At 45.3% G+C, this 112,383-nt stretch overlaps 4 protein-coding genes across 5 annotated transcripts; 3 read left to right on the top strand and 1 right to left on the bottom strand.

The window, feature by feature from the left end:
- Positions 1-972: 972 nt before the first annotated feature.
- Positions 973-21,425, top strand: CIDEC (cell death inducing DFFA like effector c). The gene is made up of 6 exons (XM_066594633.1): positions 973-1,046; positions 15,512-15,589; positions 17,012-17,153; positions 18,046-18,195; positions 19,280-19,467; positions 19,741-21,425. The coding sequence occupies exons 2-6, from the start codon at positions 15,537-15,539 to the stop codon at positions 19,937-19,939; spliced, it is 732 nt and encodes a 243-aa protein (XP_066450730.1). The 5' UTR covers positions 973-1,046; positions 15,512-15,536; the 3' UTR covers positions 19,940-21,425.
- Positions 21,426-26,435: 5,010 nt separating this feature from the next.
- RPUSD3 (RNA pseudouridine synthase D3) lies at positions 26,436-35,186 on the top strand. The gene is made up of 9 exons (XM_066596750.1): positions 26,436-26,596; positions 27,357-27,523; positions 28,577-28,621; positions 29,216-29,312; positions 30,722-30,829; positions 30,929-31,013; positions 32,298-32,424; positions 33,779-33,918; positions 34,671-35,186. The coding sequence occupies exons 1-9, from the start codon at positions 26,502-26,504 to the stop codon at positions 34,860-34,862; spliced, it is 1,056 nt and encodes a 351-aa protein (XP_066452847.1). The 5' UTR covers positions 26,436-26,501; the 3' UTR covers positions 34,863-35,186.
- A 468-nt stretch (positions 35,187-35,654) lies between these two features.
- On the bottom strand, positions 35,655-92,779 carry LOC136620225 (tubulin tyrosine ligase 3-like). The gene is made up of 20 exons (XM_066594931.1): positions 92,675-92,779; positions 86,417-86,535; positions 83,259-83,370; positions 82,343-82,438; positions 81,168-81,338; positions 64,556-64,774; positions 55,822-55,882; positions 55,573-55,653; positions 54,434-54,534; positions 52,440-52,617; positions 51,910-51,971; positions 51,076-51,204; positions 50,638-50,752; positions 48,792-48,893; positions 46,549-46,738; positions 43,971-44,119; positions 40,918-41,161; positions 37,863-38,298; positions 37,010-37,607; positions 35,655-36,020 (listed from the first exon to the last, which is right to left on the bottom strand). The coding sequence occupies exons 1-20, from the start codon at positions 92,675-92,677 to the stop codon at positions 35,803-35,805; spliced, it is 3,384 nt and encodes a 1,127-aa protein (XP_066451028.1). The 5' UTR covers positions 92,678-92,779; the 3' UTR covers positions 35,655-35,802.
- A 670-nt stretch (positions 92,780-93,449) lies between these two features.
- TADA3 (transcriptional adaptor 3) lies at positions 93,450-111,525 on the top strand. Of its 2 annotated transcripts, none has more exons than XM_066596749.1 (9): positions 93,450-93,617; positions 98,303-98,517; positions 99,997-100,244; positions 100,690-100,795; positions 102,669-102,810; positions 107,375-107,478; positions 107,620-107,729; positions 109,102-109,287; positions 111,077-111,525. In XM_066596749.1, exons 2-9 carry the CDS (start codon positions 98,311-98,313, stop codon positions 111,267-111,269), a joined length of 1,296 nt encoding a protein of 431 aa, XP_066452846.1. In that variant the 5' UTR covers positions 93,450-93,617; positions 98,303-98,310; the 3' UTR covers positions 111,270-111,525. The 2 variants fall into 2 exon arrangements, with proteins under 2 accessions (XP_066452846.1, XP_066452844.1); XM_066596747.1 differs by having other exon boundaries at positions 102,669-102,813.
- Positions 111,526-112,383: the final 858 nt, after the last annotated feature.

Genomic DNA, 112,383 nt, shown 5'->3' with positions numbered 1-112,383 from the left:
GTCTTGTTTCTATGGCTACACACTGCAGCAAAAATGACACAATGACTTCATTCTGTGGGTCGCTACAGTTTTGACGATACCAAGTTTATTTAGCTTTTTTCTGTACTACTTTTAAAATATAAAATATCTTTGGAAAAAAAATTAATGACTTTCCGCCGCCATCGTCTGCCAGCCAGAACTCTTTTATTTCTCCATTGACATAGTTGTGCGAGGGGTTATCTCTGCAGGATGTCCTCTAGTTTCTATTGACACCATTGTTTTTTATCCATTTTTATTAATTTTTTTCTTGGAGGCGGGGTGACCAAAAAAAGTGCACTGCTGGCATTTTTTTTTCAGACAATGTTCACCCTGCAGGGAAAATAATGCATTACTTTGATAGATCGGAGTTATATGGATGCAGCAATACCAAATATGTTTTTGGGAAAGGGGGGGGGGGGGGGGGGTTAAGATCTTTTTATTATTAATATGGGAAGACGGCCGGTTCGGATATCACTGTGAGAATTCTCGCAGCGGGATGCGAGCTGTGCCCCTGCAGTGACCGCCGCAGCTCACCTCCTGCGGTGTCTCTTTTGCTCTGCTATGTGCCGGCTGTCGCACATGCGCAGAGCCGAGCCGGCGCATCACCCGTGACATTTCTGTGCAGGCCTCTGCGAGGCTCGATTTGTTTATCGTGCGACTTCTCACAGGACCCTCTTGCTCCGGGCGGTATGTGTAGTCGTGAGTCACATGCTGCACCCTCTTCTTTGGTTTGTGGCACAGCGTCCACCCTTCACCTACATAGTGACCGTGATGATGGCATTACATGATCCTTCCATCTCTAATCACTCTGCTTGATATCGGGTGTATTGGGCCATCCGGCTGCAGACAGCGGGGCCATAAAACTGCCTGACCTGTGCTGCTACTTATTTCCACACTTATTTTGTGCTGCGATGACCCGAGGTCCCTCCTTACATTAGAGCAATCTGGGTAAAGGGGAGTGGGGCACATCATCCACGAGGATCAGTATGTGACAGCCTGCAGAGTGAGGAGCAGCGTCCACAGGAACCGTGAGTAGCGGCATGTGATGGGGGTCACAGTGCTATACCCTATGGGCTCAATGTGATCCATGGAAGCACCTGTCCTATAGCAGCGACAAATCCGGTGGGGGAATACATGTCAGCTATGGGTCTTTGTTCCCTATAGGGCTGCAGATCTGTAATGCAACGGTTAATTAACCATCCCAATTAATTAGCTATAAGGTCTGCTGCAGGAATGGTGGGCTGGATGTGAATCATGGCCTCAGTGTTTTGCTCCTTGTGTTGGGGAAGGTAAGGGACGTCCGCCTTGGGAACCACAAAAGCGTCTTTTTACTTGTTAGCACATACGACCCCGACTCCGCCAACCTGTAGACGCGACCTGTAATAATATTTTGGGCTGATGACCTCTCCCATCGGAGGAAACGAGGATTGAACAGGTTTGATCTGATCATATCATTTCCTCTAGAGATAAGCAGCACTTGCCGCTTATCTCAGTTTGTCGACTGAAAGGATACATGGCTGACTGAGTATACCTGTACAGGTGGGAGTCCGGACTGATAGACTTGTGATCCTTCAGCTTAGGACTACTGGGGCTCATTCACACAGGAGTATTGCAGCTGTGTAAATACACGTGTCCACGCTTGTGTGATGGGCCCTTCGGGCTTGTTCACACGGCCGTAAGTGAATTTTAGCCACATAAATACGCTACCCGTAGCTATAGATTTTGTGTGTATGTCGTGCGTGTTTACACAAGCCAACTGATTTGTAGTGCGCAAATGTACAGCCAGACAGGTCATGCAACGTATTTTTTTCACATTGCGTAAAGAAATACGCTCCTGAATGAATCCATCTAAATCAACGGGTTCTATTCACTGCGTATTACGCACGCAAATAAACTGGTGTTAATGAGCCCTTAAGCTGGGTTCACACAGGGCGGATTTGCCACGGAAATTTCGTCCGGAATTTCGCCGCGGCAAATCCGCCTGCGCTTGCTAATCCCGTTATTAGCCAGCCATGTGGACAAGATTTCTCAGAAATCTTGTCTACACGGGACGGCAAATCCGCCGCGGCAAAGCCGGCACTCTGGCGCGGATTCCCCGGGCGCAGCATGTTCATTTTTTTACTTCTTCAGCTGCATCCGTGCTCTCCTCCTATGGGAGCGCCGGCCGCAGTGGAAGAGCAAGCGGCCAGGCCGCTTCAAAACCCGCGGCTGGTTTTGAAGCAGCGCTTCTCCCGGCGGAAATCTCGCAGTTTTTCGCTGTGGCTGAACTGCAAGCTTTCCGCTGGGAATCCGCCCCATGTGAACCCAGCCTTAGGCTGGTTTCAGACAAGCCTAAAAAGGAATCTGTCATATGGATCCATATTTGTGTTTCAAAAGACCCTCCATCCGTTCGTCATCCATATTTGCCTCCGTATTTTTTTTATTGAGCAAATGTTGAACCATCTTTGGCGATAGAAAAAAATCCAAATATGCAAAAATATAGATCACGCTACGTTTTTGGAAAATGGCTGTGAAATATGTGACTAGCCCTATAGATTAACATGAGCTCTGTATTACAGTCACCTCTGCACAGACCTGATACGGAGCAAACATATGCTTGTCCAGAAGCGGCCCCAGCTAGCGTTACCCTTTTGTAGCATCCAATAATTGCGCAGCCCTGGGGCTCCGCCTCTCGCTTTGACATTACAGTTTGTTTACATGCAGGAGGTTATTACTGCGGTGACCTTTCCAGTCCCTGGAGGGGGGCGTTTACTTCTTGGCAACTTGCAAACTCCATCTATCATGTAAGCAACTATTACAGCCCCAAACCGCCTCCAGGAAGGCTGTGAGGGGACAATGGAGCAATGGCCCACAGTAACCAATCACATTGCAGCTTTCATCATACAAAGAGTCTGTGGAGAATAAGAGCTGGAAGCTGATTGGCTGCTCCATGTTGTGGGGCACACTCATAGCAACTGTCAACAATGTCTTCTGCTGGCTCCTCCCTCCACGTTATCAGATGGGAGATCTCTAAGTTATTGTGTCGTCCAGAAATGACAGAAAACTATAAAAAAAAAAACGAGGTCAAACGGCGACCAAAGCTCGCACCTTTTATGTTCTCTGACTAAGTAAACTCAATGGCTCAGTTCTGACATCCATCTAAATACAGTTTCTGGGAACTGCAACGCAACCCCAGCGCAGAAAGGCGGCGTGTAGACCAAAGCGTTGTCAGCGCAGCCTGAGGCGTACTCGCGCACGTATTTGCGCAGCGCAATATGCAGTGAGTAGATCCCATTGATTTGGTTCAATCACTGAAGCGTATTTTGGGCACTTACGCTCTATTTCATGCGCATATGAAAATAGTACATGTTGAACTAATTAAACTAATTGACCATTTAGGGGTTTTTTTGTACGCACAAAGCTACAGTGAAACACGCACGTGTGTGCGCAGATACACCACGCCCATCGTGCAGATACATGGCGTAAATGCTCTTATGCCCATGTGACAGCAGCCTTCTGTTCCTTTTGCGCTTTTGTACTCATCTTAGCGCAATGCATTTGCATCATGAACGAGGCGGTTTTGCATGCGTATCAACGCATTTTATTGTACGTTTTGCGCGCGCGGGGCATGTTCACACCCCCTCCGTAAGTTAAAAGGCTATTAAGCTTAATGAAGTCCAGATGTGTTCTTTTCCCTGCGGTTTTACGCTGTATTTTGCGCACCGCCTTACGTATTCTGTGCACATTTGAAATTAGTGGGTTCTATTCTCTGCGTTTTACATACCCAGTTTTTGCATGTGCGCAAGTACGCCGTATGAAGAAGCCTAAAGAGTGCATGCACACAGATTGACTACCATCTTTTATATCTTATCCTGTCCAATGCCGCTCTACAACCTTCCTGGCTAATGAATACAATGCCAGAGCTGCAGTGAAGACTGAAATGTAGTGGAGTATGACTAGCTGGAGTTCATACAGATCCAAGCTTAAAAGGTGACGACTCCATTGGCTGGTTGTGGGACATCGGTCATCCAGCACCACTGAGCGCTGCACCATCAGGGTACGTGCTGTGGACCCACGCTCGGATTTCGTACTGTCCAGCGCAGTAAGTGGGGAAACGCGGCCCGCTATTGTGAACGTATAATATACTCGCAGGTGTGAGGCGTTTTGGTATCAAAAACCTCTCCAATCACTTCAATACAGCTGCGCTTTTTCGGTGCAACTTCCAACCGCGTCAATGGGAAACCTTGCATCGCACAATGGGCGATGCGATCTGAGAAACGCGCAAATATAGAACATGCCGCAATTTTTTTTTCTATACCGCAATGTGGTCCAGGGAAAAATCGCGCATGTAGATGACTCCACTCAAAAGAATGGGGTTCATAGTCGTTCACCTCACAACGCACAGATCTCGTGCGATTTTTCTCGGCCGTGTTAAAGCGGCCTAATTGAGCCACATTGGGGGAATTCCACAGCGAAATTAGTAATAAAATTGACATGCTGCACAATTGAATTCCGCACCGCATGTCAATTCCCGCAGCGTGTGGATGAGGTTTATAAAATCTCATCCACTTTACTGCTACTGTAAAGTCTACATAATTCCCATGTGGAGGGAAATAATCGCATCGCACACGCATGTAAATACAAGTGTGATGCAAGTTTCTATTTTTCCTATTAGAACATGCATTATTCATGCGCCTGTAAACTGCAAGTGTTGCGATGTGTGTTTTTGGTTTTTTTTTTGGTTTTTTTCTTCACAAAACTCCTTGCACTCGCATAAAGAGGGCAGATTTGCAAGTGCAATATCACTCCACGTTTCACCCCTGTAAATGCACCCTCAGGATGGCACCTATAGCCCTGTTCATCTTGGTTTATAAATAGTCTGTCCAGCCTCTGTTTGAACACTTCCATTGAAGGAGAACTAACCACCTCCTGTGGTAACCTGTTCCACTCATTGATCACCCTCACTGTCAGAAAGTTTTTTTCTAATATCTAATCTGTGTCTCCTCCCTTTTAGTTTCATCCCATTGCTTCTAGTCTTTCCTTGTACAAATGAGAATAGGGCTGATTCCTCTGCACTGTGACAACCCTTCAGATATTTGTAGACAGCTATTAAGTCTCCTCTCAGCCTTCTCTTCTGCAAGCTAAACCTTCCCAGATCCTTTACCTGTTCCTCATAGTACATGATTTGCAGACCGCTCACCATCTTGGTAACTCTTCTCTGAACTTGTTCCAGTTTGTCTATGTCTTTTTAAAATTGGGGTGCCCAGAACAGGACACAGTATTCCAGATAAGGTCTGACTTATACCCATATACACTGACAGATGATCGCTCAAACGATAGTTTGAGTGACAGTTTTGAGCAATCATCTTTGCATACTTTATACCGTAGTAGCTAATCAGCTACTATATAGCTATGCAGGCACAGCGAGACACCGCCACTATCTCTCGCCAAACACTACAGCTGCTTTGCATGAGCAAACAGCTGTAGTGTTCTCTGCGTTTACAGCCCGTGCCCCGCTGTGAATTCACTGCAGGACACAGGGACAGAGAATCTTATCAGTGCAGCAGGCTGATAATAGCTGATCAATTCATGCACGAAAACTGCACAATGTCAGAGCATTTAGACAGAATGAGAATCGCTCAAAAGATTCTTTTGAGCGATTCTCGTGTCTAAATCAGCCTTAAGGAAGTGTAGAGGATAATTGTCTCATGTGATGTTGACTCTATGCTTCTTTTAATATATCCCAGAACTGTTTGCCTTTTTTTGCTACTGCATCACACTGTTGACTCCTGTTCAATATGTGTTCTATTAGTATACCCAAGTTTTTTTTTTTTTACATATAGGCCGCCTACAGAAGTAGCCCGCACAGAAATGAACATGCCGCGATTTGTTTTCTGCGTGTGTTTTCACGTGGATAAATCACGGCTGTGTGCATAGGATTGATAAATCACGGCTGTGTGCATAGGATTGCGTGCATGCTTGCAATCCTCTGGCAGCCGGCACGGGCGGAAATTCTGCATGAAATCCCACCGTTGAATTTACGCCTGTGTGCAGGGGGCCATATGCTGCTGCTTAGCTCAATTCCACCCGTTCTGTATGTGCTTTTTTTTTTTTTTTTTTTTTTTTTCATTTTTCTTGCCCAGATGTAGGACTTTGCATTTCTCACTGCAACTTTTCTAGATCTTTTTGAATACTCCCTCTCTTCCCTAGTGTTAGTCATTCCTCCTGGCTTCCTGTCATCTGTAGGGTTGATCAGTCTCCCATCAATTCTCCCTCCACATCGTTTATAAAAATGTTGAACAACACTGGGCCTAGGGCAGAGCCTTGTGGTACCCCACTTGATACATTCTTCCAATTGGATGTGCAGCCATTTATGACCACTCTTTGAGTACGATCACTGAGCCAATTGTGAATCCATCTAACATTTGCCTTGTCAATCGCATATTTGGTCATTTTTCAATAAGTATGGTATGAGATACTTTGTCAAATGCTTTACTAAAGTCAAGATATACTATATCCACCTCATTTCCCTGATCAACCCAGTTGGTGATTCTGTCATAGAAGGAAATTAGATTTGTCTGACATGACTTGTTTGTTACAAACCCATGCTGGTGTAGTGTCGCAGAGTAGGGGCCCTCCAGCACTTTAAGGCCTCATGTCCACGGGGAAAATCCATGCAGAATCCCGCAGCAGGTCCCTCCTTTCCCAGGGACATGAGGCTAAAAAGAAGATTAAACTCACCTGTCTGGACGCTGCGAATCTTCCCTCTGTCGCGGACGGATCTTCTTTCTTCGGCCTGGCGGATGTGCTCGGCACGCTGGCAGCATGCCGCGCCCATGCGCTGGGCACTCCATTTTTAAAAAAAAACTCCTGCTCTCCCGCGCTACCACGCCGGAGAGCAGGAATTCAGGTAGGGTGTTCTGCGGATCCGGACGACTTTCGCAGGAGCCGTCCCTGCGGGAGGCCCACACTAAAAATGGAGCGTGCTGCGAGTGTTTTCCCGCACACGCAATCCACGCCTCAGGGGAAAAAGACATCCACAGGTATTTAACTACCTGCGGGTGTCCAATGCATTCCTATGAGGCGCGGATCACGCTGTTGGAAAAACAGCTGCGGATTTTAAATCACATTTTCCCCGTGGACATGCGGCCTAATATCTGTCTTTTGTAGTGTCTATATGTCTGTACTGTTGAAGGTGTTATACTATGTGTTGTGTATTGGCTCTGTCTAGGTCAGTGGTAGGTCATTTGTCTGGTGTCTGTGTCACTCTAACCTTATGTGTCTTGTCAGTTACCCTAAGCAGACCTAGGATTGGCTAGGTAGCTCACCCATAGTTTAGGATTGGTTGTCAAATAGAGATGAGCGAGCACCAAAATGCTCGGGTGCTCGTTACTCGGGACGAAATTTTCGCGATACTCGAGGGTTCGTTTCGAGTAACGAACCCCATTGAAGTCAATGGGCGACCCGAGCATTTTTGTATATCGCCGATGCTCGCTAAGGTTTTCATTTGTGAAAGTCTGGGCAATTCAAGAAAGTGATGGGAACGACACAGCAACAGATAGGGCAGGCGAGGGGCTACATGTTGGGCTGCATCTCAATTTCCCAGGTCCCAGTATTAAGCCACAATAGCGGCAAAAGTGCCCCCCCCCCCCCCCCCTCCCAACAACTTTTACTTCTGAAAAGCCCTCATTAGCAATGCATACCTTAGCTAAGCACCACACTACCTCCAACAAAGCACAATCACTGCCTGCATGACAGTCCGCTGCCACTTCTCCTGGGTTACATGCTGCCCAACCCCCCCCCCCCCCCTGCACGACCCAGTGTCCACAGCGCACACCAAATTGTCCCTGCGCAGCCTTCAGCTGCCATCATGCCACGCCACACTCATGTCTATTTATAAATGCGTCTGCCATGAGGAGGAACCGCAGGCACACACTGCAGAGGGTTGGCACGGCTAGGCAGCGACCCTCTTTAAAAGGGGCGGGGCGATAGCCCACAATGCTGTACAGAAGCAATGAGAAATATAATCCTGTGCCACCGCCATCAGGAGCTGCACACGTGGGCATAGCAATGGGGAACCTATGTGCCACACACTATTCATTCTGTCAAGGTGTCTGCATCCCCCAGTCAGACCGCGGTTTTTTATAAATAGTCTCAGGCAGGTACAACTGGGAATCCCCAACTCCGCAATGGGAATTCCGTGTGCACCCACAGCATGGGTGGCTCCCTGGAACCCACCCGCTGTACATAAATGATCCCATTGCAGTGCCCTGGACAGCAGAGCGAACGTCAGATTAAATGCAGGTGGGCTTCGGCCCACACTGCATGCCCCAGTCAGACTGGGGTTCTTTAGAAGTGGACACATGTAGTTACAACTCCGTGTGGACCGACAGCATGGGTGGCTCCCAGGAAGCCACCGGCGGTACATAAATATATCCCATTGCAGTGCCCAGCACAGCTGATGTAACGTCAGCTGTAATGCAGGTGGGCAAAAAATTAATTGGATTACACTGTAGGCGAGGGCCCCAAAAAATTGGTGTACCAACAGTACTAATGTACGTCAGAAAAATTGCCCATGCCCAACCAAGAGGGCAGGTGAAACCCATTAATCACTTTGGTTAATGTGGCTTAATTTGTAACTAGGCCAGGAGGCAGCCCAGTTAAAATAAAAAAATTTTCAGGTGAAAGTTTCAACGCTTTAATGAGCATTGAAACGTATAAAAATTGTTTACAAAAATTATATGACTGAGCCTTGTGGGCCTAAGAAAAATTGCCTGTTCGGCGTGATTACGTCAGATTTCAGGAGGAGGAGCAGGAGGAGGAGGATGAATATTATACACAGATTGATGAAGCTAAAACGTCCACGTTTTTGATGGTGAGAGAGAACGATGCTTCCATCCGCGGGTGCAGCCTACGTATTGTTTAGGTATCGCTGCTGTCCGCTGGTGGAGAAGAAAAGTCTGGGGAAATCCAGGCTTTGTTCATCTTGATGAGTATTAGCCTGTCGGCACTGTCGGTTGACAGGCGGGTACGCTTATCTGTGATGATTCCCCCAGCCGCACTAAACACCCTCTCTGACAAGACGCTAGCCGCAGGACAAGCAAGCCCCTCCAGGGCACACAGCGCTAGTTCAGGCCACGTGTCCAGCTTCGACACCCAGTAGTTGTAGGGGGCAGAGGCGTCACAGAGGACGGTTGTGCGATCGGCTACGTACTCCCTCACCATCCTTTTACAGTGCTCCCGCCGACTCAGCCTTGACTGGGGAGCGGTGACAGTCTTGCTGGGGAGCCAGAAAGCTGTCAAAGGCCTTAGAGAGTGTTCCCCTGCCTGTGCTGTACATGCTGCCTGATCTCTGCGCCTCCCCTGCTACCTGGCCCTCGGAACTGCGCCTTCGGCCACTAGCGCTGTCGGATAGGAATCTTTACCGCCAATGTTGGAGTTGGTATTCCACTATAGCTCTACGCTGCTCATAGAGCCTGGCCAACATGTGGAGCGTAGAGTTCCACCGTGTGGGCACGTCGCACAGCAGTCGGTGCACTGGCAGCTTAAAGTGATGTTGCAGAGTGCGCAGGGTGGCGGCGTCCGTGTGGGACTTGCGGAAATGTGCGCAGAGCCGGCGCACCTTTCCGAGCAGGTCTGACAAGCGTGGGTAGCTTTTCAGAAAGCGCTGAACCACCAAATTAAAGACGTGGGCCAGGCATGGCACGTGCGTGAGGCTGCCGAGCCGCCACCAGGTAACGGCCGTTGTCACACACGACCATGCCCGGTTGGAGGCTCAGCGGCGCAAGCCAGCGGTCGGTCTGCTCTGTCAGACCCTGCAGCAGTTCGTGGGCCGTGTGCCTCTTCTCTCCTAAGCTGAGTAGTTTCAGCACGGCCTGCTGACGCTTGCCCACCGCTGTGCTGCCGTGCCCCGAGACACCGACTGCTGGCGACGTGCTGTTGCTGACACATCTTGATTGCGAGACAGAGGTTGCGTAGGAGGAGGAGGGTGGTTTAGTGGAGGAAGCATACACCGCCGCAGATACCACCACCGAGCTTTGGCCCGCAATTCTGGGGGTGGGTAGGACGTGAGCGGTCCCAGGTTCTGACTCTGTCCCAGCCTCCACTAAATTCACCCAATGTGCCGTCAGGGAGATATAGTGGCCCTGCCCGCCTGTGCTTGTCCACGTGTCCGTTGTTAAGTGGACCTTGGCAGTAACCGCGTTGGTGAGGGCGCGTACAATGTTGTGGGAGACGTGGTCGTGCAGGGCTGGGATGGCACATCGGGAAAAGTAGTGGCGACTGGGAACTGAGTAGCGCGGGGCCGCCGCCACCATCATACTTTTGAAAGCCTCCGTTTCCACAACCCTATACGGCAGCATCTCCAGGCTGATAAATTTGGCTATGTGCACGTTTAACGCTTGAGCGTGCGGGTGCGTGGTGGCGTGCTTGCGCTCCAACACTTGCGCTAGCGACGGCTGGACGGTGCTCTGACAGACATTGGTGGATGGGGCCGAGGACAGCGGAGGTGAGGGTGTGGGTGCAGGCCAGGAGACGGTAGTGCCTGTGCCCTGAGAGGGGGGTTGGATCTCAGTGGCAGGTTGGGGCACAGGGGGAGAGGCAGCGGTGCAAACCGGAGGCGGTGAACGGCCTTCGTCCCACCTTGTGGGGTGCTTGGCCATCATATGTCTGCGTGGTTGGAGGCTGACTTCGCTTATGGAACGCACAGCAGAGCCAGGAAATAATTTTGCGCAAGCCTGCTGTAACACTTAGCTGGCTGCGTATGAATTAGGAGGCCAACTACCCCCAGCACAGACCCACTACACTGAGGACAGTCACAGGCAGCCCAAATAGATTTTTTTTTTCCCAAATGTTTTTGGAAAGGCCCACTGCCTATATTCAATAAATATGTCTTCTGTCCCTGCCTCACCACCACTACTGGCCCTGGACTATGTATAATTACTGCAGGGCGCAATGCTCTGCGCGGCCGATATACAAAAAAAAAATAAAATGTGCAACACTATAAAAAGCAGCCTCCACACTACTGCACACGGTTAGATGTGGCCCTAAGAAGGACCGTTAGGAGTATTTTAGGCTTTAAGAACCCCAACGCTCTCCCTATAGCAGCTCCGGCACCAGCAGCACTGTCCCTGATCTCTGTCAGAACGCATCTGTGGCGAGCCGCGGGAGGGGCCGATTTTATATACTCGGGTGACACCTGATCTCGCCAGCCACTCACTGCAGGGGGGTGGTATAGGGCTTGAACGTCGCAGGGGGAAGTTGTAATGCCTTCCCTGTCTTTCTAATGGCCAGAAAAGCGCGCTAACGTCTCAGAGATGAAAGTGAAAGTAACTCGAACATCGCGTGGTACTCGTCACGAGTAACGAGCATCTCGAACACGCTAATACTCGAACGAGTATCAAGCTTGGACGAGTACGTTCGCTCATCTCTATTGTCAAAGCAACTATAAAAAGCCAGAGCATAGGGGAAGGTGAGGGGAGATAAGATAAGAGAATCAAAGCAAGGAGAGTTCAAGTGGAGTATAAGCAAAGCGGTATATGTCAGGCTCACAGGCCTCTAGTTTCCTGCGTTCACCTTTTTTTGAAGATTGGAAAAGGGCAAATGTTGTCCCTATCTTCTGGGACTTCTGCTGTCCATGAATTTTCAAAGATTACAGCAGGTGGTTCAGCAATGACCTCCGCTGCTTCCTTCGGTCTCCTAGGATGTGATTCATCTGGACCTAGAGACTTGAATTCATTTAAGTTAGCTAAGTGTTCCCTCACCATCTCTCTGCTTATATATAGCCTGCATTCTTTTATTCCCCCAATAGCACAGGGAACATCAGTTGATGTCACATCTACTTACTGAAAGAAAACCGATATAAAAATAGAAATTAAAAAGTTCTGCCTTCTCAACATCATTCTTAATCAATTCACCATTTTCATCGTGTAAACATTCTACCTAAAGCATACAATCCCCCAAAAAATGTGCATGAGGGTACCCATCTCCGTACCACAATGCCAGCATATCAGGGATGAGGAAGGGTAAATTTTGTGCAGTCTAGAGGGCACCATGTACCAACGTGAAAGGAGCTTGAAGCCCGCCTCCTGATATCTGCTTGAGATTGAGGATCTATGCGTGAACTTGAAGATCCTGTCCCCCTGGGCCGAGGAGAACGACACTCCAACCTCCTGCTCCTATCTGTTCAGATAAAGAGGTTTAAAGTCTCTTGGCTATAAGATCAAAAGGGAGTAGATTGCTGACAGAGAGTAGGGGATAGGGTTTGACCACAGGCAGCCTTCTCAAATGTCATGAGTGGTCTGCAGAAGTCTTTCGCCGGTGGAAGGGAACTCAAGAAGTGCGCCGGCTGTACAGCCTTCCAAAAGCCCTGGGGGACAGGACCCAGGACAGACTGTAGCTCCATTCTAGATATCCAGTCCAAGCCGGAAAGAGTGTGTAGCACAGTATTTACCAGCAAGATGCCAATTTTGGAATGGTCCCGTGGAGAGGCTTGCAGGGAAATGTCGGTTTCCCAAGATAGGATAGATTGGGGAGGGAGAGGGTGATATATCTCTGCCGGGGAACAGGCCTCTGCATATGGACAGTGTGGGCCCAATCGTGGGGTGCAACAGAAGAGTGGGTGGGGGATGATTAGATACCTAGGGGAGTGGGAGCAAAAGTGTGCTCCATGGAGACCCATTGTTTCGTGGAATCATGTTTACACCAATCCACAACTCATTGTAGCATTGAAGCCTGATAATAGCATTTTATTAGGCAGAGGGGAATATGTTTGGTTTTAGCGTAGTGTATTGCATTCAGGACTTTTGTGGTATTGTCACGGGCCTCTCTAGAGGAAATAAACCCCACCTCATCAGAGTGTATCAGATCTTGTAACAGTGGTGAGAGATGTAATGCCAATACTTTCGCAAACAATTTAAGGTCTATGTTGAATAGGGAAAATGGGCGATAATTTGAACATAGAGTGGAGTCTCTACCTTGTTTAGGTATAACTGTGATCTGGGCGTTGGTCATCTCAGAGGGAAGGGGAGAACCCTTACTATGGAGTTCAATGCAGACTTCAGTGGACCAATGAGCAGGTCCGGGTACTTCTTGTAATATGAGGATGGGAGACCATCTGGACCAGGTGCCTTACTAGAAGGCATTAATTTTAGGGCTTGGGAAATCTCCTCCGAAATGGGTCTGTCCAGAGCACTTGCTGATTCTAGTGATACTGTTGGCAGTCCTGATTTTTCTAAATATTGTTGTGGGGGCCTAGGGGATAACTAGCTCCCAGCTCTTGGGAGGGGGGGGGGGGGAGTTGTTGGGTTGTATAGGTCTCTGTAGAATTGAGCAAACTCTGTTGCAATCTTTTCAGGATCTCCTGTAAGAGTGCCTTCTGAGATAGGATTACTGGTACAAAGTTACGGGATCGTTGCTCTCTCAAAGATCTCGCCAGTTTCCAAATTCAAAGAAGTGGCGACGTCATCTAGCCAGGAGGGATTTAGTCTGAAAATCTAACTTTTTCCGGCGTTTGCGAGCGACAATGAGTGTAGAATTGATTGGAAGTTGCATGGGAACGATTGTGCCCTTTCTAGGGTTTCAATTTTGGTAACTAGGGCCGCTATCTCACGTGAGCTTTCCTTTTTGCATTCAGTCACATGCCTCACGAACAACCCGGGATGACACATTTATGATTCTCTTGGATTAGGTCTGCCCAGATTGCTCTTATAGCATCTTTGACTTTTCTTTTGCTTTTGACATACCCCCAAATCCTTTTTTATTGCTTTTGGCCTCTGTTGCCAGCCTCAATTCATTATTAGCTTTAGCTTTTCTGACACTTGCCCTACAGTTTCTGCAGACCACATTATATTCTTCCTTAGATATTCCCCCCCCCCCCCCCCTTTCCATTTGATAAACATATTTTTCTTCATTTTTAACATGTGTAAGTTCTGTGTTCATCCATCCTGGTCTCTTTAAATGCTTCCCATTCTTCCTTCTTTTAGGGATTGTTAATGATTGTGCTTTGAGAATATCATTTCGCAATATTTCACAACCTTCATGGACATTTCTGTCCTTAAAGGGGTTGTCCCGCGCCGAAAGGTTGTTTTTTTTTGCATAGGCCCCCCGTACAGCGCAGGACAAACCCAAGGGATGTGTTGAAATTTTAAAAAAAATTTTTACTTACCCGAATCCCCTCTCTGCAACTTCTTCCTTCTTTTCCTCCAAGATGGCCGCCGGGATCTTCACCCACGATGCACCGCGGGTCTTCTCCCATGGTGCACCGTGGGCTCTGTGCAGTCCATTGCCGATTCCAGCCTCCTGATTGGCTGGAATCGGCACACGTGACGGGGCGGAGCTACGCGATGACACGTAGAGGGGGCGGAGCCAGAACGCCGCTCGTGCCTGGACCGACCAGAAGGGAGAAGACCTTTCTGCGCAAGCGCGCCTAATCGGGCGATAAGACGCCAAAATTAGACGGAGCCATGGAGACGGGGACGCCAGCAACGGAGCAGGTAAGTGAATAACTTCTGTATGGCTCATATTTAATGCACGATGTATATTACAAAGTGCATTAATATGGCCAAACAGAAGTGTATAACCCCACTTGCTTTCGCGAGACAACCCCTTTAAGAACATCCAGCCATTGGATTCTTCCTACCCTCTTTGTGAGTCCATCAAAATCTGCCTTTCTGAAATCCAACCTTGAGGTCTCAGTTTTCTCACGTCTTCCTCCTCTTTGTATCGGGATCACTGTCTCCTAATGTCCCAGCCACCCTTACTTCCTCAACCATTCCCTCCCTGTTGGTAAGAATTAGGTCCAAGATAGCAGATCCCCTTGTTTTCTCTTCTGCCTTTTGGAAGATAAAGTTGTCAGCAAGAGCGGATAAGATAGGATAATTTAATTTTTTCATCTTTCTTCCCCTCCCAAAAAAAGAACAATAATAAAAGTATTACAACATATTATATGTACCCCAGAGTGTTGCCATTAAAAAATACAACTTGCCCCTGCAAAAAAACAATTCCTCATACAGGGAGTTATGGCTCTTGCAATGCGACAATGCGAATTGCTTGATCCTTTTAAGCATAAATTCAGCCACTAAGGGGTTAAGTTGTCCCCCATTACCCAGATATTGTGGTGACTAATGAACAGTAATAAAACGCACTTTGTCCTTCTGCCTGAAACTTTCCACCAGAGAGGACCTTGTACCCATGATCTATATGGTCACCCTGACTTTGGTGACCTCACTGATAATCTGATAGGACAAAGTACACAAAGCAGGATATAAATCAGCCCACACCCGCCACTTGTCACACTTTTTTCTTTTTTTTTTCTCTGGACGTTGCAGACTAAGACTTCTGATAATATGGCAAATCGGTGAGTATCTGCTGAGATCTTTTTTTTTTTTTCTTTTTTAGTAATTTTAAAAAATAATTAGATTTAGTTTTTTGTTTTTTTTTTATTGTTGTGCGACTACAACTCCCAGCATGTCATGACAGTGTAGGTAGCTTCATCATAGTGTTAAATCTCTTCTAGATCGGAAGAAATTATCCTGACAAAGATGGACTATGCCATGAAGTCGCTGAGTCTTCTGTCTCCCAAGTCTCTCTCCAAGTAAGAACAGTTCTCCCTTGTGTGTGTAAAATATTTATAATAGCGCATTGCATTCTATCTGAATCGTACTATTTCTTCAAGGTCCGCGGCAACACTACCTCGGGTCTATCGCACCGTAGGTGTCAGAGTACATCCTAAGCTTCAGAGCTCCGCCTCACTGCGGACCTGCGCACCATAAGTGCAAACAGACATCTCGCGTACATTTCCATCTCGCATCTCTCAATGGCTCATAGCACATCACATCACATCAACAAACCTCATAACTCTTATTGTGTGGACCTTGAGTAACTCCTCAGGACAGCACCAGCATAATTATAACCCCCAGTCCATAAGCGTCCATCATAGCATACTAACTATCATGTTAGACTGGTCTTAAGCTGTTTCCAGGACCCCAGCAGGAAGGGAGACTCCCACACCCTCCATGCAGTTTGTCTTGGCCCCCGGGTCATCAGGGCAGTTCCGGTCACCTTCAGCCCTTTTGTATGCCCTTTTTAGGGTGTCGTAATCTACGCTTAGCTCTGGGGAGTAGGTAGGGCTTTGAACCTGTGAGGGAATCTTCTTCCATGCCTTTCCATGGATGCCTTCTAAATGATTATATCTAGGACTGGAATGAAGATATCTAAATGTACGTTACAAATCTGAAAAGATTTTGGAATAACTATTATTTTAAAAAAAACTAAAGCAAACAAAAATGAAAAATAGTCGTTCGGTTTAAGCGCGAAACCAACAAGCGAATGAGAATGCTTCACTTTAAGTTGGTTTTTCAGTTTCAGCTGACATAAAAATCACTATTGGCTTGTTCACGAAACGTTGCGTTTAAACAATCACACGGGAACGTGAAACGCTGACCGAGAAGTGAACGATTCTCAACGATGATCTGCCTGTCTACGCAGGCTGCACAAGTGCGAACGAGAGTTAGTGATGACATCACTAGCTCGTTTAAACGAGATTTAGTTCATCTAAAAGGGCCATTAAGGACCTTTTTGAGTTTTCTTCTAGTAAATCTGTTGTGTAAATCATAGCTGATAGATATGAGTCAAATGACAAAATACTGTAGAGCCACAACAATGGGGATCGGTCTGTACGTAGAAAATGATTACATTTCTTTCCTTGTATGTCTTTTTAAGACGAGAACATTAATGCTGCGAAATATCAGAACTCCAGTTGGATCAGAGCAAAAGTCGTGTTTATGGCCACATGTTTGTCACCTTTAACCGCTTTATCAGGCAGTATTACATTTGGAAATCTTCTGTCCCGTCCAACAGTCCAGCCCTTTGTACATACCAGACAAAGGTCACAGGGAATTTTGAAATGCCCTGCGGGCCGATAATACGGTTTATGCAGCAGCCATTATTGGAGAACAGATCAAACATGAGACTTTTTGTATGTTACCATATGTTATAATTGTGCTGATTATTACAGGTGCGTCTCCGTCAGCGCTACAATGACTCAACAGTTCCTTTCCCGGCCCACATACAAACCACGACCCTTCAAAGTTTGCAACTGTGACCGAAGCATTCGAAAGGGCATTGTGGCTGACTGCCTTGAAGATCTGCTTAACAAGGTAAGGACCAAGACTGGAGGTCTGAGGTCACCCATGGTCATTCATGTGGTCATTGGCTGCCACAACTTGGTGATTGGGCTGAAGATTCTGAGTCGTATCCACAACATAGGAACTGGAGTTTGGGCGTTCTTTAAAGGGAACCCGTCATCACATTTCGGCCCCATAAACTGCATTATAGGGCTCAGAAGTGAGGAAACGGGTCCACCACTCCAGCGGGCTCAAATGTGATGACGGATTCCCTGTCAGCTACTTCAGTCTTCATACTCTTCCCAAGTCAACATTGCTGAAGCCAATCCTGGAGCTATTGATTGCTCTAGAGCCATTAACACATAGGCAAGTCTCTCCTAGTGCTGCACCACCCAACTATCCAACTGAGTAGTACAATAGATGGAGCTTGAAGCCTTTCCCAGCTAAATGAATCTTTGTAAAAAGGTGTTGCCACCACTTGAGCTATTCCATCATAGCTGATTGGCCCACAAAACTCTAAAGAGCTCCTCTGAAATACAGCCCAGGAGATCAAATGGTGTGCCAATGAGCCCATAGATTTGGCCTTGATAGAATATCCCATAGATGTCCTTTCAATGACAACCCTGTCCAATGTCAGAGGCCATAATGCCTCCAATCATTTCTGTAGCACAGGGTCCACTCTTTGGCTGGGAACTGGAAGTAGAAGTGGAGGTCCCGGAGATATGACCCTCACCTATCATACTTTTAATGACTTCTCTAGCTGACAAATCATAAAAATAAAGGGGCATCTTCATGCCTCTTTAAGTGAGGCATGAAGATGCCCTCATATAAAGTGCACCTCCCAGCACCAGTTTTTGCAGCTGGATGATTATGCTCAGAAGGATGGGTCATCATTCACCATACATGTCACTCTTCTTGTTCCTAGGCGCAGGATGCTCTGCTAACGGATGAAGCCATCATGCTGGTTCTGGATGAAGATGGCACCGGTGTGGACACTGAAGACTTTTTCCAGTCTTTGGACAGTGGGTCGGTGTTCATGGCTCTTGTGAAAGGACAGATGTGGAAGCCATCTCATGTGAGTTCTTTGGGTGCAAAACGATGGCGACACCAGCTCTGTATACAATGAGCATTTTGAAACCAATTTGTACGTCCTTCAATTCCAGCTACTCCTCAAAAGGAGACCCCCAATCACAACCCCGTTCTATGTGTAAATCTCCATTGTGCAGATTTCCAGTTTTGGGGGGGGGGGGGGGGGGGGGCGGCATAGCGGCCTTTAGCAATTATCTTCTTTGACGTTTGCAGATGGGTGGGCTTACAATTATACAGACCATCAGAGGAGGAGTGTAACTTGAAGCTCTTGGACAGCAATCCCATACTTGGTCTAGTCCCCCTTCCTCATTTGTCATAGTACAGTAGTCGTCCTATGCAGTAGTGGGGTTTGCGAGCTCTCGTGAACACCAAGCCTGGGTGCAATTGTAATCTGTGCACCCACTACAGCTATGTTACTGCTTGAGAACCTGTCCTCTCTACTTCTCCATGACTTTTACTATTGATGACTTATCCAAAGGATCAGTAGTTGATCAGTGGCGATCCCAAGCAGTGGACCCCCAACGATCAGCTGATCACTAGGTCACTGGAAGCAGATAGACCTATCAACATTGCAGTGGCCCAGTTGGGTACTACAAGCGCAGCTTCTATTAAATTCAGTGGAAGCTGTGCCTGTCAAACGAACCATGCCACTGCAATATGGACAGCGCTATCTGGTCAGTGAGATTCTCAAGCTATGGTCTCTGCTGATCAACTATTGATGACCTATGCATTTCAAGATTTCTGCTAGCTAAGGGTGTATTTACAGAGGTGACCTTCCCATGTGAGTTCTGTCCGATTGCGATATGGACGGACCTCGCACGGGAAAAGAACCCATTGATTTCAATGGGTTCATGTACACCTGTGATTTGAAGTATGCCAGAAGTGTACGCCATGTCAGACCTGTGTAGGCGCACGGAGGTGTTGAGATGTGCCTAATATATGAAGAGGCGTATTGGGTGTGTTTTTATTTTTTTTGCACCAAGGAAATGATATTAAGACTGGTGTGAGCAATTAAAGGCATCTAGGACAAATTGGCGGATTTCTTTAATAGTCATTTTCTTCGTCCACAGAAAGCTGGCTACCATATTTCCCTGTCCAACAAGCCTCAGCGGAAGATCGATGTGGCGCGTATCAGCTTTGACCTGTATAAGAATAATCCCCAGGATGTTATTGGGTGTCTGAACGTCAAGGCGACGCTGTACGGGAACTACACCGTGTCCTATGACCTGCAGTGCTACAGCGCCAAAAGGATGATGAAGTGAGTATTGGAGCATCCATGACTATCTATGGGAGGGAAGTGACTACTTGCATCACTTCCATAAGCTTTGTCACCCAGTTTTTCTGCACTGTTGAATGGCAAAGTATGAGTGGGCCATAACCGGGTGGGCAGGAGTTTAGAAAAGCTGAGTAACAACTACTATTGTTGCTGCAGTAATGGCCATATTGGTTGTCACCCAGCTTTCCCAATAGTAGATATATCTAAATTAGGACTCAAAATAATGTTTTTGCTTTTTTTTTTTCCCCATCACAGGGAGGTGTTGCGCTGGACGCTGTTCACTATGCAGGCCACTGGGCACGTTCTAGTGGGCACCTCATGTTATATGCAACAGTTCATAGAGCCCAACAATAAGACTGTAACAGAGGAAGAAAAGCCATCCGCTGCGCTCAGGAACTTCATCCCTTTCTACCCACGCAAGATGCTCTTGGCACCTACAAAGCAAGCGAATTGACCGACCAAGCCTGCGGGTGACCCGATGCCTCCTCTCTGTTCACTCCATGAAGATGCCTTGCTGCGGGCGACACCACAACACAGGGAATAGCTTATAGCAGGGTATCATAGACCGTGAATCAATACAGCGCTCACAAAAAGAAGTGGCGCAAAGTAGACTGCTAATACTATATAGGCCTGAAGCTGTCACCTAGCAGACCTAAACATCACAGCTGCAAGTAAAGAAAGGTCTCGCAAGTGCCGCACCAAAGGAAATTTACCCTGTAAAATAGTGGATACAACTGTAGGCCCTTTTACATGGGACGATATCGCTCAGATTCTTGCTGGATCACGGAAATCTGAACGATAATCATTCAGCGTAAATACGTCCAGTGACTGTACGACGAACAAGTCGTTCGCTTATTGTTCGTCATTAACATTGTGCAGCCCAAAAAAATCAAACGCCTATCGGTCTGTGTAAAGGCAGTCGTTCATCTATAAAGGACTGCCTGTTTACGGTGAGTGTAGGCGGGCGGCCAGCACCATCTCCGGCCCGCTCCGCCATCATTCATTGAACGATCATTGCTCCTGCATGAAAGCACAAGAGCAATTATCGCTGGGATGGCTATCGGGCGCTTTAGCATCGGACAATCATCCCATATAAAAGGGCCTTTGGAGTTCCGTGGCCTTATTGCTTCTCGAAATAACTTCTACATAGACTGAATGGACCAGTGATCGTGAAGAAGTAACCATTAGAACACTCATTCACTTGATCCTTGCCCTGATCAGTAGGCGAACAAGCACTTGCTCCATGGCTGGCTGATTGCATCTTTTGTGCAAACAGTAAAACCCATTCTTCTTAGCAGCACATCTTCCCGTGTGAATGGGAGTTGTGTTGCTGACATCAATGGTGAACGAACGATCCTCTCTCCACCAATAGTCTGATCAGCCTGTGTAAAAGGCCATGTAATCGAGCGCCGATTATGGTGATTGGCACTCGTCATACTCTGACATCTGCAGATGTAAAAGCACCCTTGGCAATTCATTCTGTAAAAAAAAATCTGATTAATAATGCGGATGGAATGGCGTGATATTGCCAAGCTGGTTGTCCCCTTTGGCAGCACTTTACCAATCCAGCCTTCCCTTTGTCTCCGACAGACTGGTTGCTATGGATATAGGGCCTATAACAACTATATAAGGTTTTACATTGGGTGGTCAAGCAGCACATCCTTAGCAATACAGACATTGGGGGCATTGGAAAAGCAAGTCAGCTCTCTATCCGTTATTGCCATATTAATCAGATTTTTGGTAATATCAGTGAACTTTTAATGGATTTTTCTTTATAGACTTGGGGGTCCGGTAACACAGTGGGGGTAGATGGGTAGTGAATACCATTTTAAGCTATGGTCCAGGCACTTTATATATACTGTAAGTAGAACCCATAATCACCCTAGTAATACTGACTGTTACCAGCTCCGGCTTTATATGATATTAATATTTAAACTTTGTAATGCTTATTTATACTCGTTTGGGTTATAAAAATCTGTGAATTTGCTCAATAAAACATGTTATCATTTTACTGTGTGGGGGGTTTGTTGTGCCTTCATTTATGTGGTGGCAGCAGAAGCTGCATCCTGTATCAGCAGGCTGACATGGACAACAGCACCTCGTGTACTTGGGGATGGAAGTGATCATGGAAACACAAGGTGCCATGTTTACCCTATATTATACCAGGACTCTGGTATATTACCATGGAAGCATTCCTAAAAGGGGAACATGTGTGGTTTTGCCTTCTTTGGACATTGTAAGGTCGAAAAAAGACAATGTTACTTACTCATGTCCATCCAGTTCAACCTATTACCCCGCAATGTTGATCCAGAGGAAGGCAAAAAAAACCCAATAAGGTAGAAGCCAAATTTCCTTCCAGACTTCAATCTGACAAGCAGAATAATCCCGGATCACCAATCCTTGAAGTTATAACATACAATATTGTATCGCACAGGAAAGACGTCCAGACTAGAGATGAGCAAGTATACTCGCTAAGGCACATTTACTCGAGCAAGTAGTGTCTTAGCCGAGTATGTCCCCGCTCGTCTTTACAGATTCGGGGGCCGGTGACAGGTGAGTTGCGGCGGTGAGCGCAGGGGAGAGAGAGATCTCCCCCACCGCCCCCCGCCGGCCCCCGAATCTTTACAGTCCAGCGGGAGGATACTCGGCTAAGGCACTACTCACTCGAGTAGTTAGCCTTAGCGAGTATACTCACACATCTCTAGTCCAGACCCCTCCTAACCTCTTATCGAATTTGCCATCACCACATCCTCGGGCAGAGAGTTCCATAGTCTCACTGCTCTCAGGCTGGGTTCACACAGGGCGGATTTGCCACGGAAATTTCGTCCAGAATTTCACTGTGGCAAATCTGCCTGCGCCTGCTAATCCCGGTATTAGCCAGCCATGTGGATGAGCTAAGTGCTGCGGGTTTTGAAGCAGCGCTTTCCCGTTGGAAATCTCATGTTTTTCCACAGCGGCCAAACCGCCAGATTTCCGATGGGAATATGCCCTTTGTGAACCCAGCCTTAAAGTAAAGAACCTCTGTTGTTGTCGGTGTCTGTTTCCTCTAGACATAGAGCGTGCCCCTTGTTACAGTCACAGTCCTGGGTATAAACAGATGATGGGAGAGATCTCTGTATTGTCCCCTGAAATATTTTTTCAAAGGTTATTAGGTCAGCCCTGATTTTATTTTAATTTTTTTTTTTTAAACTAAATAACCCCAATGTCGATAACCTCTCTGGGTATTGTAGTTCGCCCATTCCATTTATTACTTTAGCTGCTCACCTTTGTACCCGCTCAAGCTCTGATATGTCCTTCTTGAGTACTAGTGCCTAATACTATACACAATATTCCATGTGTGGTCTGACCAGTGACTTGTAAAGAGGAAGAACAATGTTTTCGCCATGCGCCCCTAGACCTCTTCTGATGCACCCCATGATCGTATTTGCCTTAACAGCAGCTGCCTGACACTGGTTGCTCCAGTTAAGCTTACAGTTAACTGAAATTCCCAAGTCCTTCTCCATGTCGGTGGTTTCCCATTTAGAGCTAATGCCCACGGCCGGATTTCCGCTGCGTTACACCGCAGTTATTAGGTTCTAGCTCAATGTTCACACTGCAGAATTCCACTGCATGAAATAACCCGCGGCATGTCCTATTTGCCGCGGGAATACGCGCGGCCGGCTTCCTTTGTAGTCAATGGAAGCCATCCGTCACGCTATACTTCCGCTGTAGCACTGTGTAACGCTAAGGGAGCGAGCTTTGCTGGGACGAGTGACGGGCATCGTTTGCCCAACAGTTTGTCCCGTGTAGATAGGTTTTAGAAAGCCTTCAAACTGTTACCTTTAAGAAGCTTATTATCATCTGCCGATTGTCTTGTGTAGCACATATCCGTATGTATACAGCCCTCCGTCTTCCCGGGGCTGGTAGTGGGGGTAATTCTCTTTTTGTTGAGTGTGCCACAAGTGTGCAGGGAGCCTTATGTAGGCCATGCAATGCTGCCTGAGCATCACTCATCTGCATGACTGTTTCCATAATCCTCCACAGCGCCACCTATTGGAAAGGTAGTTGCTCTACAAGTTATTTGTTTTTTTTACCAGGCCTTTACAACATGACTGGAGATCTAAGTCACACCAGAATTTGTATGTACATAGAGCTGTTTTAGAGTATAATGACATAGGGGGGAACGTACCGGAACAGTGGAAAATTCTGCAGCATTTCCACATCTGAAACATCTGGAGTCAAAATCCCCATTGTGGTTGTAGATTTTGACTTGATTTTTTTTTAAATTCCCCACCCTACATCGCAGTGCAGGGAAAAATCACGGCATGTCCTATCTTTTGGCGTTCCCTCACATCACCCATTGTTTCCAATGGGGCCAGCAAAGCATCACATGGCATGCAAGGGGCGCGGGAGGTTTCCCATTGAAAACGATAGGAAACCCTCTGTGATCCTCCACCGTGGCTTTGAAATGATGGGAGGCCTTTTTAACACAAAAACGCCTTGCACCTGCGGGGACATTGTACGTTGGCAAGCGCAATATCCGGCCGAGTTTCACGACCCGATATCACACTTGCCCATGTGAAATAAGCCATAATTAGTCATGCTTGCTTTGTGCATGTTCTCTACTGCCATCTAGTGGCCAAATATATGCAAACTGTAAGACCATCAATTAGTTTATATAATATATACCGGTATATCTATATAGACCTTTTTTTTTTTTTTTTATTTGTTAGTTTTGTATATCTTCCCCTAAACTGGGTCCCAACAGAGTTTCTACATGAAATAGACCGTGGCTTTGTCAGGAGCTGGTAATACAGGCCAGTTTGACACAAGTGTATTACTGCTGCATTTCTGCATCTGTATGATGGCCATGTGTACTGGCCCAAACCAAACCATCATATGGGCCGGGCCACATGTCTATATAATGGATGCCAAAGTCAGATATCTAACTCTTGTTGCCTTTAAAGGGGTTGTCTTATGTGCGCTCATCTGACAAGGAAAATGTAGCATTGGGATATGTTTACACGTGGCGGCGGATTTGCTGTGGATTTTCTCGGCCGTGTGCAAGTGGCCTAAAAGGAATTCTACTAGCCAGTCACAGACTGAATTCTGCACCACATGGTGGTGTCCGCAGCATGTGAATGAGAGTTTTGTTGCTTAGTCTCATGTTTAAAAATGCACGCGGAATTTCCGTGCAGACTTTACTTCGGCGGCAGTGCCCCCACATGTGAACCCAGCCTAAAGCTGCTAGGGATACTGCCTGGCCAGAGGCCAATAGCGGTGTTTGTGGGACCACTATAGGGGACACTGTTACTACTGGGACCACTATAGGGGGGTCACTATTAGGGCTCGTTCATACATGTGTAAGCGGATTTCAGTCGTGCAAATACGCTAATATTTGTGCGACCAAAAATGGTTCATGCCCGTGTTTTTCGGTTGCTCCTGTGGGTTTTAATGTGCCCAAATGCTTACACTGCGTATTTGGGCACACCTAAAATAATGCACACAAGCTCATTGAAATGGTGCACAAATACGCAGTGAATAAGCCTATTTGCCCCGCCCATTCGCTTCAGTGGCCTACTGCGGTGAGTAATATGCACCAAATACGCTTATGTGAGCGAACCCATTGAAAGAAATGGGTTCTATCTACTATGACGTACGCTGCCCAAGTCCACGTGTATGAACGAGCCCTTACTATACAATTACAGTCAGACCTTTGAAGGCAACCATAAGGGGGCCTTCACAGTGGTGAGAAAATCGTGTGATTTCTCGTGATGCGAGAGTTAGTGGAAACGCATGGTTATAAAACCAATGATTTTCAATGGCCATTCTTTTTGTGATCTCGCCCATTGTTTTGAATGGGGACAGCCCCAATAAAAATAATGGGAGAACAATCATGACCCCCTGCTGCGGCTGTGACAGCTGCGCCGGGGGATTCCTTCAGCCCCACAGGGATGTGAAGCTGTTTCCGTGTGAAAACGCCTCGCATCCAGGGGATTCCAGAAGGATTGTGAGGGCGATTTTCCGTACAAAATAGAACATGCGGCAATTCTCCCCTACGTGCGGACAATCGCAGTTGATTTCCACTCGTGGGCAGGGGAGAATCGTTTAACATTGCATGTCTATGGACGGACATTGCTGCGGAATTCGTGGCGGGTGTCTGACCACAAATTCCGCAGCCATAATCCGTCCGGGAGCGTTCACCCTCAGAGTGCGTTAACACGTTGCGGAAATGCTGTCGAATTTCTGCAGCGGATCCACAAGCAGACGGCAGGTTAGTTACAGGACGGTTACAGCGGGACGTCTGCAGCGGGTTTCTCCGCTACAAGTGAACAGGATGTGCTTTAGCCCCATTCACTCCTACAGTAAAAACCGCAGCGCTTACGCAACATGTGAACGCACCCGTAGGCCCTTCACACGGCGTATTTGCGCAGGGAATACGCAGAGAATAGAACCCATCGATTCCAATGGGTTTGTTCGCGTTTCCGGATTTTTCCTGCACATGTTGCACCATAAAACCGTAGCGTGTTTTATTTTTCTGTGCGCCAAAGGTCCCCATAGAAGTCATTGAGGGATGCGCAAATGTGCGCGGAGAGGCGTGAAACAGTACAATACGCCCATACGAATGCAAAAAAGGCTCGTTCAGTGTACAAAAAAGTAGACTGCGGCGCACGCATGCACGAGTGTGGGGCATGTTCACTACAGCCAGGACACTGGGCAGCAGAGGAGGACTCCAAGCATGAGGGAGGATAGCAGGAGTTGTAAGCCGTGGCCTCCAGCTGCTGAGGAACTACAAGTCACAGCAACCCGGCATGAGGGGCGTGGTAGCTCCTCACAAGCAGAAGATCTATGAAGGTTGGGAGAAGTCTGTTACCAATGTAATGCGGTTGCTCCTCCGCTATTACTGCGCCAAGAACTACACTTCCCGGCAGGCCTGGCGCCGCTGGGAGCTCCACGCATGCGCTGTGTGGAAAAAGATGTCAGCCGCCAGGAAAGTGGCGTGAGCGGGGAGGGTGACTGTTGTGTGGCCCGCGGGGATGGCGGCGGCGGCTTTGCACCGACTCACGGCGGTCAGGAGCGGCTGGAGGAGCATCTCACGGGGGTCTGTACGGAGGAGAAGCTCGGAGCCTTGGTGAGCGGGGTCACAGTGGAGGACATAGAGGTGGGCAGGAGAATCTCCAGTGGGGGGCGTCCTGCAGGGAGCGCTCAATATGAGAGTACCAACTGAAGGGACCCCCTATGATGCGAGCTTCTCCTGCGGAGAGCCCCATACGATGGGGGGTATGGGTACCTCCTGTTATGAGGTGGGGGATGGCTGTGGGGACCCCTCTGCATAAAGTGTGTAGGCGCCCCATGGTGACAGTGCCAGCTACTCCCTCTGGCACACCGGGCAGATGTGCTGCAGGTTCCCCGTGGACTCCTTACAGAGAACATCCACAGCACTTCCAGCCGCAGCAATGTGGAGAGATCCGCCAGATCCCATCGGGAAAATCCGCACTAAATCCGTGCAAAAGTGTAACTGCAGCGCGGAAGAGAAATCCACAGGGTGTCATTTTATAGCAGCGGATGCGAGGGGTTAAATCCACCCCAGATTCTACCATGGATTTTGCGCTGTGGATTTGCTGCAGAGGGTCCGTGTGAACTAACCGTTCTATGACCTCGGCGCTGGCCCCCCTGTGACAGCACCTGCCACAGTGACCCCCATCATGGTGCCAGATCTAAAGTCCTCCCACATAATGTGGGCTCCAGAGACCCTCAACCTGAAACAGTTCCCCCTGCTGTGCCCATAACTGTGCACAACCACAAGCAGTGCCCCACATAGAACATAACACCCTCTTCTGTGCACCTGGGGATGTACAAGCATTCCAGAACATCTGCTTTCCTCTCTGTAGGTATGAGGAACACTTGGAGAAGCCGGAGGAGAAGCGGCACAGATCGCCCAGCACAACCAAGCGTGACAGATGCAGCATCCTTAAGAACCCGGGGGTCACCGTTGTGGAGAAGATGAGCCAGAAGTCACTGTGTGCTCACCTGGCACAGAATGTGGTGTATATGGAAGGTCTGTAGTGCATCTGAGACCTGTCTTATAAGGCTCGTCCCCTCAGGCTGTGTGTGGCCATTACTTGAGCGTTCGCCCCCATTACTTTACACTGCAGTACTGATCACTCAGATTAACTGTTGTGTATAAACACAAGTTCACTAGGAATGCCGTGTAGGGAGAGCTGACCAGGAGAGGGTTGTTCTAAAACTGCCGGAAACTAACGGACAGTGTAAAATATGATCAGGTGACTAACGCACATGGACCGCACCTCAAGAAGGGAGGTAACGGACAGTGTAAAATATGATCAGGTGACTAATGCACGTGGACCGCACCTCAAGAAAGGGAGGTAACGGACAGTGTAAAATATGATCAGGTGACTAACGCACATGGACCGCACCTCAAGAAAGGGAGGTAACGGACAGTGTAAAATATGATCAGGTGACTAACGCACGTGGACCGCACCTCAAGAAGGGAGGTAACGGACAGTGTAAAATATGATCAGGTGACTAATGCACGTGGACCGCACCTCAAGAAAGGGAGGTAACGGACAGTGTAAAATATGATCAGGTGACTAACGCACATGGACCGCACCTCAAGAAAGGGAGGTAACGGACAGTGTAAAATATGATCAGGTGACTAACGCACGTGGACCGCACCTCAAGAAAGGGAGGTAACGGACAGTGTAAAATATGATCAGGTGACTAATGCACGTGGACCGCACCTCAAGAAAGGGAGGTAACGGACAGTGTAAAATATGATCAGGTGACTAACGCACATGGACCGCACCTCAAGAAGGGAGGTAACGGACAGTGTAAAATATGATCAGGTGACTAACGCACATGGACCGCACCTCAAGAAGGGAGGTAACGGACAGTGTAAAATATGATCAGGTGACTAACGCACATGGACCGCACCTCAAGAAGGGAGGTAACGGACAGTGTAAAATATGATCAGGTGACTAACGCATGTGGACCGCACCTCAAGAAGGGGAGGGGCCTGGGGATTGTCTATAAAAGTTCTCCTCAGTGTGATTCTAACATTCCTTTTTCATGTTCCTTTTTTTTTTTTTAGGTCCACTTGTGGCCATCAACAAACCCCCGGGACTATCCATTACAGGTAATGCACCGCCTGCAGACGGCCGGGTCGGATCCAGCTGCGAGAATTCTCCTGCAGGGACCAGCACGGCACTCGCCTCTCCGGCTCTTTGATGAGCGGAGCCGTCGGCCGGGGAGTGACATTTCTGTGCGGGGCTCTGCGAGACCCGCATAGAAATAAAGCATTCCGCGATGTTTTCCGCGCGTGATTCTACGCGGACAAATCGCGGCCGTCTGCCTAGGATTGCATTTTCTAATGCAATTCTATGGCAGCGGCCACGGGCCAAAATTCTGCGGGAAATCACACCACGGAATTTCCACCCGTGTGAAGGGGGCTGTAATCTATGGGAGAACACTGTAGCAAGTGTTTAATTTCCCTGCAGCGCCTCCGCAGGGAAAGTAAAGCATTACAATGTTGGTGTAGCCAAACTGTTAACATAATGTTAGTTTGGTTATCAGCTCTTATGAATGAGGGGATCCCACAGTTAGCATGCAATTGTCTGCTGGGCGCTTGAATAACCTTTTTTGTATCCAGACACCTCAGCTTCTGTATTAGAAAGGGCGGTAATATAGGTGTCACAAACGGTAGTATTTATAGTGTCTTTTTTGCCATCAGGAAGTCCAGAGGGACTTTCACTGGTATCCATACTCCCAGAGTTGCAGCAGAAATTACAGATGAAGCCAGATCTTCATGTGGTGAAAGCTGCACCAAAGTATGTATGACGCGTCCGCTGTGACGTTCAGTATTTTGCAGCTGTGATACTTATATCTGTTGTAGTAGTAATAATAATATAAATGTGTTTCATATATCAGCCTAGGCAAGTATATATTCACCTTCATAGGAAATAGCTAGCAGTTAAATGGTTAACAAGCCCAATATTGGTATGTACAAGTACAATGGTGAAGCTGAACCTCCCACGTATGGTTCCCATGCTAGCTATCAAGGGGAGGAACTTCTTACCTATGAAAAGTTCCTGTGGTGCAGATTGGAATATTAATAAAGTCTATGCTACTTGGGTATATAGGAATTACGTGTTCACATAGCGACATAGACCTGGGGCGTAAACATATGTTAATCATCAGCGTCATTATATACCAGGCCAATCATGAGTTGTTATGATGTTGGGAGGGGTATGCATGTAATTGGTGCGTCATATTCAGTATATCTGTATTATACTTCCTTTGAATAAATCAGAAGAGTATTGGGGACTGACGGATAACATCCGTGAGTTCAAATACATATATTCATGCATGAAGCTTCTCATTATAACCAATCTGGAGCAGGTCAGTGAAATCTTCTGGAATATGATTTATTCCCATGACATACCTATAGTAAAAATTGCAAAAAATTTTCTTAAAGATCAAATAATGGTACAATTAAATGGGTTTTTGTCAAAAAACAAAACTTGGCTATTCTTCCCCAGTCAGTCTCCTTACTGCATCTTCTCCTCCCCGATCTTCTCCTGGCTCCTCCGGTCACCTCACCACAAGCCCGCTGTATCCTCTTCTTCCTGTTAGTGAGCGTCCTTTTTTAGCATTCGTCTTCCTGCAGGGCAGTTTATGTTACATCACTAGTGACATAATGTTTACTGCCTAGCAAGAAATGCCGAGCTATTGCCAAGATGGCGCATGCGCGCCGTCTCGCCGCGAGTGTTCATGTACTATTGTCACGAGATATCCGCAGTTGCTCAACATAGGGTTCAGACTTCTCTGCTAGGCAGTGAACATTATGTCACTAGTGACGGGCACACTGACCTGCAGGAAATAGAATGCCGCAAATCGACGCTACATCACAGGAAGAAGAGGATACAGCCGGCTTGTGGTGAGGTGACCGGAGGAGCCAGAAGAAGATCGGAGAGAAGATGTGGTAAGGAGACTGACTGGGAAAGAATAGGTAAGTATTGATTTTTTTTTTTTTTTTGTAATGACAGAACCCTTTTAACTGATAATAAAGGTTTTATAAATTACTGCAATGGAAAATGGCTATAATACTGCCCCCTTATGGACAAGAATGGCACTGCGATCATACTGCCCCCTATGCACACAAACAAATGGGGTTGAAGGTTTCTGCCTACTGGAGTGGCTGCGTCATCTTGTATAACCCCTGGTTTCTCGCCTGCAGGGAGAGCTCCGGGCTGGTTCTGCTCTCTACTTGCCATACCACCACAAAGAAATTTGAAGACTTCTACTCTAAGTGCCGTAAATCAGAACGACCAATTACAACATTCTGGTGAGCGCTCTCCATCGTATTCCTAGTCATTTTGCCTTTACCCCTCTAAGCCCTTGATTGAAGCTGTAACTTGGATATTAACAGAGTCCTTATTTTCAGTGCTGTAACTCTTGGTGACCCCAGTCCAGCCGAAGGGGAGGTCAAAGTGGCTCTGAAAGTGGAGAATATCAAAGACCTCGATCTGGTGAGAAAAAAAATTCTTTGTCCTGTAGCAGTCGTCATTGTTCTCAGCTCTGATGACGCTTGGAAGGCTTTCTGCCCTTTCACTAAGCAGACCTAATCAAGATCTGATAAAGGGAACCGCTCATCAACTATAGACTAAGTTCTGATACTTATGCTTTAGGTGTCGTGGAGTCTGCGGTCCATGTCTCATAGTCACCCAGTCCCTTGTTCCTATAGCGTCCCCAGAAAAGTCAGCGCGAGCAGAGCAGCTCGACCCCTTTCAGTAGGCCGTGCGTGTGTACCCCCATAGAGATGGAAAAAAACAAGCTGCTGTGCGTGTACTGACTACACCAGGGAATACCACAGGAACGGGTGAGCAGGTAGGTATCAGACACAGCTCACATCCTCTAAACTAGAATCACCGTAACTTAGTTCCCTTTCAGGTCAAAACAATGTTTGGAGGCCACTTGTTATCTACATTCAGTGCCCAAAAAATGCTGCCACCCAGCACTAAAAGCATACCTGAGTTTTCAACAAGTTTTCTAATATACCCCAGACTCTCCTTACCCCTCTCATCTACTTCTCTTTGCACCCTCTTTCATGTCTGTAAGTTCTGATTTTCATGAGGTCTTAATTTTTCTATTCTGCTGTTTGCAATCCACTTTCATGCAGAGGCATGTAGCAAGCCTAGCATTTTGCCAGTAGTTCACTGTACTGCACTTCCTTGCCCTGACTTCTCATGCTGCATTGCACATTGTCTCTGCTTCAATCAGCATGGAGGCGGTATGTGAATGCCCACCCCTCTGCGTTCTCAGAGACATTCCGGCCAAATAGTTAATAAATCCCATATGGTTAGTATGTGTAATGTGTGCACATACTGTAACAGCAGGAGAGGTAGAGAATGTGGAGATTATCACCTTGTCTGCAAATCTGTCAGCCTGCAGCCTTTGAGTTCATGGGAGCCGCCTGTGAAGATAGCCCCTCCCCCCGTTAAAAGGAAATGTCTGTGTTACTAAAGAAGCTCGTACCCAACAACAGAGAAGCTGGAAGGGAGACCCCTAGTGGCAGCCACTTCGAGCGTGATTTACAGTGGGAAAGCAACAATATTTTGTAATGCAAGTATATTACAGAAATGATGAGACTTCACAAGCTGGTAGATGAACAGAAGTTGTCTGAAAAGGTTGTGCCTCCTTAATTAATCCTTGCCTCATAGTGACTCAATAATTCCTTGTTACGAATGCGCATGCTCGGTGACTGTTGTGTGGTGGAGGTATCTGTTATATTTTCATGCATATCGCATTCTTAGGTGGTCCCTGTGATGCACCCCTCCAAAGGAAGCCTGGAGAGAAGAGAAGTGAAGAGAACAGAAACTATGTACAAGGTTCTCCACTCTGCAGAGGGTTGTTCTCTCCTACAGCTGCAGCCCATGAGCGGTACGGACCCCTTAGTACGTGTACATAGAAGGGGCTTGTGAGATTAGAATATAAGGGTCATAGTCTGCTCTGAAAGCTTTGCTGAGCTCCTTCCAGTAAGATAAGGAGGCCATTAGCTTTTACTAACTGTGAAAAGGGACTCTTTCCAGATTGTAAACTACCAGAGCAAACTATGTACAGTAAATCAGCAGAGCATTCTTGGAGATTTTAGCTCTGAAGCCTGCAGAACAGTGAGTGCAGCTCTGGGGTGTAATACTGGATGGAACTCCGGGTCAGTACAGGATAAGTAATGTATGTACACAGTGACTCCACCAGCAGAATAGTGAGTGCAGCTCTGGAGTATAATGCAGGATGGAACTCCGGATCAGTACAGGATAAGTGATGTATGTACACAGTGACTCCACCAGCAGAATAGTGAGTGCAGCTCTGGAGTATAATGCAGGATGGAACTCAGGATCAGTACAGGATAAGTAATGTATGTACACAGTGACTCCACCAGCAGAATAGTGAGTGCAGCTCTGGAGTATAATGCAGGATGGAACTCCGGGTCAGTACAGGATAAGTAATGTATGTACACAGTGACTCCACCAGCAGAATAGTGAGTGCAGCTCTGGAGTATAATGCAGGATGGAACTCAGGATCAGTACAGGATAAGTAATGTATGTACACAGTGACTCCACCAGCAGAATAGTGAGTGCAGCTCTGGAGTATAATGCAGGATGGAACTCAGGATCAGTACAGGATAAGTAATGTATGTACACAGTGACTCCACCAGCAGAATAGTGAGTGCAGCTCTGGAGTATAATACAGGATGTAACTCAGGATCAGTACAGGATAAGTAATGTATGCATACAGTGACTCCACCAGCAGAATAGTGAGTGCAGCTCTGGAGTATAATGCATGGATGTAACTAAGGATCAGTAATGTATGTACACAGTGACTGCACCAGCAGAATAGTGAGTGTAGCTCTGGAGTATAATACAGGATGTAACTCCGGATCAGTGCAGTATAAGTAATGTATGCATACAGTGACTCCACCAGCAGAATAGTGAGTGCATCTCTGGAGTATAATACAGGATGTAACTCAGGATTAGTACAGGATAAGTAATGTATGTATACAGTGACTCCACCATCAGAATAGTGAGTGCATCTCTGGAGTATAATACAGGATGTAACTCAGGATTAGTACAGGATAAGTAACATTTTATTAACGGATTAACTATGTATAGAAACTGTAAAGTTCTGCCCAGAGGTGGAGAAGAATGTCCTATAAATGTTTGCAGTTTTCTTCTGTGACAACAGGTTGCTGTCCTCTGCACGCTCTAATATTGTCCTGCTTTATTTCCCCCTCTAGTTTACAGGGAGCAGCTTCTAGTCCACTGCACGCTAAAATTCTGCCCGATACTAGGCGACCACACATATAGTGCTCGGGTGGCAACCATTTTAGGGCAGAACATCTACGTTCCTGTGGACATTGCAACACCAAGACCTCAGGTAAAGCAGGAAATCTGCGTTTCAGCTTATTGCTAAAGGGCCACTCTGGAGATTTTATTTTTCATTCATTATGCAGCTATCCCCCAGTATATATAAGTGGGCTAGTGTTACCTTGGTTAGTTATTTCTCTCTATCTGAAAGTCCAAGCCTCTTTTTCCTCAGATGGTCATGTGATCTCAGTTCTGACCCGCTCACATCTACTTGGGGTTATGTATTCTAAAACTAGTCAATTTCCCAGTCAGTATAACTCTTGTGTGATGGACCCTACCACACATGCTCTTCAGGGGACACACAGGCACTCCTGTCACAGCTACTGATGATGATCACACAGTTATAATAGAGGGAGTCACAACTCTTCCTCCTTACTGTATACTTATGGTCTGTAGCTAATTTAGGTAAATACAGAATGTAATGGCAGTTCTACCTGCAGCAGAGATTGTACCGTCTCTAGCTGCACATGTAATGCTTTGTTGAAGCATCATGGGATTGATAGCAGAAATCTCAGCATCAAGATGGTGCCTGATAAGTATCAGACTGGAAGCTGCTTTGCATGCAAGTGACTGCAATATACATAGCAGACATCCGTAATGCGAAAGGCAATCGGGTGAGGGGGGCAGGGATGGGAAAAATGTGTTTTCACCAGAGTGGCCCTTTAAAGGCAAATAATGGTAATGAATACTAGTTGTAGTTGACTTTTTTCTCTTTGTTGACTTTTTTCTCTTTGTTGACTTTTTTCTCTTTGTTGATATCAGCGGATCGGAGAGAAGATTCTCCATAAGATGTATTTAACAGAGCAGCAGGTGCACAAAATACCGCTCCACCTTCACCTGCAACAACTGCTGATGCCCGACAACCCTGGCACAACCTACCCAACGCATCTCACCGCTCCGCCGCCTCCTTTCTTCCAGCGGACAATGCAGCTGTTGAATCTTAAAATGAAGTAGTCCGTCTTCGTTGAACATTAAAGGAGCAGAAGTGACCGCTTGACCCTGAAATAGTCTTATCCCAGTTTTGCTGGAGATCAATTTCGTCTTTTCATTTTTGTATAGCCGACAGCTGAAGGGTGGCGGTTCTGTATTGCTGTCCAGTGGGGGAGGACTCCTGCCGCAGCCAGTTGCCTTACAGTCAGGGACGAGCTTGTATATAAATATGCATATTTTATTTCCTCCATTGCTTTGATGTATAATAGGTTATAGGGAGGGACTACTTTCTCACAAATGTAAATAATCAAGTTGCAGAGTTGTTTTCTAATTAAAATATTCTTGTAACTGCTGTATTTATTATACTTTAAGAATGTGGAGCAGCCATCCATCCATCCTTCACACCTGGGAATATACAGTCTACTCAAATTATATTGTGGGACGATTATCACTCAAAATTTGTTAAACAAGCAAATTTGAGTAATAATCGTGCAGTGTAAATGCACAAAAATCGCTCCCTCTTCATTCACAGGTTTTTAAAGCTGACTTTTTTCTTTCGGCTTAAAAACCATCGCTGGTTTATTGCTCAGTGTAAGCGCTCCCCGCGTCACATAGAAGGTGAGCGAGGAGCCCGCGATCCAACGCTGAAGTCTGTCAGTGTAAACGCTCTGCACGAGCGCTAAGGACCTTCGTGGTGACATCGGCGCTCGTGCAGTCGTTTACCCGACTGGCGTCCCATGGTACATGCCCCTCTATTAAATAGGTTTCCTCTCTTGGGACACTAATGTACAATTAAAGACATCTTAACACAAAATGTTTGTCTTACAAGGAATTTATTGACCTTTAGGAGGGCAAGGAGTAGAGAGGATTTACTGAGTATTCATAGCAAATGAGGCACCAATCCAGTAGAAGACGTTGCCATTGTTCTTGTGAGCACCATTGTGTTTATGGATGTCCGTAAGGATCACAGCAGCAGCGGTGTGAGGATGGCCGTACCCCGGGCTGTGAGGGGCTCAGCTGATTCATGAAACTTGCTGAGGTTAGTTCCCTTGGTGAGCTGGAAGCGGATGGTCTTTACTGGAAGTTTAGCGCCCCTTGTACAGTTGCACACTATTGTTAAACTGTTGCTGAGTGAAGAAGGTCCGTTGCAGAACAAACATGGCAGCCGCTGGGGGTGCAGCCCTGAATATGGAAGAAAAAAAAAATGTTATATATATGTGTGTGTCGCAGCCCATTTTTTTTGTCTAACATAACCTTTTACTAGCTGTGGTTCTTGTCAACAGGACAATATACACTTTCCTACCAAACGTAATTGGACACCTGAGTAAGAATGTATTTATTTCCATATGTTAATACTTAGTGTGGCTCCTTTGGCCCTTATGCCTGATACACTTCAGCTGGTATTTCCCTCTACTCATCCACCAAACGTCTGGCAAGTTCTCTCAAAGAAGATAAATGCCGTTCATGTATCCTGACCAGACGTTGCTGTTTATCCCATAGATGTTTAAGTGGGGACTCTGTACAGACCAGTCCAGTTGTGGAACATCCGTCTCCTCCAAACCAACGTACAACAGTGTTGGATGTGTCACAAGGCGCGTTGTCTTCTTGGCAGTATGGCTGAGCATTCCCAGAGTATTGCCACGTAGTCGGCAGCACATGTCAGGGTTCACCTCCGTGCTCATGGTTCTTGTCACTACAACCAACGGAGCAAGACCATTCCACGTAAAACATCCCAGACCATACTTAAGTGTTTGCACAACACACTCAGACAGAAGATGGTCCCAGCATCCTCCACACCCAGATACCTCCATCTGATCTGAAGATGTAACAGCAGGATTTCTCCCTCCATAGAACGTTCTTCCATTGCTCCGCTGTCCAATGATGACGCTTCTTGCACCATTGTCGACGGACTGACGCATCTCCTTAGAACTCACCAGATGTTTGTGGGATGAATGGTGAGAAATACCAGCTAAAGTGTATCAGATGGTATTAGAAAGTATAGCATAGAGAGTATCTGATGTCATTAGGGCTGAAGGAGCTCCACTAAGTATTAATATATAGAAATAAATGCTACTTTTGAGTCTTGCTTAAGTGTCCAATTACTTTTGGTAGGCTAGTGTATAGCACATACGTTATAAGGTTTTCCCTACATTGTGTCCAGTTTTCCTTACCTGTCCTTGGAAAATTTTTAAAGAGTTGAATTTCTCCCAAGTCAAGACTGGAGAACTTTACGTCATGGTGTATCCCATCTCTTTGGCCAACTGTGCGTGTTACAAAAAGTGGCTTCTCAGAGAAAGACAGTTTGGGAGCAGCAAGTGGGCGTTGATGGAGTTGGGTTGTTGCTCTTCTTGATGCACTTTTCCCACGCACTGGTGATTTGGTTACATCTTTATAGTCCGACCTCACCTTGCTGGCCAGCCCCACAGGCTCCACATTCTCAGCTCCACATTTTACTTCTGCTATTGTGATGTTTTCTTTACCAGTGACTGTGGTCTTTGCCCTTTTTAAGGTGTGAGGGGTGTGTATGGTCCGGGAAGACTTGGGCATTGAATAAGGGATTGTTGTCCGTTTTCTTGAAGGATCTTGGTTCCCAATCGTTGAAGTTGCGTTAGATGTCTTGCTTTGCACCATGGAGAGGGATCTTTGGTTGGTCGGATGGATGAAGCTAAAGTTCATGAGTGGTTTTGCCACAGGAGGACGTGGCCTTTTCACTGTTGAGCCTTCCACTAATAAATGGATTCCGACATATTGAGGAATGTCCACAGGAGGCTAAAATAAAAATGAATGTTTTGTAATATTTTACTATCTGTCTCTGGGAAAGCTTTGTAACGACCAATATGGCTACCATTAAAGCCTACGTTGCAAATATAGCTATATGGATCCCCCTAATTTGTTGACCCACCCAATCTACTAGCGCTTAGCATACAAGAGGTGAACCATTTAATCTATCATTCGTTCGATATTTGGCAAAACTCATACTCATACCCGCACTCTTCATTGGCTGATGTATACCAATAGATGTACCTGTTTGTAGAGAAGTTCAAAGCCACCAATGTCACAGTTGCGATCATACTTCCGATCAATGACTACTCGTAGCGTGTCCTCCTGAACCATAGGGCAGAGCCTAGTGGTCACAACTGTGGATGGTGCCATCGTTGGGCTGGCATTGATTTCGATCAACCAGGGCTGATAGTTCTCGCCAATCATGAAATCAGCCCCGTACAACTCGAAACTGCTTTTTCGGAACTCTATCACATCCTGGGCACTTTGCATGGCATGTATGATGGTGGCCTTCATCCCTGGCACAATTATCTCATTCCAGGCTCTCTTCTCTCCCAACCTCTGGAGATGCATTTGGAATTGATCGCTGGACCACATGTTATCGGCAGGAACCTGAGGATGACGACTGCGGGAGTTCTCAAAATGCTTTTGTATGGAGTTGTTACATAAGTGGATGGAACTGTAGAAGAGATAGAGGACCGGGTTACACGGAATTATCGTAAAAAAAATTGTAGGATCCATTCACTTATCGTTCGTCATCCGTTTTATACAGGCATAAAATTCATCATTCAGTTGTTTGCAAGTCGTTCCCTGCAAGAAGTGATCGTTCAGTCATTCCAGTTCCCTTGTAGAGTCCCCTGTAAGACCAACAATAGAGTTAAGGAGTGAATGACGAAAACGTTAAAATTATCTGCGTGTGTAAACGGCGGCATCTTAAAGCAAACGACTGTTCTCATTCGCTCCTTACAGAGATTTCTCATTCTGTGTAAAAGTACCCTTAGAATAATGTGTCTTACAAGACGTCTGCGCAATGATAACATCGAAGTAAGGGCTCCTTCACACTGGCGATTTCACCGCCAAAAAAAAAAAATTTGCACTTTTGGTCAGGCACTTTTTAATAATGTTAAAGACGTAGCGCACAAAAATTGCAAATTCGTGCGTTGCGATAAAATGAAGTCTCAATAGGAAAACATGGGCGATAAAAAGAAGCAAAACGTAGAATGATAGGACATGCTTCAATTTTCAAGTAATTGCAACATCGTATGAGTGTAAACATCGCGAATAGGAAGCAAAACATTAAAAAGCATGGTTTTATACATCTGCGTTCTCACTCGCATCGCTTTTATCGCCAGTGTGCAGGCACCCTAAGGGCAGATTTTATGTGTCGCGACATGGACAAAACTCACACGGAAATGCAACCCGTTATTTGCAATGGATATTTACGTGTGCGATGCTATGAGATACAAAAATCGCAGCATGTCCTATTTTCATGCAAGTCTCGCACAAGAGACAGGACTCTGTGTGCGGTCTCCCACATGTCCATGGGCTGCAGGTTGCGTCTGATAATCTGGAGCACAACTCGCTCTCAGCCATGTAACTATGGCCGTAAGGCTCCTTGACACTGGTGAGTACAATATCGCCGCAAGAACATCGCGGCAATATCGCATATGTTCTCATGCGATGTCTGAGTGTCAACACTGCTTTTTCTTGAAAATCACCGCGCATTGCTGCTGCTCGCAACTTGAGTTTCTAATGTTAAAAGCGCATTGTGTCGGACGAACATTGCAAGTTTGTGTGTTGTGATGCAATCAATCGGAGGCTCCATAGGGAAACATGGGTGAGAAAAAAAAAACCGCAAAACACAGAAAATTAGGGCAGGCTGTGATTTCTAAATCTCGCAAAATTTTTCTCTCGTAGTGCTGCAAGAGAAACAGCGCAGAAGATAAATTGTAGCATGACCTACTTGTCAACAGAATCACCTTTTTGCTCCCGTATGGAATAATGGGCAGTTTTCACATGTCTGGAAATTGCGTGTTCGGCTAGGCTATACAATTTTCTCACAAAACGCGTGACAAAATAATGGTGGTTTGCAAGTGGGATATCAGACCGCGTTTCTCAACAGATATTGCACTCACTCGTGTAAATGCAACCTTAGAGTTACATGTGTACAACTCTTTTTTGGAACAGGTCCAGGCCATATCTTCAACAGATGAGTGAAGGTATATAGCCCTGAAGGTCCTCCTACAATGTGCAAGAAATTGCTGACACGGGCGTATGAAGGCTGCGTATTACGCCTGCAGTTAAATATGGCTCTAACATGCGTATTTTAAATTCTATAGCCTATGATGGGCGCATTATGCACCAAAATAGGACATGCTGCGTTTTTATTGACGCGCATGGATAAAAAGGCATGTCTAAATGGCCCAATGTATATCAAGGGGCGTTTAGGACTACGTATTACACAACCCCCATATGCCCATGTGAGTGAGCCCTTACAAGTGAAGGATGACTGTCTTTTCCTTTAAAGTGCCGTCAGTTTACACGTGCAGATAATCATTTTTCGGCATTTGCTCGTTAATGCGATTGTTGGTTTTTCAGAGGACTTTGCCGGGGAATGGGAAGGACACAACGATCGCTTTTTACACGTAACGACTTGTAAATATAGAATGATGATTTCTTTGCCTGCATAAAATAAATGACGAGGTGTAAATCCACGAACTATCATTCTATCGATGATCGTATTTACACCAACAATATCTTCTGTTTCACATGATCCAATGATTTGTTGACCGTCCACAACTCGGTGTCTACCAGAAGAGCAACAAGATGGGTCATTACAATCACAGACCTCATTAAGGTGACACTGAGAAGTATGGAGACTCAAGCAGAAGTTGGGACACCTTCAGGCTTGCACTGGCCCACAAGGGAACAGGCGAATCCCCCCGGTGGGCCCTGGGCCAGTTTGGGACCCCCTGACCCAACGCACAAGCTATGCCACTGGATTTGCAGATATTGGATAAATGGGATAAATGTTATTTTCTGTATACTTCAGTAAAAACGAGGATGCAAGCAAACACAGCCCCCCTCCTATTGAAGTATATGGAGAACGCAGTAACAAAGAATTTGTGTATGGGAATGAAGTAATATTTACATGTAGACCCTGGGCACCCAAGTTCAACACTGGGTCTAATCCAACTTGACGGTACATAGTACAAGTGGTGGGCCATCTAAATGCTGATGAGAACCCATAACCAACCATCGTCAAAATGAAGAACTAGTATGTGCAGCAAACACCTACACATCTAGATTCTCTAAGGAGAAGGGTTGTGTCGAAAATCGCACATAACAGTCTTGATAGAACCAGATAGTAAGAGGGTTCCAGTCCGTCACCAGGAACCACTGACGCACATCAAACTTGGTGCCGAAGATGAGTAGCGGCCTCTCGATGTATTTCTGGACCACATACTTTCCATCCTTGACAATCGTAGGATCGCAGTCCACCAACTTTAGGATCTCTACCAAGCGATCCATGCAGATAATACCTGCCAAGAAAACACCATCTTCAGGAGCTGCGGTGACATCAAGAGAGGTCTTGGCTTCTTAAAATGTTTGCATTGAGTAGAACCAATTTAACCCCTTAAGGACCAGGGTGTTTCAATCCTAAAGGGCCAGACACTTTTTAGGGATTTCATCCATGTGATGGTTTTACAGCTATATATTTTTTTTTTCTTCAGCTACGAAAATTATTTTCCCTGCTTTTTGCCCCTTGTGACATATAGGACTGTATTTTATAGCTTTTTTTCACCGAATTTTTTTCTGTTTCTTAGTTTTATTGGGGGTAAAAAGCTAAAAAAAGTTTTTAAAATTTACATTTTTTTCATTTTTTAAATTAGTATGCTTATGCTAAACTAAAGTATGGGAATGAGTTTTTCATTTTGTTTTGTACATTTTGATCTATAATTTGTATAGTCTCGGATTACAGGGCACATATGGCGACTGTTTTGGTTGGCGGCGGTGGGTCATTTTTCTTTATATATTTTTATTTTATAATGTAAATTTTTTTTAAATTATTTTTATAATATTTTTTTTACCTCTGTTCTCCATGATGCCATATAAGACTGCTGAGGGTCATTCATATTATCTTTTTTTTTTTACACTTTTCAACTGTAACTGGAGCATCCTTAGGAGTCCGAGTTAAAGAGGAAAAGATTCCTTTGTTGGCAGAGCTGATCAGGGTCTGCTAAGACCCTGCGGCTCTGCTGTGGCAGTGAGCAAACAGCGATCATGTGATCGCCGAGTCAAATAACTGAATTGAAACTTTTGGTTTCTTTCTTTATTACATAACACTTATTGAGCGCTATGTAGCAGTTAAAAAACACTTCTCCTTTCTCCTCCACGTCCTCTGCTCTGACTAACAGCTGAGTACCCAACATGCTCCTGCTACATTGCAAGAGCACGAGCTTTAATCCAGTGCCTTATTTTTACTATTGGGTGGGATTAAAGCCCAGGACCAAGCGCTGGTCCTTATCAGGTCATCTGATCAGCTTCTACGATTAAGTAATTTCCAGGCTGGACCTGGGAGAGTCTCTTGATCTCGTATATCTGGAATTCTCCAAAGCATTTCACACTGTGCCACATAATAGGTTGATATATAAAATGAGACAGCTCGGATTGGGTGAAAACGTGTGTATCTGGGTAAAGAACTGGCTCAGAGATAGAAATCAGAGGGTGGTAATAAATGGTTTGTACTCTGATTGGGCCACCGTCGCTAGTGGGGTGCCACAGGGTTCAGTACTAGGCCCCACTCTGTTCAATATATTTATCAACGGTCTGATAGAGGGACTGCACAGTAAAATATCAATATTTGTAGATGATACAAAATTATACAAGATAATTAATACAGCGGAGGACAATGTACGGCTACAAATGGACCTAGATAAGCTGGGGGCTTGGGCAGAGAAATGGCAAATTAAGTTCAATATTGATAAATGTAAAGTTATGCACATGGGCAGGAGAAACGGATGTCACCAATATACACTAAATGGGGTACTGCTAGGGAAAAGCGATATGGAAAAAGGCCTGGGGGTACTAGTGAACTGTAGACTTAACTGGAGCAATCAATGCCAGTCAGCTGCTGTAAAAGCTAAGAAGAAGGGCAACTAAACTAATACACGGAATGAAGGGACTAGAATACCCAGAGAGGCTATCAAACTTGGGATTATTTACCTTGGAAAAGAGACGGCTAAGGGGTGACCAAATAACTATGTGTAAATACATGAGGGGACAATACAGGGATCTCTCCTATGATCTGTTTATACCCAGGACTGCGACGGTAACAAGAGGGCATCCGCTACGTCTAGAAGAAAGCAGGTTTCATCGCCAACACAGATAAGGCTTCTTTACTGTAAGAGCAGTGAAACTGTGGAACTCTCTGCCTGAGGGTACATTCCCATGAGCGTATATCGGCTCGGTTTTCACGCCGAGCCGATATACGTTGTCCTCGTGTGCAGGGAGGCGGAGAGGATGGAAGAGCCAGGAGCAGGAACTGAGCTCCCGCCCACTCTCTGCCTCCTCTCCGCCCCTGTGCACTATTTGCAATGGGGAGAGGCGGGCCGAGATGGGGCTAATTATCGCAACTTAGCCCCGCCCCCGCCCCACCTCTCCCCATTGCAAATAGTGCAGAGGGGCGGAGAGGGGGCGGGAGCTCAGTTCCTGCTCCTGGCTCTTCCATCCTCCCCCCCTCCCCCTGCACACAAGGACAATGTATATCGGCTCAGCGTGAAAACTGAGCCGATATACATTCGTCTGAATTCAGCCTCAGGATGTGGTGATGGCAAAATCTATAGTGGAGTTTAAAAGGGGACTTGATGTTTTTCTGGAGCGGAAGGATATTACAGGATATAAATCTTAGGTTAATTGTTAATCCGGGTATACAGGCAGGTAGGAACTATTAGGGGTTCATCCAGGGATTAGTCTGATTGCCATTAGGGAGTCGGGAAGGAATTTTCCCCCAATTGGCTAATTGGCTCCTTCCTCTTGGGGTTTTTTGCCTTCCTCTGGATCAACAACATAGGAGGATAAACAGGCTGAACTAGATGGACATTGTCTTCTTTCAGCCTTACATACTATGTTAGGTTGAGAAATATACATGATAAAACAGCTGAGTGACATGCAATATGGTCTCCAATACAGTTCACACTTTCCCAGAAGTCTGCCTTATTGAGCAAAGATTTATTCTTAACTCAGTTTTTCAGCAAAGCTGGGTGACAATTTTTTTGGAAGCTGTAAATGAAAGCCCCATTAGTGGTTACTCAGCTTACAAATGCAAGTATTATAACAATTTCCTCTCACCTCTTCCACAGGATTTGGCACCTGGTTTAACAATCCAGATATTCCTGTCACCTTCAATATCTAACTGCGGATTCACTAAAGCTAATTGCTGCAACAAGTTACTACACTGATCGATATAGGAGAATGACTGTTCAATGGACGCTCCATCACTACAAGATGAAAAGGGAGTATATTAATTGTACATCATACTAAACACATGTATGCTTGTACATAAGGGGCAGTATTATAGTACTTATATTCTTGTACATAGGGGGCAGTATTATAGTAGTTATATTCTTGTACATAGGGGACAGTATTATAGTAGTTCTATTCTTATACATAGGACGCAGTATTATAGTAGTTATATTCTTGTACATAGAGGGCAGTATTATAGTAGTTATATTCTTGTACATAGGGGGCAGTATTATAGTAGTTATATTCTTGTACATAGGGGGCAGTATTATAGTAGTTATATTCTTGTACATAGTGGGCAGTATTATAGTAGTTATATTCTTGTACATAGAAGGCAGTATTATAGTAGTTATATTCTTGTACATAGGGGGCAGTATTATAGTAGTTATATTCTTGTACATAGGGGACAGTATTATAGTAGTTATATTCTTGTACATAGGAGGCAGTATTATAGTAGTTATATTCTTGTACATAGAGGGCAGTATTATAGTAGTTATATTCTTGTACATAGGGAGCAGTATTATAGTAGTTATATGCTTGTACATAAGGGGGAGTATTATAGTAGTTATATTCTTGTACATAGAGGGCAGTATTATAGTAGTTATATTCTTGTACATAGGGAGCAGTATTATAGTAGTTATATTCTTGTACATATGAGGCAGTATTGCAGTAGTTAAATTCTTGTACATAAGGGGGAGTATTATAGTAGTTAGATTCTTGTACAGAGAGGAGCAGTATTATAGCAGTTATATTCTTGTACATAGCAGGCAGTATTATAGTATTTATATTCTTGTACATAGGGGGCAGTATTATAGTAGTTATATTCTTGTACATAAGGGGCAGTATTATAGTAGTTATATTCTTGTACATAGCAGGCAGTATTATAGTAGTTATATTCTTGTACATAGGAGGCAGTATTATAGTAGTTATATTCTTGTACATAGGGTGCAGTATTATAGTAGTTATATTCTTGTACATAGGGGGCAGTATTATAGTTATATTTGTGTACATAGGGGGCAGTATTATTGTAGTTATATTCTTGTACATAGGAGGCAGTATTATAGTAGTTAGATTCTTGTACATAGGGAGCAGTATTATAGTAGTTAGATTCTTGTACACAAAGGAGCAGTATTATAGCAGTTATTTTCTTGTACATAGGGGCAGTATTATAGTAGTTATATTCTTGTACATAGGGGAGAAATATTATAGTAGTTATATTCTGGTACATAGGGGGGCAGTATTACAGTAGTTATATTCTTGTACATAGGGGACAGTATTATAGTAGTTATATTCTTGTACATAGGGGGCAGTATTATAGTAGTTATATTCTCGTACATAGGGGGCAGTATTATAGTAGTTCTATTCTCGTACATAGGGGGCAGTATTATAGTAGTTCTATTCTTGTACATAGGGGACAGTATTATAGTAGTTATATTCTTGTACATAGGAGGCAGTATTATAGTAGTTATATTCTTGTACATAGGGAGCAGTATTATAGTAGTTATATTCTTGTACATAGGGGGCAGTATTATAGTAGTTATATTCTTGTACATAGAGGGCAGTATTATAGTAGTTATATTCTTGTACATAGAGGGCAGTATTATAGTAGTTATATTCTTGTACATAGGGTGCAGTATTATAGTAGTTATATTCTTGTACATAGGGGGCAGTATTATAGTAGTTCTATTCTCATACATAGGGGGCAGTATTATAGTAGTTCTATTCTTGTACATAGGGGACAGTATTATAGTAGTTATATTCTTGTACATAGGAGGCAGTATTATAGTAGTTATATTCTTGTACATAGGGAGCAGTATTATAGTAGTTATATTCTTGTACATAGGAGGCAGTATTATAGTAGTTATATTCTTGTACATAGAGGGTAGTATTATAGTAGTTATAATCTTGTACATAGGAGGGCAGTATTATAGTAGTTCTATTCTTGTACATAGGGGGCAGTATTATAGTAGTTCTATTCTTGTACATAGGGGACAGTATTATAGTAGTTATATTCTTGTACATAGGAGGCAGTATTATAGTAGTTATATTCTTGTACATAGGGAGCAGTATTATAGTAGTTATATTCTTGTACATAGGGGGCAGTATTATAGTAGTTATATTCTTGTACATAGAGGGCAGTATTATAGTAGTTATATTCTTGTACATAGAGGGCAGTATTATAGTAGTTATATTCTTGTACATAGAGGGCAGTATTATAGTAGTTATATTCTTGTACATAGAGGCAGTATTATAGTAGTTATATTCTTGTACATAGGGGGCAGTATTACAGTAATTATATTCTTGTACATAGGTGGTAGTATTACAGTAGTTATATTCTTGTACATAGGGGGCAGTATTCTAGTTGTAAGAATATGCCTAATCACATTATTCTTTTAGATTTACTTACTGAATGACCTGATAGTAGCAACGTAGGAATTCCTCCCATGATGCGTCTGTCCTGATAGAAGTGGAAGCCATTTCTATGTCAATATCGTTGTGTTCCAGGCTGTTCAGATAGGACTCACAGGCTTTGATGGCTGTTGTGATGACGTTAGAGGGAACACAACCTCCTAGCTTCTTGCTTCCTCTTTTGTAATCTAAAGAAAATTAGTAGGTAGATTCCGCTGGCAATAAGTGCACTGATGATGCATTTTAGCAAATGAACATTAAAGTCATGTCAGTGGAGGGTGTTAGCTATGCGGCTGGCTGACAAGTCAGGCAGTGCTAAGTCCATGGGCAAAAGAAGGCATAAAATCCTTCTATGGTTCCTGACTGAGAATTAAAGAGGTTTTCTAGTTGTATATAAATAACAGTCAATCTCTGCATAATGAGATGTACTGCAAATTTCTTATATACTATGTGTTTACATTTCTCTCCATTTTCAAGATCTCTGCTTGCTGGCAGTGAGTGGAAACATATTTGTTTATGCCTGAAGGCTGAAAACTCACTCTGAACTAATTATTTTTACAGCTGAGAGTTTGTTATAATTGTATCTCATCTAGACAATCCACCTGATATTTTATAACAAATGATCAGGACAGGAGAGAGATATGTTCCGCTGATGCTCAGATCATTAAATGAACTGCATACAATTGTAGTAAGCCCTCAGATGTGAGGAGTATTGGGTCTGCATAGATTTGACATCAGACAGAGAAGTGAAAATAATAGGGAGGTGACACTCAAAGTAAAGAAAGTGGCTGAAACTTTCCTTATGGACATACAATCAGTAAACCCCTTTAAATGTGTCTGGAGGTGCCTATGGATATTACAGCGGACCAGATGCTAGGAAAACCTACACTGACATGCCAGAAATCACGAGACTGGAAGTAATCACATGCAGGTCCCCTGCTAGCCTGACGAAGTCCAGCAACTTGGTGTGGCATCTATTCCACAAGTGAATGGAAGAGGTCTGGAGGGCTGTTGAGTTGTTTGGATAGCGCCGATGGCTCTGTGGTATTTGTAGGTGCAGGAACTTGGGTGCAAATAGACCTCTCCACCACATCCCATAAATGCTCCATTGGGCTCATGTCGGGTGAACGCGCTGGCCACACCATTCATAGGAACTCTCCAGAATGCCCCTCCAACTAATTCTGGACAACTTGGGCCTGATGGCACGGTGCATTATCCTGCTGGAATATCCCATCATTGTGGGGGACATGAAGTCCATGTAGGGCTGCAGATGGTTACCAAGCAGTGAAACGCAGTAGGCACCAACAATGATGTGTTTACGTGGCCCAGTGGACCCAACCCATGCCATGAGAACAACCCATACCAGTATGGAGCCACCACCAGCCTGAACTGCGTTGCTGACAACTGGGGTCTATGACTTCATGGGGTCTGCGCCACACATGAGCCCTACCAGTAGCCCGACCAATTGGTACCGTGACTCACTGGACCACAATACATGTTGCCAGTCATCTAGGGTCTAGATAGGAACCTCACAAGCCCAGGTGAGGCTTTGTGTCCGGTGTTGTAGTGATAACAGAGGCGCTCTTGGTGGGTTTTCTGCTCCCATGTCCCAAGGAAGTTAAAGAACACTGCACTGACATGCGGGATATACGTGTGGGACCTCCTACACTGAATGTAATTTTTGTCAGAGTCGCTTGTTTTTTCTTACAGACAATTCTAGCCAGACACCACTTGTCATGATCATTAAGCACCTGTGGGTGACCCCTGCGCAGAGATGCCTTGTATGATGTATTCCTGGTACACGTGACACTTTGGAATGAGGAATCTTAAATGCCCGCACAACTTTGGAAATGAAATGTCCCATCCGCCTGAGACCCTCTATCACTTCTCGTTCCAACTCTGATAATTCATGACGTCTTCCCATGAGCCCGGTTGCCAATGTTCAACCTCACTCACAAGATAACACTTCACAACTTATACAGGTGAGGGCGCTCCTGAGCACCACCTGAGGTAACACTACTTTATCATCAACTTACATACCGCTATCTCAGGACTTCTGGCACATGAGTGTATGACATACAGGAATCGCAGGTATAGAGCATGAAGTTTTATGGACAATCATGTGACAAGTAGAACGTTACATATATCATTTAGAACATGGTTTCTTAGATCCTAATTTAGATAAGTACAAACTTTACTCTTCCACCCCCAAGCCATACACCTTATATGCCCACCATTCACCATTCACATTAGTTGTATTCTCTTTGATATCTGAAGTTCTGTTCCATTGTCCACCTGCCACTCTTTTAAGAATACTCCGAGCAGCCGTGAGCCAGAAATCCTCTAAAACAAACAACAAAGAAGACAATAAGTTATAATAGGACACTCCATATATTCATATGGCTTTAGTTACATGCATATCCTACAATGGTTAAGAACAATGGTTGTCATATATGTTTAAGAATTATATTAAATTTACAGTTACAGATTGGCCAGGACATGATAAATCCATAGAGTCCTACTGTCCCGCCCACGAGGAGCAGACTGGGGAAAATAATGTTTATGTGTAACAAATACTCAGGGTCCTGTAGAGAAAGGTACCCTCTACCATGTAAAGATTCATTCCCAGCCTGGGAAATGAACCACAGTTGGCCATTTGATGACATTGCATCCATATTAACATCACATGCCCATGTCAGCAAATGGCAACTCTGGGTCATTATTCCGCTAAGGACTATAGCATAATTCTCACAACAGAAAAGAGAGGATTAGTGGTGGAGGATGGAAAAGAATGATGTTTGATGATTAGTATATCACTTGTCCTGGAAAACCCCTACAAGGGCTCATGTCCACAGGCATATGCATAAAACATATTACAGCCCATACGCTCTGCCGGCAGAGACTGTGTATGGCATTGCGCATGCCAGCGAATGACGCAGTGTGATTTTTTTTTTTTTAATATATTCCCCACTATGTTCAGAGCTGGGATACGTATCAAAACGCTGCCCATCCGCAATGTATTGTGTATGGACAGTGTATTATACGCAGCTCATACAAGGGCTGCATATGATATGTAGAGAAATAGAGCATGCTGCGATTTATTTCTCTTGCGTATTGATACGTAGTGCACACATGCAGGTGTGAATGGATCAATGAAAGTCCAAAGACTGTCATTGACTCCATTTACCATGTAATACGCGGTGAAAACACAGTTGTGTGCATGAGCTGTAAAAGGGAAACGTTTCCACTGCACATTTTCTGCAGCATTTCTGTAATGCGTGAAAGTACCCTAAGGCTGCCTTCACACTGGCGAGAAAATCATACACGATTTGTGCGTTGCGAGACGCACAAATAGGAAACCCATTTTTTTAATGGGTTCATTCACACTTGCAATATTGTCTTGCATGGCACCACAATGCGATGCTATGCGGGAAACACATTGCAGCATGTCCTATCTTTCTGTGAGATCGCCGATTGTTTTCAATGGGGCTGGCACTGCATTGAAAGCAATGGGAGAACTCCGTGATCCTCTGCTGCGGCTCTGACAACAGTGGTGGGGATTCCCTTCATCCTCATAGTCATGCGAGGCTGTTTTCACATTAAAACGCCTCCCATCCACGGACTGTCACATGGATGGCAAGGTGATATGGGGGCTAGATTCACGGTCCAATAACGCCCTTGCCAGTGTGAAGGAGCCCCTAGGGTGGATTCGCATGGCATAATTTTATGCCACAGACAAATTTGTAGCAAAATCCATGTCTTGGGCTCAGATTTCCACCAGCTTGTTCCATCCAGGGGTTCCATCAAAAATCCTGGAAAGAACAGGGCAGCATGGCAGTATTCTTTGATGTGAATCCTCCTTAAGGCCAGCTTCACTCCGACGCATTTGCACACATAATACACAGAGAATAAAACCCATTGATCTCAACGGGTTCAAGCACATTTCCCCATTTTGTGCGCGCATTTACTTAGTGCAAACACAGTGGATTTCTCATGTGCCACGCTGCAGCAGAACTTCCATAGAATTTACACCCTGCAACAAAGAGAGTTTTAAATAATGAGGTCCAATTGTACCCAGTAATCATACCGATGAATGCCCTCTTCTCATCTTCTGCTCCCAGTCTGTAGCAACGAGGGAAGAAAGAATCCGGGTCAGCATCATCAAACCAGTGGAGGTTCCTTAAATTGGTACAGAGGCCCACCTAGAGGAAAAACACCAGACCCGCCTCATGAAAGAGTCTCTTCAAAGTCAGTTCCATAAACTGCTCCTTTCCGGAAGCTTTTTAGGAGCCTCATCTGTACAGTTACATGATGTATGAAAAACTAAGTGCCCACCTCCCCCAGCTTAATAGCTCCACGAAGCTGTAAGGGGTGTGTCTGACAACAAGCTTGTTGACAGTTTTCAATGGCAACCAGAAGATAATTTTTATGTAGATTATATAGAATCTGTGACATGGTGTTCAAAGAGGATCTTCTCCTTTTGATGCTTGTGCCCCTATCCTGTAAACCCACCCTGAGGACCCACCTTGGTGGTGAAGGAGCCGGCTCTGGCGTAGTGGTTCATCATCTGATCCTTCTTGAGGAACCTGCAATCCACGGCATCTCGTCTGGTTGTCCAGATAAAATATGGTATTTCATTACGGACGAGTCTTGACTGAAGCGACAGAACATATAGAGAATGCACATAGTTATAGGATGCCATCACTGATGTCCATGCTTCCTGTCTCCTGCATCTGTCATCCTATTGACGACAGGACAAGGGATTAATTCTGACAACTATTCCTAGACGATCTTAGAATAGTCTCCAACTATATCATATGTTTCTGCAATACTGCCCTGTTTCTTCTATAGGAAGCACCATTGAGCTGGAATCACTTGTCCAAGTGGTGCCTTCAAAGTATAATAGCCACTTATCTAAGGGCCCATTTACATGGAGCAATGATCGCTCAAAATTCACTCAAATGACAGTTTGAATGACAGTTTTGAGAGATCATCTTTGCATAACTTTAAGTAGCTAATTAGCTACTTAAGAGTTATGCAGGTGGATCAGGACAATGCAAACAGCTGCTTTGTTCTCGTGGTGTCCCGTTGAGCTGCTAGCTCCGAGAAACAGCAGGAGTGCTGACAGCTCCTTTGTTCTCGGAGCTTTCAGCTGGTATCCCTCCTGTGCTTGTAAAACTGCACCTCCTATCATGCATTGACTGCCTGCGGGAAACAGGGCATTCTGCGGATTTGTGGCGGAATTTCTACAGTGGGAATTGTAGTTTTGCAACAGCTAAACAGTTGCAGGTTTAACCAAAACTAGTCACACTGAAGTATCTGTATTCTACAGTCACTCATCATTAGTATTGGCAATTACCATTAGATCATAGGTGCCATCAGGATCCACGTCTTTCTCCTCCTCTTCCTCAGCGTCATCATCTGGGGGATGTATATACACAACAGTTTGTTTGTTAGTTCCTTCTGTAAATACCGTACATTACTGAATTCCTAAATTCTGGGGCTTTGCACTGTGGAGAAGTTTTAGTACCATCCAGTATCTGCTGAACACTACATCTCTCACAATGCACCACAGCTGAGCAACTAATCCAGCAGGACATGTACAGTATGTGCAAACAGCCTGAGAGCTAACAGGAATTCATCAATACTAAGAATGCCATGAGCCATACTTATTGGTTGTGTGTGGATTAGTGATATCAAGAAAAAAGTGTTCTCAACTTTTTGAGGTTATTAAAGAGTGATCTATAGGATGACGCTCCAATGCTTTGCCAATATAACAGAGCTGCGAGGGATGTCTGATAAGTGCTGATACCTTTCTTATACCTTCCTCTGAATCTATGTGTTTTGAGTTCCTTTAAGAATCGCCCCTCGTTTTCCCATTTCATGTACCGTCATCATCATTTCCACTTCCATCCCCATCATCTTCTTCATTTTCTTCATCTGCCGTTTTATCCTTTTTTCGGGAAGCCTTTGTGACTTTGGGCAGCTTCTTCTCCACCCATCCTCGGCTGCGCAGGCAATGACGTATCACAGGGTACGGGCCATGAATACTAAATATCTTTTTTTGCTAATTTTGGTAAATAGAAGAAAATGACAAGGATTAAAAAAAATATAGAAAAACTGAGATTTACACTATCCTACCAAAAGTAATTGGACACCTGAGCAAAAATCTAATGTAGTATTTATTTATTTCCATATCTTAATACTTAGCGGGGCTCCTTTGGCCCTAATGACATCAGATACTCTCCGTGGCATACTTTCTACTAACATAGAAACACTTCAGCTGGTATTTCCCTCCATTCATCCTGCAAATGTCTGGCGAGTTCTATCAAAAAAGATGGATACTGTTCACATTTCCTGATCTAACATTCCAGTTCGTCCCATAGATGTTCAGTAGGGTTCAGGTTGGAACTCCATGCAGCCAGTCCAATCGTGCAACATCCATATCCTCAAAGGAACGTAAAACAGTGTTGGATTTGTGACAAGATGCGTTATCTTGTTGGAAGTATGGCTGACCATTCCCAGAGTATTACCACATTGTCAGCAGTTCATTATCTAGAATATCAAGGTACACCTCCATGGTCAGGGTTCTTGTCACTACAACCAACGGACCGAGACCACGCTCAAACAGAAGGTGTTTGCCAGCATCCTCCACACCCAGGTAACTCCATTTGATGTGAAAATGGAGTAACGTGATTCATCACTCCATAGAACATTCTTCCATTGCTCAACTGTCCAACCATGATGCTTCTTGCGCCATTGTAGACAGGTGGATGCATTGCGCTTCTTGATGGACAGCTTGTGTGCAGCGACATAACCCGTATATCCAATAGCGCGCAGTTCCCATTACAAACTATAGCTGACACCTCGAAGAGTCTGCATCTTATGTAGCATGTATCATAGCATGGCAATGTGGACTGAGAATGGTCTGAGCAATGGTGCGCATGCGCAACCTCTAATCGATTCATGTGGGGACCTTTCAGCTCCCCATTCTTTCAACTGGTGGGACATTCAGCAGTTGAACCGTTACCTATCATAAAGTTGCCCCTATCCAGTAGATAGGGGATAACCTATATCTTGGCACAAACCATTTAACTAGCAAAAAGCAGACCACTAGGGGGCACTATACTATGTCAGTACAATACTTACTGGGTAGCAGGCTGTTGGATTCTGCTGCAGAATTTTCATTGCGGATTCTGCTGGAAAGCTGCATCAAAAATCCATGTTTTTTGCTGCAGATCCACACACAGATTCAGCCCTGTCAATGCGCAAAATTAGCATGCAGAATTCCGATACAGAAACAAGCATTTCCGTGTCAAGAATTGACATGTCACTTCTTCATGCAGAACTGTTAGTTTCCATGTTGAAATTCGGCAAGCAGAATTTTCCCGTTGACAGTGCAAAATCCGTGTGCAGTTCTGCTACAAAAATGTGCCAGAAACCTGCAGATTTTGACACCGTTTTTAGAGGCAGAATCCACCATGTGAACATACCCTCAGAATTCCATACACAGATTTTTCCCATTGACAGGGCTAAATCCACATGAGGATCCATGGCAAAAACCACAACAGTAATGTGCAGCATAGCCATGGATTTCTGCCACAGTCTAACACCCTGAGCCCTCAGACAGAAATCAAATGCCCAAGTGGTCAATTTGCCCCTGGCCTTGTTGTCAGGAATTGAGGATTAGAATCAGGGGTCTGTGTGTGGTATTGCAGCATTCAAGTAAATGGGGCTGAGCTGCAATACCAGACTCAGCCTATAGACTAGAGTGGCGCTGTTTCTGGAAAAAAACTATTTTAATTTTAGACATCTCAAGCACAATGGAATAAATTACTAATGTGGTTTTCACTCTCTACTGATGCTAAATACGTTTCACTGACCTTAATTGCTTTTTCTACCAGTAGCTTGGCAAGTTTCAGGCGATCTGGATTAATTATTGTGCAATTAATTATCTTGCGCACTCGCCCTTCAGTAGCCGCGACTGTGTGCACAGAAGAGATGTATCAATGTTAGCACCTATCAGGAATGAAGATGGCCACAGACAATGGGGGAGGACAATCAGATTGTCCAAGCAAGGACGTTTCATCTATGGGAGTGAAGAGCACAGTAATAAAAAATATCCATATCAGAAAATCACCCATCTAATGAGTATGACTCCGTTTTAGATAACTAGAAGGGTTTCCCCACTGATTAACTGATCACTGAATGTCCTGCTGCTGGGACCCCCAGCCATCAAACTGTGGAGGACTCCAGCAACATGTGTTCATTTTCCCTGCAGCGCCATCACAGGTGAAATTAAAGGGGTATGAAGGAGCGTGAGGTTCTTTGGCAGGCGTGTATTTGAAATTTTGACCCCTCTCCAAAGCACGCTCATTGGTTGCCAAGTCCACTGAATGCAAGTGGTCTTTAAATGAACACTCGCATGTATTTATGTGTTTTCAGGGGCCAATGAGTGTTAAGTGGGAGGGGAAAAAGTTAAAAAAGAAAGATGGGAGCCAATCAGTGGGAGGTGCACAGCGTACAAGCACACACCTCCCTGCAAAATTGTTAAAGCCACCTTAAAGGCCCTTTTTTAAGGGCCAATAATCATTCAGATTCTCGCTGGATCGCAGGATGAAAGATTATTATCATTCTGTGTAAATGCATGCAGTGACTCAACGGTGAATGATAATTCGTTTGCTTATCGTTTGTCGTTCAGTTCCAGCACACATGAACACTGAATGATGATCGTCCCCTGTAAACAGGCAGTCATTCATCTATGAACAACTGCCTGTTTACTGTGAATGGAGGTGGTGGGCTGGAATGACCCCCGCGCTCCGCCTCCAATCACTGATCGATGATCGTTCATGTGTAAAAGCATAGGAATGATTATCAGTGGGACGACTAGCAGGCATCTGCACCCAACAATCGTCCTGTGTAGAAGAATCCAAAGCCTCGTAGAGCGATACCAGAATAGGCAATGGATAGAACATTGGCTGAGAATGGACACTGAGGAGCTGTTTATTTAGAGGTCATTTACCGTCTTGTTTGTGCTTCTCAGTCGCCGAGTGAGGTTTCCCTCTGAGGTTTCCATTAGACGTCTGAGGTCTCCCAGATGTTCCTAATAAATAGGTACAGGCAAAGAAAACGAAACATTTGGGGGCTCCGATGGATAGAGCGCATTTGCTATTGATGAGTATTTACTCTTATACCCAGTAGGTGGTTTATTTAATGGGTGTTAAAATTGGGAAAAGGTCCCAATTTCAGAATGTTAATGCAGGTGACTTACCTGTTCCTTCCATAGTTTTGGTTTTGTTGCAGTTTCCTCCTTCCGGCTCTTGTGTTGAGCGCTGGGGCAAAAAATAGCAGGAGTAAGAAGTGGAATTAAAGACAGTTATTATATTAATGGGGTATTAATTTAAAGTGGGTCTAGGAGCTGAACCCACTCCATACCTGCCGAGTGCTGGCTACCTTTGGCAGTTGACCTGCTTGCAACAGCTATAGTCCGGGATACACTAACTCCAGTTACAGTTGTTAACCAATTAGATGCTGCTGTCGAACAGACATCAGCATCTAAATTGTCCAAAAGTGGGAGTGAGCTCCCTCTGTCTCACAAACAGCTGCCCGCAATGAGATCGCAGGGTGCCGTCCAGGTGCTATGGCAGCTGGGGGTGGCAACCCATGGCTGCCATTTACTTCTATTAAGATGTGCCTTTGCAACGCAGAAATATAATATACTGAAGTATTGCAGTATATTGTATAAGTGATCGAATGATTGCCAGTTCAGGTTTCCTGTGGAGTCTAAAAATAAGTAAAAATAAATTTAATAAAAGTTTTTTTTAATTATTACAAAAAAAACATTAAAAGTGAAGAAAAACTTTACTTATGTGGTATTGATGCATCCATAAAAGTGTGATCTATTAAAATAATGTAGAATTTATCCCACATAGTAAACATCGTCAGAAAAAAAACATGCAACGCCACGATTGTGCTTTTTTTGGTCATCCTGTTAGAAAAAAGAATCACCGCTGCAGAGGACCAGTATATGCTTTAACTATTATCACAGACTGTAATCCCAGTTTTATTCATTTTTTTATAAAATTTAACTTTTAATTAACTATTATAGTCTAAAATCCTAAATGGAAGGGAAGGCTTTCATAAAAGAACTTTTTATTGCGTATGCAGATGATGCATCTCATTAGTCTCTATATATCTCATAAGGCACCTTAAAGATAATCTGCTCTGAAGTGTTTGCAGACTCTTTATTGGGTCTCTGGATAATTTCACACCAGCTTTTGTAGCAAAGGCGCACTAGATGATGTTTATGCGTCTTTTATTATGCTGGTTTGTGGATATACAGGGATATGATATATTACTCTCTGTATATCTCATGAGGCACCTTGCGGACCCTCTGCTATGAGGTATTTGCAGATTTTTTATTAGATCTCTGGGTAATTTCACACCAGCTTTTATAAAAAAAAAGGCGCACTAAGTGATGTTTATTCGTCTCTTTCGCGCTGGTTTGTGAATATGCAGAGATGTAATCTCAATACCTATGGTCCTTTGAGAAAATATTAAATTTTTTAAAAGAAAAATCTCCTTTTTTGGTTCTGTTCAGGTGTTAACACCTATTAACACCTGGCTGACTGCACATCAGATGCCTCCAGCCTACCACTAAGGCTGGAGTTGCTGCCAGATTCTCCTTGTTTGTTATTTTGTGTGTTGCTGACCTCTCTGAAAAGCGGGGATACTGGTTATTAGCACTAGTGCCTGAGCTTAGGAAGGAACTCTAGGTTACATGCCGGTACCCTGATAAATAGGGGGGTTTTTTGCAACTTTGAAATCTAGGGGCAGTAGTGAGTGAGCCGGGTTGAAAACTATCTGGCATCACGACAGATTGGTGTCAGAATTCTGAAAAAAGCCCTAGATTTGGTCTCTGGCAGCACACGTGTTTGTTTAAAAACAGACACAAGTGTTTGTGCAGCACAGTTGTAACCAAGTAATATGATATTTACAGAAGGTCATTTGGTTACATAGCGTTACGAACTCATAATTCATTTTTGAGTATGCAGACGCTAGCCATTATTTTGATCTGATGCACTCTGTACAATCAATCCCACTAGTCGTCAAAGACCCTAGGGGATTAAAGTACTTATAAATAGAGAGTTGCGGATCTTGGTTGTATCATCTGGTTCTATGCGTCTGGTAACATTGCTCCTGATGAATCGCGTGAGCGAGGAAACGCGTTGAGAATGGTATATAGAGAGAACAGAACCAAAAAAGGAGATTACACGTTTTTCTTTTAAAAAATTTAATATTTTCTCAAAGGACCATAGGTATTGAGATTACATCTCTGCATATTCACAAACCAGCGCGAAAGAGACACATAAACATCATATGTAATATATCATATCCCTGTATATCCACAAACCAGCATAATAAAAGACGCATAAACATCATCTAGTGCGCCTTTGCTACAAAAGCTGGTGTGAAATTATCCAGAGACCCAATAAAGAGTCTGCAAACACTTCAGAGCAGATTATCTTTAAGGTGCCTTATGAGATATATAGAGACTAATGAGATGCATCATCTGCATACGCAATAAAAAGTTCTTTTATGAAAGCCTTTCCTTCCATTTAGGATTTTAGACTATAATGGTTAATTAAAAGTTAAATTTTATAAAAAAAATAAAACTGGGATTACAGCCTGTTAGAAAAAAGCGATCAAAAAGTCTTATAAACCTTAGGGTGCATTCAGACAACCGTATATCGGCCTCGTATTCACCCGGCGTCTCTCTCTGCAGGGGGAGGAGGCTGGAAGAGTCGGGAGCAGTGCACTGAGCTCCCGCACCCTCTTTGCCTCCTCTCCACCCCCTCTCCGCCCCTCTGCACTATTTGCAATGAGAGGAGGCGGGGCATGGGTGGGGCTAAATTCCAGGAATTAGCTCCACTCCTGCCCTGCCTCTCCTGCTCCCGGAGCTTCCAGCCTCCTCCCCCTGCAGAGAGAGACTCCGTATATCGGTCGGCGTGAATACTCGGCCAATATACAGTCTGAATGTGCCCTAAAAGAGTGGCAATAGAAACTCCAGGTTGTCTAGCCAAAAAAATAAGCCCTCACTCAACCCCTTCAATAGAAAAATAAAAGATGTTATAGTGGTCAGATTAATCTGATATCTCTGCAATTGTACTGACCCACGGAATATAATTAACATGTCATTTCTGCCACATGGTGTACATTGTAAAAATAAAGACCCCCCAAAAATGTTGTAATTGAGGGGTTTTTTTCATTTCATCCCATTCATATTTTTTAAAGTTTTTCAGTACAGTATATGGTACATTGTCCTCAGGATAGGGCACCAATAGTTGATCAGCTGGGATCCACAACTCGGGACCCCGACTAATCAGCTGCTAGGGTGCATGCTGTCATTGCTAGTACACACTAGGGTATGGAGCTGAAGCTGTAGCTCTGACCCCTGTGTAGTGGATGACGCCTGTAACTGCAGGTGCAGCTCCCATTGATGAGTCTCCAGCCTGCAATTACAAGCTCCACCACTACAAAGGGATCGGAGCAGCAACTTTCACTCCATACTCCTGTGTGTAGCGGCAATAACAGCGGGTGCCCAATCAGTGAAGCCCAGCTAATCAACTATGGATGACCTATCCTGATCCTATAGGTCCTCAATAGTATTTCCCTGCAAAACCCTTTAAATGGTTGCATTGAAAAATGCAACTTGTCCCACAAAAAAAAAGTCCTCAGATGTCAACAGAAAAACAAAGAAGTTACATTTTTTTTTAAAAGTGGAGAGCAGACAGCGCTGTACATTGTGCAGTGGCCCAGGATGGTACTGCAGACCAAGACACATTCACTTCAATAGGACTCAGTTTGCAGTACCAATCTGGGTCACTGCATAATGTATGGTGCTATCTGCTTCCTGTAGCAAAAGTGGGGCAACTCCTTTAAGGACATGGCAAAGGATCTTTTCATGTAAAAGGGCCTTTAAACATGTAGGATGGAGTTGAACAACTAACAATTAATTCCCTACAGCAGGGATACAAAAGATGAGCAGAACTGCTGGGGTGGAGGGTTACTGGCATCATGTTTGGAGACTGCTATCTAGGCGCTTTCTTGAGATACTCTTGTTCTGTACAAGGACATCTGTGGCGCAGCTATAGGACGTCCGAGGCTGCGGTCATACCTGCCACATAGGTTGCACTATAGATGCTAATTGACGGTTGGGGTCCTGTACGGATTTTGCATTGTGGTCTTGTCGCCCGGAGGTAGACTTTAAGTCGATCAATCACATAGCAACAATAGCCTCCACTTATTTACAAACATAAAAGAACATTCACCTGGGTAACCATGGCGACAGCGGCGTTGGCGGCAACGATTGTTCTTGATGTAAAGATTTCAAAGCAACGGATCTGTCATTCAGGTCCATGCAGGGAGGACTTAGTGTCTGTATACGGCAATGACATATAGTTACTCCATGGGCCACAGGCAGAAGAAAGGGCAATTCTAAGGGCAATTCACCTAAATATCCGCCTCCTTCTTTTCTCTTATTTGTTACGAATTCCATGCAGCTGTATCTTTATTTATATCTGTTTCAGGAAAAGCTGGGTAGCAACCAATATGGTGGCCATTATAGGTTTTGAAAGGTTTGCTATTCAGCTTTCCCTGAATGCCAGTTCTGCCTAGTTATCTAGTGATAAAACCTCTAACCTGTCCTTCAGCATACAGGAGTCGGGGAAAGCTGGGTGGAAGCTGTAATGGTGTCCATAATGATTTATAATCAATGGCACACCGACTATAGAAACAGAATACATGACTGCTAGGCGGTCAGTGGTAGGAGGGGGGCCTAGAGTTCACGTGCTTTCATTGCTTGACCTGACACTGCTGCTTGCTGCTACCACTAGGGGGAGCTTACTGCATACAAGAGTGAACTGCTGTGTAACATAATGTGCAGTGAGCTCCCCATAGTGGTGGCTACAGGTAACAGGGATTAAATAATTTTGCAAGTCAGAAAAAAAGAACTCCCTTTCCTATAGTGCCGCCCTTAGGTTAGATGGCACCCTGTGTGGATTTTTTCTTCCCCCCTTCCTCTCGTCATAAGAAAAAAATTGACACAGTATGCCTTCATTTTGTTTGTGCAGAAAGTGACAAGATATCTGTGTACTCACACTAAAAAAGCTGAATGACAAAATACAGTACCAGAAGCAAACTCATAACAAGAATACAGCACCAGAACCAAGCTTATGACATAAATACAGCACCAAAACCAAGCTCAGTACACAGATACAATACTAGAACCAAGCTTATAACATAAATACAACCCAAAAACCAAGCAGCAGAACCAAGCAAATCTAATATAACAAAGCCTATAGGCTTTTTCTTGCACCGCACTTTGACCCCTTTGCGTGACCTTTGGTGGATGATTTTGGTGTCATTAGAATTGTGACATCCTCACCACCACCATAAAATCATACAATTTGAGGGTGCATTCACACGAACGTATATCGGCGCGGTTTTCACGCCGAGCCGATATACATCGTCCTCATCTGCAGGGGGAAGAGGTAGAAGGAGCCAGGAGCAGGAACTGAGCTCCCGCCCCCTCTCTGCCTCCTCTCCGCCCCTCTGCACTATTTGCAATGAGGAGAGGTGGGACGGGGGCGGGGCTAATTCTCGGAATTTAGCCCAGTCCCGCCTCCTTTCATTGCAAATAGTGCAGAGGGGTGGAGAGGAGGCAGAGAGGGGGCGGGAGCTCAGTTCCTGCTCCTGGCTCTTCCATCCTGCCCCCACCCTGCAGATGAGGACGACGTATATCGGCTCGGTGTGAATACCAAGCCGATATACGTTCGTGTGAATGCACCCTGAGTTTGATACATTAAGTGACTGTCAGGCCAGGTCTAAATTCCTATGTCAAGTCTAGCGGCGCTGTTGTGCTTCAGCCAACAGCACCACTAGGGAGAGTCAGGGCTCCTTCACACTGGCGAGGGCGATATCACGGCCCGATATCACTCTCGCAATCCATGTGTAAACCCATGTATGCGAGGAGTTTTCACATGGAAACAGCCTTGCATCCCTGCGGGGCTGAAGGAATCCCCTGGCACGGCTGTCACAGCTGCGGCAGGGGATCGCGATATTCTCCCATTGTTTTCAGTGGGGCTGGAGCTGCTTTAATTACAATGCTGAAGAGATTGCTGAAACATTTCCAGTGCTATCAATGAAATGACTAGAGCCACGACGCGCCTGCATGATTTCACTTGGGGACTGAACGGACCCCTGTTCTCAGGATTGGTGGGGGTCTCTTAAGCTTTCTACATACTGTGTGTATCAACTTCCCAACCCCTTTGACAACATCCGCAATACATGTACAGAACAGGCTCTTTGACAGCTGACCTCTAGCTACAACAGCCAGGACTGGAATTTAGTTGATTGCATCTGTTAACCATTTAAACGCTGCTGTAAATGATGGCAGCAGCATTTATATGGTGCAATTGGCATCCCGAAGTCCTGTGCAGACCCCCTCTTCCTGATCCTGATGGGATCACAGGGTGCTGTTAGGGTCTCTTAACAGCTTGAGGCCCCCAGGGCTACCATGCATATCTGCCTATTAAAGAGACTTTGTCACTTACCTTTAACTCTTTAGGCTAAGCTAATGGGCTAAAGTAGGTGACCCGCTGAGTGCAGGAATATTTTATACTAGCCCCCGTCATTCCCTCCGTGTCAGCACTGGAAGCAGCATCTCAGTGGATTGATCGGTGCTGCTAAGTAGTCCATCCATTATAAAATTAGCAGCACCGTTCAGTGCATTGAGCAGATGTTTCCAGTGCTGACAATGGGGGAACAACAGGGAAGGTAAGTATGACACGTGCACCCTTGGACTCAGAGGGTCACCTGCTTTTAGCCCATGAGCTTAACTTATAGAGCTAAAAATAGGTGAAAGTACCCTTTAACCCCTTGAGTGGCACGCCCGGAAAAGTTCCGTGACGAGCTCCACTGCCCATAGTGATATACCCCGGAAGATTTCCGGGCTGTGTATCACTATGGGAGCTGCAGAGCACAATGCCACAAGCTGTGACAGTGTGCTCTGCCTGCACAGACCCACAGAGAACAAAGCAAGGGCTTTGAAAAACCAGCAGAAGATATTGCCGACATGTCGGCAATGTCCTGCTTTGTTTACAGGTTGCCATAGAGACCATCGGCTTGTCAGAAGCAAGCCGACGGTCTCTGTGACAGGGAGAGCTTAATGCTTGGCTATCAGAGGACAGCTAGGTATCAGCTCTTACAGCAGAGATCAGAGAAAACCTCCGATCTCTGCTGTGTTAACCCTTTACATGCTGCAGTCTATGTGACTGCAGCATGTAAAGGGCTGTCACTGCAGCATGTAAAGGGCTGTCACCATCGGACCCCTGGAATGTGATCAGGGGTCCTGATGGGTCCCTGTGGAAGTCCCCTAAAGGGACAAAAAAAAAAATAAATTTAAAAAAAATTAAAAAAAAAAAAGTAAAAAAATTATTAAAAAAATAAAAAAAACACTTGTCTCCCTTTACTTTGTAAAAAAATCAAAAATACAATCACACATGTATTATCCGTGCGTCATAATGACACAGAGAAGGAAGTTAATACATTATTTAACCCCTTAATGACATGGCCCCTTTTTTTCTTTTTTCCCCATTTCTTTTTTTCCTCCCCCCTGTTTAAAAAATCACAACTTGCCCCGCAAAAAACAAGCCCTTATATGGCCATGTCAATGGAAAAATGAAAAAGTTATGGCTCTTGAGACGCAACTGCAAAACTAGTTGAAATTCAATGATTAGACCATTTTAAAAAACCTGCCCTGGTGGGCACGACAGGGTGGTAGGAAACCTGCCACTCAAGGGGTTAAGACGTGCCTATGGCATATCTTAATAGGACGCCTGTAGAAAGTGGCATCGCCTCATCCATAAAAGTCTGATGTATTAAAATACCGTAGCTCATTATTTACCGTATGTTGTCCTAAAAAAATTATATATTGCCAGAATTGCGCTTTTTTGGCTGCCGTGACTCCAAGAGAAAACAATCAAAAAGCAATCAAAAAGGCATGTGTACCTCAAATGGTACTAGAAGAAACCACAGGTCTCCCTGCAAGCAAATGAGCCCCACACAGCTGCATTGACAGAAAAATAAAAGAGTTATGGTGGCCAGAAACCAATTTTTTTTAACCATTTTATTTTTTAAAAGTACACAAAGAATTATATCGATTTGGCATTGCTGTAATTTGTACTGACCCGCTGAATAAAGGTAACCTGTCATTTTTGCCACACTGTGTGCACCGGAAAAACGCCTCAAAAAAGTGATGCAGTTATGATTTTTCCATCTGTATTTAAAAAATTTTTAACATTTTTCAGTACATTATTTGGTTCATTACATAGTACCACTGAAAAATACAACTTGTCGCACAAAAAACAAGCCCTCATACAGCTACATTGACAAAGAAAAAGTTTTGTTCTTTTGAAAGTTGAGAAATCAAAAATTAAAAAAGCGCAAAAAATATTTGCCTCCTCAGCATAGAAGGAGCTTCCAAGGTCACTTTTTTGCAAACTTCCTTGATATTAAATCATCATCATCATAATAAGTGTTGTACAAACTGCCCTTAAATGTCATATCGGATAATCACACAAATAATTCCACGGTATAACGTGTTTATGGGAATTGCCCGCTCTCACTCTAGGAGCCACCCCATGAAAACATGGAAGGCTGGAGGGAATTTGTGATCAGTGGATTATCAGTGGGCTGCTATATAACTTTGGGCTTGCACATAACTTTGCATATTACAGAATTGTCACCCATGCCATTTCCCACAATGGCTCCAAGCAGATCCCTTTAATAACTCCCTGTAATGAAGTGCCAGCACATGTATCACATATGGGCGTGCGGTACAGCTAGAAGATCTGGACAGTCCACTATAACATACTACAGCTCTTTCTCTCTGTATCCCCAGCAGGGCATGGCACAGTGTATCAGAGGTACCTATGGTATCTTACCGGGCATGTTAGCAGTTGGCAGGGCTGCCCCTCTGTTTGCAGAGCTCTGATGCCAGCTGAGGATCTGTAGTGTGCTGCTGCAGCGCCCGCTTCCTTGTCATCCTGCCCATGACATGCAGACAGGATCGCGGGATAATCCGTCCCCTTCTGTTTGCTGTTACCTGGGTGAACTTCTCCTAGGCAACTGGGAAACACAATCCTACCCCTCCTGCGGGAATGGCGGCCGCCCAGTCAGCTCTGTAATCCAGCGGACAGCTTGTCACAATGTGTGAACTTGGGATAACCTCAAGGTGCTTCAACACAGAATGATTCAAATAGTCCTTCAAATGAGCGAAAACGAACGAGAAACGCGCAGTATAAAAACAATCAGCGCCGAATAATAAATTGTTCGTTTTTCGCTCGTCATTCATTTTATCCAGGCATAAAAATCATCGTTTGGTTTAAACAGCGCTCGTTTGGTCGATCTCATTTACATGGGCGTAAGCGCAATTGCATACGCCTTAGTGCAACTTTTTTGCGCTATGAACAAGGCTTGTTTGCGCACGTATCGGCATACTTTACTTTCTTTGTGCATGCAAAATATGCGCAAGTGAACGAAGCCATTGAAATCAACAGGTTCTATTCACTGCATAGTGTGTGCGCATATACGTCCGTGTAAAGGAGCCCTTATACAGCCAATGGAAAAGACTGAATGATTGTGAATGATTTCTCGTTTGAACTAACGATGTATCTGCCTGTATAAACAGGCTGCACAGTGACCCCGGACTGCGGCATAACATCAGGTGACACGTTTCAGTGGATCAGTTTCAGTGTGAATCCACATTAGAAGGGAAAACCCAGCGATCTGAGAGACTTCTATCGAGGCCTGGTCATCAGTGCCGGGCTGGGATGTCACTGACAACCGTGTGGGGTTTTCTCGTGTAACAGTGTGGAGAGAATACAAAGAATGGTATGATTGAGAAAAAACATCCAGCAAAAGGGGATCCTGTGGAAGGAAAGAACTTGAAAGGGATCAGAGGAGGATGTCAAGAACACAGTTACATACTGGAGCTTCAACTAACATGTTGGAAAATAGAACTCGTTCTTAGTATAGATGAGCTATAACAGCAGATAACCAGTTCCAAAGCCATTAAGGCCGGCATTACACAGGCGTATTTGCGTGCACAAAATTTACGCTCACAATACGGAAATATGAATGAACCCATTGTAATCATTTCAGTAATGCAACCCCCCCCCCCCAAAAAAAAAAAACGCAGCATGCTCTACTTTTCTGCACATTCGCACGCCAAGGGTCCCCATAGAAATCAATGAAGAGTGCGCAAATGTGCGCGCAATATGAAAGAAGATGTGTGATACACTGCATAATTCTACTGGAAAAAGAACACATCTGGAACTCATTTCAATCAGTGTGTGTTTGTTTGCTGCATGCAAATGAACATGCTTTGTGGGCACCAAAAGTACAGTAAAATATGCAAAAAAGCATTGCTCACTCTCCGTGCAAATACGCATACGCCATTGTGACGCCAGTATAAGAGGGACATAAAGATGAGACTCCAGTGGGCAAAAGAGCACAAGAATTGTATCCCTGAGCAGTGGAAGAACATCTCCTGGTCAGATGGATCCAGATTTCTGTTGCACCTTTAGAGGTCAGAATTTGGCGTAAGCATCATTCGAAGACCCCTTCCTGTCAGCTGGTCAGAACATGTCAGCACCTCCATCTAATCTGTAGCGACTACAAGAAGCTTCCCGTCCGCAGGGGCCGATATTCCTGCAGAATGATTTTATCATCCAGTGGAGTCTACAACGCGACAAATTACTGCAGTTCTGAAGGCCAAAGGAGTCCAACGTGCCACTAGATGGGGGTCTCGTAAAGTGGCTGTTCAGTATATGACAACAGTCTCTAATCTTCCAAAGCTGTCTGAAAACAATGCACATAACACCCTGTGACCTCTGTGGGTCATTACAGCAGCTTGTGGTGAGACCGGTCTCTCGCAGCTATAGTGGAAGAACTGCAAAGGGGTCAGAGGATACAATACCGATGCAGCCCCAACATGGTCCACCCTGCCAAATCACCTGACTTACAATTCTTCTTCCCTGATGGCCCAGGGGTACACAACCCATACTATGTAGCCAGACTGTGTGATCACAGCAGCACAGTGTATTTCAGGAAAGACATGAGCTGATCTTGAACAGGCCTTGGAGAAATCCAAGTGCTTGCTGCCAAAATAACTGCATTCAAATGTATAAAGGGATTTTTGTTTGCAGAAGTTTCAGCACCAAATCTGCCTTGTGTGAATAAACACTAAGATATACCGACCCTTATAAACTGTTTGACGATTCAGTTTCTCTCAGTGCAATGCTGCCACCTACTGGCTACACTAGGTAATACTAGTAAAAGGGTCATTCCTAAATAGCCCATGACACCAAGACTTGGCACAGAAGTGTGAGCAGTAGGTGTCTGGCCCATGAGCCCTTGCTGATCCCAACAATGAGTATTACGCTATGTCCCCACCACCAATTGTTTTCAGTTTTTAGCGGATCCGTAAAAATTTTAGAGAACGGATGGTAAAAACAGAAAACAATAATAACATTTTTATCCCTGATTATTTGAATGCCTCCATCAAAACTGGATGCTTTTCTTTCCGTTTTAACCCTTTCCAATCCACTGACGTCTGAAGACATTCTGATTGAAGGCTGTACAGCTTCCGATGTCGGAAGACGTCCGGCAGGGTATTCTTACTGTATATTACTGGCCGCTCTGTTGTCAGGGGCCTCTCCAGCATGTCCAATACTGCAGTACTGGCTGTAGCCAGCAGATGGCACCATTGTATAATGGCAGAAAGAGAAAGCCCCCTAGGAAACCCTGAATCCAAAATTGGATTGCAAAGGGTTAATCTCCGTTAGTGTCCGTTTTTAACGGATCCATTTTAAAATGTCCATATTTCTTTTTTCCCACCTTTCCTCCTGGGTCATCTCTCTCATGTTCTGCGTGAACATCGCCGTAGTGGGAAGTAGGATGTTGTTCTCCATAGGAATGACTAGGAATATTAGGAGGGGGATCACTTTTCATTTCACGGCTCCTTTCGATAAATCAGCGCCGGCGTGGTTTGAGGATCGGCCGATGAGATTCCATTGACCCCACAGTTCAGACGTTTTTGGAGAATCTCTTTAAAATGTACATGGCTAATATAGGCAAGCGTAACACTCTCACGAAGATGACCCCCATCTGACTATTCGTCTGCCTTCTCACGGGCGATAAAATTGCGCGACTTTAGCGTGATGCGAGAGTGAGTATAAAAGCAGAGTTATGAAACCAGTGATTTTCAGTGGTTTCCTTCACATTAGCGCTGTTTTCACTCATGCGATGTTGAGAGAAACAAAAATCGCAGCATGTCCTAGCTCTCTGCGATATGCATTTTTTTACCTCCCACGTTTCCCTCTGGAGCCTCCTTTTAATAGCATCGCGACGCTCAAACTGGCGATTTTTGTGCAACGCGCTTTTAACATTAGAAAGTCCTATTGACTTTTGTGCTAAAAAAAAAAATTAGCGAGATTTCATCACGGGCGGCAGCGATGCGATATTACTCCCAGGGAAAGCATCGCCGACGCTTCAAAATCGAGGGAACAAAGACACGATTTTGCCACAATCGCCCGTGTGAAACTAGCCTGCAGGACCCTTGTATCCGTGACAACGCCGAGCCGGTGCGGCAGCCTTCAGCTGTCCACATATTACATGGACGGCCCTTTATCCACAGGAGGCTGTTCCCGGGTGGGGGCTACGCTGCAGCCTTCTGAGGGAAGAGAAGCTGTACCGCAGGTCCAATACTGGAGCATTCTGGGACATGTTTAACCCCTTCAGGACCAAGCCCGTTTGGGCCTTAATGACCTGGAAATTTTGGTAAATCTGACATTTCGCTTGCAGAGAATAATTCTGTAAGGGGCCCATCATACAGGACAGAATTAACCGCAGGACGCGGCGCAGATGCGGATCTCATCAATCAGGGCGGAGTTTGTTGCGCTTTTTACTCCAGAATGCCTTCTGCGGAACATCTTGTGGAATTTATTGCGTTTGCGCAGACTGTTAATCGTGGAATTATATCTTCTGTATGTTAGAAATCTGCAATTATTCCGCAAGACGTCCGTAATTCTGTAAGAGAAAGCTTTTCCACAGCCGAATTTAATCGTTTTCCTTTTAAGTGAAAACTAAACCGGGTGCGTGCGTTCACACGGGGCACGTTCTATATATTTGCGCACCAAAGCTCTCCATAGAAGTCAATGGAGATGCGCAAATGTGCTCGCGATATGCAAGGACATGCGTGAAACACTGTCATTGCGCAGGTAAAAGAACACATTCGGAACGCGTTAAGACTAATTAGCCATTTCATCTGTGTGCCTTGCAGGCGCAAAATATGCTGCCGCGTGCGCTTAAATACTATGCTCATGCAAATACACTTGTGTGAAGCCGGCGGAGCGGTATCCACATGTTGCAGTACTTTACCAAAAGCACAACAAAAACTGCATCACGTAAATTAACCCTGTTTTTTTCGGCGCTCCGCCATCAGCTGCGGTGTGGAGAGGAGGACATTGTGAAATGATTGTACATTGCGCCACTTTCTTTGCTAACCACTCCGCCCCTCCCCCACACAGCGAGGCAGTTATTTGGTATCAGGACATTTCCTGTGTCTGGAGTCAGGCTCTCCTCTGTAGTTAGCAAAGTACTCGTGAAGGCAGTTTTGACCCTAGAGCAGAGTACAGTAATCACACACACACACAGGCCATGTGGCCCACAGCAACCAATCAGAGCGCAGCTTTCCTTTCTGGTAAAGTGAAAGCAGCATGCTGATTGGTTGCTATGAGTAATGAGAGCAGGCAGCAGGGCTGAGGCCGGGCCTAGCCCACGGCGGGCCGTATTCACACCTGTGTATGTGAGCCGCGCCTGAGAATCATGGCCGCCAGCCGACTACACGGCGGGTGCGTTCTCAACATTAGAAAGTCCCATTGACTTTTGCACTAAAAGGTTTTATTATGCGAGAAAATTGCAACGATGCGATATTCTCAGGAAAAAGCAGCGCTGACGCTCAAGAATCACAGGAACAAAGAGGCCATTTTCTCACTGCAAAATCGCGATCGCCAGTATGGAGGAGCCCCCGGGCCTCTCGCACAGGAGTTTGTGTAAAAGTGGCGGCGCTGCTTTGTACAGCGTTCAGTCTGCGCATTTGTCTGTGTTGTTACTGCGCTTTTAGCAGAGTAACACCGCAGGCGGCGCAGGCCGGTGACGTCATCACTTTCATTTTCAATCCCGATGAACACGAAGTTCTACCGCGTTTTTGAAAACGCTCCCCATTGATTTTTAATAGGTGACGCATTGCATTTAAAACCGCTTAAACGCCCGTAAACAGAACAGGTAGAAGCCGCCACGTCCAAATGCTAATATGAGAAGCCCCAGTGACAATCAGTAAACACTGTAATAAGGGGCTATGTGAGCGGTATTCATGCTCCATGCCACGCGCGTATGTTTACGCTTGTCATACGCAGGAGGATCTTACTTGATTTCCATTGGAGTATGTACATGGGGGAAAAAGAATCGCAGTATTACAGCCCAAAAGTGGCCCATAAAGTCAATGGCGCCACGTAAACACAGAGAATATGCGTGAAAGCAACAGGGCCTTCTTGCTCGCATGAAAACTGCAATACGCACAGCTTTGGTCTGTGAAAACTGCATACGCCCGTGTGAATGACCCTTAAGGTGGATTCAGACGACCGTATATTGGCTGGGTTTTCACGCTGAGCCGATATACGTCTTCCTCATCTGCAGGGGGAGGAGGCTGGAAGAGCCAAGAGCAGGAACTAAGCTCCCGCCCCCTCTCTGCCCCTCTGCACTATTTGCAATGAGGAGAGGCAGGACAGGGGCAGGGCTATTTCTTGTCACTTAGCCCGCCCCCCCCCCCCATCCCGCCTCCTTTCATTGCAAATGGTGCAGAGGGGGCGGGAGCTCAGTTCCTGCTCCCGACTCTTCCAGCTTCCTCCCCCTGCAGATGAGGACACCGTATATCGGCTCGGTGTAAAAACCGGTCTTCTGAATCCACCCTTAAGAGTATATTCATACAGGCGATGTGTTTTCTGTGTTCTCTCGTGTTCTCTCTCGTTCTCTCGTTCCCTCTCCCTCTCTTTTTTTTTTTAAAGGGGCTCATACACATGAGCGATCTTTTCACGTGTCGTGAGAAACAAATCACGGCATGTCCTATCTTTGTGCGTGCTCTCGCATCACAGCGCCCATTGTTTTCAACGGGGCTGACAGTAGCATCGCACCACATCCTAAGCGCGCAAGATGCGAGGTCTTTCATTGAAGACAATGGGGGGAAACTCCGTGATCTTGACAGCCACAGCAGAGGATTGCTTCTTTCCCAGTGAAATGCGTGGCAGTTTTGCTATTAATCAGAAAGGTGGAAAAAAAATACTTCTACAGCGCCATCTATTGGATGGCAGCATTCCTTCAATACAAAGTGACCTGATAACAAGTTCTCAATTATTGGGAATATTAAACCAAGCCAGAAACCAGGCATAGACTGACTGTTTGGGGGTGTTTGCCCCTCATCAGTATGCAGTAGGTTTCTGGCTTAGTATGTAAGGGGCCTATAACAGGGGGTCAGAAGCGGCGTCGTGTCTCCTTAAGGAGAGCACCCAAAAAGTGTGTGGGGACACCTAGGGGGTGAGTGGATAGGGGGATGGTATAGCCTCTCCTCAAGAAAAGCACCCACTTTTACTATAAAAACGCCTGCTATAAAAGGTGAGTATAATGTATTTTCTGGCCTCATGTCTGCGGGGCGGGTGGAATCCGCTGCGGGATTCTGCACAGGGAAACAGTGCGTGCCCGCGGACAGGAGGCCTTAGGGTACCGTGTTTCCCTGAAAAATAAGAAACTGTCTTCTATTAATTCCCCCCCCCAAAGGGCACGGTGTCTTATTTTCGTGGAGGGGACAGACGGACTATATTCACGTGGTCTGCGGCATCCCGATGCTTCCAGATGGTGTCCGCGGCAGCGCTGCATTCTCGTCTCACGGCTGATCTTCTGCTGATGACGGGGCTTTGAATACCCCGCCTCCAGCAAAGCGAGCGCCGTAATTGGCTAATCGAGCGCCAGCCAATCACAGCCAGCGCTCGATTAGCCAATCACAGCGCTCGCTTTGCTGGAGGCGTGGTATTCAAAGCCCCGTCATTAGCAGAAGATCAGCTGTAAGACTAGGAGGACGCAGCGCCGCTGGATACCATCGGGACGCCGCGGACCAGGTGAGTATTGATTTTTTTTTTTTTTTAACTAGGCACTTTAGCTAGGTCCCATTTTTGGGGAGGCCTCATATTTCAAGCCTCTCTCAAAAACCCAATTAGGTCCTACCCTGATAGTGAGACCTTTTTCGGGAAAACACGGTATTAGACACAGCGGAAAATCTGCATGAAAACAATGACAAACGCTGCACCTTTTTTGCAGATCTGCAGCAGATTTCATCCTTTCAATTGAAGGGGTGAAATCTGCTGCGGATCAGTGTAAAAAGATGCAACAATGGCGCAGATTTTATCACGATTTTTGAATGTGAGATATTGGAGGTCACATATCCAATTAAAGAGAGTCGTTAAGGGAAAGAGGTTAGGGGTGGTAGGGGTTTCTATTTTCCTAAAACTATTCAAGTCACCTTGGCGCAACTCCAAAGCCAGGCCCGCAAAAAAAAAAAACATGCACGGTCTCCACAAATTTGGCTTTAGGCTTGACTTCTGTATTTTTTAATGTAAATACATAAATTGGTTTGAATACACTTAAAACCTTTACCCCATTGAATCCCCCCCAAATATAATTATATAATATCACTCCCCCAAATAAGGCGTCTGCTGTCAGCAGCTTAAAATAAAATCGTAACCCGACCGCAGATTTCAGAGTTTCTGGTTGCTCTAGAAAAGGAAATTCCATGCAGCCAAATCACAGAAAATAGTAAAACTATTCAAAACCACTTCCTCATGTAAATGCTGATGATCGCCCAAAATCAATGTCCCTTCTGTGCAGCAAACCAAAGACCAGACCGAGCAGAACAGGAACTGCGGTTAGTCATAGACTGGCATCCAGCGCAGCTCTACAGCGAGGGGGGAGAACAGGACAATAGGTAATAGGGTTGTGGAAAAGGATTTACCAGGAGATGGAATCATGTCCTGGCCAACAGTCAGTGAGTCCTCATATAATGACCGTTCTATTATTGTACATAGGGGGCAGTATTATAGTAGTTGTATTCTTGTACATAGGAGGCAGTATTATAGTAGTTATGTTCTTGTACATAGGGGGCAGTATTATAGTAGTTATATTCTTGTACACAGGAAGCAGTATTATAGTAGTTATATTCTTGTACCTAGGGGGCAGTATTATAGTAGTTATATTCTTGTACCTAGGGGGCAGTATTATAGTAGTTATATTCTTGTACATAGGGGGCAGTATTATAGTAGTTATATTCTTGTACATAGGGGCAGTATTATAGTAGTTATATTCTTGTACATAGGGGCAGTATTATAGTAGTTATATTCTTGTATATAGGGAGCAGTATTATAGTAGTTCTATTCTTGTACACAGAGGGCAGTATTATAGTAGTTCTATTCTTGTACATAGGGGGCAGTATTATAGTAGTTCTATTCTTGTACATAGGGGGCAGTATTATAGTAGTTCTATTCTTGTACATAGGGAGCAGTATTATAGTAGTTCTATTCTTGTACATAGGGGGCAGTATTATAGTAGTTCTATTCTTGTACATAGGGGGCAGTATTATAGTAGTTCTATTCTTGTACATAGGAGCAGTATTATAGCAGTTATATTCTTGCACATAGCGGGCGGTATTATAGTAGTTATATTCTTGTACATAGGGGGCAGTATTATAGTAGTTCTATTCTTGTACATAGGGGGCAGTATTATAGTAGTTCTATTCTTGTACATAGGGGGCAGTATTATAGTAGTTCTATTCTTGTACATAGGGGGCAGTATTATAGTAGTTCTATTCTTGTACATAGGGGGCAGTATTATAGTAGTTCTATTCTTGTACATAGGGGGCAGTATTATAGTAGTTCTATTCTTGTACATAGGGGGCAGTATTATAGTAGTTCTATTCTTGTACATAGGGGGCAGTATTATAGTAGTTATATTCTTGTATATAGGGAGCAGTATTATAGTAGTTCTATTCTTGTACACAGAGGGCAGTATTATAGTAGTTCTATTCTTGTACATAGGGGGCAGTATTATAGTAGTTCTATTCTTGTACATAGGGGGCAGTATTATAGTAATTCTATTCTTGTACATAGGGGGCAGTATTATAGTAGTTCTATTCTTGTACATAGGAGCAGTATTATAGCAGTTATATTCTTGCACATAGGGGGCGGTATTATAGTAGTTCTATTCTTGTACATAGGGGGCAGTATTATAGTAGTTCTATTCTTGTACATAGGAGGCAGTATTATAGTAGTTCTATTCTTGTACATAGGGAGCAGTATTATAGTAGTTCTATTCTTGTACATAGGGAGCAGTATTATAGTAGTTCTATTCTTGTACATAGGATGCAGTATTATAGTAGTACTAATCTTATACATAGGGGGCAATATTATAGTAGGTATATTCTTGTACATAGCGGGCAGTATTATAGTAGTTCTATTCTTGTACACAGGGGGCAGTATTATAGTAGTACTAATCTTATACATAGGGGGCAGTATTATAGTAGGTATATTCTTGTACATGGGGGGCAGCATTATAGTAGGTATATTCTTGTACATAGGAGGCAGTATTATAGTAGGTATATTCTTGTACAAAGGGTAGTATTATAGTAGTTCTATTCTTGTACATAGGAGGCAGTATTATAGTAGTTCTATTCTTGTACATAGGGAGCAGTATTATAGTAGTTCTATTCTTGTACATAGGGAGCAGTATTATAGTAGTTCTATTCTTGTACATAGGGAGCAGTATTATAGTAGTTCTATTCTTGTACATAGGGAGCAGTATTATAGTAGTTCTATTCTTGTACATAGGGAGCAGTATTATAGTAGTTCTATTCTTGTACATAGGGAGCAGTATTATAGTAGTTCTATTCTTGTACATAGGGAGCAGTATTATAGTAGTTCTATTCTTGTACATAGGGAGCAGTATTATAGTAGTTCTATTCTTGTACATAGGATGCAGTATTATAGTAGTACTAATCTTATACATAGGGGGCAGTATTATAGTAGGTATATTCTTGTACATAGCGGGCAGTATTATAGTAGTTCTATTCTTGTACACAGGGGGCAGTATTATAGTAGTACTAATCTTATACATAGGGGGCAGTATTATAGTAGGTATATTCTTGTACATAGGAGGCAGTATTATAGTAGGTATATTCTTGTACAAAGGGTAGTATTATAGTAGTTCTATTCTTGTACATAGGGGGCAGTATTATAGTAGTTATATTCTTGTATACAGGAGCAGTATTAGATTAGTTACAGTCTTGTATATAGAGGGCAGAATTATAGTATATTCTTATACAGAGGAGGAAGCATTACAGTAGCTATTGTCTTTTAAAGCAGGTTGTCACTTCTTCAATTCCTCTAGGCAGATGAAGATACATTACCTAGCATTTGGTGGCATTGACCACAGACCGTGACGAGACACTCAGAATAAAGCCACTTTGGGGCAGCAGTATTTTGCATCAGCATTTGTAAGCTGAAACTACGGAAGTAGAGGTACAAATCTTACAATTGTAGTCTCTCTTTGCAAGTTCCACTTCTGGTTTCGGCTTACAAATAAGACTGAGTGAAAGTAGCCTAAAAACAAGACTATTGCTGCGTGAGTATCGCCAACAGAGTTCTTCTGCAATTTGTTAAAGTGACCCTCCGTGCCTGGGTAATCAAAGATGGCAGCACCCGAGTCTCTTACTACCTCATGCACTGTACATTAGCATGCATCGTTAGTCTAAGACACTACATGTTACTCTGACTGGCAGCTCCAGTTAATTCAAAGCAGGTGGAGTGTCTGAAACCAACGATTTATACTAATGCACAGTGTACATCAGGTAGTCAGAGAAGCTTGTGCGGCCATCTTTGTTTCTCCAGGCCCGGAGGGTCAATTTAATTTTGATGGATATAGCATATAGCACCTTAGTTTTAACCAACTTAACTCTTTAGTGGTGTTCTGCATATTTCTTTTTTTTATGGAGGGGGAAGGGATGTAATAACAGAAGACATTTTCCTACAAGCAAACCATAAAGAGGGAAGTAAAACTTGTAGAGACAGGACAAAAAGGCTTTATTTTTGAATAAGAAAAATCTACATTAAGTGCAAAAAAAGCAGAATATACAGAATATGATTTTTTTTGTATTCTTTTTGAAGGTTGCCAATTGCAGGTGGGGGAGGGGGAACCAGTGCTCTTACTATTCAGTTACACCGTCATAAGACAAACCCTGTGATTTGGCAAAAAGTCCATATGGAGTGCAAATATAGACGAGAGGCTTCCTGACGTGTGAAAGCTGCGGGTTCATAATCTCCCTTTTTAACAACTGCGAGTGAGGCCGGGCAGTACGGTAAGCCTTAAAGTACCTCTGGAAAAGATGGCTGCCGTATATAGGTGTTGTCCGTAACAACCATGAACTGTCCCGCTGACGGGCTTGTGGAAGGGCAGCTTACAATACATGCACCAGGCTGTGTATTGTGCACTCAATCCTTGGTCGACTTTGCTTTCCCCCAAAAAACAAAATCATTTAGGGGGGGAAAAAAGGGAATGGAAAGAGATAAAGACAGAAAGAGAGGCGATAATGCACTCGAGTAACCTCTTCAGTGCCACTGAAGGTTCCAGTTTTGGGCACTTATTGAAAATCACTTTAAAAAGGACCTTCTTTGTAGAAACTGCAGAACGAAAAGGAAATCTAAAGCAATAATAAAAATGGAAGAGGAAAAAAAAAAACGGAAGAAGATTACAGGTTCAGACAAGCACATAAATTTTCTCTCAAAATAACAATAAAAATATTCTGTCCCATCCTGTGGGGGAATTTGGAATGAAGGTAAATGCCATGTACATTTCCCCCTGAGGTCTACCTGACAGACATTCACCGTTTCCTTAATTCTGCACCTAAATGCAAGCCCCCTCCCTCCGCCCTTTTATATTCCCCGCCACAATGGGCAGTGATGCAGAGATCCAGGAGTAAAACGAGGGAGTCACATCCGCTGTCCGCAACCGTTCTTTAAAACTGCAAGACAGATGGAGAAAGGACAATTGTTAGAGCAGTACATGAAATAATAGTTACAGGGGTTGTACTAAAAGCAACTTATTACCTATCCGAAGGATTGCTGATAAATCTGATTGCTGGGATCTCACTGCTGAGCCCCCCCACCTATCCTGAGAACGGGGGTCCCATGTGCCCCCTCTCCTCCTCACTCTGGGCTCACTACACACCCTGCATCTGCAGTATGGAGGACTGAATGCAGTGATGGTTGCGCATCAATGGTGTTACTCCATTATTTTCCAATAGAACTGCTGGAGACGGACAAGCGCTTGTATTCTATTTGCATGAGCCGCAATAAAAAGTCAAGGCGCCACTTCCTTCAATCTGACATCACTGCAGGTGAGCACAGCGACCGCAGAGTGATGAAAAAAGGGGGAAAAAAATGGGACCCCCTTTCTCAAAATCAGTGGATGTTTCAGTGATGAGACCCCACCGATCAGATTATCACTAGAGATGAGCGAACGCGTTCGTCCGAGCTTGATATTCGTGCGAATATTAGGGTGTTCGGGATGTTCGTTATTCGTAACGAACACCATGCGGTGTTCTGGTTAATTTAACTTTCTTCCCTGAGACGTTAGCGCTTTTTTTTGGCCAATATAAAGACAGGGAAGGCATTACAACTTCCCCCTGCAACGTTTAAGCCCTATACCACCCCCCTGCTGTGAGTGGCTGGGGAGATAAGGTGTCACCCGAGTATTGAAATCTGCCCCTCCCGCGGCTCGCTATGGATGCATTCTGACATGAGTTTAGGGAAAGCGCTATCGTGTTGGAGCTGCTATAGGGAGAGTGTTAGGAGTATTTTAGATGTCAAGAACCCCAACGGTCCTTCTTAGGGCCATAAATCTTCTCTATATGCGCTCAATGGGGCCGGCGGCAGCAGCGCTGACCCCATTGAGAACATATAGAAGAGAAATCCTTCTTCTCTGGCACAGCTGTAACAGCTGTAGCAGAGAAGAACGATGTTTGCCCATTGAATTCAATGGAGCCAGCAATACAGCATGTTCCACTGAATGCAATGGGCTGCCGGCGATCGCAGGATGAATGGTCGGAAAGGGGTTAAATATATAACCCCTTTCCTGCAATTCATCCAGAAATGTGTTACACTAAAAATATATACCGGCGTATAAGGCGACCGGGCGTATAAGACGACCCCCCAACTGTCACCTTATACGCCGGTAATACAGTGGAGCAAAGAATAAAAATCATTACTCACTTTTTCAGATGATCTGCGGCGCTCCTGCAGGCTGTCGCTCCTTCCTGGTTCCCGGCAGACTATTCCTTTCTCCACGAAAGGCTTTAAATCCACGCCTCCAGAAACACATGTGCCTTCAGCCAATCACAGCCAATGACAATGATGTCATTGAATGGCTGTGATTGGCTGTGTTTCTGGAGGCGGGGATTTCAAGCCAATCACAGCCATTCAATGACATCATTGTCATTGGCTGTGATTGGCTGTGTTTCTGGAGGCGGGGATTTCAAGCCTTTCGTGCAGAAAGGAATACTCTGCCGTGGATTAGGAGGGAGCGACAGCCTGCAGGAGCGCCGCAGATCATCTGAAAAAGTGAGTAATGCTTTTTATTCTTTGCTCCACTGTATTCCCGGCGTATAAGGTAACAGTTGGGGGGTCGTCTTATACGCCCCGTCGCCTTATACGCCGGTATATATTTTTAGTGTAACACATTTCTGGATGAATTGCAGGAAAGGGGTTATATATTTAACCCCTTTCCGACCATTCATCCTGCGATCGCGGGCAGCCCATTGCATTCAGTGGAACCTGTTGTTTTTCTGGCTCCATTGAATTCAATGGGCAAACATCGTTCTTCTCTGCTACAGCTGTTACAGCTGTGGCAGAGGAGAACGATCTTTATGCTGACAGTGGGGGGGGGGGGGCACTCTTGCCGCTATTGTGGCTTAATAGTGGGACCTGTGAACTTGAGATGCAGCCCACCATGTAGCCCCTCGCCTGCCCTATCCGTCACTGTGTCGTTCCCATCACTTTCCTGAATTGCCCAGATTTTCACACATGAAAACCTTAGCGAGCATCGGCGAAATACAAAAATGTTCTGGTCGCCCATTGACTTCAATGGGGTTCGTTGTTCGAAACAAACCCTCGAGCATCAGGGGAAGTTCGTTCCGAATAACGAACACCCGAACATTTTGGTGTTCGCTCATCTCTAATTATCACCTATCCTGTGGTCATTTTGGTGCAACCCCTGTAAATTACTCTTTATTCAAAGGATTGGGGATAACCACCTAATCCGTGGTAGTCTGACCACTGGGAACCCCATTGATAATGCTGTCACTCCATTTATTTTAATGGGCCTGCTGAGCATGCTTTCTCCCACACTAGCGATTTTCACGTGCGATAGCTGACTAACTGCAATGTGGTCAGATACACGCATGAAAAGAACTTCATTTAAATCTGTTTACTCGCATAAGCGATTTTACTCTCAGACCGATGGTTTAAGAATTGCCCATTATTCCCTATGGGGGCAAATGGGGAAAAAAAAACAAAAAAAAAACAAAACATCGTACTTGCATGTATATTCATGTTTCACGTGATTGCAATGCAATATTTTTTTTTACTATTGGAACATGCGATTTTCAAGTGCATGAAAAAACGCACATGTAACGTTAAAGGGGTTGTCCCGTGAAAGCAAGTGGGGTAAGCACTTCTGTATGGCCATATTAATGCACTTTGTAATATACATCGTGCATTAAATATGAGCCATACAGAAGTTATTCACTTACCCCCTCCGGTGCTGGCGTCCTCGTCTCCATGGCGCCGACTAACACTGCCTTCTCCTTCCATTAGAAGCGCTTGCGCTGTCCGGTCTTCTGCTCTGTTGAATGGGGCCGCTCCGGCGTGCTCGCGCCGCACGTCTTCTGCGCATGCGCAGACCAGCTCTCCGGCGCGAGCACGCCAGAGAAGCCCCATTCAACAGAGCAGAAGACCGGACAGCGCAAGCGCGACTAATGGAAGGAGAAGGCAGCGTTAGTCGCCGCCATGGAGACAGGGACACCAGCACCGGAGGAGGTAAGTGTATAACTTCTGTATGGCTCATATTTAATGCACGATGTACGTTACAAAGTGCATTAATATGGCCATACAGAAGTGTATCACCCCACTTGCTTTCACGGGACAACCCCTTTAGGTTTTTCTTGCAAAATGCATTGCGCTTGCAGTAAAAATCCCAGCTTTGCAAGTGTGATATGGTCTGAGTATCTCACACCAAGATCACACTCCCTTGTGTGAAAGCTCCCTAAAGACAGCGGAGTACGAGCACTCAGTTATTTCCAACAGTCCCACTGAAATAAATAGAGCGGTGGTGCACATGTGCAACCACAGCTCCATCCATTCAGGGATCTTTGGGACCCCTACGCTTGGTGGGGCTGCCAGTGGTTAGAGCACCACTGATCAGATAGTTATCCCCTAACCTGTGAATAAGGGATAACTAAGTCTTTGTGGTTAGTGACCATTCTAGGTGGTCACTACCAATAAATCAATAGGCAAAGACAGCATTTACCCAACCCCAATTAGATGGATTATAATGGACCAATACACTGATGATGTATCCTTAGTAGAGATGAGCGAACGTACTCGGTAAGGCCGATTTCGCAATCGAGAACCGCGATTTTCGAGTACTTCACTACTCGGGTGAAAAGTACTGGAGCGGGGGGTAGCAGCGCGGAACAGGTGGGAGCTCTCTCCCCCCCCCCCCCACTCCCCTCTGCAACGCCCCCGAGTACTTTTCACCCGAGTAGTGAAGTACTCGAAAATCGCGGTGCTCGATTGCGAAATCGCCCTTACCGAGTACGTTCCCTCATCTCTAATCCTTAGGAGAGATGATTAGCATCAGTTAGGTGGGGAGGTCAACTGACGGTAGCCCCAATCAGCTGATGGTGTGGCCACGGTGCTTGGACAAGCGCTGCAGCCTCTTTGGCTTGCTAGGTCACATTTATCAGTCACATGACTTTTCTGCAGCTTATTACGACTGAAAAGAATGGAATTGATCTGCAATACCAGAAGCGGTCGCTCTCAGTCTGCTCCCCACTGATCAATTACTAATGACCTATTCTGAGGAGGTCATCAATATTCCAAGTCCTGGATACCCCATTCAAATTCAATGAAAAATAACGGCATGTGAGGCCCCCTCCCAACGAAAACCAGAGCCCCCTTAATCTCAGGATCAATAGGGGGTCCGGGCAGCCAACATGGACCAGGTCATATCTCCATAGTTGCAGCCATAAGAGAGGGAGGTGGTAGCGCCAAGGGGTATGCACCGGATACAATCCCTTCCCGGGGTATTGCTCCCCTCAGCAGGGATAACGCTTGCTCTTACGTTCTTAAGGAATTCCTCGGCTACAATACGGGCTCTAGCGTTGACTGACAGCTTCATTTCACTGATCTCCTTGTCTATCTCCTCCATAAAATGAATCACGAAGTCGACCAGCTTGTGTTTGTACATTTGCTCCGTGTGGAAGTTTGTGATCAGGAAGCTGATGTCGTATCCCTGGCAACGAGATAAAACCGTCACTTTAAACACAGTTCCAAATCAGATTGGCGCAGCTAATTACGCCTACACATCAGGCAGCTCCTAAGAAGAATGGTTCCCGGCAGGAAAGCTATACAGCCTGGATTTACATTGTGAGGAGTGTGGAACGCCAACAGCGTCCATACAGAGTATGCAGGAATGCGGCAGGATTTGTCAGAAATACAGAAAAATCCCCCAGTTCAGCACCAACTATAAAAGGGGTCCATCAGGTTTCCTTCATGCTGCCGGCAAACTATCAGACAAAAATAGCACTGCATGCTGTGCCTTTTATTTCTGGTACACTTAAAGAGAACCTGCCATGTTGAAGTCTCTTAAAATATGTTATAGTCACACTAAAGGGTTAAAGGGGTTGCCTGTTACTTCACTATTGAGGACTCAGGTTAGGACATAAATAGTTGATCAGCAGGGGTCCACTGTTGGGGATCCCTGCTGATCAGCTGATATCAGACTGTCATTATCGACACAGAGCCAGAAGACAGCTCCGTCCGTAGTGCAGTGGTCTGGTTGGGTAATGCAGGCACAGCTCCCATTGCGTTCATGTCTGCTCCTGGCTCTGTCTGCATTGCCAATGGGCATGGCAATCAGCAGATATCCAGAGTGGCAGACCCCAACCAATCAATTCTGATGACCAAGCCTGAAAATACGGCATCAATAGTAAAGACCCAAACAACCCCTTTAATACACTGTTGAAGAGTAACCCAAACTAGAGCAAAGGAAAAATGGAGACGTTTGCTTATAGTATTAAACATGGAACTGGTGGCAGGGTCCCTTTAAACATTTCTTCCACAGTTTCTCCATGTTTTATGCTTTGCAGATACAAAAAAAATGAATTATATAGACAGGGGCCTGGTGACCTCCTTTAATCACTAACAACCAGTGATTTTTTTTAATATCCATTTTTTGAATGTTGAGTGTAAACGGTCATGAGATTCTGCGACATACAGGCCATTTATTACTCTTACCTCTACAGGCTTTCTGCGCAGGATAAAGAAATTTTCCGCTCTCATCATCATGAAGCGCATGAACTTGTGACATAAAATCTTTTCAATTTCATCAGCCTAAAAAAGGGGAAAAAAAAGCATTAATAGGAGCTTCCTGCCTAAGCTTATGGCCAGGCTCACATTGCCACAAGTAGCGGGGCGCCGTGCGCGTGGATAAGACACACAGGCAAGTATGCAATGAGATATGTACTTGCTGCATGCCGCCAATCCCCATGCAGTACATTTGTGTGTATGTACGCATAATACAAGCAAAGATACTATGTAGCAATTTTTTTCATGCAAGTAACAGATATCTATGGCCATCTTAAAGGGGTATTCCAAGATTGTAACCATTGATGACCAATCCTCAGACCTACAACACAGTCAAATGTAGTCATCGGTATTCAAGGGAAGATGCGCAATAGCGAGCTTTATTCCCATTGAAATCAAGGGGAGCTCTGCTTCCTATAACACTTCTGGCTCTGACCGCAACGAGGAGCCGGAAGTGTAATAGGAGGCAGTGCCCCCATTGATTTAAATAGGAGTGAAGTGGATATTACACTTCTGACGCTGACCAGCGACAACATCCAGCTCCCTGTAGCGACAACAGGCCAGTAAGTGAGATCTAGAGGAGAAGTCTTCAATAGTTAATGTCCTGGTATACTCTTTTAATGGTGTCCTAGTGCGATCCTATTTCCACCCCGTTCAGTCATGTCTATTGGAGTACTATTGGATATTTGTCTCAGTAGACACCTAGTGGTAAACATCTATATGACAAGTGACTTGGCGTTTGGTACTATCTCAACACACCAGTCATCTCCAACCATGCTGGGAGTTGTAGTTTTGCAATAGCTGAAGAGCCATAGGTTGCAGATCACATCATCATCCGGCAACACACCTGTTTGACTGCGATGCTGACACGCACGGAGTTAATGGATCCCTCAATCAACACTTTCTCCTTCTCGTTCCTGCTGATGACCACCGGCTGTAAAAGCAGTTCTTTACTACTCCTGAAAAAGAACACAGAGATTGTAAGAAACAGCTTGTCCCGTCTCCGTTCAGTCATGGGAGGAGACTGGCTGTTAGGGACGGAAAAAGCATTTTCTGCAGAATTCCCCAATAGGCTTCTCTATAAACATACCAGGAAAACAATAGGGGGGTAAAGGAGCCACAAAGGTGGATTATCACCCCAGCAGAGAAGGGGAAAGGTAATACACCATATTATTTAAAGCCCCTCTCCTGAATATCTATACTTTAGTAAATACTTTGGTGATCCATAAAATACCAAATCTTTTCTTACAGCTCTATGTTGTGTCGCTCCTTTGTTATACGCCCTAGAATTATATAAAACTGCCAACTGGGTGCTACTGTTCCCCATAACAAAAGGGGCATGTCCCTGCACTGACTGGCCAATGTCAGAGAGGGTATAGACACACCTCCAACTGGTAAAGCCTGATTGTCAATTCATTTATAAGTTTTCCAGGAGGAATAACTGAGGGACGACAACCGAGTTCAACAAAGAGATGCATTAGGATTGTTATTTCACGGATAATACAGTTAGAGATTGGCCAGTTGAATCGTCCAATAATAGCAGATCGGAAGGGCACTGTTGTCCAGGATCCCCTCTGATCAGCTGTTTGCCAGGCCAGTGTGGCATGCACTGAGCTGATTACTACAGGAAACAGATAGCTCTGTTCCAACTGAAGTGGCCAGACATGGTATCACAGGCAAGGTTCTCATTCACTTCAGTGGTAACACTGCCTGCAATACCAATCCTGGCCACTGCAGTAGGAACAGAGCTACCTGCTTCGTGTAGTAATCAGCTCAGTGCATAATCAAAGGGTGTCCCAGACAGCAGATCCTCACAGATCTACTATTAATGGGCTATCCTAAGGATAGTTCATCAATCGTTTTCAACTGGACAACCCCTTTAATTACTAAAAGACATTTCGGGACAGCAAACAGGTCCTCTTTATAGGGCTTTCCCATTAATGACATTTAGCCCCCCATCTTAAGTATAGCGGATAAACCCCTGATCACTGGGGCCCCAGTGATTCCAACATCTGTGCACCCCGAGTTCCTCATGTGAATGGAGCAACAATGCACAAGAGTGATCACCAATCTATTAACTTCTATGGGATGAAGGGAGATCAATACTCTTGGAAATCTTCCTCCGCCCCGTAGAAGTGAATGATGCGGTGGTCATGCATGTTCACTGCTGTTTAATTCGCATGGAGAATTCAGGGTGTGGAGAGGTCAGGATCAGTGGGACACTCAGCAGCCGTTCCCCCAACGATCAGACATTGGATAGATATCATTAGTGGAGAACCCCAGACTCGGTACCTGAATGGCTGCCACATGTAGCTGCACTGTGAAGGACTCCTTCACTATCCAGGACAGTCAGCCAACCTTCCTACCTGCAGTCCAGCAGTAATTCTGCTCTAAGACTCTTCTCCTTTAATAACCTAATTGGTTCCTTATTACTAAAAGGAAGCGTTGAGTTGCCACGTCAGTTTCCACGGTAACAAGCTGTCATTATTCACGAACATTTTGGTTCCTTCTTTTTCAGAAACAAGTCTGGGGGCGGAACGAGCCGTAATTCCTCTACTCCATGTACGGCGATTACAGCCATCACTAGACGTGTCCCCACCAGGTAACATAGTATGGACAGGTGACTTCTCACAGGACCACCCAGACTCTGCAGACCCCGTCCTGCGGAGGGTCTGACTACGTGCGTATGTGGGGGCGCACAATGAAATCAATGAGCTTTGCTGGTAATGTACCAATGAGTCTCCAAGAGTGAGTCACTCTCACAAAGGCTCTGAGCTGGAGGGGGCAGAGGGGGTCCTGGACTCACTAGCCCCCTTTACTGATTCATAATGGCCCTTCAGAGGAGGGAATCACCGCAAAGTCCACTATTCACGGTAAAACAGCAGCAATATCAAGGCTTTCCTGAGGGCAGTAAGTCACTGCTAAACACCACTGGCTGCCAGTTTGATCCCTCAGCACAAAAAGATCGGCCATGTTGAAAGCTAACTGCCATCCGTCAGGACACGGAGTGCCCACGGAAGCATAGATGATCAGCTGGTATGGCAGACATCAGCGGGTTCGGCCAACTTCGTTCTTATGTTTTTGGGCACCTTAAAAAGGCATTTCATGGCCGAGATGGGAAACAGTGAGAGTTTCCCGACCACTTTGCTTGGTGTTACGGAAACAGCAGCCTTACACTGCGTCCGTAACTCCCACAGAAGTGAATGAGAGTTGTGGAAACATCATAGTGCGTTGTGCTACGCCATTTCAGTTATTCTCATTTACTTCAATGGGAGTTACATAAACAGTGCAAGGCTGCCGCCTCGGCTGTTTCCATAGTACCAGCAATGTGGTCGGGAAACACCCAGTTTCCCATGTCAGCTATGAAATGCTAAGATGTAAATACTACTTTAAGGGACGTCAAGGAATTAAAAAAAAATAAAAATAATAATATTTAGCTGGGGAAAATGGCATAAAATAAAGAGATCTCATATACTCACCCCCTTAAGTGGCCCCTTGTCCAGTGCAGTAGCATCAGGACCCCCGAAAGAAGCTGCGGCGAGCATGTGCAATTCATTATGCATGTGACTGCTCAGCCAATCACAAACTCGGGAGACTTTGCTACAAACAGCATGTGACCGCTGAAGTTTGTGATTGGCTGAGCAGTGGTGTGCATAATGAATGGCATGTGACCACTACAGCAGGGACATGGGCTCTTGCGCAGATTGGGGGCCACTTAAGAGTCAAATATGACTTGTGTCTTTATATTACACCAATCCCTGCCCATACAATTTTCATTCCTGAAAACCCCTTTAAAGAGAACTGATCTGTCAGTGGTCGTGGACCAACTTGTTGATGGTTTTCAGGCAGAAACCAGGCTTATCCATACTGACGAATAAAAAACAAACATACAAAAAGAAAAAAAAAAACACAGGGGGAGTATTTTACTACAGGCAGCGCCAATGTTCATTCGCTATAGCAGCACTCATATCGCACATGATAAGACTACAAGTCATTCAGGTTTACCTGACTTCCACTTCGGGTTTGTTATGTCTCTCCACCACTTGCGATGAGAAGTTCTCCAGACACATCGCCGCCTGTAAGGTGGCGCGGACTGTGTTGAGGTACGGGCGAAGTGTGGCAGACTGAAAAGAAGAAGCAATACGGACTGTAAGAAATGTGGAAATGACATGGAGATACAACATCTATCGAGGTCATCAGGCAAGGAGTACAAGGATGCTGCAGACAACCAAGTCTATGGGCCAAGTACACCCGGCTTCTTCATAATCACTCCCACGCTAAGTGTAAATATGATCCCTCAGCACAAGTAAATGAGCACTCCTGTGTTATAAAGTGATGGCCGATCGCTAGGATGATCCGCGGGGTCCAACTTCCGACTACCAACCAACCCAGAGAATAAGGGGTTGTGGCAAGGATTAAGTCCTGCGTCCCCCTCCAAGTTGTCTATGTATAGCAGAACAGCCCCATTCACACGTCGCCCCCAGCACAGTGGGTGGCCAGGGTGCCGCGAAAAACAATAAAGATAGCATAGCGCCAAAATCTACAATGCAACATACATACGGACGAGAGGAAAACAATGGAGTGTTATGGGCTGGGACGATGGGAGTATTATGTTAACAGACGTCTGGGCACACACCCTGCCGGGAACCTAGAAGGATAGGGAGGACAATGACACCTGGTTACTTATTAGCAGGGCACTGCCGTTCCACCTAATGCAGTGCTCACTAATGTATGCAAGGTCTAAATATGTAGCGCTACTCCATTATGATCGGTGGGGGTCCAATACCGTTCAGCAGAATGGAGGCGCTCCTTCACGGTTTATCCAGGAACAGCACCATACATGCGTTATGGCCGTACTCGGTACTGCAGACAAGCCCTGTTCACTGGATGGAGCTGCAGTACCAGTCACAGTCAGAATCGTATGAGTGGCGCTGTGCCTGCGACTCCCATGATCATACAACTGTTTGCCTATCCCCGTACACACTAATGTTCTGCTCAGCCATGTGTTTAAAGGAGGTAAGTCATAGCCAGGACAGCTATGGCGCCGACTTATCCATCAGGAAACAAAAGGATCAGACATTGAAATTCAATGACCCGATTATTCTTTCCCTGCAACATCAACTGGTGGGGAAGGCTGCGCCGCCCCCATACATGCTGGAAAGTTGTCCGGGCCACTGTTATTGGTGGGCTCATACAAATAAACTCTAAAGGGGTTCTCCGGTTACCGGACAACATCCCTTTAATAGGCAGACTACTTGGCACAGGCTGCTAAATGCTTTCAAGGGTGACTTTTGGGGCTGATATCAGAAGAACGGCAGGAAAGGTGGGTATAAAAGATGCTTTGAGTCTATAAGCTTAGCTGATCGGGCTGGCGGACAGATTCCCTTTAACCTCACTTGGTCGGTCAGTCAACTACAAAACACTGCAGTTGTGAAGCCTTCAGCCAACTGGTCTTGTGGGTCTCCGAAGCCTCCTCCATCTCCTTACTGCTCTTCTCTGTAAGCAGGCACAATTGCAGCACATGGAGGATGAACTCCTTATGTTTACTGTCCCCATAAAGGCCCATTTACACGGGACAAGTGTCGGGCTGACTTCTGCAGCTGAAGGCTGCAACGCCACCGCCTGTTTCCCTGGCATCAGTGCTCAAATCCTTGGTACCACGATGCCAAGAGTTTGGAACGGTAACACTGTAGCGGTCATAAGACTGCCAGTGACATCATCTGCCACAAACACCACTGGGATCACAGCGGGACTGCAGCGCTGGACCTCAGCAGAGGAGGGGCAAGCACACCTCCTTTTGTTATTTTAGCGCAGTGGCCCTATGGGGGAGTGCTGTCCGGTAGACATACAACCCCTTTAAACGAAGGTAAAGGTGATATAAACTGTGCAAAATCAACTTAAGGCCCCCGTATACATTAGACTTTAGTTATGTGAACCCACCAATAACGGCTGACGAGTCAGACGACTGATGTATCAGGGGCAAGAAGGATTGGAGATGTGGAATTTCAATGCCCGATCCTTTCACTGACGGAAGATAAGTTGATACTAGAGCTGTGGCTTACCTCCAGAGACACATAACTGAAAGTTGGTGTGCATGGGGGAGCCGTTGCAAGCGATCTTCACCCGAGGGTTGCTGAAGGTGTACGGGGTGCACTGTATAGGTCCCTCCAGACCTTATCTGCTTCATAAGCCAACCCCTGTGTACCGAGGATGAGAAACATCCCAGGTTTTGCTCCTGGGCATGTGACAAGTCTGGGCACAGCGAGAAATACCATCTCCAGCAAACCCAGGAACACCGCCCCAGCCGCTCACCCGAGCAGGGACAGATTCTCCAGATTACCTCTGAATGCACCAAGGCTGCAGGGATGAGCACTTACCAAGTAATTACAGCACCCCATAATAAACAGCAAAAGGGGTCCTACGTCCCCACATTTCATTTAAAGGGCGTGTGTCAACGGGTACAACTCCTCCCAGAATGTGGCCTCGCAGGTGAACAGTTGATGGTTGTACGTCCCGATCCTCGCACCTGAGCAATACATGCCCGCTGCAGTGGAAGCGTGGTATTACAGGACGGCAGAAGGTCCCTCAGAACGGGAGCCCCTCTTACTGACGGAGCGGCTCTGTATTCCGGGTCACAGAGGGGGTCTCCACTATGACGTACATGCCCTATTAGGCCCTTGGCACAGCTCCTTTAAAGGCCACTCCGGGGATTTTTTTTTTAAATTCCTGATGTAGCTATCCCCCAGTATATATGTCAGCTAGTGTCACCTGGGTTGGTCATTCCTTCCTGTCTGAAACCTTTGCCTCAGATGGTCATGTGATCTCAGTTCTGACCAACTCAGATCTACTTGGGGTTATGGATTCATTTTCCAGTCAGTGTCTCAGTGTGTATGATGCCGTTACATGACCCCTACCACCGAGGGGGACACAGAAACTGCTCTAACAGTTACGATGATGATCACACAGGTATAGTAGAGATCACAGCTCATACTCCTGATTGTATAGGATTTATAGCTTATTTAGGTGAATATAGAAGGTCACAAAACTTATGGGGGAATAGGAGGTTGGGGCCCTTTAGGAGCATCTGTGGCAGGCACTATGAGGGCATCGGTAGCACTCTACTGGAGCCACTGAAAGAGGGAGCCGTTACTATAGAGGCCACTGGAATAATGGAGGTAAATATACGTCACGATATGCTATGCACCCAGCCACGCCATCTGACCACACCCCGAGGTGTGCCATGTGTACAAACAAATTCCCCAGGGGTTCGCCAAGGCTGTAAAGGTTAGCCCTTAGAACCACTGTTCTAAGGGGCTACCCACACTACTTTATTTTGCATGCATTTTATGTACGGACTTCGGAAGTGTGTCCGGGCCTCACCGCGGGTCTCTGCACCAAAACTCCAAGCATCATACAAGTGTACGACTTCTGCAGTTCGAGTCCGGAGACCCGCGGTCAGACCAGGTGACACTTCTGAAGTCCGCACGTAAAACAGATACAAAATAAAGCAGTGTGGTTAGCCCTAAGTTATCTGTGTAGCGCCCCGAGTATGCATGAAACTGCAGCCAACGTCATTCACTCGCATGGAGATGTGCTGCAGTTCCTCGCACCGCCGGGTGATGGCAGTGCCAGTCTGCAGGGATCAACAGTGGAGAGGAAGCGGTAATAGACCAGGGCAGTGGATCAGGGGGGTCTCAGAAAGCAGCCTGGCGACATGCCCTCACTTTATAAGATTGGAATACCCCTTTAAATCAAACCGTTGCATATTAATGAGCTATTAAAGACTGCAACTGACCGCTCTAACTGACCGGAGATGGAAGGGAGAACGCTGCGGCATCAATAATAAATGTGCTCTCACTGTGCCGCAGCACAGAAACACTCGTTTATGGACGGGGCTCCACGGCTAAATCTGGGCACGCAGTAATGTTAAGAGTCACGCCGCCACAATGTGGATACCTTATAGGAGTGGCCAAATCTTTACCACCCCATATGTAACACACTACTAGGCAGTATGGGCATAAGGGATGCCTCCTGTGAGCAGCGCCTCACGCTGGTGTGTTCATAGATTACATGGACAGTCATTCATCTAAAGGGATATTCCCATTTATGGCACATCCACAGGAGTGGCTGATAAGAGTCGGGTCCCACCTACCTCCACAATGAGGGGGTCCGCTGACCTCTGGGCCGTCTAGCAAAGCAGATGCCAGCCAGCATCCAGGCAGAGAACGATAGGAGTAATGGCCGTACATGTTCTCTAGTCTCTCTATGCACAGAAGCAGTCAGGCACCTTGTGCAGCCACCTCTCCATTCATCCCAGCCACATCACAAGGTGGTTCAGTGACCACCGACTGGTGGGTGGAGCTACATGAGTTGTGGGCGGAGCTACAGCACTGACCAATAAACGAGCTCTACGCATGCTGGGAGTTGTAGTTAATAGTCTGTCCCTATATTCACTGCAGAAGTACGCAGAGCGGCAGAAGAGGAGACAAGGCTACAGATACAAGGCACAGGTTGCCGCTACTAGATTTCAGCATTTTCACAATTACCATTTTGTGCCCAGAAAACCCCTTAAAGGAGTCACCCAGGCCGCCAGGATTCACCAGGATCGGAGTGGAAACCGCTGCCCCCTCCACCCTGCAGTGGCTGACACAGCTCTCACCGACATCAATGGTGGCTGCGCTCGTACTTGCGGTTTCCCATTTCACGACACTGCAGACATTTTTAAGACTTTTCCAGTAAATCCAGGGGTGCATTCAATGGTACCCCCGGAAAATACAACTCATGCAAAAAAACAAGCCCTCCTGGAGTTATGTAAATAGGAAAAAAAATTTTTTTAAAAAGGTACAATTTTTTTCCCCCCACAAGCAGGGAGGAAAAACCCAAAATCAAAAAAAGGGGGGCATCCTTAAGGGGTTAAAGGAGTCTTCCAGTCAATAACACTTAAAAGCCCAAAATTGTAAGGTTATCCCCATAACTTGATGATCGGTGAGCGCTCAGACCCCCACTGATCACAAGAATGGGGGGCCCGGGTCTCCCATCTTCCTTCTCACAAACTTGATAAAGGGAGCGCAAGAGAGAAGCTGTCGATCTGTACAGATTACAGTGCAATACCGTAACTACTACATACATACACATATATATCACACATACATACATATATATCACACACACACACACACACACACACACACACACACACACACACACGGTTCCTGGTACAAACTTTGTGGCTACCGGGACAATAACTTTTTCGCCATTCACCAGAGTTGAGTGACCCCCTGACAGCCAGTAATCATGCAGATAGCAGCAGAATGACCCCGCCCCCGCAGTACTGCGGATCTCTGAGTGTCAAGGACTACGGAGCCAGACCCCTACAGAGCAAGAGCGCCTCTCCTGGCAGACGAGGGCCCCGCACGACACTCAATGACACTCCTCATCCCATTACTAAGGGCCTCATTCATACCAGCCGATTCTGAGTCCATACCTTGTAATGCCTGAATACGGAGCGCTCGCAGCCCGCTGAGTCACATCAGCGCATTCAGACAAGCCAATGGTTAGGAGTTTTCTTCTTACAGAAAGCGATGATGTGCTTTAAAAATAAACACGCCCCATTCTGGGCCACGCTCACGGGTGGGAAAACACATTACATATCATTTAAATCCCCCATTAGCATCTGTGGATGGGTTCAAACAAAACCCTGAAGCACGCATTCGCTTCCGTGCTCCCCACGTATTTTTGCGTACCGGTTTCTATCGGTTGTGACGAGACGGACGTCCGTCTATTGTTAATATCACCTGAAATCCCTTTTAATTTGCGCCGATATCACATCACGTGACTTTAGAGACGCCACAAAATCTCCATTGGTGCAAATAGTCCTAAATTGTACAGTTTTCCGGTCTGTCATGGAGGAGGGGGAGTTCAGGCTCTGCAGCATTCACGGACTTCCTGGCTCCTGTAATATTGTGCAATGCTGGGCAGCACCTGCAGAGGACGCTGCGCGGCGGCTCCCCACAATGCAGACCCCGCACCTATGGAGATGTGGCCCTCAGAGGAGGCCGGAGCCCCCGGGATCGGTCCCATGCACACTCCTAGGCGGCCTCCGCCCTCCACCGGTTGATTCACCCACCCAGGAGCCGCTCCCACTCCCTGACAGCGGCCTATCCATGGCCGCTCCCGCCCGCACCTCTCCCCGCTTCACGGTAAAACCACAACAGTCCCACACACCGCAGCCGGTACCGCCGGGATCCTCCCCTACTCACTCACCATCGCTCCGGTATCTCCCGATAGCGGAAGTGACAGCTCTGCACCTGCGCAGTGGATCGCTTCCCCCTCACAGAGAGACGGTCAGCTATCAGACTAAACCATTCTTAGACTAGGGGTGTGTGAAGCGCGAAATTAATTCAACTTCAAACTAGCGACTACCAAAATGTAACCTAAACTCATCACAATTTTTTCCCAATTAATCCTAAAATATTACTATCTAGTTTTCAACGAGTCCCTGTGAAATGTTGGCACGTAAGGTTACTATCAAACGTGACCCCCCTCTAAAGGTGAAATGGTTGCGCCTTTTAAGCTTCTCACCATATTAGGAAATGTGGAATGCATTAAGAGGAAAACATTATCACGAAATAGGGGTACTCCTATTACTAAGTGGGGGAATAAAATAACCTTGTTTATTGAATGGCAGATATATCCATGTACGTATTTTAATAATATTATTAAATACATATTACAGATATTATTGCACGTATTGTGTACTGTTTTCGTGCATATTACTTATCAATAAAGTCAAACTCCCCTCAGAAAACATGGAACCGTCCTACTCCAAACCGGCCCTCGCTGAGGTGTTGGTGGACCGTACCATTTTCCACAAAAAAGCGTGATGTGATACATTTACAATAATAGCTAATATGAGGCAGCGGTGCGGATATGCAGTGTGATATAATATGTGATAATGTACATTAGAACGTTGTGAAGGGGTGTCGCCTCCTTATAAATACGCATTTTGTTTCAAGAGCTCCCCTCCATAACGCCAATGAATGGTGTCTTCCACGGCCCCGGTTAGCGAGAGGACTGGCACACGGGCCTCGGGCGGCTCTGCTCTGCCACCTGCCGGCTCCGGGCGTTAAAAGGCGGAGAAACCGAGGAAACGGGGGCTGGACTTGGGTGCAGCTGTGATGCCGGCTGCTGGGTGTAGTGAATGAATGTGAGTATGCTGCGTGGTGCCGGCAGGGCTCGGGGCTCTCCTACGCACTGTGGCTCCTGCAATGAGGACAGTGGAGCAGTTGCCCGTAGCAACCAGTTAGATGGTTGCATCCATGTCTCTGTGCAGTGAGAGATGGGGTTTAATTGGTTGCTATGGGCAACTGCTTTTCTGACGAGGTTTTGCTAAATCTGCCCATAAACGGTGTCTTCTGCGGGATCTGCCATCGTTGCACACCGTATAATTAATGTTGAGGTTGTATCGCAGCTATTGCGCACGGTAGATAAATCCTGCAGCTGGTCTGGTCCTCATGCTGCAAAGGGGGGATGGGTGGCGTGCACCGTTCGCGCCAGCGCCATGGTTACCACTTATAATGGGTCTGATTTCGGACAGATTCCAGCCGTGCCCAATAGACCTACCCGATAATGGCGTCTGTCGGGATGTGTAATGGTAAGAATTACTCTGCAGGCGCCAATATCCTTTCTGTAAACCATCGCGGACCGTCGGACTGGTCGTTACAACTGCCGTCAGGGACCCCCCCATTGTACATTAGGTTTATTCTCAAAATGTGCACCTTTTCAGCCAATTGAAGAAAAAGAAAATAAAGAGAAAAATCCACGATTTTTAGGGTATGATGATTTTTAGGGTGCAGAAAATTGCGCCAAAATTCACGTCAATTCTACATCAAAAAAGGTTCTAGCGGTAGCTGAAAGACAGCAGGGGCGCGGAACCGCAGCTACAAATGGCCGCTCGCTGCCTGTACATAACGGCGCTCCTCCCACCGCTGAATACTGAGCACTCGCTGCCAGTACCGAGAACACGGCGCACACCGTCACCCAGTAACTGCTACTGAGCACCGCCATCTTTCCATCTATGACAGGCAGCGCACCTCTGCATCGCCTGACCAGTGGCGGCAGCGCTCACTAGCGGGTGACTGTCTGCGCTCCTGGCAGTGAGCGGCCATGTGTAGGTGTCACGCGGTTCTGTGGGCTGCCGATTCACAGCTGAATTGGGATCAAATCGGCACCAGCGGTACAAGTTATCCGCAGTGATTCCGCTACATCTGAGCACCCCTTTAAGGGAAGCGGTCCTGTGCCATCGCTGTTGGAGGAGCCCGATGAGGGGTTTTAGTTACACTCGCTCGCCCCCACAATACAGCGGTGCCCCCTCTGAAGATCGCACAGGCAGAAAATCTGACTCTGTTCCGTCTATGATAGAGCATGCGGACGGGGCCATGAAAAGAGTCAGATATTCGCGCTGCGCCCCAACATCAGAGGGGACACCGCTGGGTGAGTATAGAAGATCTATCCCCTGGCTACGTGTCTCCTCTATCCGCACCATGCCTTAGTTTACAGTGCTGTGGGGACGTGATGGGTTCCCTTTAAGGCTGGCTGTCCAGGGGCGAGGTGTCATTGCGAGATACGCGGTAATAAATCGCATGTGGAGCTCACATGACATGCCTTCCATAGCATAACTATGGGAAGCGGTGCCTACTGCACACGAGTGGAAAATCATAGCGCTTTTCCACTCGTGTGGTTAAAATCGCGGCATGCTTATCATTTATATAGGCTCATCGCGGAGACCTTTTAGTGCCCCCCCCCCCCCTCCTTCCCCGCGGCAGAATATCGCTAGCGATATTCCGTCACAGCCGTGGACAGGCAGACTAAAGGGTTTGTCCAGGAAGTCAGACATTTTTTTTTCTATTGCTGACCTGTTCATTAGATGTATGGTGGGTCTGCTGCTGTGATCCCTGCCAGTCAGCGGATTCCCAGGGATGGCGCTGGAAGCCGATCATGCCAACTGCTGGCGCAGCTCCTAGTAAATGTAATAGGAGGTACTCCTGCAGTTCCAAGCAGGAGTACTGCAGTAGGGGGGTGCGTTCCACTTCCTGTCCCTACCAACAGCAGCGCTGGGAATCAGCTGATCGTCGAGGATCCTCGTTGACGGACTCCCGCCAATCATCTATTGATGACCTAATCTGAGGATCGGTCGTCAATAGAATAAATGATCCTGGACAAACCCTTTAACTAATAGAACTGTTTCTCCAAATTCACCCCCAAATGCCACTTTTTATGATTACTGCAGAATTATTCCCCCTTCATGACAGAAGTTTGGGGATTCTGTTCTGTGGAGCGATGAAACAGAACAAACTTTTTCCGGCCTCTGGATCAGCTGTATCTCTGGAGGAGGAGAAATGAAGACCACACTGATGAGAACCCTCAGCCTACAGTGAAGCATGGCGGTGGCTCATTGGTGTTATGGGGCAGCTTGGCTTCCTCTGGCACAGGAAACCTACAGCGTGGGGAGGGCAAGATGGATTAAGTATCGGGAAATCCTAGTAGAAAATGTCAAGCCGTCTGTGAGGAAGCTGAAGCTTGGGTGTTGTTGGAGGCTCCAACAGGACAAAGATCCCAAACATACCTCAGAAGCCATCAAGGATCGGTGTCCGAAGTTGTGGAAGATTCTGGAGTCACATTCAGTCACCTGATTTGAAACCATAGAAAATCTTAGAAATGTGAAGGGGGCGGCTGCTGCACCCAGGAATATTAGTGACCTGGAGGCCATTGTCCATGAGGAACGGGTAAGAGTCCTCAGGCTGCCAGAAGCTGCCGTCTGGTGATGCATCACGTCTGCAGGAGGTCATAACCGCAAAAGGGGCTCCACTAAGTACTAAAGCCCCTTGTCATGAAGGGGGGGAATAACGAAGACCGCAGGGGGTTGGACCAGATGACCCTGAACGTCCCATCCAACTAAACCATTCTATGAGGCATTAGAAGTGGCATTTATTGGTGAATTTGGAGAAACCACATCTTGTATTAGTTGTTTGCAGCAATTTAAATTGTTCTTGTTTGATTGTTTTGTTTTTTTTAAACAGCCGAAAGTTTGTAAATTTGTCAAATTCAATATGTAATAGTTGGGATTCACTGACTGCAGCTGTATACAGGGGTGTCCGTGCTGCACTGGGAGAAAGCTGGACCCCTGCAACTAGGGAAGCTGCCAGCAGCCATATGACTGAGAACATCTAGAATAACATGACATCCACATGACAGCCAGAGCGGGGGCCACTCTTGGCAGCAGCTCGCCATTCGGGTTAATAAAGGGGAGGACCACAAAGTTGTCGTTGTATGGTGAAAGGTTGTATAACTTTCCAATATACTTTACATTTCAGTTCCTCCTCCTATTCCAGACCCTTGCTTTAAGGCTCCGTCACACTAGCGGATTTGGCTCTGTGTCCATGGTAATTCACGGACCGCACGCTCACCTATAGCAGCCTATGAAGCTGTGCGGCATCTCATGTCCTATTCTTGTCCGTCGTGGATGTGAGCTAGGACCTGCGATGTGTGTTCATGTGGTGTCTGAGCCCGTCGAGGACACAGCAAGTATGTCAGAAGCCTAAGGCCGGCTCCACATGAGCGGATGTACAAATGCGTGCGCTTCAGGGTAACTTATTTGCATACTGAACGAGGCTTTTTTGTGCACGTATCTGTGTATCTTACTGCACTTTTTCTGCCCGCAGGATGTGTTATTTGCACACCGGACACGAAAGCCTGGTTTAGACACAGCGATTATCACTCAAAATCTGTCTTTTGCGTGACTTTTGAGCAGTAATCCTTGTGTGCCTTTAAGTGGAAGGTGATCGCTCCGAGCAGGGCCGCTTGTCTTCTGCATCCAGCTGTTCTCTGCTCGGAGCGCCCGGCTGTTATACGGTTGAGTTCTCCAAGCAGGGTGTGGAGAACAGAGCTGGACCGCTGTGTTCTTCATACCTCGCCTGTGTTCAGGGACAGGATACAACTGAAACAATAGTATCAGCTGTATCCTGCTGTGGAATCTTGATGTGTTAAACGCTGTCAAACACAGTAACCTGCGTTCAAAAATGCAGCTAAAAATCAAAATTGCAGCGTTTTTTACCGACACCGTATAGGAGAGTGGTCTGAGACGCACCGCTTAAAATGTCGTCTTGTGAGTTCCAGATGTGTTCTTTTTCCAGCGGAATTACGCAGTCTTACACGCATCGCTTTGCGTATTGTGCGCACGTTTGTGCATCCCTCATTGACTTCTATGGGGACTTTTGGTGCACAAATACACAGAAATACTAATATATAGATTTATATTTATTTTGCACATCCCAAATGACATCACTGAATGGCTGTGATTGGCTCATCGAGCGCTGGCTGTGATTGGCTGCCGGCACTCAATTAGTCAATCACAGCGCTCGCTTTACTGAGGGCGGGGTATTTAAAGCCCCATCACCAGCAGAAGATCCTCTGTGAGACGTGGAGTACGCAGCTTACCGCAGCGCTGCTGAAGACCATCGGTACGCCGCGGAGCAGGTGAGTATTGTGTGGTTTTGTTTTTTTTTTTTTGTGGGGCACCTAAACAAGGTACTATTTTTGGGGAGGCCTTATATTGCAAGCCTCCCCCGAAACCTAATAGGTCTTACTATCTGGGTAGGACCTATTTTTTTGGGGAAAAACAGTAGTAGTAGTAAACAAGAATGGCTTCATTCACTGACAGCAAGCAGAGCTTTCTAAAGTACAAAGACTGTTAGGAAGTAGAAGCATCTTTCATTATGCAGCAGTGAATGAGGAGGAGAGCCTTGGTTGATTGTATATGTCAGTGGGCATTATGGGATGTGGGCAGTGCCAGTCACATGTAACCTCTTTACTCTGTTCTTCTTTGTTCTTTAGTTGCCAACATGAGCGAGTTAAAAGATTGCCCGCTGCAGTTCCATGAGTTTAAGTCGGTGGACCACGTGAAGCTGTGCCCCCGCTACACGGCCGTGCTCTCCCGCTCTGAAGATGATGGCATCGGCATTGAGGAGCTGGATACGCTGCAGCTGGAACTGGAAACGCTGTTGTCTTCAGCGAGTCGCCGACTTCGTGTTTTAGAAGCCGAGACGCAGGTGAGGAGACCGATGAGAACTCTGTTCTGGAAGATGAGTTATGGAGTCGTCTTTGCTGCCAGCTTGTGAAATATCCTACTTGCTAAGAAAGTGGATATATCCAATATGGCAGCTATCACAGATCTCGCAGACTCACACATGCTAAGACTGCCAGTTCTTCCATGGTACATCCACGGCTCTCGTATGGCTTCTAACGAGGGTAATGACCCTTGTGGAGCTGTAATTATTGCCCTGATGGACCCGGCACATTCATGCATTACACGGACAGCCAACTGATTTCAGTGTCACCTCTGTAATGCTACACCTCTCCTGTGGGGGTGCTGCAGGGAATTGAACATGCCAGATAATACTTGATTGCTGGCTGTCCCAGCAGCGGAATACTTTTTCGGACCCTTTTGATAAGAAAGGGGCAGTCCAAAACATACAGCCTTTTTGAAGACCTTTTTTACATGGAACATGCTTAAGCGCTCAACACTCGTCTCAGCGATTACACAGGAGCGATAATTGAATTAAGGCAGAGCAAGCCAAAGATTGCTTTTGGTAACCACCCACCTTCATTCGCTGAAAACAAGCAGTCATTCCTTGATGAATAATTGCCTGTTTGCACGGGCTGATCATCGTTTGATTTTTATGCCTGCCTAAGCTCAACGCTGAGTCAACAACTTATCTTTCACCACTGAGTTTTGCACGATCCAGCAATACAATGAAGAATTATCGTTAAGTTTAAAAGGGTCCTAACCCCTCAACACAAAATTTTATACATGTCATCAACCGGTATTAGTTCCCACAGGACCACGTACATGTATGTCATTGCTCATCGCATGGACTGAACAGCTCTAGCCATACATGGCAGCACTAATGGCTGGGATTAGAGAAAAATGGCTTGGTTCTTCAAGGGGTATTCCCAAGATTGACTTTGTTCACCGAGCCATAGGATTGCTGATAAAAGTGTGATTGGTGGGGATCTAGCTGCTGAGACCCCTGCCAATCCAGAGAATGAGGGTTCAGTGTTACCCCTCTCCACCTCAACTACAGGCTTACTGCACCTCTCACAGGTGGCAAGTGAATGGAATGGCAATGGCCAAGCACAATTGGCATTGCTTCTTTTATTTCAGTAGGGTTGACTAAAATGACCGAATATAAGCGCTTGGCTATCTTCAGCAGTCCCATTGAAGATGAATGGCGTAGCGCTGCACATGCTCGCCTGCCACTCCACTCAATCCCCACATCCTTGCAAGGGGTACAGGAAGGAGAAAAGGGGAACATAGGACCCCTGTTCTCTGGATCAGTGGGGGTCTCATGATTGACAGTAATGGATAGGTGATAAGTCTTGGGAATATCCGTTTAAGCAGTTAAGGACATAGATCAGCTTTACCGGCTATGCCAGATATTACTAGCTATGGTTGGGACACACAATCATGTTGACAACTAACATGCATAGTTGGTGTCTCACCGTTTCTTTCACGTTGTACTTTTTAGATCCTCACAGACTGGCAGGACAAGAAAGGAGACCGGAGATTTTTGAAGCTTGGAAAGGAGCATGAGCCTGGTACACCCGTGAAACATAAACCCAAAAAGCCAAAGCTGGAAGGTAAAGGCAGTCACGCATCTGGAACAGGCCCAGGAAGACCTAAGTCTAGGAACCTACAGCCAAAAATCCAAGAATACGAGTTCACAGATGATCCAGTTGATGTCCCCAGAATACCCAAAAATGACGCCCCAAACAGGTAGAGTCCCAGAAGAAAAATTGTACATTAAATCCTGACCGGGATGGCAATACCTCCCTTTATACAGTGGCTAGAAATGCAGAAAGAGCCAAGTTTTACACTGTTTCTATAACTTCCATTCACTTCTATTAAAGAAAGGGCATAAGACGGCCCACTTGGCTGTGTCCATAATACTAACTACCCCTGGCCCCTCGAATGCAACCAGGCTGAGAGCTTAGATCTGGAGGTGGTACTCACAACTATCAGACCTTTATGGCCTATCCTGTGGATATTGCATAAAAGTCTAATATGGGAATTCGCCCTTCAGAATCTTCTGCAGTTCCATCAACAGTACTATGTGCCTCAGCCGGTAACAAAAAGAATGACGAGCGGCCTCTTTAGATATCCTTGTTCTATACAGCATCAGCCTTGTAGTTTCGTGTAACAGTTGTCTCCTGTGTTTCAGATTTTGGGCTTCTGTTGAGCCTTATTGCGCAGACATAACGGCAGAGGAGATTAAGGTTCTGGAGGACCTTCTCAAGACCCCGGAGGATGAAGCCGACTACTACAAAGTATGATCAGAGCTGCAGGCCATGCCCACATTGTCTGTTGAATTACACAGTTTAACAAAGTGGCACATTTATGAAGATTTTTACGCAGGTTTCTGATTTACAAAGGTTGCAAATTTTAATGCAAGTGGATATTTGCGACAAAATGTGCACTCCCTTTTTTTTTTTTAAATTCTGTGTTGATCTAGCCACTTTTCTGAAAAGTAGGCAGGGCTTGCTGGGAGGGGGTGTTGCCTCCCAGGACCAATAGCGTTTTGTATAATTTACACCAGAAACTTGTTGGACCTGCTGTAAGTTTCTGAGAAGGTGAATTCATGAAGAGGCGCAGGCATCGCTCCATTCATTTTAGTGCGGTTGAGTAAAGTGCACAAATATAAGTGCTTTATCTTGAAGATGAATAGAGCAGCTCTGCACAGGCTCAGCTGCTGCTCCACTTCATGTGTTAAGCGCACTCACTGTATGCCGGGGAAAATCATACTAAGCCTGGTGTCGGACATGCCGGGCTTAATAGATTTTCCCCAGAGCATTCGGCATCTCCTGCCCTGCTAGTTATAGAATTGCCCCCCAACATCCTGTACTGGGAAAAGGTAATTGTAGGTGAGTTACTCTACTTGTGCTCAGTTACTCTTGGGCATATTTATTACTTTTTGTACACCAGTTTTCTGATGTACAAAAATTGTAATTTTGGCACATGCAAAATTGGAACTTTATGCCATGCCCCACCACTTTTACTTTACAGGGGTTGTACCAAGATTACAAGTTATCCTCAATCCACATGATGGGGGATAATTTGCTGATCGGTGAGGTCTGAGACCCCTGCCGATCTTGATAATGGGAGTCTCGTGTTCCCCCTGTGCCTGCCACTGCGGGGGTCGCAGTGACATCCCAATAAATGGAGTGCTGGCTGAGCATGCGTGGTCAGCACTCCATTAATTTAATTGGGGCTGAGGGAATTACCCTAGTGGCAAACATTTGGGCATCTTGGTAGTCCAATTGAAAGTGAATGGAGTGTTGCTGCACTTGCACGACCAGCGCTAATTCAGTCTCCTCTCTGAGGGGGTTGCAGTAGCCCTGCAGTAAGGAGGATGGGAGACACAGGACCCCCATTCTTGATTGATGGAGGTCTCAGAAGTGAGACTCCCACTGATTAGCAAGTTATCCTGTGGGTAGGGGATGACTTGTGACCATTGTACAACCCCTTTAATATACTGTATACCAGAAACTGCTGTACATTATTGCTGAAATCCACTCTTAATACATTTGTCACAGGAATGCTGGCACAAATTGTACTTGGACTTAAATGTGCCACATTGTTTTTTTTGTTTTTTTTTCCCTCTTTACATTCAGAGCTGCATTCAGAATTCTGCTGCTTTCCTGTTATCGTACAGCATTATGAGTCAGCAGACACATAAATCTAAACCATGCTTGCATCAATCTCTGTCCCACCAAACCATCCAGAAATGCCTATTAACTCCATTGTATTTGAACTCCAGTTTGCCAGGCAGTCCAATGAAAAGCTGGATTGTTAGTAAGCATGTTTGTCAGTAGGGGTGGAGCCCAATTTCTGACTGTTTCCAAATGCAACCAATTGCATTTTGGAAGCGGCTGTGGATAAAATTGGAGGCAATGACGCTAAGTGACTCAAAATCATTACATCTCAGCTTTTTATGTAGATGCCTAGGGTGAGGCTTCAGGATCTTCAATGGAGCTAGATGGCGATATGGATGCAACGTAGCTAAAAAACCATGGGGAACTAGTCCCCGTGCGAAGCCTCATTTCATTGCCTTTGCTATAGAATCCATTATGATGATGGTAGACCAGGTTTTGGGGGAAATGAAGGGTTAAACATTACATCTTGTGATGTTACTCATTTCAGATTCCACCTCTTGGGAAACATTACTCCCAGCGCTGGGCCCAGGAGGACTTGCAGGAGGAACAGAAAGATGGAGCCAGAGCCTCTATGACAGGAGACAAGAAGAAAGGACCTCTGGGACCACTAACTGAGCTGGACTCCAAAGGTAGTGGTACCCAGACCTGATGATGGAGCTTCCTCCTCCTAGTTAGGGCTTTGAGCATATTAGAAAATAAAGTTTGTCATTTAAAGCGACCCTCCAGTTACGGGACAAGATTCCAAGATCCAAAGGGGTGGAGTTATATCGCCCGCTGTTGGTTCTTTGTGCTGTTGTCCCGAGGATCCGCCAGTTCCAGTTTTTGCTCGTCTAAGGCTGCTGAGGTAGAACTTCAGACTACCTAATCCACACACTGCGTTGGTACTATAGTGTTAGATTACCTGTGCACTACACGTCTGATTGGTGAGCGCTGCTCATGTGATCAGCGCTGGCCGGGTTTGGAGAGCAGTACAATCTGCCTTGGACAACAGCTGCACAGTGCTCTTTAGGTAGTTAGAAGATTGCGGTGGCCATCTTGCACAAGTGAAAATTAGGCCTAGAACATCAGATCTGTGGGACAGCCGTGCAGGTAATGTTACGCCTCCTCTGGTCCCTGGACAGAATTTGGTCCTGGAACTGTAAGATTGCTTTAAGCTATCACAGTAGCGCTGGTTTCTTCCTTGGCCAGCCAGTTACACTTCTAACTTCATCTTTATTTATTCTGTTGCTCCTCCTGTTAGTTGTCTGGTCTCTGTTACGTTTTATAGCAGTAACTGGAGACATGCCTGTCACTGCTCATTAGCTGAATACTGGCCCATAGGCTTTCTAGTGAGTCCATCCTCAGCTAGCGAGCAGTGACTGTGTAACCAAGGTGCATGATCCATCATTAACCCTGAGGTGATCCCACTCCATACACTGCAGGTGTTAGCTGTCTTTGATCGTTGACAATCACCCAAAATAGTCTCTATTGGAGATCACAGCTCTTAACCATTTAACCCCTGAGTGGCGGGTTTCTTACCCCCCTGTCAGACCCACCAGGGCAGGTTTTTTAAATGGGACAATCATTTAATTTCAACTAATTTTGCAGTCGCGTTCCAAGAGCCATAACTTTTTCATTTTTCCATTGACACGGCCATATGAGGGCTTGTTTTTTGCGGGACAAGTTGTACTTTTTGATGGCATCATTCTTGGGTATATATAATGTATTGCATAACTTTTGTAAAAGAATTCTTAGGGAGATTGGGGGAAAAAAAGAAATTCCTCCATTTGTATTTTGGATCTCCTTTTTACGGCGTTCAGTGTGCAGAATAAATAGTGTGATAACATTATTCTCTGAGTCAGCACGATTACGGCGATACCAAGTATATACAGTTTTTTTTTGTTTTGTTTTTTAATGTTTTGCTATTTTTGTACATTTTTGTAAAACTTTTTTTCTTAAAGGTATGCTTTTGTGTCGCCACATTCCAAGAGCCGTATAATTTATTTTTTTTTTTCCCATTGCCAGAGCCCTAGAAGAGCTTGTTTTTTGCAGAATGAACTCTAGTCTTCATTAATCTAATTTTTAGGAACATGCAAAATTTTGATCGCTTTTTATTCCATTTTTTTCTAGGGGCAAGATTAATAAAATCTGTAATTCTGGCATGTTTTTTATTTTTATTTTTCACTGCATTCTCAGAGCAGTATAAATAATATATTAAAGTAATTCTACAGGCCAGTACGATTATGCCAATACCGAATTGTAATAATTTTTTTCCTGTTCGTGACTTTTTTACAGTTTAAAAAAAAAAGTTATAAAAGTTTAAATCATCCTCCTTTTGCCATATCTATAATAAAAAAAATCTAAATCATAAAAGAAAAATACATATTTGGTATCACCGCGTTCATAAAAGTCCGATCTATCAAAGTGGTGCATTATTTACCTCGCACAGTCAACATAGTCCGAAAAAAAAAAAAAAAGAAGAAGAAAGAATGCCAAATATGCACTATCCTCTGACAGCCAAGCACTAGCTCTCCCTGCTTGAAAGCCGATGGTCTCCGTGGCAACCTGTAAACAAAGCAGTGCAGGAGTTTAAAAACAGAAGCCGGAAGTTTCGGGCAGATCGGTAGTATCTGCCGGCTTCTTTGTTTAAAGTCCTGCACTGTTCTGTGTGGGACTGTACAGGCAGAGCACAATGCCACGGCTTATGGCATTGTGCTCTGCAAGTCCCATAGTGACTTGCCTTGATCTTGCCTGAGATATCCCAAACAACCCAGCAGAGATAATAATGTGGGGTTCTGTCAGGGTGTTATGGCAGCCTTGGGGCTTTTTGAAGGCTTCCAGGGCTGCCATGAATGACTGCTCATTATGATGTGGCATATGTTCAAAGAACGCTTGTCAGAAAACCGTATAATACAATACTATGGTATTACAATATACTGTATAAGTGATCAAACGATTGCAAGCTCAAGTTCCCTAAGAGAAGTAAAAATAAGGGAAATAGTTTTTTGTTTTTTGTTTTGTTTTTTTTCTTCAGTCATTACAAAAAAAAGTAGATCGCGGCAGGGAAAGAGTTCACAGAGGGACCGCACTCCCTCTGTGTCTCCGGCCGGAACTCGCGATGTCATCGCGAGAGCCCGGCCTGTCACCATGGCAACAGGACGCCAGACACTGGCGTCCTGTATTGCCTATGATCGCTGTATAAGCGATAAGGCATGGCAGAGCAGTAGCTCTGCCATGCCTTATGACAGCGATCATAGGCACAGTGCTGCAAGTCCCTCAGAGGGACACAAATTATGTGAACCCCCCCCCCCCTTTATGCTTTCTTTCAGATTAGCATAAAAAAAGGTTAAAAAAAAATTAAGCCCCACATATTTGGTATTGTCGCGTCCGTAACGACGCGTACAATAAGTTGCACATGCTTTTGACTGTGCACGCAAAAAAACGCTAAACTGAGGCAAAATGCTAATTTTTAGCATTTTGCCTCACTAAAAACGCAATAAAAGTGATCAAAAAAGCCGTATGTACCCCAAAATGGTATCAGTAAAAACTACAGCTCGTCTCGCAAAAAATAAGCCCTCATAGAGCTCCATACATCGAAAAATAAAAAAGTTACAGGACTTTGAATGCAGCGATTTAGAATAGAAAAAAGATTTCCAAAAAAAGGGTTTTTATTGCAGAAAAGTGGGAAAACCTAAAAAAAATGTAAGAATTTTGGTATCGCTGTAACCGTACCGGTCCGCAGAAAAAATTGAATGTCTCATTTATGCTGCATGATTAACGCTGTAAAAAAAAAAAAAAAAAAATCTATGGCAGAATTCATGCGTTTTCTCTCCCTGCTATCATAAAAAAAAAAAAAGTTTTACAATATAGTCTATGTACCCAAAAGTGGCACCAATAAAAACTACAGTTCTCCACGCAAAAAACAAGCCCTCACACGGCCGCGTCAACGAAAAAATAAAAAAGTTATGACTTTTGATAAATGGAGAAGAAAATCCGCCAAAAATTGTTGCGTCCTAAAGCCCAAAATAGGCCATGTCATGAAGGGGTTAAAATATCACATTATTAATACCGCACAATGAGCGCTGTCAGAAAAAAAAAATCAAAGCCGGAATTGTGTTGTGTGTTTTGTATAGTGTTTTTTATCGTATGTCCCTCAAAAGGGTCACCTCATAAGGAGGATCTCTTAAACAACCCCATCAAAAGAAAAATACAATAGTTATGGGTGCCAGAAGGTGGCGACAGAAAGCAATTTTCCTTTAAAGGGGTTGTCCCGCGCCGAAACGGGTTTTTTTTTTTTTTAACCCCCCCCCCCCCCCCCTTGTTCGGCGCGAGACAACCCCGATGCAGGGGTTAAAAAAACAAACCGCTCAGCGCTTACCTGAATCCCGGCGGTCCGGCGTCTTCATACTTACCTGCTGAAGATGGCCGCCGGGGTCTGCTCCCTCCGTGGACCGCAGCTCTTCTGTGCGGTCCATTGCCGATTCCAGCCTCCTGATTGGCTGGAATCGGCACGTGACGGGGCGGAGCTACACGGAGCCGGCATTCTGCATGAGCGGCTCCATTGAAGAGAGCAGAAGACCCGGACTGCGCAAGCGCGGCTAATTTGGCCATCGGAGGCCGAAAATTAGTCGGCTCCATGGGAACGAGGACGCTAGTAACGGAGCAGGTAAGTGAAAAACTTTTTATAACTTCTGTATGGCTCATAATTAATGCACAATGTACATTACAAAGTGCATTAATATGTCCATACAGAAGTGTATAGACCCACTTGCTGCCGTGGGACAACCCCTTTAAGGATATTTTATTTGCAGTACTGCATTAAAAAAATTAATTTGGTATTGTAATCTTATTGACACACAGAATAAAGATAATTTTGTCAATCTTACAGCATTTTGAATGCTGTAAAAAAATCACCCCTGCCAAAATTGGCGCAATTGCGTTTTTTTTCTTTTTCTTAAATCGCCCACTTAGAATTTTTTAAAGTTTTCATATAGTTTCCTAAATGGTACCATTGGCAAATCGAGTCCTATATCACCGGAAAAATGTAAAAAAAAAAAGTTATTCTTGAAAACTGGCATATGAAAATGAAGGGATAAAACAAAAAGAACTGCAGCGAGAAGGTGTTAAACTTAAAGAAAAAAATTCAAAACTTCTCAGCGTTACACCCATCTCCTTTTAGTGGTCATATAAGATGTGTGTCTTGGCTGCTTATAGATGTGGACTCCATGCTAAAGAAATCTGAATCCCAGCACGACCAGCCTGAGGACGGCTGCCCATTCGGTCATCTGACGCAGCGGCTACTGCAGGCTCTGGTGGAGGTAATTTGACCTTTGTGCTTGGAATTCATACCTAGGACAGTAGGGAGCACTGATCACTTCTTATACTGAAGGTGCTGCTGCTCTCGTCCTTTAGCATCACACAATTGTCTGATTTTATTATTGTCTATATCTTGGCTGCAGGAAAACATTATATCCCCAATTGAAGATTCGCCTATTCCTGAGATATCCGGGAAGGAGTCTGGAACGGATGGAGCCAGTACGTCACCCCGAAGCCAGATGAAACCATTCAGGTATATAGTATACTAGTAATTATTAGGAAATTATAATACTAGTCTTTCTGGTGGTGCAATGCGCCACACAGCTCTGCTACCTGCACGTCACACGCACACAGCTCTGCTACCTGCACGTCACACGCACACAGCTCTGCTATCTGCACGTCATACGCACCTTTGCTACATTGCTTTCGTATATGAGCTGCACATGATTTACGAACTTCAGCAGCTCACTGACGAGACAGGTTTGCTTGTTTCTTTCACATATGAGCTGCATGTGTTTTTATGAACTTCAGCTAGCGGCTGAGGTGAAATCGTGGCTTGTTGCTGTATCCTATAAGCTGCATTAGCCTCACGGCGGTATTGAACCCTCTGTGGTGACATGTTTGCACGACAGCGACTGTTTGTTTCAACACTGGACAACGGTTCATGATTAGATGAAGGCTGGACTGGTGTTGGCAGCATTAGGCCTCATGTCCACGGGCTAAATATGATTTAAGATCCGCAGCGGATCACCCGCATGCGGATCCGCATCCCATAGGGATGCATTGACCACCCGCGGGTAGATAAATACCCGCGGATGGTCAATAAAAGTGATTTAAAAAAAAAAAATAAAATGGAGCATGAAAAAATCTGGACCATGCTCCATTTTCGTGCGGGTCTCCCGCGGGCTTCTATTGAAGCCTATGGAAGCCGTCCGGATCCGCGGGAGACCAAAATCAGCATATACTCACCTGCTCCGGATCTTTCCTTTTTCGCGGCTTCATCTTCTCTCCGTTGCGGCCGGATCTTTTTTCTTCGGGCCGGCGCATGTGCGCGACACGCAACTGACATGCCGTGCACATCCGCCGGGCCGAAGAAAGAAGATCCGTCCGCGACAGAGAAGATGAAGCCGCGGCGAAGGGAAGATCAGGAGCGTGCGAGAGGTGAGTTAATTCTCATTTTCAGCGCTCATGTCCGCGGGGCAGGAGGGACCCGCTACGGATTCTCCATGGAGAATCCGTAGCGGGCCTGATTTTCCCCATGGACATGAGGCCTTAGCACTTCAGATGACATGACATCACGTTCAGGAGATGTGAAGATAGTGGGGAAGGACTATGCTTCAGTGTTGTTCAATGTGCACCACCAACTATGAATGTGTAAAGCACCTGTGAATTCGTCACCGTCATGTGATCGGGGGCGGAGCTAAGACAGTAATAACTGCCATCACAGGTGCTGTCAGGCTCTGCATGTACTTCTCACACACATACAAGTTGGACGGACAAGTGGTAGGTAGTAGTTTGGCACAGAGTAAATCTAAATCTCGTATATACTTAAAAGTACTTTCACACTTGCTCTTTACATATTTTTTGAGGGAAAACTAAAAGCTTCTGTGTAACGTTTCTCTCAGCGCTCCTCATACAAAGTCGTTAGAAGTCCGAATTAAGGAAGAGTTGATAGCGCAGGGTCTGCTGGAGTCTGAGGACCGGCCTGCTGAAGACTCTGAAGACGAAGTGTTGGCTGAGCTCCGCAAGAGGCAGGCCGAGCTGAAGGCTCTCAGTGCTCACAACCGGGCCAAGAAACAGGAGCTCCTCAGGTGACCGATACCGATTCACTTCCTATTTTTTTATTTTTTTTAAACTTTTTGGGTTCTTGACAGCAAAAAAATAACACTCCTTCTCGCTGAACTTTGGCTTTTTTAAGTTCTACCAACTCCTGTAATGTTGCTAATAATTAGTGGCGGCAGCCGTGCTGTTTCCAAATGGCTGATCCATACTAATGCCATCTTGTATTTATCCGGGCAGGTCGCAGCATCCATGCTGTTGATCCAGGTTTAGTTAACCCCTTAGTGACCAGCTTATTTTGTGTCTTGAGGACAGAGCGATTGGTATCCTAGCATTGCAAGAGCCATAACTTATTGACCTAGTCGTATGAGGGCTTGTTGTATTTTTCATGGGCTCCCCTCTGGGTTACATATAATGTGTTGTATGACGTTTATTAAAATTTTGTGGAGGTGGGAGATAAAAAAAAATATCCAGAAATTCCATCGTTTTTTGGGGAGTTTGTTTTTACAGCGTTCACCATTAAGTAAGTATAACATGATAACTTTCTTATCTGGATCAGCACAATTACTGCGATACCAAATTTTGTTATCTTTTACTACTTTTACACAATAAAAATATTTAAAAAAAAAAAAAGATTCTGCATCGTCACGTTTAAAGACAAATTTTAACATTTTTTTTTTCTGGCAATAGAGCTCTGTGAGGGCTTGTTTTTTGCGGAAAGAATTGTTTTTATTGATACCATTTTGGGGTACATGTGACTTTTGGATTTCTTCTTGTTTGTTTGTTTTTGTGTACAAGAACAAATGAAAAATGGCAATTCTGGCATTACTTTAAAAAAAAAAATAGTTTTACAACATTCACCATGTGCAATAAATAACTAAATATTTTAATTGTCTGGGTCATTATAAGCAAAGTAATACTTAATTATGTACTGCTCCTTTAATTTTTTTTTTTTGTATTTTATAACTTTAAGGCCGGATTTACACGAATGTATTTGCACAGTACATAGAACCCATTGATTTCAATGGGTTAGTTCACATAAGCGTATCTTATCTTGCGTCACTTAATAGTCCAGAATTCCCCGAGGAAATATAGACGGGAGTTATTCACACCTTTTTAACCCCTTAGCGCTCCATAACATACAGTCATCTTCTTTATCAAGCAGTCAGAATTGACAGTGGCATTTAAAGGGTTTACAGACATGATCAACGTGAACTCTGATTGCAGTGGAGTGTTTGCTGTCAAAGACTGAAGACCTTGCCCATCTATGGAGCTGGCTTGGCTTCCAAGCCCACGCCGCATTAACCCCATGCACTGAGGGCGTACATATACATCCTGGGGCACAAAGGGGTTTAAATATGCATTAATCACTTCTCAACCAAATGCATCATTTTTGCTGATTCCTACATCTTGCTGAGATTGTCCAGACAGCGGTTTGTCTCTGTACATGTAAACCACGAACACTGACACACCATGCATTGCACCAATTTTTTTCTCATTGCATTATCCTATTCAAACCGTCACCCTAGTGGCCAAAAGTCCAGAATTATATGGAAACCTATATCTCTGGCCTGCAGATAATCTTGGACGTTTGACCACTTGGGTGACTGTTTGCTACATGATAATGCAATGTACAAGAATTGGATAACTCCAAGTGCATGGTGTCGGTGTTTGTGATGTACATGTGGAGACTGCCTCCGATTTGCGACACCTTCTGACCAGGGGCTATTCCTTGGGCTGGATAGTTGTGTTTTATTGAACTGATGTCTCTATACACTGTGCATGAACTGTGAGGTTCCTAATCCCATGTTCTCTCTTCAGATTGGCAAAGGAAGAAATGAATAAGCAGGAGCTGCGGCACAGGGTACGCATGGCCGACAACGAGGTTATGGACGCTTTCAGAAAGATCATGGCCGCACGCCAGAAAAAAAGGACTCCAACCAAAAAGGAGAAGGACCAGGCGTGGAAGGCTCTGAAGGAAAGGGAAAGCATACTTAAGCTGTTAGATGGGTGACCGGGAAGGATGGGAGGACGCCTTTTATGTACTTGAAGAACCAGTCGCTCCGCCATTGTGGAAATGTTACTATTTGTCACTACTTTTCAGAATGTGTTGGTGTCTCACAGAAGGAACTTTTACAGTTTTTATTTTATTTTTTGTAATTTTATTGTGCCCATGTTTGTTTGTTTGTTTGTCCATTTTATTTTTAATACTGACGTCTACGTGATGATGAGATTTTGAAAGGGTTGGTAAAATAAAATGAATTCCGTCAGAGGCGGGTCTTGTCTGACATTTGCAGATGCCAAAAGAGGAGATTGTGACCTACTTTCTAGTTCCAGAACCTTCTTTAGGTGCAAAATATTTAGCCGGTAACCTAGTGCAGTGATCCTCCTTTAGTCCAACATCTAATAGTCTAGAAAGGTTGATGATCCACCACTTATCTGCAGCACAGAACTGCTGTATAGACTGACTTATAAGCACGTGATAAGTTTTTTCTTTGGATCAGTTTCAGTGTGAACCCACATTAGATGGGAAAATCCAGCGATCTGAGTGACTTCCAATGAGGCCGGGTCATCAGGGCTAGACTAGGGGGGTACGGGATTTCGCTGCCAACTGTGTGGGGTTTTCTGATGCATGGAGAGTATACGGAGAATGGTGTGATCGAGGTAAGACATCCAGCGAAAAGGTAATCTGTGGGCAGAAACGATTCACTTCCAAAAGGGGTCAAAGGTGGATGCCAGGAATCTTTCTGATGAGCAGGTGCTACACAGACAAATAAACTGCAGCTGATGACAAACCTGGTGCTCCAACTAATGTGTTCAAACATACAACTTGTTGCTCCTTAGCACGAATGGGCTATAACAGCAGAAAACCAGTTTCAGCACCATTAAGAAAAAAAAACAGAAGGATGAGGCTTCAGGGAGCAAAAGAGCACAACAATTGTATCACTGAGCAGTGGAAAACCATGGCCTGGTCAGAGGAATCCAGATTTCTGTTGCCCCGTGCTGATGGGAGGTCAGAATTTGGCACAAGCAGCGTGAATCGATGATCCCTTCCTGTCAGCTGGTCAGAACATGTCAGCACCTCCATCTAATCTGCAGCAATACAAGAAGCTTTCTGTCCGTAGGGG

The sequence above is a fragment of the Eleutherodactylus coqui genome, chromosome 3 (assembly GCF_035609145.1).
Source record: "Eleutherodactylus coqui strain aEleCoq1 chromosome 3, aEleCoq1.hap1, whole genome shotgun sequence".
Classification (NCBI taxonomy): domain Eukaryota; kingdom Metazoa; phylum Chordata; class Amphibia; order Anura; family Eleutherodactylidae; genus Eleutherodactylus; species Eleutherodactylus coqui.
This window is presented reverse-complemented; position numbering and strand designations above follow the sequence as displayed.

What these genes read in the sequence shown, in the direction of transcription:
- RPUSD3 (XM_066596750.1), top strand. Translation starts at nt 26,502, where the DNA reads ATGGCGGCGGCGGCTTTGCACCGACTCACGGCGGTCAGGAGCGGCTGG. An exon ending in GTGGTGAAAGCTGCACCAAA is followed by an intron (nt 29,313 to 30,721) that starts GTATGTATGACG and finishes TCTCGCCTGCAG; the next exon opens with GGAGAGCTCCGGGCTGGTTC. An exon ending in ATATCAAAGACCTCGATCTG is followed by an intron (nt 31,014 to 32,297) that starts GTGAGAAAAAAA and finishes TCGCATTCTTAG; the next exon opens with GTGGTCCCTGTGATGCACCC.
- CIDEC (XM_066594633.1), top strand. Translation starts at nt 15,537, where the DNA reads ATGGACTATGCCATGAAGTCGCTGAGTCTTCTGTCTCCCAAGTCTCTC. An exon ending in TTGAAGATCTGCTTAACAAG is followed by an intron (nt 17,154 to 18,045) that starts GTAAGGACCAAG and finishes TCTTGTTCCTAG; the next exon opens with GCGCAGGATGCTCTGCTAAC. An exon ending in AGCGCCAAAAGGATGATGAA is followed by an intron (nt 19,468 to 19,740) that starts GTGAGTATTGGA and finishes TCCCCATCACAG; the next exon opens with GGAGGTGTTGCGCTGGACGC.
- LOC136620225 (XM_066594931.1), bottom strand. An exon ending in TGAGAAGCACAAACAAGACG is followed by an intron (nt 54,535 to 55,572) that starts GTAAATGACCTC and finishes CTGTGCACACAG; the next exon opens with TCGCGGCTACTGAAGGGCGA. An exon ending in AAGTGGAAATGATGATGACG is followed by an intron (nt 51,972 to 52,439) that starts GTACATGAAATG and finishes TACATCCCCCAG; the next exon opens with ATGATGACGCTGAGGAAGAG.
- TADA3 (XM_066596747.1), top strand. Translation starts at nt 98,311, where the DNA reads ATGAGCGAGTTAAAAGATTGCCCGCTGCAGTTCCATGAGTTTAAGTCG. An exon ending in TGAGCTGGACTCCAAAGGTA is followed by an intron (nt 102,814 to 107,374) that starts GTGGTACCCAGA and finishes GGCTGCTTATAG; the next exon opens with ATGTGGACTCCATGCTAAAG. An exon ending in AGCCAGATGAAACCATTCAG is followed by an intron (nt 107,730 to 109,101) that starts GTATATAGTATA and finishes CGTTTCTCTCAG; the next exon opens with CGCTCCTCATACAAAGTCGT.